This window comes from Siphateles boraxobius, unplaced genomic scaffold (genome assembly GCF_051911475.1).
Source record: "Siphateles boraxobius isolate OS27281-9 unplaced genomic scaffold, OSU_SipBor_1 19, whole genome shotgun sequence".
NCBI lineage: Eukaryota > Metazoa > Chordata > Actinopteri > Cypriniformes > Leuciscidae > Siphateles > Siphateles boraxobius.
In genome coordinates, this window is record NW_027508799.1 from 8749685 (window position 1) to 8888597 (window position 138913).

The following is a 138913-nucleotide window of genomic DNA, read 5'->3' on the forward strand; positions in this document are numbered from 1 at the left end:
TATTGCTGTGAGCAGAGGTGGGTAGTAACGAAGTACATTTACTTTGTTACATTTACTTGAGTAGGCTATGTTTTGGGAAAAAAAGTATTTTTAAGAGTAGATTTAAATGTGGGTACTTTTACTTTAACCCGAGTATTTCTAATGAAAAAACTGTACTTTAAACTGTACTCTCGTTACTTTATTTTAATGCAATATTGTTAAATGCGTAGTTTATTCCAAGCGTCCATAGCCTATCTTTTTAATGGGCATGAGCGATGCTCAATTAACAAATGAATCACTCTTTTGAGTCAATTCTGTTCAAAGACTTCATCAAACAAGTTGGCATATCTGTCTAAATTGGTTCGAGAATCTGTTTGAATGATCTGTTCAGTTTCCTCCATGCACTGAATCGTCTGAAGCGCTTTCAATTCACACTCGACTCGGAGTCGTAACAAGAATATTTAAGAACATCAAGTTCGTTGGATAAAGTGCCCGTGGACCTACAGTCTAGTGAAAGCAAATCTGCAAATGCATCATATTTTTGCAATGAAGATCTTTAGATCTATTAGTTGAACATCTTTGTATGCTGTCTGTGAATGAATGATTAATTACATTCAGGTAATACATTTTACAACCAAACAGATTATTACACCACGATAGCACTAGGCTACTACAAAGTATGACATTATCCGTTTTTTGGACATATACATTAATTTATAGGCTACATTAAATATAAGCTTGGTTGTTGGTGCCAGAGGGGCCAGTCTGAGTATTTCACAATCTGCTCAATTACTGGGATTTTCACGCACAACCATTTCTAGGGTTTACAAAGAATGGTGTGAAAAGGGAAAAACATCCAGTATGCGGCAGTCCTGTGGGCAAAAATGCCTTGTTGATGCTAGAGGTCAGAGGAGAATGGGCCGACTGATTCAAGCTGATAGAAGAGCAACTTTGACTGAAATAACCACTCGTTACAACCGAGGTATTCAGCAAAGCATTTGTGAAGCCACAACACGCACAACGGGTACCACTCATCTCCACTACAAATAGGAAAAAGAGGCTACAATTTGCAAGAGCTCACCAAAATTGGACAGTTGAAGACTTGAAAAATGTTGCCTGGTCTGATGAGTCTCGATTTCTGTTGAGACATTCAGATGGTAGAGTCAGATTTTGGCGTAAACAGAATGAGAACATGGATCCATCATGCCTTGTTACCACTGTGCAGGCTGGTGGTGCTGGTGTAATGGTGTGGGGGATGTTTTCTTGGGACACTTTAGGCCCCTTAGTGCCAATTGGGCATCGTTTAAATGCCACGGCCTACCTGAGCGTTGTTTCTGAGCATGTCCATCCCTTTATGGCCACCATGTACCCATCCTCTGATGGCTACTTCCAGCAGAATAATGCACCATGTCACAAAGCTCGTATCATTTTAAATTGGTTTCTTGAACATGACAATGAGTTCACTGTACTAAAATGTCCCCCACAGTCACCAGATCTCAACCCAATAGAGCATCTTTGGGATGTGGTGGAACGGGAGTTTCGTGCCCTGGACGTGCATCCCACAAATCTCCATCAACTGCAGGGTGCTATCCTAATAAATATGGGCCAACATTTCTAAAGAATGCTTTCAGCACCTTGTTGAATCAATGCCATGTAGAATTAAGGCAGTTCTGAAGGGGGGTCAAACACAGTATTAGCATGGTGTTCCTAATAATCCTTTAGGTGAGGTTATACTGTGTAATAGTAAGTTGTGGGCTTGTCTTTTTTATGTACAGTAGCAGATGTAATGATAATACATGTGAACAATTTAAAACAAACACAACCTTTGAATAAAATGTGAGTATATTTTGTGATTTTCTTTATTGTAACTTATTCATTGTAATTATTTTTGTCCAGGACGGAGGAAACGACGGAGGGAACAAGAGCATCTAACTGTCCTGAGGGAGATGCAGACATCTGATGTCGAGCAGCTGGAGTTGAACCAGGCACAGCGGGAGCGCCATTTACAAATGGCACTTGATGATGCAGCACATGCAAGAGAACTCGAAGCGGCTTTGAGGAGGGAGGAGATTGCTGCAATGTCGTCCTACAACCAGGCCTTTCTGGGCACCCTGAGCCAGCTTGTACAGGCACTGAACCGGCGGGCCGCTGTTCCACCACCCATGGACTGAAACCCCATAGTTTGCTCATGTTTGCACAACATGTAACATATGTATATAGTTGGTTGTGTGAATTTCTAGTTATATTATAGTTTGTTCAATTTGTATGCGTGTTTAAATAAAACCTTTTTGAAACTTATTACAAATTGTCTTTTTTTGATGGTTTGCTTTTTTACAAAGGTTTGACCATGTATTTTCAGATTTTATACTGTGATAACCTTAAAAAAACAGCAGAGACAACATTTTTATAGATATTTATTTTTTAGCAATTAAAGTAACGCATCAGACCCTCTCGTACATCCCTGCCCTCCTCCTCTACACCCTGTGCCACTGCCACCACAGGCTCTGCTGCTTCCCACTCATTGTCATAGTCCTCTCCATGATTCTCACAAAGGTTATGCAAAGCACAGCAAGTAAGAATCATAGATTTCACGGTTGTAACATCACAGTCATTTCTTTTCATGAGACAACGCCACCTTCCCTTGAGTCTACCAAAAGCATTTTCAACCACAACCCGTGCTTGACATATTTTCTTGTTGTAGATCTGCTGTTCTGCTGTCAGCTGTCCAGTGTCAGTGAATGGTTTTATGAGCTAGTTCTGCAGGGGATAGGCAGAATCTCCCAGGATGTTGTAGGCAACATTCACCCCACCAATATTCCTGGTGTAAGCTGGAAAGTGGTTGCCACGGCTGGCCAACTCCCACAATGTGGACAGTCTTAAAACACAAGCATCATGCAAGCTGCCAGGCAGTTCTGCAAACACGTTCCAGAACAGTCCTTTTCCATCTACAACACCTTGAAGGATGATGGAGTGCCAGCCTTTACGGTTGAAATACTGTAATCACAGTGGTACTCTGGTGCCAAAATGGGTATATGTGATCCATCAATAGCACCAACACACTGTGGGAGCCCCCATCTGTTCTCAATGTAGGCAGCCATTTCTTCAAACTTCTCCTGGTCTGGGAAACAAATTTGTTCGGGAACCAACAACGTTTCTGCAGCAGCAGTGGACCCTTGAACACACCGGTAAACAGTTGTTATGCTTACTCCGAAAAGATGGCCGACATTTCTGTACTCTGAACCGGTCGCAAGCTTCCATAGTGCGATGGCCACTCTATTTTTTAGAGGAACACACTTGCGGAAGCTTGTGTCCTTTCTCTCCATCACTGGACGCAGTTTGTTGTACAAGTATATAAATGTTTCTTCAGACATTCTGAAGTTCTGAACCCACTGCGCGTTTGTGAAACCAGGAACAATAACATCCCACTACTCGGTAGCTCGGTTGAAAGCCCAAACAGACGGTCAGCCGCTGCGACTTTGCAAAGCAAAACAGATCTGAAACACATAAAGCATACACATTTTAGTACGTAATACTGGTAGCTATAAAGTTGATCAAATACTTTGTATATAGTATAGTATTTACACATACGCAAAAGTTAGCTACGTTAGCATAACTTACCCTCTTGCGACGGCTTTGAACAACCGGATTCGTCTCGTAGTCTGAAGTCTGTAGTAATTCCCAAACTCTCCTGTTTTTTTCGGCAGTGTTTCGTTTTGCTGGCCTCAGCCTCTCCTGAAACAACGTTTGTATTCTTGCTGTGAGAAACAGCCACAGCCCGAGGATCAAAAACAGACACTTGATTTCCTCCATTGTCCTGTGTGTGGATAGCCGGTGTGTGTCGCGTTGAAGATTACGTCACGGCAGTTTCCTGCGGCGTCGCTATGACGACCAGGTACTATTGGGGAGGTACTATCTGCAATGGAAAACGGAGCGAAAAGCGAGCCGAACCGAGGCGAGTCGAGTTGAGCTGGTACTGGAAAAGCGCCAAAAGTGAGCTACCCCACTTTGAGCAAGCTGGCAAAAAAGAATCTGTGTATCTCTGCAACCAGTTCCCTTTCAGAGAGAATATTTAGTACAGGGGGAAACATTGTGTCGGCTCATCGTTCACGGCTTAAACCAGCTATGGTTGACATGCTCGTCTTTTTGACTTGCAATCTGTAGTCTACCTGTGAGTTGCCCGGGGAAAGTTGCCTTCTAAAGGCAGTTACACGGTTGTTGATTGCCTGTTCCTCTTGACTTTTTCTTTTTACTTGTTTTTTTTTTTACATTTCCTGTTCTATAGACATGCTCCTTTATTTATTTTATACTGTACAACCAGTAAAACATGTCCTGTTCTGTCGTAGACATGGTTATTATTTATTTATTCATGTTGAACCAGTCCAATATGACTGTCTGTTGAAATAAACCTTTGAATCTCCGGAGGGTGTTTAGTGAAGACGGGACACTTTGATGTCTTTGCTAGCAGCTGTTGTGCAAGTAAATTGGTACCTTTCCAATATGTCGCTGTATTTGGTTTGCAACGACTCCTATTCTGCCACCATGGTTGTTTTGTATTCCCTTGTAACTTTAAGTAAAAGTTCCACCTCGTCGTCGGTCCATGAGAAGAAATCTTTGGTCTTCGACATTGCAAATCTTCGCAGAGGTAACTGAGCTACTTTCTTCTTTGTCAATCTGTTTACGCATGTGCATGCCCAGTGTAGGTGAATCGTCACGTGATCCACGTTTTCAGTCGTTTTAATGTGGACGGAGATCAATTCTAATACGCAGCTAAAACGCTGGTGTGGACGGAGATCGTATTCGTTTTAATTCTCCATTTCTAAATTAAAACGCAGTACTGTGGATGTTTAGTGTTGCTGAGGTTAGAGCAAGGCTGCTAAGGGAGGTGGTACAACAGATTCTGCACTGCATATAGTGCCGTATTGTCATTTCATGCAGATGTGATTTATTTTGTGTATGTTTCTTGAGCCTGACAGTGTTGTAGTAAATGTTTCAGACGTGACTTCGTTGAATTTTTTTTCAAAACATCAAGGCCTGGTTTCACAGACAGGGCTTAGATTAAGCCAGAATTAGACCTTAGTTCATTTGGGACAGTTAAGTAGTTTTTATAAACAAGCCTTAGAAATGCACTTGAAGAAACATGGAGTCACAGCATGCATCACTTTAGTTTTGTTATTATGCATAGTGTATTATATCTAATGCAACAGTTTATTGAGCCTTATCTTTTAATAGTTTTATTTTTCAATTACTGTGTGCATGAAGAAAAATTGTCTTTTCGTGTTGTGATCTAAAATACACTCAGTAGCAAGAAACATGATTTAGAAAAAGTAATAAACTTCAGCCAAGTACTTTTATGTAAAACCATAGATCTTTATCTGCAAACTAAGTATTATAATGGGGACATCTTGGAGTTTACATGAACTTTAATTTAACAACTTAAATATTAATCTGTACATCACATTAAGCTATTGAATGGCTTCAGAAGACTTGGAATATAGTGGATGAAACTTGATGCTTTATAATGCATTTATGCCTTTTGTAGGGCTTAACAATAACCAGACCTGCAAAGAAAATAAACAAAGGTCTTACGGGTTTGGAATGACATGAGGGTGAATAATTAACAGACCTGCAATGAAGGTTGAAGCAATGAAGCATTCTGGTGCATTCTGACAAGAAAAGTCTTCAGAATGCCTGGAAAATATCTTGCAACTAATGCTGTAAAGTAAACCATAAGGAACCCCAGTTGGTACATCATTCTAATATTAAATGTTAAGAATTATTTATTTGTAAGCTATTTCTATTTAAATCACACATAAAGAAGTTTTTATAATACTGTTATAATACATTTTTAATGACAATTATGTTTCTACTTTTTAAATGGTTTCTGTCATAAGTAAATATAATTCAATTTGAAGCAATAGCCTATTCTCATTAGCATTTACATACTTAAATCTGCGTATTTGTGATTTTTACACCAGGGCGTTATTTACCTTTATAAAGGACAATTTTTTAAACCTTACTAAATATATACGTTATCTTTCATGTCAAATTCTTACATTTGATCAAATTCAGTTTTAATAATAAGGGCTGTTATCAATCAAATTATTTTATTTACACTGCAAAATCACAACTGTAATATATACATTTATGATTGATGTTTAAATAATTGATAATTGATGTTTAAATAATAAACAAATAAAAAATAAAATCAATGATACCTTTAAACAATAAATCAATAGCCAAGTCCCAAATAGATGCCTGTCTCTTTTACACGCCTGGAGCCGATTGCACCAACAGTGCTTACGCCTGGTCTTAAGGTAAGTAGGTCTTAACTCAGCATTCTAAGTCCGACCTAATAGTTACGGCCGTTGCACCATCCAGGCTTAAGTCCTCTTCTCGCTAAGACCGGGCGTAAATCTTACGCCTAGTCAGTAGCAGGCGTAAAGTCAAAATCTAGGCAAGTTTCTATAGTAACCACTTGATAACTCAGCAGTAAAGACATGGCGCGCCTTATACACAGACTTTACAATGAGCGGGCTATTAGACGGGAGAGAGTTATTAGGGACGTAAACAATCCATTGGACATTTACAATGATGAGGAGCTGATTGAGAGGTTTCGATTCTGTCGGAGAGATATATATGAACTTGTTGAAGAGCTGTCACCCGACTTACAGTTTGTGTCGAACAACAACGCAGCATTGCAACCCGCATTAAAGCTGTTAATAGCGCTACGTTTTTATGCAAATGGAGCGTTTGAAAACACTGTTGGAGACATGATTAATGTCCACAAATCCACCGCATGTCGGGCCATCCGCAGAGTATCACTGGCACTGAGCCGCCGCCTTCCGCGATCTGCTCACCTCCCCACTGATGCTGAGTGTGCGGTGATGAAACACCGATTCCGCCGGCCTCTGGCATTCCTGGTATTGTGGGCTGCATCGATGGAACTCACGTCCGGATCCAGGCACCATCTGAGCATGAGTATCTGTTTGTCAACCGCAAGGGATACCATTCAATCAATGTGCAGATTGCGTGTGACGCCAATTATAACATCTTTAATTTGGTGGCGAGATGGCCTGGATCTGCCCATGACGCACGCATCCTCCTGGAGAGTGCGTTATACCAGGATTTCGAGGCTGGAAGAGTAAACAGGCTGCTTCTCGGCGACAGTGAAACCCTGGCTGATGACGCCAATAATTGCTCCGAGGACTGAGCAAGAACGACGGTATAACACCATCCACACCACCACTAGGTCACTCGTTGAGCGGTGCATCGGAGTCCTCAAGCGCAGGTAAAATCCTTTGCCTGTGCCGCTATCCATGGCACTGATATGGTGCGATCACTGAAAACTATATAAATAGGCTAGGCCTAGGCTATATAAAAAAATATGAAATTGCGTCTTTAACAGTTGCTGTCTGTCGCATCCTGTCACAGTAAACTGACCTGCCCATCATCTTGTCGCAGTTAAAATTCTCCACATTTCGTTTAATTTAATTTCTTACCGAATCGGAGAGAAATGCAGCAGCACGTTGATCTGCAGTCGCTGAGACTCTCCTCATATTAATGCATAATGATACATTTAAAAGTCAATGGCCAAACGGATCTTTATAAAAGCCCACATTGTTATTGCAGATTCAATATAACACGGATTACATTAAATATTTTTTTTTTAGCAGGTTAAACATTTTGTTTAGTCACCAATCAAAGTAAGTAATTATTAACTATTTTTTCTAGGTTTCATTGTCTTCATGGAGAGATACGGATGCACCCTTAGCGAGTCTGCACCGTAATAGCAGCGTGCTCTGTCCGCCACAACATCAGTGTCACCAAGAGGATCCCTCTCCCTAGGCAACACGATCAGCCGGTGCCGGAGGAAGGTGTCGAACCTGTGGACCACGCAGGGCATGAAGATGTCGGTGGACGACTAGTCCGTACACGCATTATTAATTCTTTATAAATGTAAAACTATAAAATCTAGTCAAGTCAAGTCATCCTCATTTATAACAATGTAGATTGTTTCAAAGCAGCTTTACAGAGATAAACATATAATTTAAGGTAACAGAGATTGGTTTGGTTTTATAGTGGCTCTTGAAAAATGTTTTTTCCAGCTAAAGTTAGTTTTGATTGATTCACTTCCGTCTAAATGATCATTTGTTATTAAATTAGGGGCCGCTAAGACGACACCGTTCTCTCTAAACAGACTTTAAACGTGAACCTGTGATAGACGATGATGGCGTTCACATGCGCATTAAGAATTGATTCTATAGTTATGTGCATTTGAATATATGTGCGCAGGTTTGTAATTCCTTACAAACCATGCCTAAACAAACTACTTGTCTATAAATTTTTATGCAGAATTTTTTATTTTATCTTATCACTTTGGGTAGGTACGCGAACCGAAAAATTCCACAATGCTTTATCTGTAGAGTGGTATAGGGATCCTCCATAGGGAGAGGCTAGTTGGCACTTCAGCACTGCATTGTCATCAGGTCCAGGCGAAAGTCCTTCGTCAGATCTGGAAACGGCCTGGATCCAGCAGGCTGCGGGAAAACCTTGGGATAAACAAAGACACTAAAATTAGCTTAGATGCCATTCTTCTTATTGTGTAATGAGTACATCAGGATTTGAGGGAAGTGTTCCCAGTTCAGGCTGACCTAATCTAAGCAGCCTAATATTGAATTATAGAAGTCTATAGAGTGTTATGTGAATGCTAGGTCAAAGAGATGTGTTTTTAGTCTAGCTTTGAACTGACAGACTGTGTCTGCTTCCCGGACAATGTTAGGAAGATTGTTCCAAAGTTTTGGTGCTAAATAGGAAAAGGATCAACCGCCAGCAGTCGATTTATATATTCTAGGTATTATCAACTGGCCGGAGTTTTGAGATCGCAATAGACGTGAAGGACTACAATGCGTTAAGAGCTCGCTCAAGTACTGGGGAGCTAAACCATTTAGTGCTTTGTAAGTAATCAGCAATATTTTAAAATTTATACAATGTTTAATAGGGAGCCAATGCAGTGTTGACAGAACCGGGCTAATATGGTCGTACTTCCTGGTTCTGGTAAGAACTCTAGCGGCTGCGTTTTGAACTAGCTGTAGTTTGTTTATTAAGCGTGCAGGGCAACCACCCAGTAGAGCATTACAATAATCTAGCCTTGATGTCATGAAAGCATGAACTAGTTGTTCCGCATTTGTCAATGAGAGCATATGACGTAATTTAGATATATTTTTAAGATGGAAAAATGAGGTTTTACAGACACTAGACACGTGACTTTCAAATGAAAGATTGGTATCAAAGAGCACACCCAGGTTCCTGACTGACGACGAAGAATTAACAGAGCAACCATCAATTGTTAGACGGTATTCTAGGTTATTACGTGGTGAAGTTTTTTGTCCAATAATTAGAATCTCTGTTTTTTCAGAATTTAGTAGTAGGAAATTACTATTCATCCAATTTTTAATATCAACTATGCATTCCGATTATTTTGTGAATTGGTGAGTTTCGTTAGGTTTGGAAGAAATATAGAGCTGAGTATCATCAGCATAACAGTGAAAGCTTATTCCATGTTTCCTAATGATATCTCCTAAAGGTAGCATGTACAGAGTGAACAGCAACGGTCCTAGTACTGAGCCTTGTGGTACGCCATACTGAACTTGTGATCGATAAGACATCTCTTCATTTACTGCTACAAACTGATAGCGGTCAGATAAATATGATTTAAACCATGCTAGTGCAATTCCACTAATGCCAACATAGTTTTCTAGTCTATTTAAGAGAATGTTGTGGTCAATGGTGTCAAATGCAGCACTAAGATCAAGTAACACTAATAGAGAGATACAACCACGATCGGATGATAAGAGCAAATCATTTGTGACTTTAATGAGAGCAGTTTCAGTGTGTCACGGTTCACTGATCGGCTGTCTCATGCTGAAGTGTCTGCGTGAGTGTAATTGTGTGGGTGTGGTTACTCGGTGTGTTGATTAGTGTCACCAGCTGTCATCAATTCCTGTTCCCTTTTTATGCCCAGCATTTTCTCTCCCTTGTTGTCAGATCGTTGTGGTTGTTCCTCGGTGTGTGTCCTGTTCTCGTGCCTCGGCTGTTTTCAAGTTCGTCTTCTGGATTTTCGTCAGTTCCTCGTGTTGTCTGGATGTTCCACGGTTCCTGGGTTCACTCGAGCACGTCTTCACAGCACCACCACCGGATCGCCATCTCGTCCCTGCTTCACTTACCACCTGAGTGTTTGTCCCGACCTGTGTCTAACATCTGACCTATTCTAATAAATACTGGATTTACTTGCATCTTGCATCCTCCTGTTTTTTCCTAACACAGTGCTATGGTGCGGTCTAAATCCTGACTGGAAATCCTCGCAGATACCATTTCTTTTAACAAAGGAACACAGTTGTGAGGATACTGCCTTTTCTAGTATCTTTGACAGAAAAGGTAGATTTGAGATCGGCCTGTAATTGACTAATTCTGTAGGAATTGCGTTTTTTAACAAGCGGTTTAATCATAGCCAGCTTAAAGGTTTTTGGTACGTATCCTAGAGACAAAGATGAATTAATGATGTTAAGAAGAGGATCTATGACTTCTGGAAGCATCTCTTTCAGTAGTTTAGTCGGTATAGGGTCTAACATACATGTTGTCGATTTAGATGAATTAACGAGTTTGCAAAATTCTTCCTCTCCTATGGCAACAAATGAATCAAATTTTACCTCGGGGAGACTATAATGCACTCCCTGATGTGATGCTGTAGTAGACGGTTGCATAGTTATAATTTTGTCCCTAATATTATCAATCTTATAAGTGAAGAAGTTCATAAAGTCATTACTGCTGTGTTTCTTGGAAACTTCTGGGCTTGAAGCTTTGTTTTTCGTTAGTGTAGCCACTTTTTCAAATAAATACCTTGGATTATGTTTATTTTCTTTTAATAGGGTTGAAAAATAAGCAGATCTAGCAGCTTTTAAAGCCTCTCTGTAAGCAATCGAGCTCTCCTTCCATGAAATCCGAAATACCTCTAGTTTTGTTTTCTTCCAGTTGCGCTCCATTTTTCTGGCTGCTCTCTTAAGGGCCCAGGTGTGCTCGTTGTACCACGGTGTTGGACTATTTTCTTTAATCTTCTTTAAGCGCAACGGAGCAACTGTGTCTAAAGTGCTGGAAAGGAGAGAGTTAAAAGTTTCTGTTGCAATATCAAGTTCTTCTAAGCTATCTGGGATGCTGAGACGATGAAACTGATTAGGAAGATTATTGATAAAGCAATCTTTAGTGGCAGAAGTGATAGGTCTAACATACTTGTAACACGGAGTTGGCTTTGCAGCCTTGGCTCAATGTAATTTACATGAGACTAGATAATGATCTGAGATGTCGTCGCTCTGCTGCAGAATTTCAACAGCATCAACATTGATTCCATGTGATAATATTAGATCTAGAGTATGATTACGACAATGAGTAGGTCCTGACACGTGTTGTCTAACTCCAATAGAGTTAAGAATGTCTTTAAATGCCAATCCCATTGCATCTTTTCCATTATCTACATGTATATTAAAATCACCAACAATTAGGACTTTATCTGCAGTCAATACTAATTCTGATAGAAAGTCAGCAAATTCTTTGATAAAATCTTTATGGTGCCCTGGTGGCCTGTAGACAGTTGCCAGCAGAATTCTCGAATTTGATTTATCGTTTACATTATATATTTTTACATTAAGCACCAACACTTCAAAAGAAATATATTTTAAACTAGATTTTTTAGTGGTTTTGAAAATATTACTATAAATTACAGCAACACCTCCCCCTTTGCCTTTCAGGCGAGGTTCATGTTTATAACAGTAATCATGAGGGGTGGACTCATTTAAAGTAATGTAATCGTCTGGTTTTAGCCAGGTTTCTGTCATACACAGCACATCTAGGTTATAATGTGAAATCATATCATTAACTATGAGTGCTTTTGAAGTAAGGGATCGAATATTCAGCAACCCAAGCTTTATCGTTTGCTCATCTGTATTATATCTATTTTTTATTTGTTGAATATCAATTACATTTTTAACCTTAGATCGGTTTGGACGTTTTTTGGATTTCCAAAAAAGGGGAACAGACACGGTCTCTATATGATGATATCTAGGTGAAAGAGCCTCTATGTGATGGGATTTATCTGACCTTGGTGACGCGAGGCCGCTAGCAGACGGTCGGTTTATCCAGTTTGTCTCCTTCCTGACCTGAGCCCCAGATTGTCATGTTTTGTCTCTAAGACTATGAGCCAAATTACTAGAGAGAAGAGCAGCACCATCCCAGGAGGGATGAATACCATCTCTTTTCAACAGGTCAGGTTTGCCCCAAAAACTTTTCCAATTGTCTATGAATTCTAAATTATTTTGCAGACACCACTTAGATCTAAATGTAAACTATTATAAAACTATTGCTTCACTTAAAATAATTCTACTAATTATCTGCAGGTTGTAAACCATAAACCATAAAAAAATAAACCACAAAGAAAGTCCAGTAGGTCTATAATAAACTTTTTTTTTAATTTACATATAATTGTCATTGATTCATTGCACACAATTTGCCATTAGGCTTATTTACAGAATTACAAAAGAGATAGGCGAAGATGATCTGTTTAGGCCTATCTGTTGTTGGAGCAACTGTATTTCTAATGATATTTTTTGCTTTTCAAGTTCCAGCTTTTCCTGCTCGGTCTGTAATTTTTTAGTTTCAGCCTCCACTCTAACAATTTCTTTTTCAAGAAGTGTCTGCTGCAGATTATCCAGCCTCCTCATCCGTTTCGCCGGCGGGGCACCACTGCTGCATTCATACAAACTTTGTGGAGTGACTGGCGGCTCTATCGAGTCTGAAAATACAGAGAATCTGTCATAGGGATTCTGGTTATCTGACAACTACTAAAACGTTTATTGTAGGCTACTCTAATATATAGGCCACACACCTTCACAATTCACACTCTCGCTTGAGTGGTCGTCATCCATCTCTGGTGGCTGGAGAGGTGGCCACATTCTGCACCGACCAAACCAATAAAAGCCGGGGAATCCTCTCTAAAGATATCAACAATTATGTCACTGTACACAGACGTTTTTGGGGGTGGACACCCGCCGGTCGGGTGGTGTTTTTCTGAAGAAACATCTTTTTTTGCCTTGCTCAGGAGGTCTTTCCTCTTTTTTCTTACATCGCTCAGAGCAATCGTTAATCGCTTCCGTTATCTGTCTCCATGTTGTTTGTTTTTTCTTGTTAGTTATTGCGTTTGATTGCTTGGCAGTCAGTGTGTGTCTGTGCTGACTGTACAGCTCTATTAGTTTTCGTATCTCAATGTCGGTGAAATTTCCTTTCCTTTTTCTTTGATCCTCCATTGATACGGCTGCAAGTTAACCAAACAGCGGAAGATAGTTTACAACGTAACCACAGCAACGCACGCTGCTAGGCAACCGCTATAGTTCCGTGGCCATTCACAGGAACGCGCATCGCTAAAACCAGGCGTAGTTATTGCCTAGGCTTAAGTTTGGTTCGTGCAACCGACGTTAGGTCAACTCTAAAGACTGGTCTTAACTAAGACCTACTTAGCAGTTAGGACCAGGCTTAGTAAAGCCCGGTTGGTGCACTCGGCCCCTGGAGCCAGTTGCACCAACAGAGCTTACGCCTGGTCTTAAGGTAAGTAGGTCTTAACTCAGCATTCTAAGTCTGACCTAATAGTTACGACAGTTGCACCATCCAGGCTTAAGTCCTCTTCTCGCTAAGACCGGGCGTAAATCTTACGCCTAGTCAGTAGTAGGCGTAAAGTCAAAATCTAGGCAAGTTTCTATAGTAACCACTTGATAACTCAGCAGTAAAGACATGGCGCGCCTTATACACAGACTTTACAATGAGCGGGCTTTTAGAAGGGAGAGAGTTATTAGGGACAGAAGCAATTCATTGGACATTTACAATGATGAGGAGCTGATTGAGAGGTTTCGATTCTGTCGGAGAGATATATATGAACTTGTTGAAGAGCTGCCACCCGACTTACAGTTTGTGACGAACCACAACGCAGCATTGACACCGGCATTACAGCTGTTAACCCTCTGGGGTCTAAGGTGTTTTTGGGGTCCTTGAGATGTTTTGACATGCCCTGACATTTGTGTTTTTTTCAGTTGCTTATAAACATATTAATTGCAAAGGTGTAATTACACTCTATTTAGCACAAACAGGGCTACCATAATATGTGAGCAAGATGTATGTACATGTTTGTATTTTTGAGAGAATATAGTTTATGCATGGTTTTTGAAAAAACTAAAACTCAAAGTGTCTGAAATAAGGCCACAAAACACATACTAAATATGTGTCCACAAAACTTTTGACTAATGGGTGTTGTTGCCTAGAATTTTTGCTTCAAAATGATCTGAAAATCATCCTGCCTAATCATTTACACAAAACAATACATTGATTTAGAAGTTATAAGATACCTTTTGTTTGGAAAGGCAATATGCATGGAGGCGTGTTTACACCTAAGACAAAGGCCGGATAATGTGCCACATACATAATGAGCTGCATATTAATTAGCCTTTCACACAGCTGTGTCACTGGGTACCAAAGAATGCAACCTCGGACAAAATAAATTATATATATATATATATATATATATGTATATTACAATTAGAAATTGTAACCAATTACAAATAGGTTACAATTACAACAACAATTTTAACAATATTCAAGTGTATTCTTTCTTTGTAAAAAGTATACATTTTATCATGCGTATTAAAAAAGGTAAGGATTCATTGGTTTGAATATTGGAACAAACACTAAATAACATCTTAGTTGATAATTCAATATACCTACTTTATTTTTGACAAAACATCCCATACTATAGTATATTTAACATATGAGCAGAAATTGGCAAACAATAGCCTATTTAATGTGACGGTAGTCTTTTTTTACAGTCAAAACTTTATAATCTATCCAAAACTAATCACGAAATCTTGTCTAAAATCTCTTAATTTGCAGTTTGTTGCTTATACAGACATTTTATTTCAACATATTTCAGTCTATTTTTACTCATCTTAGTAGGATAGCAATATAGTTTGGATGTGTTCATGGACATGTTTACTAATGTAGGTGCGAGAGTGAATGAACGGCACAGACACGCGCTATAACTGTAGTAAACAAAGCGCGCGCCTGTGTCGTTCATTCAATATTTAGCCTACACACAGACACGCAATTCATATTTAAACAGTCTTTTTGCGGTTTACAGACATTGCGATTAGAATAAAGCACTTAAGAATAAATGACTTACTACATCAGCTGGATCCGTTGCTCCTCGAAATGAAACTACCAGCACTTCTGGTACATTTTCCAGGGTTATTAGATATTATTATTCCTATATTAGATAGTATTATTCCTGTCTACACATTGGTAGTAAGATACTTACTAAACTTGATCTGTTTTATTATCCAGCTGGTGGGCGTTGGCATGTTTGAATGGCTTGCCTTAGATCATTTGCGTTTGAATACCGCACGCTCTCCGTGGGCGTGGCACATTAACGCGTAATTAGGTATAATGAGCTGGAAAGAAAAAGACTGACATCTCTCTCTTTTCATACAGATTACATAAACTGAGAATGTTTTTTTTTATATAAATTAATTCATTTAAAAGAAGATTTCAAGCTTCATTATGGAAAAACACTCATGCCTGTATGACAAGTATTCGCGGAATTACAGTTAATTTTCGGACGCGTTTCAGAATAGACTTAACTGACAGAGAGAAGGCAAAACTAGCATCATGTTTATTTTTCTTTATTTGACTAAAAGCACAATACTTTGTTTATATTGTGAGTATACACAAAAAAATACACACTTTACAGGATCGAATGATGTATAACACTAAAACATAAGATTAAAATCAACAGAGTATTTTGAGTCTCTTTTGCACTAAGAAAAAAAGCGAGACTATCGCGCCGTCGCGATAGCAGACCTCAGAGGGTTAATAGGGCTACGTTTTTTATGCAAATGGTGCGTTTCAAAACACTGTTGGAGACATGATTAATGTCCACAAATCCACCGCATGTCGGGCCATCCGCAGAGTATCACTGGCACTGAGCCGTCGCCTTCCGCGATCTGCTCACCTCCCCACTGAGGCGGAATCTGCGGTGATGAAACAGCGATTCCGCCGTGCCTCTGGCATTCCTGGTATTGTGGGCTTCCAGGATTTCGAGGCTGGAAGAGTAAACGGGCTGCTTCTCGGCGACAGTGGATACCCACTGAAACACTGGCTGATGACGCCAATAATTGCTCCGAGGACTGAGCAAGAACGCCAGTATAACACCATCCACACCACCACTAGGTCACACGTTGAGCGGTGCATCGGAGTCTTAAAGCGCAGATAAAATCCTATGTCTGTGCCACTATCAATTGTACTGATATAGTGCGATCACTGAAAACTATATAAATAGACTAGGCCTAGGCTATATAACAAAATATACAATTGCGTCGTTAACGGTGCTCTCTGTCGCATCCTGTCACAGTAAACTGACCTGTCCATCATCTTGTTGCCGTTAAAATCATCCACATTTCGTTTAATTTAATTTCCTACCGAATCGGAGAAATGCAGCAGCACGTTGATCTGCAGTCGCGGAGACTCTTCTCATAATGCATAATGATGCATTTAAAAGTCAATGGCCAAACGGATCTTTATAAAAGCCCACATTGTTATTGCAGATGAAATATAACACGGATTACATTAAATATATATATATATATATATATATATATATATATATATATATATATATTTTTTTTTTTTATCAGGTTAAACTTTGATTAGTCACTAATCAAAGTAAGTAATCATTAACTATTTGTTCTAGGTTTCATTGTCTTCATGGAGAGATACGGATGCAACCTGAGCGAGTCTGCACCGTAATAGCAGCGTGCACTGTCCTCCACAACATCTGTCTCACCAATAGGATCCCTCTCCCTAGGCAACACGATCAGCCGGTGCCGGAGGAAGGTGTCGACCCTGTGGACCACGCAGGTTATGAAGATGTCGGTCGACGACTAGTCCATACACGCATTATCAATGCTTTATAAATGTAAAACTATAAAATGTAAATGTAAACTATCATAAAACATTTGCTTCACTTAAAATAATTCTACTAATTATCTGCAGGTTGTAAACCATAAACAATAAAAAATCAGCCACAAAGAAAGTCCAGTAGGTCTATAATAAACTTTTTTTTTAATTTACATATAATTGTCATTGATTCATTGTACACAATTTGCCATTAGGCTTATTTACAGAAATACAAAAGGCCGCCCATCCTCTTCAGAAAAAGGCAAAGATGACGTGTTTATCTATTGTTGGAGCAACTGTATTTCTAATGATATTTTTTGTTTTTCAAGTTCCAGCTTTTCCTGCTCGGTCTGTAATTTCAGCCTCCACTCTAACAATTTCTTTTTCAAGAAGTGTTTGCTGCAGATTACCCAGCCTCATCCTCCGTTTCACCGGCGGTGCAACGCTGCTGCCTTCATTAGAAATGTGTGGAGTGACTGGCGCCTCTATCGAGACTGAAAATACAAAGAATCTGTCATAGGCATACTGTTATCTGACAACTACTAAAACTGTTATTGTAGGCTACTCTAATATATAGGCTACACACCTTCAAAATTCACACTCTCGCTTGAGTGGTCGTCATCCATCTCTGGAGAGAAAGCAGTTTCTAGGTCGGTACCGCCACTTTCTGCACCGACCAAACCAATAAAAGCCGGGGAATCCTCTCCAAACATATCCACAATTATGGTACTGTACACAGAAGTTTTTGGGGGAGGACCCCCGCCGGTCAGGTGGTGTTTTTTTGAAGAAAAATCTTGTTTTGCTTTGCTCAGGAGGTCTTTCCACTTTTTCCTTACATCGCTCTCTGTCCGAAGTCAGCCGGAGTCAGAGCAATCATTAATCGCTTCCGTTATCTGTCTCCATGTTGTTTGTTTCTTCTTGTTAGTTATTGCGTTTGATTGCTTGGCAGTCAGTGTGTGTCTGTGCTGACTGTACAGCTCTATTAGTTTTCGTATTTCAATGTCGGTGAAATTTCCTTTCCTTTTTCTTTCGTCCTCCATTGATACGGCTACAAGTTAACCAAACAGCAGAAGATAGTTTACACCGTAACCCTAGCAACGTGGCCATTCACAGGAACGCGCATCGCTAAAACCAGGCGTAGTTAAGCCTAGGCTTAAGTTTGGTTGGTGCAACTGACGTTAGGTCAACTCTAAAGACTGGTCTTAACTAAGACCTACTTAGCAGTTAGGACCAGGCTTAGTAAAGCCCTGTCGTTGCAACTGGCTCCTGGTGTGGCGACAGGTTTGGGTAAATAAAGGCCGGTCTCAAATAGAGGCCGGGTCTGTTTTTTAGTTTCGGGTTGTATTTAATCTTCAAAAACCCGTCAGATCGTCCGCTTTTTGGAGGCCGCCAAAACAAATTTGTGTCCCGCCAAAGCCTTTTTTGATCGGTGAGTAATGTAGAATAGATTGACTGCTGCGCTTGACAGGGCGCAAACGAGCAGAGAGAGTGAAGACTCTCACGTCTTCAAACAACACGAGTGCTGTCTTGCTCTCTCTCCCTCGCGCATATTAATCAAAATCAATTGACACGATAGTAAAAGGTCGGAAGACCGCAGTTTCACGTGGAGCATTTGGAGATTTTTAGAGATTCTAGGAACAACATCTCAACACTAAATTCTAAAGGCCTGTCTCATATAGACGCCTGTCTCAAATACAAGCCGGTGCAGTTCGACGATTTGAGAAAATAAAAGCATGGGCTATTATTTGAAGTTTTACAGTAACTGTTGTAGGGTATCTGGCTTAATCATGGGTCGTTCATCTGAACACCTATAAATGCACATTCCTTCTGAAATCACAAAGCTTTTAACCTCTGAACTCATGAAGGCAAATTATGCATTAGGCTCTGGCCAGTCTGCAATAGACGATTCGGGTGACAACTTTATGGCACCCAGAGGTCCAACAGACAACAAGCTTCACAGAGATCTGTTATCACCCAACTATCCCCCCTTTCTGGCAAGGAAGAAGTCAGGGTGAAGACACACACACACACACACACACACACACACACACACACACACACACACACACACGAAACTTTCATCATATAAAGACTTTACCGAAATATATTTGATATGTTTTTATGTGTGTTGGCATGCCCTAGTCAGATGGGAATACATATATTGCTGTTGTAGTTTTAAATTAACTATAACGTGTGTAATTATGTATCAAGCCGTATCTTTGTAATTCCTATGCTTTTTCATGTGTTGTCTGCTACCAATGTAAATCTCGCAGTTTATCCCAGCTGAATCCATATCGTATATTGTGCTGAAATGTATTTTACTATGTTTTATCATCTCTGGAGTAAAATTTAACGCATTTCTGTCACTGTCATAAAACATCTAAATGGCCTACGTGACAGGACAAAAGAAATTCTGCCCGCCAAAGTTTCGTTGAATGTCATTGGCCAGGGCTCCCCACAGAGGTGTGGACTTCAGTTCCTTTATGAGAACTGACACCCCTGCCTCCGCTCTCTCTTACCCTCTAACCTATCCTAGCATCATGTAACGTATCCGCGATTACCCCTCAGGGGATCTTTTCCTTTGTTTCTTTAAGTTTTTATTTTTCCATTTCTGAATTCTCCTTTGTTCATTTCCACCGACGAGTGAAGTGAACTTAGCCTGAATTGTTTCTTTGGTAATTTACATCAGAGACCATTTAAACCTTCGTTTGAAAGTGCGCGCTCCGGACCATCTGCAGACCACGTGACTCTCCCACGGAACAAATCCACATGCCTTCGAAGCAGCCACACAACGAGCAACTGTGCAAGTATATATTCGTATTGAGCCTTCAGAGCTTTAAGATGTGTTTTTCCGTGTTGTCTCTCAAAGGTTTCAAGGTCTGTAATTTGCCACTGATCCTTTCAAATTATCTCTCTCTCTCTCTATCATTCTCTCTCTCTCTTTATTGATGCATTCTCTTTCATTATGTCGTTGCCATTATTGTGTTGGTAAATACATTTATTAAGTTGGCATGTGAAAGCCAACTTACTGAAATCCTATTTAAACTTATTATTAAGTTGGCTTGTGAGAGCCAACTTACTGATATTGTACTTAAACTTATTATTATTATTATTATTATTCTGTCAAAAATTTACAACTCTATCTCCTCCTAGAGCTTTAACTCCACATACTCCAAACTCGGCACAGACACTCAGACTGTTCTGACTCGGTATGCTATATCTTTTCTAACTGATCGGACTTACGGTTTTCCTAAAAATGACGATCAAAGTCGGAAAAAACTCCCATTGACTTTACATTGCGGAATGTTCAGATTTTCAAACTCCCCAACTGTCAAAAATTCAAATCTAAATACCTTGAAGCCCTAGACTGAATCAAACTGCCATTCTATATACTATATGAGCCATTGAGACTCATTTAAACTAATAAACTCATATATCTATGACACTTATCTATCTACACTTAAACTCTTAAACTCATAATAAATTAATAAACTCTAAACTTGAACTCTTAGACTAATTTAAACTTATAAACTCTAAACTCATAAACTCATACACTTATAAACTCATACACTTATAAACTCATGAATTCAAACTCTTATGAACTCAAACTCATAAATTAATAAACTCTGAACTCTTACTCATTTAAACTTATAAACTCTAAACTCATAAACTCGTACACTTATAAACTCATGAATTCATACACTTATGAACTCATGAATTCATAAACTTATAAACTCATACACTTATGAACTCATGAATTCATACAATTATGAACACAATCTTTCTATCTCTCTTTCTTTCTAACTAATCTTTCTATCTTTCTTTCTTTCTTTCTAACTAATCTTTCTATCTTTCTTTCTTTCTTTCTTTCTTTCTAACTAATTTTACTTTCTATCTTTCTTTCTTTCTAACTAATCTTTCTTTCTTTCTTTCTATCTCTCTTTCTAATCTTTCTTTCTAACTAATCTTTCTTTCTTTCTTTCTTTCTTTCTTTTCTAACTAATCTATTTCTTTCTAACTAATCTTTCTTTCTTTCTAACTAATCTTTCTATCTTTCTTTCTTTCTTTCTTTCTTTCTTTCTTTCTTTCTAATCTTTCTTTCAATCTTTCTTTTTTTCTTTCTTTCTAACTAATCTTACTTTCTAACTTTCTTTCATTCTAACTAATCTTTCTTTCTAACTAATCTTTCTTTCTTTCTAACTAATCTTTCTATCTCTCTTTCTTTCTCTCTTTCTTTCTAACTAATCTTTCTATCTTTATTTCTTTCTAATCTTTCTTTCAATCTTTCTTTCTTTTTAGCAACCACCCAAAATACCTTAAAACACCCTAGCAACACCATAGCAACCACCCAAAATGCTCTAGAACACCCTAGCAACCACCCAGAACACCCTAGCAACCACCCAAAATACCTTAAAATCACCCTAGCAACACCATAGCAACCACCCAAAATACCCTAGAACACCCTAGCAACCACCAGAACACCCTAGCAACTGCCTAGCAACCACCCAGAACACCATAGCAACCACCCAAAATACCTTAAATCACCCTAGCAACACCATAGCAACCACCCAAAATACCCTAGAACACCCTAGCAACATCCTAGCAACCACCAGAACACCCTAGCAACTGCCTAGCAACCCCAGAACACCCTAGCAACTGCCTAGCAACCACCCAGAACACCATAGCAACCACCCAAAATACCTTGCAACACCATAGCAACCACCCAGAACACCATGGCAACCATCCAAAATACCTTAAAACACCCTAGCAACACCATAGCAACCACCCAAAATACCGTAGAACACCCAAGCAACACCATAGCAACCATCCAAAACACCCTAGCAACCACCTAAAATACCTTAGCAACCGCCAGGCAACCACCCAGAACACCTTAGCAACCCACTAGAAACACCCTAGCAACTTTAAATTACTTCAAACTATACTTCAAACTTTAAACTACTTTAAACTTTAAACCATTAAAACTTTAAACTTTAAACTTTAAACTACTTTAAACTTTAAACTAATTTCAACTTCAAACTACTTTAAAATTTAAAATCATTTAAACTTTAAACTAATTTAAACTTCTTCAAACTTATTGGTCCAAACTTTCACAAGCCAACTTAAAGTTTGTCTCGACGAACTTTTTCTAGTTATTCTTTTTCTTCTTCTTTTTCTTAACCAAAATTTTCTGACTGCTACTCCTCCTAGAGCTTTAACTCTACAAACTCCAAACTCGGGTCAGACCTTCAGACTGTTCTGACTTAGTGTGCTATATCTTTTCAGACTGATTTGACTTTCAGATTTCTTAAAAATTAATATTAAAAATCATAAAAATCCCATTGACTTTCATTGCAACAGTTCAAATTGAGCCAAGGCTACGGTGGCCCAGCAGTGTACAACACAAAAACTCAAATCTAAACTCCCTGAAGCCCAAGACTCAATTAAACTACCATTCTATATGTACTAATGAACTTATCTATCTATCTATCTATCTATCTATCCATCTATCTATCTATCTATCTATCTATCTATCTATCTATCTATCTATCTATCTATCCATCTATCCATCTCTTTCTATCTATCTATCTATCTATCTATCTATCTATCCATCTATCTATCTATCTATCTAATCTATCTTTCTTTCTTACTAACTAATCTATCTTTCTTTCTTTCTTTCTAACTAATCTTTCTTCTTTCTTTCTTTATTTCTTTCTTTCTAACTAATCTTTCTTCTTTCTTTCTTTCTTTCTAACTAATCTTTCTTCTTTCTTTCTAACTAATCTTTCTTCTTTCTTTCTGTCTTTCTTTCTTTCTAACTAATATTTATTTTTTCTTTTTTTCTTACTAACTAATCTATCTTTCTAACTAATCTTTCTTCTTTCTTTCTTTCTTTCTAACTAATCTTTCTTCTTTCTTTCTTTCTTTCTTTCTTTCTTTCTTTCTTTCTAACTAATCTTTCTTCTTTCTTTCTTTCTTTCTTTCTTTCTTTCTTTCTTTCTAACTAATATTTCTTCTTTCTTTCTTTCTTTCTTTCTAACTAATATTTCTTCTTTCTAACTAATCTTTCTTCTTTCTTTCTAACTAATCTTTCTTTCTTTCTAACTAATCTTTCTTTCTTTCTAACTAATCTTTCTTCTTTCTTTCTTTCTTTCTTTCTTTCTAACTAATCTTTCTTCTTTCTTTCTTTCTTTCTAACTAATCTTTCTTTTTCTTTCTTTCTTTCTAACTAATCTTTCTTCTTTCTTTCTTTCTTTCTAACTAATCTTTCTTCTTTCTTTCTTTCTTTCTTTCTAACTAATCTTTCTTTCTTTCTTTCTTTCTAACTAATCTTTCTTTCTTTCTTTCTTTCTAACTAATCTTTCTTCTTTCTTTCTAACTAATCTTTCTTCTTTCTTTCTAACTAATCTTTCTTCTTTCTTTCTTTCTTTCTTTCTTTCTTTCTAACTAATCTTTCTTCTTTCTTTCTTTCTTTCTTTCTTTCTTACTAATCTTTCTTCTTTCTTTCTTTCTTTCTTTCTAACTAATCTTTCTTCTTTCTTTCTTTCTTTCTTTCTAACTAATCTTTCTTTTTTCTTTCTTTCTTTCTTTCTTTCTTTCTAACTAATATTTCTTCTTTCTTTCTTTCTAACTAATATTTCTTCTTTCTAACTAATCTTTCTTCTTTCTTTCTAACTAATCTTTCTTTCTTTCTAACTAATCTTTCTTTCTTTCTAACTAATCTTTCTTCTTTCTTTCTTTCTTTCTTTCTAACTAATCTTTCTTCTTTCTTTCTTTCTAACTAATCTTTCTTCTTTCTTTCTTTCTTTCTAACTAATCTTTCTTTCTTTCTTTCTTTCTAACTAATCTTTCTTTCTTTCTTTTTCTTTCTTTCTTTCTAACTAATCTTTCTTCTTTCTTTCTAACTAATCTTTCTTCTTTATTTCTAACTAATCTTTCTTCTTTCTTTCTTTCTTTCTTTCTTTCTTTCTTTCTAACTAATCTTTCTTTCTTTCTTTCTTACTAATCTTTCTTCTTTCTTTCTTTCTTTCTTTCTAACTAATCTTTCTTCTTTCTTTCTTTCTTTCTTTCTAACTAATCTTTCTTTTTTCTTTCTTTCTTTCTTTCTTTCTTTCTTTCTTTCTTTCTTACTAATCTTTCTTCTTTCTTTCTTTCTTTCTTTCTTTTTCTTTAACTAATCTTTCTTCTTTCTTTCTTTCTTTCTAACTAATCTTTCTTCTTTCTTTCTTTCTTTCTTTCTAACTATTCTTTCTTCTTTCTTTCTTTCTTTCTTTCTAACTAATCTTTCTTCTTTCTTTCTAACTAATCTTTCTTTCTTTCTTTCTAACTAATCTTTCTTCTTTCTTTCTTTCTAACTAATCTTTCTTCTTTCTTTCTTTCTTTCTTTCTAACTAATCTTTTTTCTTTCTTTCTTTCTTTCTAACTAATCTTTCTTCTTTCTTTCTTTCTTTCTAACTAATCTTTCTTCTTTCTTTCTTTCTTTCTTTCTTTCTTTCTCTTTCTTTCTTTCTTTTTCTTTCTTTCTAACTAATCTTTCTTTCTTTCTTTCTTTCTTTCTAACTAATCTTTCTTCTTTCTTTCTTTCTTTCTAACTAATCTTTCTTTCTAACTAATCTTTCTTTCTTTCTTTCTAACTAATCTTTCTTTCTTTCTTTCTAACTAATCTTTCTTCTTTCTTTCTTTCTTTCTTTCTTTCTTTCTTTCTTTCTAACTAATCTTTCTTCTTTCTTTCTAACTAATCTTTCTTCTTTCTTTCTAACTAATCTTTTTTCTTTCTTTCTTTCTTTCTTTCTTTCTTTCTTTCTAATCTTTCTTCTTTCTTTCTTTCTTTCTCTTTCTTTCTTTCTAACTAATCTTTCTTCTTTCTTTCTTTCTTTCTAACTAATCTTTCTTCTTTCTTTCTTTCTAACTATTCTTTCTTCTTTCTTTCTTTCTTTCTTTCTTTCTTTCTAACTAATCTTTCTTTCTAACTAATTCTTTCTTTCTTTCTAACTAATCTTTCTTCTTTCTTTCTTTCTTTCTAACTAATCTTTCTTCTTTCTTTCTTTCTTTCTTTCTTTCTTTCTTTCTTTCTTTTTCTTTCTTTCTTTCTAACTAATCTTTCTTCTTTCTTTCTTTCTTTCTAACTAATCTTTCTTCTTTCTTTCTTTCTTTCTTTCTAACTAATCTTTCTTTCTTTCTTTCTAACTAATCTTTCTTCTTTCTTTCTAACTAATCTTTCTTCTTTCTTTCTAACTAATCTTTCTTCTTTCTTTCTTTCTTTCTTTCTTTCTTCTTTCTTTCTTTCTTTCTTTCTTTCTTTCTTTCTAACTAATCTTTCTTCTTTCTTTCTTTCTTTCTTTCTTTTTCTTTCTTTCTTTCTTTCTAACTAATCTTTCTTCTTTCTTTCTTTCTTTCTAACTAATCTTTCTTCTTTCTTTCTTTCTAACTATTCTTTCTTCTTTCTTTCTTTCTTTCTTTCTTTCTAACTAATCTTTCTTTCTAACTAATTATTTCTTTCTTTCTTTCTAACTAATCTTTCTTCTTTCTTTCTTTCTTTCTTTCTCTTTCTTTCTTTCTTTCTTTCTTTCTTTCTAACTAATATTTCTTCTTTCTTTCTTTCTTTCTTTCTTTCTTTCTTTCTTTCTAACTAATATTTCTTCTTTCTTTCTAACTAATATTTCTTCTTTCTTTCTTTCTAACTAATCTTTCTTTCTTTCTTTCTAACTAATCTTTCTTTCTTTCTTTCTTTCTTTCTAACTAATCTTTCTTCTTTCTTTCTTTCTTTCTTTCTTTCTAACTAATCTTTCTTCTTTCTTTCTTTCTTTCTTTCTTTCTTTCTAACTAATCTTTCTTCTTTCTTTCTTTCTTTCTAACTAATCTTTCTAACTAATTATTTCTTTCTTTCTTTCTAACTAATCTTTCTTTCTTTCTTTCTTTCTAACTAATCTTTCTTTCTAACTAATTCTTTCTTTCTTTCTTTCTAACTAATCTTTCTTCTTTCTTTCTTTCTTTCTTTCTTTCTTTCTTTCTTTCTAACTAATATTTCTTCTTTCTTTCTTTCTTTCTTTCTTTCTAACTAATATTTCTTTCTTTCTTTCTTTCTAACTGATATTTCTTCTTTCTTTCTTTCTAACTAATCTTTCTTTCTTTCTTTCTTTCTTTCTAACTAATCTTTCTTCTTTCTTTCTAACTAATCTTTCTTCTTTCTTTCTTTCTTTCTAACTAATCTTTCTTCTTTCTTTCTTTCTTTCTAACTAATCTTTCTTCTTTCTTTCTAACTAATCTTTCTTCTTTCTTTCTTTCTTTCTAACTAATCTTTCTTCTTTCTTTCTTTCTAACTAATCTTTCTTCTTTCTTTCTTTCTTTCTTTCTTTCTTTCTTTCTTTCTAACTAATCTTTCTTCTTTCTTTCTTTCTTTCTAACTAATCTTTCTTCTTTCTTTCTTTCTAACTAATCTTTCTTCTTTCTTTCTTTCTTTCTTTCTTTCTAACTAATCTTTCTTATTTCTTTCTTTCTTTCTTTCTAACTAATCTTTCTTTCTAACTAATTAGGGGCCAAGCACCGAAGGTGCGGAGGCACCTATTGTATCTGTTCCGGTTCTTATTATTAGGGGCCAAGCACCGAAGGTGCGGAGGCACCTATTGTATCTGTTCCGGTTCTTATTATTATTATTATTCTTCTTCTTCTTCTTCTTCTTCTTCTTCCGACTGGGCGTCTATGGCAGCCCCTAGAACCGTGTCCGGGAAAGTTGTTCCGGTTTGACATTCTGATAGAGGACAGTCCCAACAGTAATTGCACCAATTTTGGTGTCTCTAACTCATTGCCTCTAGCGCCACCACCTGTCCAAAGTTTCACTTTTATTATGCTAATAACTTTTGAACCGTTAGGCCTATCAACAAAATTCTTTTTTCCTCTGATTCCTGAGCTCATGACGATTCGATCGCACCCTATGACGTCATTTTCCGTCATAAAAATATGGCCGCCATTTTGAATTGTCCAAAAAACCTACTTTTGCGAACTCGTCCTAGACGGTTTGTCCGATTCTCACCAAAATTGCACCAGATCATCTCCAGGCAGTGCCGACAAAAAGTTATGGAATTCAAGTCGATTCGTCAAACCACTTTCGATAAACGCGCAAACAAATTTTACGTAGCGCTTGCGAAAACAGACGTAAGGCTGTATCTCCGCAACGCTTAATCGTATTCAGACCAAACTTGGTACATGTCATCACAAGCATGACCTGAGGCTACATGCTGCGTTTCGGCGCAGCGCCACCTACTGGTCCGGAGATATGAAAAACGGCTATTTTCGCTCATAACTTCTGAACGGTTTGTCCAAAAATCATAAAAGTGGTCTCTGTAGATTCAGGGCGTCATGCCGAGTCGACTGATATCGAATTTTCCCAGATCGGGCATTTTGGCTGTCGGCCATTTTGAATTATGTGCTAAAATGCTGTATTTTTTGAACGCATGAACGAATTGTTACGAAACTCGGTATGGGTCATCGGTACGATGCCCTGAAGGAGCCTGAGAAGTTTCGAAACAGCGCCACCTAGTGGTAAAATTTATTTTTCAAATGCTTATAACTCTGGCTGTGGTTGACTTATTTTCACGGGAGTCATCTCGTTGAGGTCCTGAATCCTTGCCGAGTCCACAGATACCAAACATGCTAGGTTTCAACTTACGGTTTGTGTAGCGTTGTGATTTAGCGCTTAAAAAACATTTGCCGATATCTTCGAAACCGCTAGTCCGATCGAGACGAAACCACCGTCAGAAGTTTGGAACCATAGCTTGTTAACTAAATGTGAGAGCCCAAATGCCAAAATATTGATGGTAAGGGGTAGTAAAATCAAATCAAAGTCATGTGTCAGTCATTTTTGATGCTTTTTTTCATATAAATGTCTAAAACTCCGAAGCGAATTGAGATATTTTCACCAAATTTGGCACACACATGTATGGGCTCATTCCAAGGACACATGAAAAAAAATTGTGAGATTTTGCCTCTTGGTGGCGCTATAATAGAACAAAACATGAAAATCCCATTGATTTCAATGCAGTTTTGTGATGTGAAATGCTATACTTAATGAACACATTGCTGTAACATTATGAAACTCAGAATTTGTTACCAGCACCTTGCCTTGAAGGTACTCAAAAGATTTCAAGACAGCGCCACCTGTTGGTCAAAAGTTAAAATTACATTTCCAAAAATGCTAATAACTTTTTTTTAAATGTGCTTATTGTAATGACACTGGTCTTAATAGATTCCTTGGGTCATGCCGAGAACATAGATACCAAGTTTGACGTATTTGGACGAACTTCCTGTCCGCCATCTTTATTTACTTTCAAAACCTTCTTTTTCGAACTTCTCCTAGACCATTCGTCCGATTTTCACCAAAATCGAATCGTGTCATCTCCATACCGTGCCGATTAAAAGTTATGGATTTCGTGTTGATAGACGAACCCTTTTTTTTGTATACCACAGCATCAAAGTTGAGGCATGCTGCCAAAATGACTATTCAGGCTTTATCTCTGCAATGCCTTGACATTTTGACACCAAACTTTGTATGTGTCATTGTCACCTCACTCTGACCACATCAAATCGATTTCGTAACTGCGCCACCTATTTGTTGAAAGTGATAAACCATTAAATCATCTTATAAGTTACTTTATATATGATTTTTCAGCCATTTTGCAAAAATTCTCTTAAAATGTCTTTAATTGCTCCTTGCTGCAGTTGGTCTGCCAATCCCACCCATGATGGCATCTGTTTCCGCTTCTTGCGCTTGGCCCCGGTAATGGCTGCTTGCAGCTATATTTAGGGGCCAAGCACCGAAGGTGCGGAGGCACCTATTGTATCTGTTCCGGTTCTTATTAGGGGCCAAGCACCGAAGGTGCGGAGGCACCTATTGTATCTGTTCCGGTTCTTATTATTATTAGGGGCCAAGCACCGAAGGTGCGGAGGCACCTATTGTATCTGTTCCGGTTCTTATTATTAGGGGCCAAGCACCGAAGGTGCGGAGGCACCTATTGTATCTGTTCCGGTTCTTATTATTATTATTATTATTCTTCTTCTTCTTCCGACTGGGCGTCTATGGCAGCCCCTAGAACCGTGTCCGGGAAAGTTGTTCCGGTTTGACATTCTGATAGAGGACAGTCCCAACAGTAATTGCACCAATTTTGGTGTCTCTAACTCATTGCCTCTAGCGCCACCACCTGTCCAAAGTTTCACTTTTATTATGCTAATAACTTTTGAACCGTTTGGCCTATCAACAAAATTATTTTTTCCTCTGATTCCTGAGCTCATGACGATTCGATCGCACCCTATGACGTCATTTTCCGTCACAAAAATATGGCCGCCATTTTGAATTGTCCAAAAAACCTACTTTTGCGAACTCGTCCTAGACGGTTTGTCCGATTCTCACCAAAATTGCACCAGATCATCTCCAGGCAGTGCCGACAAAAAGTTATGGAATTCAAGTCGATTCGTCAAACCGCTTTCGATAAACGCGCAAACAAATTTTACGTAGCGCTTGCAAAAACAGACGTAAGGCTGTATCTCCGCAACGCTTAATCGTATTCAGACCAAACTTGGTACATGTCATCACAAGCATGACCTGAGGCTACATGCTGCGTTTCGGCGCAGCGCCACCTACTGGTCCGGAGATATGAAAAACGGCTATTTTCGCTCATAACTTCTGAACGGTTTGTCCAAAAATCATAAAAGTGGTCTCTGTAGATTCAGGGCGTCATGCCGAGTCGACTGATATCGAATTTTCCCAGATCGGCCATTTTGGCTGTCGGCCATTTTGAATTATGTGCTAAAATGCTGTATTTTTTGAACGCATGAACGAATTGTTACGAAACTCGGTATGGGTCATCGGTACGATGCCCTGAAGGAGCCTGAGAAGTTTCGAAACAGCGCCACCTAGTGGTAACATTTATTTTTCAAATGCTTATAACTCTGGCTGTGGTTGACTTATTTTCACGGGAGTCATCTCGTTGAGGTCCTGAATCCTTGCCGAGTCCACAGATACCAAACATACTAGGTTTTGACATACGGTTTGTGTAGCGTTGTGATTTAGCGCTTAAAAAACATTTGCCAATATCTTCGAAACCGCTAGTCCGATCGAGACGAAACCACCGTCAGAAGTTTGAAACCATAGCTTGTTAACTATATGTGAGAGCCCAAATGCCAAAATATTGATGGTCAGGGGTAGTAAAATCAAATCAAAGTCAAGTGTCAGTCATTTTTGATGCTTTTTTTCATATAAATGTCTAAAACTCCGAAGCGAATTGAGATATTTTCACCAAATTTGGCACACACATGTATGGGCTCATTCCAAGGACACAAGAAAAAAATTGTGGGATTTTGCCTCTTGGTGGCGCTATAATAGAACAAAACATGAAAATCCCATTGATTTCAATGCAGTTTTGTGATGTGAAATGCTATACTTAATGAACACATTGATGTAACATTATGAAACTCAGAATTTGTTACCAGCACCTTGCCTTGAAGGTACTCAAAAGATTTCAAGACAGCGCCACCTGTTGGTCAAAAGTTAAAATTACATTTCCAAAAATGCTAATAACTTTTTTTTAAATGTGCTTATTGTAATGACACTGGTCTTAATAGATTCCTTGGGTCATGCCGAGAACATAGATACCAAGTTTGACGTATTTGGACGAACTTCCTGTCCGCCATCTTTATTTACTTTCAAAACCTTCTTTTTCGAACTTCTCCTAGACCATTCGTCCGATTTTCACCAAAATCGAATCGTGTCATCTCCATACCGTGCCGACTAAAAGTTATGGATTTTGTGACGATAGACGAAACCGTTTTCGTATACCGCAGCAGCAAAGTTGATACATGCTGCCAAAATGACTATTAAGTCTTTATCTCTGCAATGCCTTGATATTTTGACACCAAACTTTGTATGTGTCATTGTCACCTCACTCTGACCACATCACATCGATTTCGTAACTGCACCACCTATTGGTCGAAAGTCATAATCCATTAAATCATCTTAAAAGTTACTGTATATATGATTTTTTAGCCATTTGCCTAAATTCATCTTTAAATGTCTTTAATTGCTCCTTGCTGCTGTCGGTCTGAAACTTCCAGCCATGTTGGCATGTCTTTTCGTCTGCGTTTGCGCTTGGCCCCGGAATGGCTGCTTGCAGCTATATTTATTATTATTATTCTTCTTCTTCTTCCGACTGGGCGTCTATGGCAGCCCCTAGAACCGTGTCCGGGAAAGTTGTTCCGGTTTGACATTCTGATAGAGGACAGTCCCAACAGTAATTGCACCAATTTTGGTGTCTCTAACTCATTGCCTCTAGCGCCACCACCTGTCCAAAGTTTCACTTTTATTATGCTAATAACTTTTGAACCGTAAAGCCTATCAACAAAATTCTTTTTTCCACTATTTCCTGAGCTCACGCTGATTCGATTGCACCCTATGACGTCATTTTCCGTCATCAAAATATGGCCGCCATTTTGAATTGTCCAAAAAACCTACTTTTGCGAACTCGTCCTAGACGGTTTGTCCGATTCTCACCAAAATTGCACCAGATCATCTCCAGGCAGTGCCGACAAAAAGTTATGGAATTCAAGTTGATTCGTCAAACCACTTTCGATAAACGCGCAAACAAATTTTACGTAGCGCTTACGAAAACAGACGTAAGGCTGTATCTCCGCAACGCTTAATCGTATTCAGACCAAACTTGGTACATGTCATCACAAGCATGACCTGAGGCTACATGCTGCGTTTCGGCGCAGCGCCACCTACTGGTCCGGAGATATGAAAAACGGCTATTTTCGCTCATAACTTCTGAACGGTTTGTCCAAAAATCATAAAAGTGGTCTCTGTAGATTCAGGGCGTCATGCCGAGTCGACTGATATCAAATTTTCCCAGATCGGCCATTTTGGCTGTCGGCCATTTTGAATTATGTGCTAAAATGCTGTATTTTTTGAACGCATGAACGAATTGTTACGAAACTCGGTATGGGTCATCGGTACGATGCCCTGAAGGAGCCTGAGAAGTTTCGAAACAGCGCCACCTAGTGGTAAATTTTTTTTTTCAAATGCTTATAACTCTGGCTGTGGTTGACTTATTTTCACGGGAGTCATCTCGTTGAGGTCCTGAATCCTTGCCGAGTCCACAGATACCAAACATGCTAGGTTTCAACTTACGGTTTGTGTAGCGTTGTGATTTAGCGCTTAAAAAACATTTGCCGATATCTTCGAAACCGCTAGTCCGATCGAGACGAAACCACCGTCAGAAGTTTGGAACCATAGCTTGTTAACTATTTGTGAGAGCCCAAATGCCAAAATATTGATGGTAAGGGGTAGTAAAATCAAATCAAAGTCACGTGTCAGTCATTTTTGATGCTTTTTTTCATATAAATGTCTAAAACTCCGAAGCGAATTGAGATATTTTCACCAAATTTGGCACACACATGTATGGGCTCATTCCAAGGACACAAGAAAAAAATTGTGGGATTTTGCCTCTTGGTGGCGCTATAATAGAACAAAACATGAAAATCCCATTGATTTCAATGCAGTTTTGTGATGTGAAATGCTATACTTAATGAACACATTGCTGTAACATTATGAAACTCAGAATTTGTTACCAGCACCTTGCCTTGAAGGTACTCAAAAGATTTCAAGACAGCGCCACCTGTTGGTCAAAAGTAAAAATTACATTTCCAAAAATGCTAATAACTTTTTTTTAAATGTGCTTATTGTAATGACACTGGTCTTAATAGATTCCTTGGGTCATGCCGAGAACATAGATACCAAGTTTGACGTATTTGGACGAACTTCCTGTCCGCCATCTTTATTTACTTTCAAAACCTTCTTTTTCGAACTTCTCCTAGACCATTCGTCCGATTTTCACCAAAATCGAATCGTGTCATCTCCATACCGTGCCGACTAAAAGTTATGGATTTCGTGACGATAGACGAAACCGTTTTCGTATACCGCAGCAGCAAAGTTGAGACATGCTGCCAAAATGACTATTAAGTCTTTATCTCTGCAATGCCTTGATATTTTGACACCAAACTTTGTATGTGTCATTGTCACCTCACTCTGACCACATCACATCGATTTCGTAACTGCGCCACCTATTGGTCGAAAGTCATAATCCATTAAATCATCTTAAAAGTTACTGTATATATGATTTTTTAGCCATTTGCCTAAATTCATCTTTAAATGTCTTTAATTGCTCCTTGCTGCTGTCGGTCTGAAACTTCCAGCCATGTTGGCATGTCTTGTCGTCTGCGTTTGCGCTTGGCCCCGGAATGGCTGCTTGCAGCTATATTTATTATTATTCTTCTTCTTCTTCTTCTTCCGACTGGGCGTCTATGGCAGCCCCTAGAACCGTGCCCGGGAAAGTTGTTCCGGTTTGACATTCTGATAGAGGACAGTCCCAACAGTAATTGCACCAATTTTGGTGTCTCTAACTCATTGCCTCTAGCGCCACCACCTGTCCAAAGTTTCACTTTTATTATGCTAATAACTTTTGAACCCTTAGGCCTATCAACAAAATTCTTTTTTCCTCTGATTCCTGAGCTCATGACGATTCGATCGCACCCTATGACGTCATTTTCCGTCATAAAAATATGGCCGCCATTTTGAATTGTCCAAAAAACCTACTTTTGCGAACTCGTCCTAGACGGTTTGTCCGATTCTCACCAAAATCGCACCAGATCATCTCCAGGCAGTGCCGACAAAAAGTTATGGAATTCAAGTCGATTCGTCAAACCACTTTCGATAAACACGCAAACAAATTTTACGTAGCGCTTGCGAAAACAGACGTAAGGCTGTATCTCCGCAACGCTTAATCGTATTCAGACCAAACTTGGTACATGTCATCACAAGCATGACCTGAGGCTACATGCTGCGTTTCGGCGTAGCGCCACCTACTGGTCCGGAGATATGAAAAACGGCTATTTTTGCTCATAACTTCTGAACGGTTTGTCCAAAAATCATAATCAATCATCAATCAATCAAGAATTTTTATTGCCAAGTAGTGTTGTGCACATACAAGGAATTTGCTTTGGTAATAAGGTGTTACCGAGGCTGCTATATTCAGCGCCAACTTGAGAAAAACAAAAAAACAGCATGACATGAGGAGAGGTGAGGAGAAAAAAAAAGGCGACCCCCAGACTATGCTCCTGTAAGGAGAACAGTCTGGGAACAGGAAAAAACACCTCAGCAACATTAGCACATAAACAGTACACTCTACAAACAAGACATTGCAACATGGTGGGGAGTGGGGGATGGAGGTAGTCCAGCCCAGGCAAGCAGCATCCGGTCCTGCAGCCATTATGGCGCTGGTCACAGACCCGCCTGTCAGACTGGGGGTACGAAGCGGCGAAGGCGTGGGATGGGGTGTGGGTTAGGTGCATATCTGTGTATGTGTAAGTTCATGTGTGTGTAGGCCTGGAGAGAGTCGCTAAGCCAGCACCATAATCTAGGAGCCTCAGTCCGCAGGATTGTCATAGCGATACACAGCAAGTTGCCATGGAGACAACCTTGATCATGTCCCAGGCAGAGTCAACAATCAGCAGGTGTCTGAGGAGTCGGGGAAGGAATGCAAGAGCGGCTCACTGCAGTGCTCTTCCGGGAGAGTTGTTGTTCCAACAGCGGCCTTGGCCAAGGCCAGTGCTGGTAGGGGGGTGCCGAAACAGATAAGATTGGGATTGTTTGGTCTTCGGGCGAGTAGCCGCATTCAATTTATGCAGGCTATTCTCCTGGTCCGTTTTGGTCTCTGAAACGATCCATTTGCCTTTGCAAAGCTGTGAGCTTCTCCATGATGTTATCCATATTGTGGTTCATAGACCCAGTCTGAGTGCAGACAGCTCTGCCCACCGCCTCAATCATCACGGGCAGCCTTGCGGGGCTTTTGACAGCTGTCACCGTCTCCTTAGTTCCTCGGTAAACCAGGGCAATGCCTAATCCAATCAGCAGAAGACCTGTTATCATGGTGCCGAATAGGTAGATATCTTCAACGTCCTCCACGGAAAGAGCCGCCAGACACACGACCCGCCACTTCTCCCACGCGTCCATCGTGTAGCCAGCTGCGAACGTCCCGGCAGGGCAGTCAGGTTCCCCCGAACCCAAGCTTCTCGTCGAGAAGATGGTGTCAATTGCGTTGAGAGACCAGTTGATCAAATCCATAATTTCTTGGTTTTGGAGAGCAGTGTAGCGAGGGTCTCTCAAAGTACAAGACAGTAGACGTGACGAGAGAAGCAAAGCAGGAGAGGCGAGGGGAGGGAGAGGGAGAGAAAATGCGACCGCCTTCGTTGAGAGCCAAGAGGGAACAATAAAAGTGGTCTCTGTAGATTCAGGGCGTCATGCCGAGTCGACTGATATCAAATTTTCCCAGATCGGCCATTTTGGCTGTCGGCCATTTTGAATTATGTGCTAAAATGCTGTATTTTTTGAACGCATGAACGAATTGTTACGAAACTCGGTATGGGTCATCGGTACGATGCCCTGAAGGAGCCTGAGAAGTTTCGAAACAGCGCCACCTAGTGGTAACATTTATTTTTCAAATGCTTATAACTCTGGCTGTGGTTGACTTATTTTCACGGGAGTCATCTCGTTGAGGTCCTGAATCCTTGCCGAGTCCACAGATACCAAACATGCTAGGTTTCAACTTACGGTTTGTGTAGCGTTGTGATTTAGCGCTTAAAAAACATTTGCCGATATCTTCGAAACCGCTAGTCCGATCGAGACGAAACCACCGTCAGAAGTTTGGAACCATAGCTTGTTAACTATATATGAAAGCCCAAATGCCAAAATATTGATGGTAAGGGGTAGTAAAATCAAATCAAAGTCACGTGTCAGTCATTTTTGATGCTTTTTTTCATATAAATGTCTAAAACTCTGAAGCAAATTGAGATATTTTCACCAAATTTGGCACACACATGTATGGGCTCATTCCAAGGACACATGAAAAAAAATTGTGAGATTTTGCCTCTTGGTGGCGCTATAATAGAACAAAACATGAAAATCCCATTGATTTCAATGCAGTTTTGTGATGTGAAATGCTATACTTAATGAACACATTGCTGTAACATTATGAAACTCAGAATTTGTTACCAGCACCTTGCCTTGAAGGTACTCAAAAGATTTCAAGACAGCGCCACCTGTTGGTCAAAAGTTAAAATTACATTTCCAAAAATGCTAATAACTTTTTTTTTAAATGTGCTTATTGTAATGACACTGGTCTTAATAGATTCCTTGGGTCATGCCGAGAACATAGATACCAAGTTTGACGTATTTGGACGAACTTCCTGTCCGCCATCTTTATTTACTTTCAAAACCTTCTTTTTCGAACTTCTCCTAGACCATTCGTCCGATTTTCACCAAAATCGAATCGTGTCATCTCCATACCGTGCCGACTAAAAGTTATGGATTTCGTGACGATAGACGAAACCGTTTTCGTATACCGCAGCAGCAAAGTTGAGACATGCTGCCAAAATGACTATTAAGTCTTTATCTCTGCAATGCCTTGATATTTTGACACCAAACTTTGTATGTGTCATTGTCACCTCACTCTGACCACATCACATCGATTTCGTAACTGCGCCACCTATTGGTCGAAAGTGATAATCCATTAAATCATCTTAAAAGTTACTGTATATATGATTTTTTAGCCATTTGCCTAAATTCATCTTTAAATGTCTTTAATTGCTCCTTGCTGCTGTCGGTCTGAAACTTCCAGCCATGATGGCATCTGTTGCCGCTTCTTGCGCTTGGCCCCGGTAATGGCTGCTTGCAGCTATATTTAGGGGCCAAGCACCGAAGGTGCGGAGGCACCTTTTGTATCTGTTCCGGTTCTTATTATTATTATTCTTCTTCTTCTTCTTCTTCTTCTTCCGACTGGGCGTCTATGGCAGCCCCTAGAACCGTGTCCGGGAAAGTTGTTCCGGTTTGACATGCTGATAGAGGACAGTCCCAACAGTAATTGCACCAATTTTGGTGTCTCTAACTCATTGCCTCTAGCGCCACCACCTGTCCAAAGTTTCACTTTTATTATGCTAATAACTTTTGAACCGTTAGGCCTATCAACAAAATTCTTTTTTCCTCTGATTCCTGAGCTCATGACGATTCGATCGCACCCTATGACGTCATTTTCCGTCATAAAAATATGGCCGCCATTTTGAATTTTCCAAAAAACCTACTTTTGCGAACTCGTCCTAGACGGTTTGTCCGATTCTCACCAAAATTGCACCAGATCATCTCCAGGCAGTGCCGACAAAAAGTTATGGAATTCAAGTCGATTCGTCAAACCACTTTCGATAAACACGCAAACAAATTTTACGTAGCGCTTGCGAAAACAGACGTAAGGCTGTATCTCCGTAACGCTTAATCGTATTCAGACCAAACTTGGTACATGTCATCACAAGCATGACTTGAGGCTACATGCTGCGTTTCGGCGCAGCGCCACCTACTGGTCCGGAGATATGAAAAACGGCTATTTTCGCTCATAACTTCTGAACGGTTTGTCCAAAAATCATAAAAGTGGTCTCTGTAGATTCAGGGCGTCATGCCGAGTCGACTGATATCAAATTTTCCCAGATCGGCCATTTTGGCTGTCGGCCATTTTGAATTATGTGCTAAAATGCTGTATTTTTTGAACGCATGAACGAATTGTTACGAAACTCGGTATGGGTCATCGGTACGATGCCCTGAAGGAGCCTGAGAAGTTTCGAAACAGCGCCACCTAGTGGTAAAATTTATTTTTCAAATGCTTATAACTCTGGCTGTGGTTGACTTATTTTCACGGGAGTCATCTCGTTGAGGTCCTGAATCCTTGCCGAGTCCACAGATACCAAACATGCTAGGTTTCAACTTACGGTTTGTGTAGCGTTGTGATTTAGCGCTTAAAAAACATTTGCCGATATCTTCGAAACCGCTAGTCCGATCGAGACGAAACCACCGTCAGAAGTTTGGAACCATAGCTTGTTAACTATATGTAAGAGCCCAAATGCCAAAATATTGATGGTAAGGGGTAGTAAAATCAAATCAAAGTCACGTGTCACTCATTTTTGATGCTTTTTTTCATATAAATGTCTAAAACTCCGAAGCGAATTGAGATATTTTCACCAAATTTGGCACACACATGTATGGGCTCATTCCAAGGACACATGAAAAAAAATTGTGAGATTTTGCCTCTTGGTGGCGCTATAATAGAACAAAACATGAAAATCCCATTGATTTCAATGCAGTTTTGTGATGTGAAATGCTATACTTAATGAACACATTGCTGTAACATTATGAAACTCAGAATTTGTTACCAGCACCTTGCCTTGAAGGTACTCAAAAGATTTCAAGACAGCGCCACCTGTTGGTCAAAAGTTAAAATTACATTTCCAAAAATGCTAATAACTTTTTTTTAAATGTGCTTATTGTAATGACACTGGTCTTAATAGATTCCTTGGGTCATGCCGAGAACATAGATACCAAGTTTGACGTATTTGGACGAACTTCCTGTCCGCCATCTTTATTTACTTTCAAAACCTTCTTTTTCAAACTTCTCCTAGACCATTCGTCCGATTTTCACCAAAATCGAATCGTGTCATCTCCATACCGTGCCGACTAAAAGTTATGGATTTCGTGACGATAGACGAAACCGTTTTCCTATACCGCAGCAGCAAAGTTGAGACATGCTGCCAAAATGACTATTAAGTCTTTATCTCTGCAATGCCTTGATATTTTGACACCAAACTTTGTATGTGTCATTGTCACCTCACTCTGACCACATCACATCGATTTCGTAACTGCGCCACCTATTTGTTGAAAGTGATAAACCATTAAATCATCTTATAAGTTACTTTATATATGATTTTTCAGCCATTTTGCAAAAATTCTCTTAAAATGTCTTTAATTGCTCCTTGCTGCAGTTGGTCTGCCAATCCCACCCATGAAGGCATCTGTTTCCGCTTCTTGCGCTTGGCCCCGGTAATGGCTGCTTGCAGCTATATTTATTATTATTATTCTTCTTCTTCTTCTTCTTCTTCTTCTTCCGACTGGGCGTCTATGGCAGCCCATAGAACCGTGTCCGGGAAAGTTGTTTTGGTTTGACATTCTGATAGAGGACAGTCCCAACATCAATTGCACCAATTTTGGTGTCTCTAACTCATTGCCTCTAGCGCCACCACCTGTCCAAAGTTTCACTTTTATTATGCTAATAACTTTTGAACCGTTAGGCCTATCAACAAAATTCTTTTTTCCTCTGATTCCTGAGCTCATGACGATTCGATCGCACCCTATGACGTCATTTTCCGTCATAAAAATATGGCCGCCATTTTGAATTGTCCAAAAAACCTACTTTTGCGAACTCGTCCTAGACGGTTTGTCCGATTCTCACCAAAATCGCACCAGATCATCTCCAGGCATTGGCGACAAAAAGTTATGGAATTCAAGTCGATTCGTCAAACCGCTTTCGATAAACGCGCAAACAAATTTTACATAGCGCTTGCGAAAACAGACGTAAGGCTGTATCTCCGCAACGCTTAATCGTATTCAGACCAAACTTGGTACATGTCATCACAAGCATGACCTGAGGCTACATGCTGCGTTTCGGCGCAGCGCCACCTACTGGTCCGGAGATATGAAAAACGGCTATTTTCGCTCATAACTTCTGAACGGTTTGTTCAAAAATCATAAAAGTGGTCTCTGTAGATTCAGGGCGTCATGCCGAGTCGACTGATATCGAATTTTCCCAGATCGGCCATTTTGGCTATCGGCCATTTTGAATTATGTGCTAAAATGCTGTATTTTTTCAACGCATGAACGAATTGTTACGAAACTCGGTATGGGTCATCTGTACGATGCCCTGAAGGAGCCTGAGAAGTTTCGAAACAGCGCCACCTAGTGGTAAAATTTATTTTTCAAATGCTTATAACTCTGGCTGTGGTTGACTTATTTTCACGGGAGTCATCTCGTTGAGGTCCTGAATCCTTGCCGAGTCCACAGATACCAAACATGCTAGGTTTCGACTTACGGTTTGTGTAGCGTTGTGATTTAGCGCTTAAAAAACATTTGCCGATATCTTCGAAACCGCTAGTCCGATCGAGACGAAACCACCGTCAGAAGTTTGGAACCATAGCTTGTTAACTAAATGTGAGAGCCCAAATGCCAAAATATTGATGGTAAGGGGTAGTAAAATCAAATCAAAGTCACGTGTCAGTCATTTTTGAAGCTTTTTTTCATATAAATGTCTAAAACTCCGAAGCGAATTGAGATATTTTCACCAAATTTGGCACACACATGTATGGGCTCATTCCAAGGACACAAGAAAAAAATTGTGGGATTTTGCCTCTTGGTGGCGCTATAATAGAACAAAACATGAAAATCCCATTGATTTCAATGCAGTTTTGTGATGTGAAATGCTATACTTAATGAACACATTGCTGTAACATTATGAAACTCAGAATTTGTTACCAGCACCTTGCCTTGAAGGTACTCAAAAGATTTCAAGACAGCGCCACCTGTTGGTCAAAAGTTAAAATTACATTTCCAAAAATGCTAATAACTTTTTTTAAAATGTGCTTATTGTAATGACACTGGTCTTAATAGATTCCTTGGGTCATGCCGAGAACATAGATACCAAGTTTGACGTATTTGGACAAACTTCCTGTCCGCCATCTTTATTTACTTTCAAAACCTTCTTTTTCGAACTTCTCCTAGACCATTCGTCCGATTTTCACCAAAATCGAATCGTGTCATCTCCATACCGTGCCGACTAAAAGTTATGGATTTCGTGACGATAGACGAAACCTTTTTCGTATACCGCAGCAGCAAAGTTGAGACATGCTGCCAAAATGACTATTAAGTCTTTATCTCTGCAATGCCTTGATATTTTGACACCAAACTTTGTATGTGTCATTGTCACCTCACTCTGACCACATCACATCGATTTCGTAACTGCGCCACCTATTGTTCGAAAGTGATAATCCATTAAATCATCTTAAAAGTTACTGTATATATGATTTTTTAGCCATTTGCCTAAATTCATCTTTAAATGTCTTTAATTTCTCCTTGCTGCTGTCGGTCTGAAACTTCCAGCCATGTTGGCATGTCTTGTCGTCTGCGTTTGCGCTTGGCCCCGGAATGGCTGCTTGCAGCTATATTTATTATTATTCTTCTTCTTCTTCTTCTTCTTCTTCTTCCGACTGGGCGTCTATGGCAGCCCATAGAACCGTGTCCGGGAAAGTTGTTTTGGTTTGACATTCTGATAGAGGACAGTCCCAACATCAATTGCACCAATTTTGGTGTCTCTAACTCATTGCCTCTAGCGCCACCACCTGTCCAAAGTTTCACTTTTATTATGCTAATAACTTTTGAACCGTTTGGCCTATCAACAAAATTCTTTTTTCCTCTGATTCCTGAGCTCATGACGATTCGATCGCACCCTATGACGTCATTTTCCGTCATAAAAATATGGCCGCCATTTTGAATTGTCCAAAAAACCTACTTTTGCAAACTCGTCCTAGACGGTTTGTCCGATTCTCACCAAAATCGCACCACATCATCTCCAGGCATTGGCGACAAAAAGTTATGGAATTCAAGTCGATTCGTCAAACCGCTTTCGATAAACGCGCAAACAAATTTTACGTAGCGCTTGCGAAAACAGACGTAAGGCTGTATCTCCGCAACGCTTAATCGTATTCAGACCAAACTTGGTACATGTCATCACAAGCATGACCTGAGGCTACATGCTGCGTTTCGGCGCAGCGCCACCTACTGGTCCGGAGATATGAAAAACGGCTATTTTCGCTCATAACTTCTGAACGGTTTGTCCAAAAATCATAAAAGTGGTCTCTGTAGATTCAGGGCGTCATGCCGAGTCGACTGATATCGAATTTTCCCAGATCGGCCATTTTGGCTGTCGGCCATTTTGAATTATGTGCTAAAATGCTGTATTTTTTGAACGCATGAACGGATTGTTACGAAACTCGGTATGGGTCATCGGTACGATGCCCTGAAGGAGCCTGAGAAGTTTCGAAACAGCGCCACCTAGTGGTAAAATTTATTTTTCAAATGCTTATAACTCTGGCTGTGGTTGACTTATTTTCACGGGAGTCATCTCGTTGAGGTCCTGAATCCTTGCCGAGTCCACAGATACCAAACATGCTAGGTTTCAACTTACGGTTTGTGTAGCGTTGTGATTTAGCGCTTAAAAAACATTTGCCGATATCTTCGAAACCGCTAGTCCGATCGAGACGAAACCACCGTCAGAAGTTTGGAACCATAGCTTGTTAACTAAATGTGAGCCCAAATGCAAAAATATTGATGGTAAGGGGTAGTAAAATCAAATCAAAGTCACGTGTCAGTCATTTTTGATGCTTTTTTTCATATAAATGTCTAAAACTCCGAAGCGAATTGAGATATTTTCACCAAATTTGGCACACACATGTATGGGCTCATTCCAAGGACACATGAAAGAAAATTGTGAGATTTTGCCTCTTGGTGGCGCTATAATAGAACAAAACATGAAAATCCCATTGATTTCAATGCAGTTTTGTGATGTGAAATGCAATACTTAATGAACACATTGCTGTAACATTATGAAACTCAGAATTTGTTACCAGCACCTTGCCTTGAAGGTACTCAAAAGATTTCAAGACAGCGCCACCTGTTGGTCAAAAGTTAAAATTACATTTCCAAAAATGCTAATAACTTTTTTTAAAATGTGCTTATTGTAATGACACTGGTCTTAATAGATTCCTTGGGTCATGCCGAGAACATAGATACCAAGTTTGATGTATTTGGACGAACTTCCTGTCCGCCATCTTTATTTACTTTCAAAACCTTCTTTTTCGAACTTCTCCTAGACCATTCGTCCGATTTTCACCAAAATCGAATCGTGTCATCTCCATACTGTGCCGACTAAAAGTTATGGATCTCGTGACGATAGACGAAACCGTTTTCGTATACCGCAGCAGCAAAGTTGAGACATGCTGCCAAAATGACTATTAAGTCTTTATCTCTGCAATGCCTTGATATTTTGACACCAAACTTTGTATGTGTCATTGTCACCTCACTCTGACCACATCACATCGATTTCGTAACTGCGCCACCTATTTGTCGAAAGTGATAATCCATTAAATCATCTTAAAAGTTACTGTATATATGATTTTTTAGCCATTTGCCTAAATTCATCTTTAAATGTCTTTAATTGCTCCTTACTGCAGTTGGTCTGCCACTCCCACCCATGATGGCATCTGTTGCCGCTTCTTGCGCTTGGCCCCGGTAATGGCTGCTTGCAGCTATATTTATTATTATTCTTCTTCTTCTTCTTCTTCTTCCGACTGGGCGTCTATGGCAGCCCCTAGAACCGTGTCCGGGAAAGTTGTTCCGGTTTGACATTCTGATAGAGGACAGTCCCAACAGTAATTGCACCAATTTTGGTGTCTCTAACTCATTGCCTCTAGCGCCACCACCTGTCCAAAGTTTCACTTTTATTATGCTAATAACGTTTGAACCGTTAGGCCTATTAACAAAATTATTTTTTCCTCTGATTCCTGAGCTCATGACGATTTGATCGCACCCTATGACGTCATTTTCCGTCATTAAATTATGGCCGCCATTTTGAATTGTCCAAAAAACCTACTTTTGCGAACTCGTCCTAGACGGTTTGTCCGATTCTCACCAAAATTGCACCAGATCATCTCCAGGCAGTGCTGACAAAAAGTTATGGAATTCAAGTCGATTCGTCAAACTGCTTTCGATAAACGCGCAAACAAATTTTACGTAGCGCTTGCGAAAACAGACGTAAGGCTGTATCTCCGCAACGCTTAATCGTATTCAGACCAAACTTGGTACATGTCATCACAAGCATGACCTGAGGCTACATGCTGCGTTTCGGCGCAGCGCCACCTACTGGTCCGGAGATATGAAAAACGGCTATTTTCGCTCATAACTTCTGAACGGTTTGTCCGAAAATCATAAAAGTGGTCTCTGTAGATTCAGGGCGTCATGCCGAGTCGACTGATATCGAATTTTCCCAGATCGGCCATTTTGGCTGTCGGCCATTTTGAATTATGTGCTAAAATGCTGTATTTTTTGAACGCATGAACGAATTGTTACGAAACTCGGTATGGGTCATCGGTACGATGCCCTGAAGGAGCCTGAGAAGTTTCGAAACAGCGCCACCTAGTGGTAAAATTTATTTTTCAAATGCTTATAACTCTGGCTGTGGTTGACTTATTTTCACGGGAGTCATCTCGTTGAGGTCCTGAATCCTTGCCGAGTCCACAGATACCAAACATGCTAGGTTTCAACTTACGGTTTGTGTAGCGTTGTGATTTAGCGCTTAAAAAACATTTGCCGATATCTTCGAAACCGCTAGTCCGATCGAGACGAAACCACCGTCAGAAGTTTGAAACCATAGCTTGTTAACTATATGTGAGAGCCCAAATGCCAAAATATTGATGGTAAGGGGTAGTAAAATCAAATCAAAGTCACGTGTCAGTCATTTTTGATGCTTTTTTTCATATAAATGTCTAAAACTCCGAAGCGAATTGAGATATTTTCACCAAATTTGGCACACACATGTATGGGCTCATTCCAAGGACACAAGAAAAAAATTGTGGGATTTTGCCTCTTGGTGGCGCTATAATAGAACAAAACATGAAAATCCCATTGATTTCAATGCAGTTTTGTGATGTGAAATGCTATACTTAATGAACACATTGCTGTAACATTATGAAACTCAGAATTTGTTACCAGCACCTTGCCTTGAAGGTACTCAAAAGATTTCAAGACAGCGCCACCTGTTGGTCAAAAGTTAAAATTACATTTCCAAAAATGCTAATAACTTTTTTTTAAATGTGCTTATTGTAATGACACTGGTCTTAATAGATTCCTTGGGTCATGCCGAGAACATAGATACCAAGTTTGACGTATTTGGACGAACTTCCTGTCCGCCATCTTTATTTACTTTCAAAACCTTCTTTTTCGAACTTCTCCTAGACCATTCGTCCGATTTTCACCAAAATCGAATCGTGTCATCTCCATACCGTGCCGACTAAAAGTTATGGATTTCGTGACGATAGACGAAACCGTTTTCGTATACCGCAGCAGCAAAGTTGAGACATGCTGCCAAAATGACTATTAAGTCTTTATCTCTGCAATGCCTTGATATTTTGACACCAAACTTTGTATGTGTCATTGTCACCTCACTCTGACCACATCACATCGATTTCGTAACTGCGCCACCTATTTGTCGAAAGTGATAATCCATTAAATCATCTAAAAAGTTACTGTATATATGATTTTTTAGCCATTTGCCTAAATTCATCTTTAAATGTCTTTAATTGCTCCTTACTGCAGTTGGTCTGCCACTCCCACCCATGATGGCATCTGTTGCCATATCTTGCGCTTGGCCCCGGTAATGGCTGCTTGCAGCTATATTTATTATTCTTCTTCTTCTTCTTCTTCCGACTGGGCGTCTATGACAGCCCCTAGAACCGTGTCCGGGAAAGTTGTTCCGGTTTGACATTCTGATAGAGGACAGTCCCAACAGTAATTGCACCAATTTTGGTGTCTCTAACTCATTGCCTCTAGCGCCACCACCTGTCCAAAGTTTCACTTTTATTATGCTAATAACTTTTGAACCGTTAGGCCTATCAACAAAATTCTTTTTTCCTCTGATTCCTGAGCTCATGACGATTCGATCGCACCCTATGACGTCATTTTCCGTCATAAAAATATGGCCGCCATTTTGAATTGTCCAAAAAACCTACTTTTGCGAACTCGTCCTAGACGGTTTGTCCGATTCTCACCAAAATTGCACCAGATCATCTCCAGGCAGTGCCGACAAAAAGTTATGGAATTCAAGTTGATTCGTCAAACCGCTTTCGATAAACGCGCAAACAAATTTTACGTAGCGCTTGCGAAAACAGACGTAAGGCTGTATCTCCGCAACGCTTAATCGTATTCAGACCAAACTTGGTACATGTCATCACAAGCATGACCTGAGGCTACATGCTGCGTTTCGGCGCAGCGCCACCTACTGGTCCGGAGATATGAAAAACGGCTATTTTCGCTCATAACTTCTGAACGGTTTGTCCAAAAATCATAAAAGTGGTCTCTGTAGATTCAGGGCGTCATGCCGAGTCGACTGATATCGAATTTTCCCAGATCGGCCATTTTGGCTGTCGGCCATTTTGAATTATGTGCTAAAATGCTGTATTTTTTGAACGCATGAACGAATTGTTACGAAACTCGGTATGGGTCATCGGTACGATGCCCTGAAGGAGCCTGAGAAGTTTCGAAACAGCGCCACCTAGTGGTAACATTTATTTTTCAAATGCTTATAACTCTGGCTGTGGTTGACTTATTTTCACGGGAGTCATCTCGTTGAGGTCCTGAATCCTTGCCGAGTCCACAGATACCAAACATGCTAGGTTTCGACTTACGGTTTGTGTAGCGTTGTGATTTAGCGCTTAAAAAACATTTGCCGATATCTTCGAAACCGCTAGTCCGATCGAGACGAAACCACCGTCAGAAGTTTGGAACCATAGCTTGTTAACTATATGTGAGAGCCCAAATGCCAAAATATTGATGGTAAGGGGTAGTAAAATCAAATCAAAGTCACGTGTCAGTCATTTTTGATGCTTTTTTTCATATAAATGTCTAAAACTCCGAAGCGAATTGAGATATTTTCACCAAATTTGGCACACATATGTATGGGCTCATTCCAAGGACACATGAAAAAAAAATGTGAGATTTTGCCTCTTGGTGGCGCTATAATAGAACAAAACATGAAAATCCCATTGATTTCAATGCAGTTTTGTGATGTGAAATGCTATACTTAATGAACACATTGCTGTAACATTATGAAACTCAGAATTTGTTACCAGCACCTTGCCTTGAAGGTACTCAAAAGATTTCAAGACAGCGCCACCTGTTGGTCAAAAGTTAAAATTACATTTCCAAAAATGCTAATAACTTTTTTTTAAATGTGCTTATTGTAATGACACTGGTCTTAATAGATTCCTTGGGTCATGCCGAGAACATAGATACCAAGTTTGACGTATTTGGACGAACTTCCTGTCCGCCATCTTTATTTACTTTCAAAACCTTCTTTTTCGAACTTCTCCTAGACCATTCGTCCGATTTTCACCAAAATCGAATCGTGTCATCTCCATACCGTGCCGACTAAAAGTTATGGATTTCGTGACGATAGACGAAACCGTTTTCGTATACCGCAGCAGCAAAGTTGAGACATGCTGCCAAAATGACTATTAAGTCTTTATCTCTGCAATGCCTTGATATTTTGACACCAAACTTTGTATGTGTCATTGTCACCTCACTCTGACCACATCACATCGATTTCGTAACTGCGCCACCTATTGGTCGAAAGTGATAATCCATTAAATCATCTTAAAAGTTACTGTATATATGATTTTTTAGCCATTTGCCTAAATTCATCTTTAAATGTCTTTAATTGCTCCTTGCTGCAGTTGGTCTGCCACTCCCACCCATGATGGCATCTGTTGCCGCTTCTTGCGCTTGGCCCCGGTAATGGCTGCTTGCAGCTATATTTCTTTCTTTCTTTCTTTCTAACTAATCTTTCTTCTTTCTTTCTAACTAATATTTCTTCTTTCTTTCTTTCTTTCTTTCTAACTAATCTTTCTTTCTAACTAATTCTTTCTTTCTTTCTAACTAACTAATCTTTCTTCTTTCTTTCTTTCTTTCTTTCTAACTAATATTTCTTCTTTCTTTCTAACTAATCTTTCTTCTTTCTTTCTTTCTTTCTTTCTTTCTTTCATTCTAACTAATATTTCTTCTTTCTTTCTAACTAATATTTCTTCTTTCTTTATTTCTTTCTTTCTTTCTAACTAATCTTTCTTCTTTCTTTCTTTCTTTCTTTCTTTCTAACTAATCTTTCTTTCTTTCTTTCTAACTAATCTTTCTTTCTAACTAATTCTTTCTTTCTTTCTTTCTAACTAATCTTTCTTCTTTCTTTCTTTCTTTCTTTCTTTCTTTCTTTCTAACTAATCTTTCTTTCTTATTTAATTCTTTCTTTCTTTCTTTCTAACTAATCTTTCTTCTTTCTTTCTTTCTTTCTTTCTTTCTTTCTTTCTTTCTAACTAATCTTTCTTCTTTCTTTCTTTCTTTCTTTCTTTCTTTCTTTCTACCTAATCTTTCTTTCTAACCTCTCTATCTTTCTTTCTTTCTAACTAATCTTTATTTCTTTCTAATTAATCTTTCATACTTTCTAACTATTCTTTCTTTCTTTCTAACTAATCTTTTTCATGAATTTGAACTTATGAACTCATGAATTTATACAATTGTGAATTTTCCTAAATTCATACACTTATGAACTTTTAAATTCATAAATAGTTCACCATAGCAACCACCCAGAACACCCTAGCAACCACCCAAAATACCTTACAACACCCTAGCAACACCATAGTAACCACCCAGAACACCCTAGCAACTGCCTAGCAACCACCCAAAACACCCTAGCAACCACCTAAAATACCTTAAAACACCCTAGCAACCAAGCAAAATACTCTAGAACACCATAGCAACCACCCAAAATACCTTACAACACCCTAGCAACTGCCTAGCAACCACCTAGAACACCCTAGCAACCACCCAAAATGCCTTACCAACCACCCAGCAACCACCAGAACACCTTGGCAGCCCACTAGAAACACCCTAGCAACCTTAAATTACTTTAAACTACTTTAAACTTTAAACTATTTACAACTTTAAACTAAGTTAAACTACTTTAAACTATTTTAAACTTTAAACTAATTTAAACTTTAAAATAATTTAAACTTCAAACTACTTTAAAATTCAAACTAATTTAAACTTCAAACTACTTTAAACTTCTTCAAACTTTCTGGTCAAAACGTCAAACTACTTTAAAATTCAAACTAATTTAAACTTCAAACTACTTTAAACTTCTTTAAACTTTCTGGTCCAAACTTTCACAAGCCAACTTAAAGTTTGTCTCGACGAACTTTTTCTAGTTGTTTGTTATAACCGGTATACGTAACTTTGCCTTTATTAAATGCATTATATTCATTTATTGATTCTGTCTCTATGCTCATACAAGTCACTTTAATGTATAATGGATTTAATGGATCCAAAGCTACGTGCTTTACAAATTTACTGATAGCCTAATTAAAGAATCGTTATGGAACAGGAAAGTTGTTTCTTCTGGCCAGAGAAATAGCTTCTCCTGGAAGTCTATAAAGTAGGATAATTTTGTGAGGTTTGATTGAGATCGAATGATCAGGTTTTTGCTGGACAAAAAGATGATTCGGTCACAAATTAATCCCCTTAAAGATTATCCCCACGATCGATCTATGATAGGCATAATTGATATATTAAACAGTTAATTATAATCCGTTTTGATTGAGTATTGATATACAATTGAGCTAGTTTTAACCTGTCTGTAAAATATATTCTACATATGCAATTAATTATAATCCTTTGTGGTTAATTGCCTAAGTACATATATGAATGCAGATGCAGGGAAAATATTATCCCTTTTTGGTAGATTTAACATGTATGATTATCTGGGTCAAACCCTTATGAATAATTATTAATTGTGAAATTACTAATTTTGAATACCTATCCCCAAAGCCTGACCCAGGTATTTCATTACACTGTTAATAATTGAGTCATTACGATTCGTTCAAAATGCTGAATCATTCAATAACAAAACACAGCACTTTGTGTTGCTTTTCTTTTGTAACTATTTTCATCGGTGAAATAGAACAAAACCAGTCAATATTGCGTCTAAATTGTAAGTGACTACATATTAACTAGGCTACTTGTTTATTAAACTATAAGTTCAATGTAACATTTGTAATTGTGATATTATAGAACAGCTCCCTTAGTCGTGTTATATTACTTAACTATATCATATATTATAAATAAAAAAAACCAATATTTTTACCTCAGTATGTTTCTTCTGTAATTTTTTTGTGTGCTGTAACACTCATTTTTTAATTCATTTACCAATCTGTTTACACTGACTGTATAAGATCAGAATCATTCTCGCGTTTCTATCAGCCAGGCAAGTAAAACTCTCTTTCACTTGAAACTGTAACACGTGTCTGCTTGTCTGGGAAAAGTGGATTTTTTAAAATGTGGAGCCCTGTGTTCATTCTCGATTTTTTTTCGTGCTGTAAAGCGGAACAGATGATCAGGTCACGTGCGCTCGGCACTGCTGTTTGCTTTAACTGAGGCGCTACAGTGATCGAGCAGAAAAAGATTGCGACAGCTCGAGAGACGTCTATCCTCTCACTCCAGTCTATATTAAGTTAGGCAATTGTTATTTTGAAGTTTATTGTGCTTGCAATTTCACCCCTCAACCCCCCTGCACCCATCCCGAAAAAACTCATCGGATCTACACGATTCACATAAATTACATATTTTGTTTCAAAACGGCGAATTTCGCCGAAAAGCGACTAGTTTGCAGGTATGAATAACAAAGAATCGTATGCACAGTATCTGATTTGGATCGGTCCTGTACGACTAATACCCAATCCAGCAAAGAATGGGGATCGGCGCATCCCAACCCTAATCCAGTAGTTCCCAACCTGGTTATAATGAGTAAGGCAAAAGGCAAAAAAAAAATGTCAACAAATAAATGGTCTGATTTCTTTCTGAATGCAATGTAGATAGACTTATACAATTGATTTATTTTGAAGTATTATGCTGAAATGTATGAGCAACAAACTATAAAATCTAAATTAAATTATAGGTTGTTTACCACAACTGCTCAATATTTGAAACTATAACAGAAGGAGATAGTTGGGTGTTGCCACAGGCATTCATATATACTTGACAATAGCAAAAGAAAATAAACGAAAGAAAATCATGGCAGAGTATAAGGAGATGAAAGATGAAAATAGAAGAATTAAACATGGCCAAATTACTGAACATTGTAGAGTATCTGATAGGGGCCACATATAAATGGTCACGTGAACAGCCTCAAAAATTTTTTTTTTATATATACACATATATAACACACACTTGAACAGAAATTCCATTTTGGGGCACATTCATCGTGAACGTAGCTTTGATTTCACACAGATAGATAATTTCTGGTGCCATTGTAAATTGCTGAGCCATTTAAAACGCTTTCCACAAAAAGAACAAGTATAGGGTCTCACTTCTGCGTGACATTTTATGTGTATCTGTAAGTGTGATGGCAAAAGAAATTTCTTTTTACACTGGTCACAATTAAATCGCCTTCCTCCAGAGTGAATGAGCAGGTCATTTCTTGAATTGCTCCTTTTCGTAAATCTCTTGTCACACTCAGATCTTTTTGGTTTCTTTCTAGAATGAGTTTGCAAGTTACATTTCAGGTCATTTCTTAAATCGTGCCTTTTTGTAATCCTCTTGTCACACTCAGATCTTTGTAATTTCTTTCTAGAATGAGTTTGCAAATGCAATTTCAGATCTCTATGATATTTGAAAGTACTCTCACACCATAGACACTTGTAAGGCCTCTCTCCAGTATGAACCCTTGAGTGAATGTCAAGGTTTCCTTTAACCGTGAAACTCTTTCCACACTGAAGACATGTGTAAGGCTTCTCTCCAGTGTGAATTCTTGTGTGAATCTCAAGGTTTGCTTTTTTTTTAAAAGTCTTTCCACAGTGATGGCACATGAAAGGCTTCTCTCCGAGGTGAATTTCTACATGGTTCTTGAGGTGGTTCTTGTCTGTAAAACTTCTACCACACTGATGACATATAAAACAGTTATCTTTTGAGTGGATCTTCATGTGGTAATCAAGGGTTATTGTAAATCTGAAACCCTTCCCACACTGACCACATACAAACGGCTTCTCTCCAGTGTGAATTGACATGTGCTTATTAAGGGTTCCTTTATGTGTAAAACTCTTTTCACAATGAGGGCATTTGTAAGGCTTCTCTCCAGTGTGAATTCTTGTGTGGCAGTTAAGGCTTGCTTTTTGAGAAAAACTTTTTCCACACTCTTGACACGTGTAAGGGCTCTCTCCAGTGTGAACTCTCATATGGACTTTCAAGTTTCCCTTTCGAATAAAACTTTTCCCACACTGTTGGCATGTGTAAGGGTTCTCTCCAGTGTGAATTCTCATGTGATCTTTAAGGGTTCCTTTTTGAGTGAAACTTTTTCCACATTGTTGGCAGGTGAATGGGGTCACTTTAAAGTGAATTCTCATATGGACTTTCAGGTTTCCTTTTTGAGTAAAACTTTTCCCACACTGTTGGCATGTGAAAGGGCTCTCTTTAGTGTGAACTCGCATGTGGGATTTAAGACTACCTTTTTGAGCAAAACTTTTTCCACATTGCTGGCAAGTAAATGGCTTCTCTCCTGTGTGAATTCTCATGTGAACTTGAAGGTTTTTATGTTTTATGAAACTCTTTCCACAATGTTCACAGGTGATATAACTTCCAGTTTCTGTATTTTTAGCTCTTTTTCGTGACAAAGTATTTTCATTCTGTGAGCAACTCAAGGATTTTTCTCCAGGTATTAAATCATGTTTCGCATACAGATCTTTGACTTCCTTTTTAGCGTCCTCTAGACTCTCCTCTTTTAGTGCCATCAGATCTAAGGAAAAAATAGTAAAAAAAGAGAAATAACCAAATAACCCCAGTTTAATGGCACAAAGCCACAATTCAAAACATTTAGATGTATAAAGCATATGAAAAAACATGTACACTAGATCATATATACATTCGCTATTCACTAATGCCGGGGACACACTTAACGACTAGCTGAAACATTCTAAGACTGAACTGACTCACAGACTGTTTCCAACTGCAGCAGATTTTAAACACCGACTGAACGTAACTGTCTTTGACTCGGCTTGTTTGGGCATGATCAGTCGTAAGTATCAAATTATATTCATAATCGGCCTTACAGTCGTTAAGTGTGTCCCCGGCTCTTGTCAAAAAGAAAACCATTTGATTTAGAAGAACTAGTCAGGTATAGTTTAATCTCAAATCTGCCATTTATGTCTAATATATTAGACAAATATTGTCCTCTCAACTGTGTTCAGTTTGGCAGAAACACAGTAATTAAAGAATTTCAGTCAGAATTTAGGCCCCATCATGACACTGTGCATATATAAGTTACAAATTACCAGCTTTATCTCTTTTCTAATGGTATTAGAAATTTCGACGTCAGACCACAACATTATCTTGTAGTGGTTCAACGAATCACAAAATTCACGGTTCGGATTAGATTACGGTTTTTGAGTCACGGATCAGATAATTTTTCGGATCAGCAAGAAAACAAATTGTGGGGATGGGGGATTTGAGTAAACTTTGCTTTCCATTTATTACTTAAAGGAGCTGTTCATTTCAAATACTTATATCACTGACAACAGTAGTCCGGCCAGGATATTGTCATTTAAAAAGTGAAGTTGCAGCCCTCAACTGATGTTGTCATGTTGTGTTTTGGTCTGATGCGTCAACCTCCACCTATCTACCAATCACAAAGTCAGTAGTGTTGCGGCATCCGGGTTGCCAGTTACCACTGCTCTAGTTACCACAGCTGCAGCTACAAACGTGTCGGAATCGGATTAAAAAAAAGTCTAACGTTGCAAATCAGATAAACTGATAAACTCATTAACCTGTTATGAATCCGAAATACTTCGTGACAAAATCCGAAATAAAACAAGGATCTGTATAGGAGATGCCTTTGAAAGATGGAGACGAGTTCCTGGACAGGTAAGATTCATCTATGTTTCGCTAACTTGTACTTGATTTACATGGACATTTCAAATATTCATGACAGTCGAACAAAGTTATGCACGTTCGTGCAAAGTAACGTTACGTTAGCTCATATTGAGGAGGTGGATCATCGAATTGGAAGCACTATAGGCGCAATTCCACGGTAAAATAACTTTTTCTAACGTCCATAACACCAATGAAAAGCACATTGTAGCCTATGATGTGAATAATTTGTCCCACTTCGAACATTTTGTAGTCTACTTGTTTATCATGCAAGTTCTACAGCCAAAAATAATAGAATGACATGTAATCTTTCACTACAGCTGGTCGCTTTCACTTATAGTGTGAGCTAAATGAATAGCTGTATCTTTGATATCGATTACACACACTGACTGAGGCTTGTGCTTGTACTTACGTTAATGACAGATACCTACTGTTAGTATACTAACAGCTACTGTTCTAACAATGTACTGTCACATACGAGCGTACATCTTTACTATTATATTTGGCTGATCGCCATTAGTAAATTTTTGCGACATATAATTACTTTGCAAAACATCTCTCATTTGAAGCATAAACATAATTAACAGGAAAAAAAACTTAGCCTACTGTGTAGGACTCGTCACTTGCCATTGGAAGTTTCTGTAGCAGCATAAGTTCCTGCTGTATCCTGCAGCCTATCTGGCAACCTCGAGTCAGGGAGGAGGGAGAGGGGATACACCGCTCTACAGTAATTTGAAAGTGATTGCAGTACCAGTTTTGGCCACAATCCTACATACTGCTCCTTTAAAGCGCACTTTATGTACTCCAAGACCCAAGCAAAAACTACTCGCCTAAGTAAGAGTTCAAACATTATAAAGGCAAGTGACCAGTTAGTAAAAAATAAGAACAAATACACTAATTACAAGCATAGATAAATACATATATAATAAGTTCCAAATAAAGTAAGGTCTAACTGTAATAATCATTTCAGGTACAAAAATGTAATAATTAAGCGTAAAATAACACACTATGTTCACTGTATAAATTTAATATATTAATCTTTATTAGAGCTGTGTTTTGTTGTTTAGTTAACATTAAGGACATACAGACAACAGCGGCTAGTTAAAGGTTGCTGTCACTTCAAGACCCAATGCACCGATCCAAACAACTGGCTAGGTTTACGAGAATACTTACTGAGACGGGTATTTTGACAACTTTGTGTGTGTCCATCCAAATGCAAGGAGACGGGAAAGAAGGATCAATTCTGAAAAGCGCCTCTCTCTGTGTGCACTGTCTGACAACTACCACTGTGTGTAAATGAAAAGACGTCTCATTACAACAAAGTATGGAGTGCCACATGGCTATGTATTAGGTACTATGCTTTTCTCCTTGTATATGTTTCCCATGAGGGACATTATCATTAGTTTTCATTGTAATGACAATGATATTCATATTTCGTCACAACCCCAAGTTAACAGAGTGTTTTAATGCTATTAAAGAAGTGATACTTGTCAGAGCCAATACCCTTGTGGGGAGTGCTCCGACATGTAGTGGGGTTGCACTTCGGGGCGATCCAAGACAGGATCAGGAAAGGTGCATGAACCTTTTCTGATCCTTTCCCCCTCTCTCTTTCACTTCGCTTCCTTTATTTCATTTATCTGTACTGTCTCACTTAATAAAGGCAAAAACACCCAAAAAATCCTAAAATGAAAAAGACTTGTCTTGGCATCAAAAGACTTATTTGATGTACAATTTAATTTTGTCCTTATGTTAAATTTTTTTTTTTTTATATATGGTGATGAGATTCCCCATAAAGGAAAGTACTTAAGGAAGTCGATGACTGCATTGTCTAAAGCTTTGTTCACACTCTTGGTTTGTTCAGTTTTTTGTTGTTGTTTTTTTTTGTCCTGGTTCATTAAGCATTCAAAAAGCTTTAAAACCTAAGGCTAAAAAATAAAAGTAATAAGGATAAAGTCACAACCTGATTAAACAGCTTTTATGAATGTTTTGTGACAAAGCTTGCGAACATTCAAAACAATGCTGTGTCCTTGGCTACATGCTCTTGTTGTATGTGTGTTCATGTGGTGGCATTTATACCAGCTAAGAACTCACTAAGAGCTTATAAGTTGTGTAAAGAAGTCAAAACAAGCAAGAAGTAGGCGATTTAGATGCCTGTACTGAACTGCCCTTTTTAGGATCACATCTTGTGACATTAGCCTACATTGTTTTTTTTTTGGTTTACTTGTTCAGATGGCAGCGTTCACACTTATTCAATTGGACCATGGAACATGGCCCAGGACCAGGTTTGGGAACCCACATTTCAACTGTTTGGCCAGTGCGAGCCTGAGCTAACAACGTGCGTGTGGGGACAATAGCCTTGGACCTCAAGCTGCGAGGCAAAAATCGAGCTCCGTTTCCACTTTTGGGCCAGTAGCCCTACCCTAAAACCCGCTCTTAACACGCCTCTATAATGCAACATCACACAATAGCTGACTGAAATATACTTAAAAAGACACACATTCTTATTCAGTCACGGATGCCTCCATTTGTGATCACAGGAATGCACAAAACAACTCCATAAGGCTCAAGTTCAAAGGCTTACCCATTTATAAAAATAAAAATTTTCCAAAAAATTATGTGATCTGAAGGGGTCTAAGCAATCTTTCCCATCTCACTATACAGTTATTCTTTCAGCCGGAGCATCAGAGGGAGCTCAGAGACAGAAAAGAGGAGTTATACCAGTTATACAAGTTAACCGAAGTATATGATATTTATGATATTTGCAAATGCACAAGTCCGGTATCAATAAAGGCACAGGGAAAAGACAGATGAAACATGAAATCATTAAAATCATATATGATTTGACTAAGTTCTTCAAGCTGTCTCTGGTATTCTCCATAATCATATGATAGAGCTGCACGATTTAAGATAAATTGAGAATCACATTTTTTGTGTTCTAAATAGAGAATGATTCTGAATAGATACAATAGCATGTATTTACTAGAGGTTCTGAATTTTTTTTAATTTCTTCAGTTTATTTAAAACATGTTTAATTTATTTGATTTTTTTTTTATTGTTTAATAAATGATTTAATGACTCGCTCATAGACTTCACTTGTTCCATTACTGATGAATCAGGTTTTTTGAACAAATCTCTTGAATGAATCAAAGACAGTTTGTTTTAAAAGTAACTTATAACCACCAGCTAGTTTAATGATTATCTGTGATCATTTGAATGACTGTAACAGAAATAATGATATTATGTGTTTGAAAAGCCAGTTTGTGAAGCCGTTTCATATCTTAACATGACAACTGTTCTCTCTGGATCAGCGGCATCACAAACTCAGATTTGAATGTTTGCTGCGATCGTACTTGTCAAAGATTAAAAGACATAGCCGAATCCTTGTTATTCAGGAATAAGATTGCGTGGGTGTTTGAATCGAGATTGAATCGAATCATTGATAGAGATTGCTCTATCAAATGTGTATTATCGCAATGGTTAGCATAAGTAGTAGCCTTTAGCTTTGCTTCTAAATATACATCTGCCGCATAGGGTGAACAGAATCCCTATCGAATCGCAATCGGAAGTTATTTTCAAACACTAGCTGCAGTTGAAATTGAGTTTTGAGCTAAAAATTTATTTAAATATCTTGAACGTTAGCTTGAAGCTGGTAGCCTGATATGAAAAGATTGGAAATGAGCAGCAGTGTTAACCATATGTAAATTAAATTAGTTGTTGCACACATCCCTAATCCAAACAATGTCTTAAGGTGTGGTAACCATAGTATAAGCAGAATAATTGACTCCGGTATAGGGCTGCACGATTAATCGTTAAAAGATCGCAATCTCGATTCAACCCCCCATGCGATCTTAATCCTGCATTTCTACGATTCTGCCAATGATATTCAACAAGATAACGCGCTAAAGGTGGAATGGATCGCACTTCGGTTCTGCGGTTCGGCACGCATGTGATTCGCGGATTAACTACATTTACATTTAATCATTTAGCGGACGCTTTTATCAAAAGCGACTTACAATTGCTATATGTCAGAGGTCGCACGCCTCTGGAGCAACTAGAGGTTAAGTGTCTTGCTCAGGGACACATTGGTGTCTCACAGTGGATTCGAACCCGGGTCTCTCACACCAAAGGCATGTGTCTTATCCACTGCGCCATCACCACCCCGCTAACTGCTAAATATAACCATCATAGAGTGAAAGTTTATCATTTGGACGTGTATTGTCTTGCCAATTTACACATTCAAACAATTTTAATCACAGAGGCGCGTGTCACACAGCGCACAAATTCAGAATTGATTCCTCTTTCGCGTTTCCTTGCCCTTGAACGGACACAAACACAAAATTGTCAAAATACCTGTCTAAATGGACGTCTCAACAACTATTCTCTCATTTATGTCATAAGTGAACAGTTGAGAAAGAAATGGATGTTTGTCATTTTTTCCCAGTCTGTGCAGTCGGTCTTAAAGTGACAGAACACACTTACTATATACATACACTGTTTTTTGTGTTATTGATATTAATAAAACAACAAAATACAGCTTTAACAAAGATGAAACTATATTTAATTTATACAGTGAACAAATAGTGTTATTTTACATTTAGGGTTAATTTCTGTACCTGAATACTACTGTTAGACTTTGTAAACTCTATTTAGTATTCATCTCTGCTTGTAATTTGTGTATTTGTTTTTTTTTATTAATCACTGTTCACTTGTTTTAAATAATGAGTGAACTTTATCAGTTAGTTTATTAGTTTTTAATGTAGCTATCGAAAAACTTCAAGTGAGCTTTAAGTAATAAATGAAAAGCAAAGTTATATTATAAAACTTATCTCAATTAAAAACTTATCCTAAACTACAGTATTAGATGTAACTGCTAAATCACAAAGTACCAGCGGCTAGACGAAACAAACTTATATAAAAGCAATATCCAAAACTGTCTGTGCTGGCAAGGAAATACCTCTCTATCACTGTTACAAGTCCCCCATCAGAAAGGGTTTTTAGCACAACATGCCTGCGTTCCTCCCTGAAACCTCAAAATGTTGGTAGGTTAGTGTTCTTGGCCAAGAACCTTTAAGGTTCTGTGCCAATTGGAGCAATAAGCACAGCTTCTGTTTACTTATTTTTATTTATTAGATGTTAATGTTGTCTTATGTTCAACAACATAAAGCTTTAAAATGATTCACTTTAAGGGGTCTAAAATAAAGAAAAGAGAATTTTTTTTGTTACTCCTGCACTTTATTATACTGAATGACCTGTGTTTTTTGTTGTTGTTTTTTTTTGTACTTGAGTGCAGTAAATTTTGGTTGAAAAATAGAGGACGCATGAAAGAACCCAGATGCGTTCTTGATATCGAGAATGCACCGAATGCAGACTTGATAATCAAACCATTAAAAAATTCAGAAGAAACTGCGTACAGGAAGCCTGACTGATGTACGGAAGCCTGTAAGCTTTAAGCTTCTTGTACTCACTTAAGAGATTTCCGCTACAAGCTTGCAAATACCTGACAGCTCAGTAAAGTAAAATTTGTCAGCTAATTTTGCTTAATTTTAATAAACCTAAAGAAAGCCTGCAGTATTTTTAGTGGCATATTAAAGAGTCTTAACATTGACAAAGTAATAAGGTAACCCATAGGCTACTCATTTTCATACATGCAGTACAACAGCGTTCACTGTATTTTTTTTTTTTAATTAAACATTTATAGATGACTATCTCACTGCCACACATATATTTTTCAATCTTATTTCTTTTTAAAAGTTAGTATTTCCAGGAGTAAAGGGCACACATGGGTTATCGAACAATCAGCCTAGATACAAAGTCGAATTTACAACACTGGTTTGTAGAAAAAAAAAACACTGATAGACAATAAATTTAAAGTTTATCACTTTCACAGTTTCAAGATTTTGTTAGGTACTGATGCATAATTAAGTGATATAAATTAATGGTTTTCAATGTTTTCTGTTTAAAAGTAGACATTGGGTTTAAAGGGCCCCTATTATGGTATTTTAAATGTTCCTATTTTTGTTTTGGGAGTCCCCAAAAACAGTTTTACATGCATGCAAGGACAAAAAACAGATTCATTGTCTTATAATATGCCTTTATTTTTACCTGATTTGCTCAACGAGTCCCGAATGATTCATTCAACGATTCATTTTCCCAAACACCTCCTTTGCGTAACGCTAATCTGCGGTGATTGGTAAGATGACCCAGTCAGTTGTGATTAGTATACTGTGTGCAGAGTTTATCGGAAATGGAACGCCCACCACCATTAATGGATTATGGCTTGTCAAGTGTTGAAATTGTATACAGTGTATGAACAGACATGGCATCAATTTTGTCTTATCAATTCGAAGCCATAGTCCGAAGAGGAAACGTCCAGAGATGCTGATGAACCAGAAAGTCAATTACAAACACGACTGGAGCAGGACCTTTCTCAATGGTAAGTGTCAATGTAGCATACCGCAGCTTTGCCAGTTGGTGCTGGGGCTACTTAGGTCGGAGTGTCCATGTTGTCATTCCGTGCTGCGTAGTAACATGAATACGCCAGGCGTTTCCAGATCCGACAGTACAATATACTGGCTTTTGAACCCCTATTGACTGAATCTGGAAACATGACAGGCAATCGCTTCATCCTTTGGTGGTCTGTCATACTTTCACGTGTGTCTTCACGCGCAATAATTGGGCACGGCCAATAGTCTAATGTTTCGTCTTGACGTCACTACGAAACAGCTAATGACTCGTTTGAAAAACTTTGCAGGATGTTTTCATTTACTTAGATCTATGTTACACACTACAGGAAAGGTAATTTTCAAAAATCCATAATAGGGGCCCTCTAATTTTACTCTGTATCTCAAAAAAATATTTTGTTTATGCTACTTATGTATTATTTATCTTAGTTGGGCATTCATTATGTCATGCATTAAATTAAGTAGGATCTTCTCTCGTGCACCTGAAGGCACCATTAGTATGTGTCTGGTCATAGCCGCCACAATTTGAATAAAACCACTTTAATAAGGACACTCAAACATTCTTCAAATTCTGCAAATTTCTGTAGAGCTGGCCATTTTAAAGGACAATTCCGGCCAAAAAAGAATCTAGGGCTAAATAACACATGGGTACCGAGTCGACCGTTCTCTGGGATGCGTTTTCATGATAATCGAATGTACCCAGTTTTAACGTTAATTTTAGTTTAACCACAGATTAGCTTATAACGCTAGTGTATGGATCATCAAATAAGTAAAAATAAAAATCGCTAGTTAATACCACTAACAATGCTCAAAATACCCCAACACTAACACGGTAGCATAATGAGGGTCTCTACCTGCAAACCGAAGCATTGAGAACTTTGTAAGTGAACAGAGAGTTTAATAAGGAGATACTTTAATAAGACAGTACACTTCGCGTGTATAGGCAGGAGTAGGGCTGGGCGATAAAACGATAAGAATAATTATCACGATATAATTTCTCGATAAAACGATGTCAAGAGTTCGATAAATGTTCGATAATGTTTATGCGCCAAAAGCGGAACGAAACTCATTTGAACCGCACGCCACACGGACCAGTTATCCGCTCGGCTCAAAGTCCAAACGGCAGCGCAGCGCGAGCTCACTAGAGCAGACGCGTTTACTCAGATCGTCTCACTCACGAGATCCAGTGAGAAGTGCTTGAATTCAACAAAGAACACAAATGTCCAGTTTAAACAAGTTTAAAGGCAGATGAAACAGCGCTGACAAACAGGAGAAATACTGTGCGCAACGATACAGAAAGCTTTTCCGTCTAAAAATTCCCATCATTTACCATTGATTTACACTAACTTTAGCCTAGTAATATTAACTGCACCATGAAATGTGGGATATACATATTGAATTGTATTATATTATTAATGTAGACAATGTATTAAATGACTAATGGAATATAATTACAGCATTTAATAATGTATTTAGGCTACTGTTTTTCATACAAATACCATAGAAACCATAATGTAACCTACATATTGCCATGATAGTGAGGTGCTATAGGCTATGCCTGGTTTTATCTGTGGTTATCATGATCTAAATGCATGATACTGGATGACCAATGGTTAATTTTAATAAAACTCAAAGAGTCAGAATATTACATTTTACCAAATAAATTGACTGTTTTTGTTAATGAACATAAATTTAACATAGTAGTATTAGCTTGAGTTAGGATGCAGATTTTCTGTCAACTCACTGTCAAATATGCGTTTCGAGACAAAACATGTAATATTAATATTGCAGCCTGCACTGCAAACTGTGCTGAAGATACGTGCCACCAAAGTCAGGCAACAAAAACCTGTTTCAAGACATGAAACAATATCCCCCATTAGTACATGCAGAAACTAAGAAATATATTTTTCTATTCAGGTGTTTATTTTGTTAAGGAAAAATGACAAGTGTTTGTCATGATATGTTCTGAGTAGTTTAAAACCACAATTAACACTCTGATTTTCTACAACTTTCACTTAGGAGCAAAAATCTGCCTTTCAACTTGAAAGAAATAAAGATTTGACATTTATCGTGATAATTATCGATATCGACTGATATAAAAAAATTATCGTGGTAATTTTTTTTGGCCATATCGCCCAGCCATCTTTGGAAAACAGTCTCGACCAGTCGAACCACGAACGCTCTGCTACGTGAGCTGAACTGTGACTATCGACCAGCACGACGATGCCCCATACACTAGCGTTATAAACTAATCTGTGGTTAAACTAAAACTAACGTTAAAACTGGGTACATTCGATTATCATGAAAATGCATCCCAGAGAACGGCCGACTCGGTACCCATGTGTTATTTAGCCCTAGTTTCATTTTTGACCGGAATTGTCCTTTAAACAAGGATCAAAGCTCAGCTTTGAGAATGAAACCAACCTGTTTGTTCCTCAGTTTCTTCTTGTTTCACACTGAATGTTTCTTCAATCTTCATTTCTTCACTCTCTTCTTTAATAAACGCCATCTTAATAACAGCGTGCCTCAGTTGCTTCACCAGTTTTTCTGTGTGTTTAGACATAATGTCATGTTTAAGATGAGAATAATCAACAGAAATAAAATAAATCCAAACTAAATCTCTGGGTGCGTCTCAATCAACTCTAGATCAGTTCACAGGTAAGAGAGTAAGTCAGAGTAACTTAGTTAATGGCCTTAAATGGCCCCATTAAAAAAAACTAAAAAGCACTACAAAGTAATAATAATAATAAAAAATAAATAAATTAAATTAAAAAAAAAATATATATATATATATATATATATATATATATATATATAGAGAGAGAGAGAGAGAGAGAGAGAGAGAGAGAGAGAGTTCATATCATATGCTTTACATTTGGCATTTATCGATTTGTAGATTATATTTTAACAGAATACAGTATTAGGAAAATATCTGAAGTTGGTTATCAAAAGTTCTCATTACACGTCTCGTCATAAGAGATACATCTTTATTTCCCAATTCAGAGTTATACGCAGCATTTGCTTCAATTGACTCCTGAGTTTCAAAAAGCTCTGTTTCTCTCATCTCTACTTGTCAGCGAGGGATTCATGAAATAAGGAGCCTGTTTTGTAAGCCATGTGCAGATGGATTTATCTACAAATAACAACCTTCTTTAATGATATATAAAGCATTATAATGTTACATTCAATAGATAAATAACTTTGAATCTCTTGTAAAAAACGATTATAAAATTGAGTGAACAGTTTGTATCAATCTAAACCGTTTAAATAACTAAAATACAAACCTTTCTTCAGCCGAATTACATCCTATGCAGTGGTGACAGTAGGTGACATGCAATATGCACACAGGATGCAATGCGCTAAAAAAAACTTTTATTTTGGCGCGGCCATATGACGTCACAAGTCGGCGCCGCGCCAAAATAAAAGTTTTTTTAGCGCATTGCATCCTGTGTGCATATTGCATGTCACCTACTGTGCTGTTATACAGTGAAATTGCCTATTTTAATTAACTATTGAAATATAAATTTGTATTAATTAAAAGGAAATTAAAACACTTTCCATGTAGATCCGTGTGTGTTTAGCATCACACGCCTGGACAGGACATGTCATACAAACACAGACAAATCATCCTAAAAAATAAAAACTTTATTTGAGGTTAAAAATTTAACTGTAGTATATTGAGTAAGAAATAGAGAAAGACATTATAGACCATTTTAAAACAACCTGCCCAACCATGTAAAATGTATTGAGCTCTTTATGATGTAGCCAAGTCAAGAGCATTCTGTGGATATAACCATACCCAAAGATGTAGTTTGTAAAAAAAGTATTTATTTAAAATATAAATACTGTGTAACAATATACATTATACACAATATAACATTCAACAAGGATGTGTTTAATTGATCAAAAGTGATAGTAAAGAATAAATCGTTAGATTTTTCAAGATTGTGTCAGATGGGGAAATGTAAAGTGGGTTGAGGGATAGTATGGCTACTTTGTCATTTGTGTGGGTTTGATTTCGATTGCAGTGAGATCCTGCGTGCATTGTTTTGTGTGTAAAAATATGGAGCACGTGTGATGGATGTTTATTATGAGCACGTGTGGTTGCTATTGTTTTGTCGGAAGCCTACTGTGGGTGTGGTATGTAATGGACTACTACAGGTGATCCCTATTGACTGAATAGCTGCCACACCTCCCGATCATCATAATTATGAACTCACAGCTCTATAAAACGTGACTGAAACTTACCATGGGCGCTGTCCGGACACTGATCTCTCTCTTCCCAACGCGGGTGCTCATCGGCTGGCAAACGGCACGATCGATCGACGACACGAGTATACAACGCACGCAAGTATTCCCAGAAAGGGACGTTCTTTTTCTTCCTCTCGTAATCCATCGCTTGATGCTGATGGTCTAGCGCTCGCTGCAGCCGCTTCTGCTGAGGACCTTTTTTTTTTTTCTTGTTGATTCCTTCTAGGACGGAAAGCCACTTAGCCACGCCGGAACCAGGCCGCCTGCCAAACGACTCGGGAGAGTGGGAGAGAAAAGGCGAAAGTTCCATCCGGGACAGGAAAGTAGTTTTTCTGCACTGGCCCATGAATGAGTTTAAGCTCTGCTGCTTTTTGTTTTGTTTTGTTTTGTTCTGATGCCCGCAATCTCTCTTGTTTGAGTCGGAGGAGTCCCGCTGCCGGTGGCGAAGACGTTACTTCCGGGATCCCCTGCTCTGACACGTCTGCATCTGGCCACGCCTCCAGGGAACCCCGGTGCCTCGCGATCGTCACACTTCCGGCCTGGGTTGACTGAAACAGTCGGCTTAAAGAGCAGTTTGGACAATTGTTGTTTGGGAACAGATTTGATTCCATTGTAAAACATTGTTTATTTATTTATTGTGGGGAGAACTGCCCTAGTTTTTACTGAGTAAACTAACAAAATAAATTGGTTTTAAGGTTTCTAAAAACATCTGTCTGGCTCTAGTTCCTGGGATTCCGTTGTGTAGAGGGTTATTTCTGACAATTGTAAAAATTAAGATTAACAAATTAATCTTTTTCCTAGATTAAAAAGTTTGTCGAGAAACTAAATTTATTACAATTTTATATTTCAATAGTTTATGCCTGGATTGAGATTTGGAGGACAATCTCCTAGATGCTCCCACCTGCATCATGAACTTTCAAAATATTTTCAGTGGTTGCACAAACCACGCACTTATTACAAACTATGTTATTAATTTACTGTCACCAGGTGGGACAATTGCTATTATAAAGAGTGACTGAGCTTCTTTCTCCAAGACATCCACTGTGTTTGGAAGCTCCATGAGGGAGGCCTTGGTCCTAAATAGTTTCTCAATGTGTTGAGTTAAGTCATAGGCTTCTTGGGAGGGACGACAAAGACCACCTGCCTTAAAGGGATACTCCACTTTTTTTGGAAATAGGCTCATTTTACAACTCCCCCAGAGTTAAACTGTTGAGTTTTACCGTTTTTGAATCCATTCAGCCGATCTCCGGTTCTGGCGGTACCACTTTTAGCATAGCTTAGCATACATCATTGAATTGGACAAGACCATTAGCATTTCTCAAAAATAAAATGACCAAAGAGTTTCGATATTTTTCCTATTTAAAACTTCACTCTTCTGTAGTTGCATCGTGCACTAAGACCGACGGAAAATGTAAAGTTGTGATTTTCTAGGCTGATATGGCTAGGAACTATACTCTCATTCCTGCGTAATAATCAAGAAACTTTACTGCCGTACCATGAGTGCAACAGGCGTAATGATATGACGAGCTGGGGACTATTTTCAGGCGCTGCGTCATATCATTACGCCTGTTGCACTCATGGTACGGCAGTAAAGTTTCTTGATTATTACGCAGGAATGAGAGTATAGTTCCTAGCCATATCAGCCTAGAAAATCACAACTTTACATTTTTCGTCTGTCTTAGTGCACGATGTTACTACAGAAGAGTCAAGTTTTAAATAGGAAAAATATCGAAACTCTTTGGTCATTTTTTTTTGAGAAATGCTAATGGTCTTGTCCACTTCAATGATGTATGCTAAGCTATGCTAAAAGTGGTACCGCCAGAACCGGAGATAGGCTGAATGGATTCAAAAACGGTAAAACTCAACAGTTTAACTCTGGGGGAGTTGTAAAATTAGCCTATTTCCAAAAAAAGTGGAGTATCCCTTTAAGCTCTTTTAATTTAACAGTTTTGTATTTTCCACAGATGCTGGCAAATATGCTGACTTTGTGAACAATGTAGCCTGCAAGATGGAAGAGAATACATTTCTCAGTTTTTATGAGGTCAGGTGCTGTTCTGTTCTCCACCATTAGCTGTTCCACTCTGACTGATGGAGTGACATTTTGATCCACTGTGTCAAGGAAATCTGCCAAAAAGTTACACTCTTAAAAGAAATGGTTCTATTTAGAACCAGAAATGGTTCTATCACCTGCTTCATAAATGGAACTCCTTAAAAAGAACCCCAAATGGTTCTTTGAATCTAAGTTAGATTGTTCTATAAAGAACCATTTAAGGGTTCTTTATTATTAAACAAGTTAATTATTATTGAATAAGAAAATATAACCAATCCAGAAAGTTTAAGTTTAAATTTATGCAATTGATTATACAAAAATATTAGTGTCATATTTAAAATTGCACCTCTGTATACTCTGTATTAGACAGCAAAACTTTTTAAATTACATTCAACAATTTAGTTTGAATTATTTAATTTTAGCATTTTCAATTTGCAATAATCATACATAAGCTTGTTTATGTACTGTATGTACATATACAGTACTTAACTTTTACATGTATCTCTGAAATAAGAAAAAAACAAATCATTTTTGATATTTGACAATGCAGATTAGGGCCGTAGCTAGAGAATCCGGGGGCCCCCTGAAAAAATATTAATGTGGGGCCCCCCACCAGCCTCCACCAATATATTGTATGCATACTCATACTGTATATTGTATGCGCACATGTAAATGTATAGGGTTTTCTTACAAAATAACAAAGCAGATAACAAATAAATGTAAATAAAGGTTTTAAATGAACATCAGCAGAAGCAAAATACACAAATATAACATTAGATATAAAAGCAAATAAATAGCAAACACTAAAACAAATTTTCCTTCAGTAATGAACATTGAAAGAAACTATGAAAATTATACAAATCATTATTATATGTATATCGGTTTGCTTGATCTTTAACCTTTGATGACCTTACACGTCACTTCACCTAGGATAAACCAAAATCCTATTGTCAGAACTTTTTGTTGGCAAAGTCACTGATTATGTCTTTGAAGTCCAGCTGTCTGCTTAGGTGGCTTTCAATTGAAAGTCGGGCAAGGCTATTAAACCTCTCTTGAGTTTGGGTAGACCTGAGATAGTTTTTGACAAGTTTCAACTTGCTGAAAGCCCTTTCTGCACCAGAAACAGAGACAGGTAGAGTGCCGAAGATGCACACTGCAACGCACACTTCTCCAAAAATGCTCTGGAGCTGCATCCTGTAGACTGAATTCAGCAGGTCGAGAGGAGACTGACAGTCTGCAAACGTTGCATTATACACAGACTTAAGATGCCTCACTTCATTCTCAAAGCCTGCTGTAAGATCCTCTGTATATTTGCTCACTAATGAGTGACAAGCTGGGTGAATCTGATCTTCTTCTAAATCTTTTAACTTTGATTGCAGAAAACTCTTCATATATCTTTGCAGTGGTTTGGAAGCGGGTATCCAAGGCAGAGATTATATTATCCAATGAGACAAAGAACACATTGTTCCGAAACCAAATTTCTGTCTCCTGTTGGTTTGCATCCTCTGAACTCTGACACTCATCTGCAAACTTCTTTCTCCTTCTCTTGTGGCGGACTGGAAACCCCCTGAGAACATCCATAGCTTCTATGATGAGGGAAGCTTCTGCAAAAAGATTATCCCACGAGTTTCGAAAAACTCCCATCTCTTCTTTCAGTGCCTGTATGTTGTCTATTTCAACTTCCATAGAAATTCTCCCTGATTGCAGAATTAGGTTTCTGTCTTCAATAGACTGCAGGATTTTCTTCCATACAGTGAGAAGAACTATGGCTTTGAAGGACATGAAGTACTGTTTTAGACCACTGGCCTCTGACCTAGCTTCATTTGTTAAACTGCACTAAGCACAAATGGTGTCCAGAGCTTCTAAAATTGATGGCAAGTGGTTTGCAACAGGTTTAACCATAGACATCATATAGATAGATGCCCTATCGACCGCTACTGCCTATTGGCGCGGACGAGCCGTGGGGCCGACATCTTAAACCGGTCACCTGCTCCGCTCAGTGTAATCTGTTTGGCAGGTGCAATGAGCTGCCAGCGCAATTAATTAATCATATCTCACTGAATACCGAACTGATTTACACGCGGGGTTTTTTTGCTGCAAAGGTCATACACGTAGCTACGATACAGGATACGAAACCTTTTGTTCACAAAATACAACCAATAGCACGGTAATGTTAAATGTTAGATCTTACTTGTGATTAGTAATCCCCGAGTGATGGTCCGCCGATTTGAGCAGGAATATGCTGCACAGTGCTCTGGCATCTACTGCTGCTATGCAACGCAAATAGGAGTATGACCGGTTTAAGATGGCGGCCGCATTTCTTGCGCCACAGCGGCCAATAGGGCATCTAGTCTCTATATGATGCCAATGGGTTTAACTGCAGCTATGCGTTCACTCCACCTGGTCTCTGACAAGCGTTGAAGTGAGCAACCAGTCTGACTTTTAAGGATTGCCCACTGCTCTGAACTTGCACTAAAGAGATTGTATAAGCGGTTGAAACAGCCAAAAAATGTGGACACCTCAAGACATGACGCTGCTGCTTGTACACCAACAAGATTCAGAGAGTGTGTGGCACATGGGGAATATGTTGCAAGAGGGTTTATTTTCTTTATTTCAGCCTGAACCCCTTTCACTTTGCCGGACATATTAGCCCCATTGTCAAATCCTTGTCCCCTGCAATCTGAAATATCAATGCAATGCTCCTCCAAAGTCTTCAATATCATTTCCGATATTCCGCGGCCAGTCTTTCCATTGAAAGCCTTGAAGTGTAAAAAACGCTCAATTATCTCCCACTGATCGTTCTCTTTCTTTGCTACATATCTTAACAAAATCACATTCTGCTCCATATGAGAAATGTCAGGAGTTGCATCACATACCCCTTTTCCACCAAAGCATTGCCGGCATTTTGAGAGCCGGTTCGGAGTGTAGTGATCTTTTTCTTTGTAGAAAAGTTAGAAGCTCAGACCAGGAGACGGTGGAAGTTTTCCAAGCAGAAGTTCTTTATTGCTTGTCGGTAGCTGCAGTCATTCCAACATTGTCTAACTAAGGGAACTTTACATTGTAGTTTATATACATTTCAAGGGGGAGGGATTACATTGTGAGGAAGAACTACTAGACAAATGGTCTCAGTAATAAAATAGCAGGTGTTCAAATTTGCTCAGCATGACTCTTCACCCGGTAAAACAATGAGAACAGGAAAAGCCTAGCCTTCTCGTACTGAGATGGGACAGTCAGGAATATCCTGCTGGGAACCCCTACCGTTTGCAGAGATTTCCTGGTATCATCATTTATAAACTTTCTCAATATAAAATACTATTGTATTGGAAATCTAAATTAAACATTTAAATAAAATGTGTAATCCTACATTTCCCCCTTTGAGAGTTCTAAATAACTCTCACAAAATACAAATTTAGACACTTAAAAGTTAATTATTGTAACTTGTGATCGTTACAGGCACATGCTTCTGTGTTGCTGTTTCTGCAATTTCATGCTCACACAGAAACAAACATGCAATTTTAGGGTCCGTGCCGTCCCTACGGGTAATAATCTTCAGTCATCTGGTGTAATTTTGCTGAAAGATCAAGAATGTCTTGTTGGACCACCATGTTTGTGCACAAGTGAGTCCTGGAATGCAGTCATCTTCGGATGTGACATGCACACTTTCTTTCCAGCAAACAAGGCATTTGTGACATATTCATCAGCTCTAAGAATATGTTGTTTCTGGAGTCCGGACTTTGTGCGATCTTCATGATGTGTAGTAGTAGGACAATCTTGATCATGTCGATGGATGATTGAAGGTTTCGTATGTGAGTCTCTGCGTTGTGTATTTTTTTTTTCGTGATAGTTGGTTCGGCAGTGGGTCTAGTTGTTTTCTGGAGGTTGTGGCTTCATACGCAGGTGAGGAGGTTGATGCGTATGGGTCTCGGGACAGTCATCAAGTGGTGTCTGCACAGAGTAAGAAAGAAAAAACAAAAGACAGTAGAGCAGTATTTCTTCAAACACTAGGATTGTGAACTTTTTCTGAGTCTGCTAGACAGTGGAGCAGTATTTGTTCAAACACTAGGGTTGTAAACTTTTCTGAGTCTGCTATTGTTGTTTCCTCTTTCCCTATTTCTTAAACCTTTGACACCTAAGGAACAGTGAGGTAAGGATGGACTAGGATAGGGCCTATGAGGGAAGTCTTCACCCCAGGGTTAACCCCCCGAACCCTGTTGCGTTCGGTTCTTCCCGGTGCTCCTCACTGGTTCCGTGTCCTAACCTATCCCTGTAGGTGGGGGAACAACCTTACAGTGTGTACAATGAGTCCAGGTTTTCCTTCCCTGACACAATACTGCAGCTGCTGTAATCAACATCACTTGATGTGGCCCATGTCACTTTGGTTCTAATGGAGGAAACGTCTTTGTACAGATCAATTATTGATTCAGGAGGCATAATTTTCTTCTGTGCTGCACTACCTGAACACACTTGTACAGTTGCATAGAAACAAGCCTGTTTAGCTGCCATATCAGCAAGAGCATTACCTTTAGCTTCCGTAGTATTAGTTGTGAGATGTGCTTTCACTTTGTTCACTGCTAATTTCTTTGGAAGTTTCATGGAAAACATTAGATCTTTCACTAATTCAGCATGCTTAATGGGGGATCCAGCAGAAGTTAGAAACTGTCTGGTTTGCCAAATGACACCAAAATCATGAATTATCCCAAAAGCATATCTGGAATCTGTGTAGATATTAGCAACTGATCCTGAAGCTAGCGTGCATGCTCTCGTTAGGGCTACTAGTTCTGCAGCTTGAGCTGAAAAATGATCTGGAAGACGTCCTGAAGCTAACACTTCCGTGATGGACGTTACTGCATAACCTGCTCGTCTGTAGTAATTTCTCCTTCATCCTCTAACAAAACTTCAGTCATAGCAGACATCATACATGAGGACGGATTCGTGACAGGTAAGACAATATTCGGCATTATTGTGGACACTGCATGAGGGCTTTTTTTTACGTTTACAGTCTGACCTAACACTATTAATGATGAAAGGCCTGTGCTGTAAAATATTATTTAAGGCTGTGAGTCTACTTTAACCAGTGTCCCCCAAAGGAAAAACTGAGATAGTCACTTCCCTTGTGTTCTATTAAACAAAAACAGAAGTCTTTTATCTCTCTTGCAAGTTAGTGGGGAAATAAAGCACTCACAGCCCAACTGCTTAACAACTAAAACAGCTGCCCAACGAGCTTAATGACGAGGGGAGGGGCTGCTTCAGAGCAGCCAGCAGGCTGAGCAGAAGCTGAGTTACATTGTTAGTTTCTCTAACATTCTTTTTGTTTTTTTCTACACTCTTTTCCCCAATGTCCAAGTTTACCACAATAATAACAACTGCTACCCTCTCTCTTAGGACATTTGCGTTTCTGTTGCTTCTCTGCGTTGACCTTAAAGGATGCTGCTGCAATTTTCACTCTTGCCTTGACTTCAGAGTTTCTTTCCCAAGTAACTAAACTGTCCAAGTTGTTTTGCAGGGTTCTAGAGACCCATGTGACATTTAAGAAATGCAATGCATTTCTATGCTCTGACAAAAGACCATCACACCATGTGCGAGCTAAGGGGCCATTATCATTTAACACCTTCTCTGAAGTGTCTGCTATTCCACTGTATGCAGCAGCTGACTGACAAAATCTTTCTGTGTACTGCCTAACAGTTTCATTCTTCTTCTGTACACAACTAGTTATCTTTGACCAGTCCACTTTTGGTCCAACAATGCTTTTTAACCCTCTCATAACTCCCTCTCTCAAGTCATCTTTTCTGGCATTTTGAAACTCAAAATAGTTTACAGCATTTTCAAAATCACTGAATTCTGACTCAGTCAAGATCTGTGATATTAGCTGGGTGACTTCAGCGAGAGACATATCGTAGAGCCGCATCTTTCTGGACAATTCTCTCCTAAACTCAGAAAAATGTCTTTGCACTGATGGCAAATTTTCAGCGATTCTCTCGATTTCTTTAGGACCTAAAGATAATTTGACTGCTTGTAGCTGCAGTATGGGGGTTACAGATTGAACAGAGTCAATCCCTTTTGCCCTAGTCTGAGCCTTTTGGCTTGCTCCACACACTTCAAATGCATTTACATCTTTATCTATCAAACCAGAATTTCTATTGTTTTCTAGTCTACAGAAAGACTGTAAATCAGGATAGCTTTCATCTGACTGTTGGTCTTCAGAGTCACATTTGGTTGAGGCCTTGTTATGGCTCACCTTTGTCTTGAAACACGACACTTGAGTCTGCAATTGTTTGTTTTGTTCATTTAACTTATCAATACACCTAGTTTGTTCGTGTGCAATGGATAAGCTATATTCTCTATGGCAACAGATTATGCCTTTCATGTTTTTCTTTCTGATACATGCACCTAACACCTTCTTGCATTCTTCAATAGACCAAACTTTGTCTGGATCAATACCAAATTTCTTTGTCAAATCCAATCTAACTGACTCAGTCACTATGGATTCCATTTTCTCTCCTAACAATGACTTGAACTCACTGTCTGTCCATAAAGGGCTAGCTATTCCATTTTTCTCAGTTGATGGAACTAGCCTAGCATTTCTTCTAACCATTTTGTGGATTTCTTGTGTTACCACACAATCAAAAAATAAACTTCTCTGATCAACAGAGGGTATACTTGCAGATCAAATCTTGTTAAACTTCCTTGTTACCAACACATCACAAACTATTAGCATGTTACGCTAATCTTCCCTAAAAGAAAAAATGCAAAGGATCTTTCACCTTCTTAACTTTTAGAGGATAAAACAAACAAAAACACTAAATCTTCTCTGATCAAAAGAGGCTACACTCGATAACACAGTTAACCTTCCTTGCCCAGAGCAAAGGGTAACACACAAAATATTAGCACGTTACGCTAATCTTCTCTAAAAGGAAATGCAAAGGATCTTTCACCTTCCTAACTTTTAGAGGATAAACACATCCCTGTTTGGACAGAGGTTCACCAATATTAACACGTAATGTTAACCTTCCCAAACTTTAGAGGATACCTTCTCTAACAACGTAGAGGCTATACTTTAATCTTTAAAATAAACTTTTAATGGGTAACTTTGTTAGCCAGACACTGCAGCTGTCTGATAACTGTTCTCTGACGGCGCAGAGATTTGTACTGGTCTTCAGTGGTTCTTTGAATAGAGTGAAACTCACCAAATCGTTGTTTATACGGAAAGGATTCCGTCTGGAACTCAGTCAAAAAAAGTTTGTTCTTTGTTGAGCTTTGAAGTTTCAGGATTCAGTTCTGGAACTCAGTCTTTGTTGAGTGGAGATTTCAGTTCTGGAACTCAGTCTTTGTTGAGTGGAGATTTCAGTTCTGGATTCAGGTAAGATTCTCTCTGGAATGCAGTCAGATCTTTGAGCTTGAATTCCAATCTGGATTCAGGTGAAGTTAATTCTATCCTGGTCACGGCACCATCTGTAGTGATCTTTTTCTTTGTAGAAAAGTTAGAAGCTCAGACCAGGAGACGGTGGAAGTTTTCCAAGCAGAAGTCCTTTATTGCTTGTCGGTAGCTGCAGTCATTCCAACATCGTCTAACTAAGGGAACTTTACATTGTAGTTTATATACATTTCAAGGGGGAGGGATTACATTGTGAGGAAGAACTCCAAGACAAATGGTCTCAGTAATAAAATAGCAGGTGTTCAAACTTGCTCAGCATGACTCTTCACCCGGTAAAACAATGAGAACAGGAAAAGCCTAGCCTTCTCGTACTGAGATGGGACAATCAGGAATATCCTGCTGGGAACCCCTACCGTTTGCAGAGATTTCCTGGTATCATCATTTATAAACTTTCTCAATATAAAATACTATTGTATTGGAAATCTAAATTAAACATTTAAATAAAATTTGTAATCCTACAGGAGCCGGTGCCTGCGCGCGAACCAGTTCTTTGTGTTTCGACAGCCAAAGAACTGGTTCTCGGCCACACAAAAAAAATGGTTCCAAAGCGGCACCAGATCTTTGCTGGACTAGAACCGTTCTTTTACCACGTCATGCTTACGTCGGGGGCTGGGGGCGGGTTTAGATGTGCTCTAAACATCTTTTCTGACCATAATATAGGCTCACAAAGCCAGGAGAAACATTTGCAGAAACACGATGTAGTCCGCCATTATAATTGTTAAGCCGTATGCTAAGACGTATGGCACGTACACAGTGAAGTAACAACGTCGTTCGCTGGGTGCTCTAGTCAGTGGAAAAACAAACAGGTTCTGAGAAGGTTCGTAAGTTGAACCAACTCCGAACCAACTTTGAACCAGCACCAGTTCCGAACCAGTTCTTTTTTGGTGGAAAAGGGGTAACAGATCACAGAATAATAAATTGCATGCTCCCTTTCCTTCAATATTTCTTTCAAGACCTTTTCTCCACAGATCTCAATAAATTCATTTTGTGATTCTGGACTAAGGTAATGTGACATTCCTGCACCTGTCTTCCTATCTGACACTTTTTGTAAATGATCACTGAGCAGAGGATCATAACAAGCTAACAGCTCTAATTTGCCAAGGAAGTTACCATTGTGAACATCACCTAAATTGTCTGTGGTCCCTCTGAATGGCAAGTTTCTTAATGCCAAAAAAAGTGTGACATCTAACATCTTTCAAGAATTGCTTTGTTTTTTTCAACTTCCAGTTGTATTTGTTTTTGCAAGCTGCTATCTATTCCTTTTGCCTCTATCATAGAATATTTCAGATTTTTCCATTTGAGGTAGCATGCTTTGTGTGCCTTACTTGCTTCATGGTCAAGGAATTTGTTGTACATTCTCCGCCATTTTAGATCTACTGTTTTGTACCCTTCTTTAGTGTTTAGCGCACTAGATGTTTTTCTGAGGTTATCTTGTGAAAAGAGCATGCATGGCACACAATACAAAGAATCCATGCTTGTACTGTACGTCAACTAGTCTCTCTTCTGTTTTTCTCCCCCATTTGCTGACTTACTAAACTGGAGATTCTGTGGAAATGTCTTGCCTTCTTAATCCTTGGGCATAATAGTTTTCAGGTCTGTCTGACTGGTAGTGGCTAGCTTTCTAATGATCACCTCACGCTCACGATCTGTTAACCTCCCTGGCCATAATCCTGGATCGGTTTCCAAAAAAATCTCCTTCAATCTCGCCTTCATTTCTCCCTGCGCTTGATGACTTTGGGCTGTCTGTGACTGTGTCCTGACTGGTGCTACTTTCAGCTTCCTCACTTTGACCTTCACTAACTGATGTTGGCCTACTGTCATCCATTTGCTGGGTTGAGGAACCTGTCTCTGTAGACAACAAATACCATCAGTTCATAGATGTGACTAGTAAATATATTAAATATAAATAATAAAGAGATTCAAGTTAATATACCCAATGAGTATCTTAAAATTCTATAAAATTACAACTAATTAAAATTAACAAAAAGCTAAAACATTTTAAATAATAATAAAACCAATTTTTAAAAAAGGAACAGGAAAATTATGTTTTTTTCCCCATCAGTCTGTTATAATTAATAATCAAAAAGTAAACATTTATTTGATTTGATTTTGATTTGATTTACTTTACTAATCCCCAGAGGGAAATTTAGAAATTGACAAGAATGTAGTCAAATTTAAAAAATAAAATTATTTATTGTCTTATGTATTTTAATAAAGTTAAAATGAAACTAGTAATATAATATTAAAATAAAGTGCAGTATGTTGTATTTGTGCTTCTTGGTGTAATAAATACATCACCAGCCGGGAGGTCATATGCAGGGACTCAGTCAATTGTTGTGCGCACTGCGCACCGATAATGAAAAGTGACAGAACCCGGCAGACTGTAGTGTAGACGGTAGTTTTCTTATTCCCAGCAAAATAACAATACACTAACCTGTCTTAAAGAATGTCTTTATTGACTGGGATCTAACAACTCTCCTGGCCTCCCTGTCCCTTTCGTGGCGTTTCTGATAACCTGATTTATATTTTTCAGTCTGTCAGTTCCACTAGTTTAACATCTTCAGGCAATGCCGCATCAACTCTGATTGGTTCTCTTCACGAGCTGGGGTGGGACTTACAATTTTATTGGGTCCATCTGATGTTTGTCACTGACTGAATCAATAAATAGATCAGACTAAACCATTTTTAGGGAGGTAAGAGAAGCAGATATTTGGAAAAACTATTTAACCAAATTGCATGGTTTTGTGGTTTTTATTTCAAATCTCAGGCATACAAGTAATATAAATATTAGAATTATTCATGCAATTGTCACCGATGTTAAGGCCAAGGGTTATTTACCACACTCCGGAGGAGCAGACACCAGAGGCGGACAACCAAGGTAAGTTTAAAAGGTACGTTTTTATTAAAAAGGGATAAAAGTCGCCCCGGCCAGGGGCAGGGACGTTCGAGGCTGTGTCACGATACGGGGAGGGGAGTGCTGGTAGGTACTCTTCCGTTCTTCAAGTAAGTATATCCCTCTCCTGGTGGCTCATGGGACGGGCAATGGCTCTTCTCGTCGTCAGACTCGTTGAATAAGCTCGTGGGACAGACAGTGACTTCTCTTGTCGTCAGACTCGTTGAATAAGCTCGTGGAACAGGCAGTGGCTCCTCTCGTCGTCAGACTCGTTGAATAAGCTCGTGGAACAGGCAGTGGCTCCTCTCGTCGTCAGACTCGTTGCATAAGCTCGTGGGACAGACAGTGGCTTCCCTCGTCATCAGACTCGTTGAATAAGCTTGTGGAACAGGCAGTGGCTCCTCTCGTCGTCAGACTTGTTGCATAAGCTCGTGGGACAGACAGTGGCTTCCCTCGTCGTCAGACTCATTGCATAAGCTCGTGGGACAGGCAGTGACTTCTCTCGTCGTCAGACTCGTTGAATAAGCTTGTGGGACAGACAGTGACTTCTCTCGTCGTCAGACTCATTGAATAAGCTCGTGGGACAGACAGTGACTTCTCTCGTCAGCAGACTCGTTGAATAAGCTGGTGGAACAGACAGGGACTTCTCTCGTCGTCAGACTCGTTGAATAAGCTTGTGGGACAGACAGTGACTTCTCTCGTCGTCAGACTCGTTGAATAAGCACGTCGAACAGACAGGGACTTCTCTCGTCGGCAGACTCGTTGAATAAGCTCGTGGAACAGGCAGTGGCTCCTCTTGTCGTCAGACTCGTTGCATAAGCTTGTGGGACAGACAGTGGCTTCCCTCGTCGTCAGACTCATTGCATAAGCTCGTGGGACAGGCAGTGACTCCAAAGACAGAAACGGGGTACTGCACCAGCCTTCACTCTCGTTCTGGGTGGGTTAGAACGGCGCCGTTGGGAGAAATAGGGCCGCTGGACCTTCTTTGGCGTGGGGTACAGTGCTCGTGAACGGTGGCAATAGAGGTACGTTGAGCTGTTCTCCTCTGCACCACACACACACAATCCCAGAGACCTGGACACAGCTGAGGGGACAGATCAATTCGAAAGAATCTTCCAAGTTATGGGTCTATTTCATCCGTCAGAAACTAAGAGAAACACAGTTGTTTGATCTCACCGCACTCGTGCATAAATCACTCTTGTAAATCTCCACACGTGTTTAGTTCACTCTTTCAGACACTGCAAACTCACTCTATCTTCACAGCGATTAATCAACTTGTTTCTCTTTTCTTCATAGGATGGATGAACCAAAGAATAGTGGACTCAGAAGTTGAACATGGATTCAGCGATCTTCCCAGCCGCTACTGTTACAGTCAACAGGATAACACACACTGCCCACAAACACAGGTTAGTCGTACACTGGTGATGGCAATCTTCACATGTGTCTTTCTCCAAAAGGTGAATCATAAAAGGGGTGCACTTAACTTTTCCACGGTGAATCACGTGAATCCTGCAGCGGGTTTCCACTCTCTTTTCTGCCAGTCACTCTCCTTCTTCCTCTGTGAAGTTTTCTCACTAACTTCGTTGCGTTGCTGTTCGTGGTTTCTTTAAGAAGACTCACTTAATGAGCATGTCGCGGGAGACTCAACATAGAACACCGATCAGGTCTTAAACCTCTGCTTTCTGCACTTGTCACCGCTCACTACCGCGACATGTGGCCAGGGCAGCGGGGATTTTGTGGCCAGGGCAGCGGGGGGCCCTATAATTGTCACCACCTTTCACCCCACTAGCGACGGCCCTGATGCAGATAATACATGAACAATTAAAACATCTATTAAATAGCACTACAATTTACACAAGCTGACTGTACATTTTTTAGTACAGGTATTGGTGTTCTTGTGTCATGCTCTTGTCTAAGTTTAAGCATATATTTTTGAATAAAAGTCATTGTGTCCTTAATGTCAACCGGGTACAAGAAAATAGACTGCAAACAGGCATTCCACAGCCTGTGTCAAGTCAATGTCAGCCTCTCTTATAATGTTCACATTGTCCATTATAATGCTGACACTTTCAGCCTTGAGGGGATCAGGAGAGCCGTTAAACACTATGGTTGGTGTAGGACCTTTGGGTTCCTGTAAAACAAACATTTCACCTTTTGAGTGCTTTTCACCAATTAACAGAATTCATCAAATAGACTTAAAATGATCCCATAATTTACTCACCAACAAGCCAACCTATGTGTATGACATTTCTTCAGTTGAACACAATCTGAGATATATTTAATAATATCCTGGCTATTCCAAACTTTGTAATGTGTTTGAATGTCTACATTACTGATGACTGAAGAACATTCAACATGCTACCACATCAGCTCCACTTTGATTACATTGAATCTCATTGGTTCTTTCGTTCTTGTGACTGAATCGTTCATGACACAACACACAGGGTTCCCGTGGATCCTTAAAAAGTCTTAAATTAGATTTTTTAAATAATAGGCCATAAAAAGTCTTATAAAGTCTTATTTTTACATATGTAAGGTCTTAAATTTTAGATAACACTTTAACTTAGACATATCTAAATGCTTTCCTAATTAAATCTAACTAATTAGCGTACGTATTATTTTTTATTATTCCATCTTTGTGGATTTACTTGTTCATGTGACAATTCGCATCACATTCACGGCAGAATAACGTTTGTCTCCTGCACGCGAAACAGGAGAGAAGAAGAAAGTTGGTAAATGTCAGTTCAGTTCTTTCTTTATGTGCGTAGTGGTGTGCGATGTGTATTGTCTATTATGATATTGTAATTATTGTTTTAATGATGTATGAGGCACTGTGAGCTGACATCGCATTTGTCTCTCGTGCTTTCACTGCGTGATGTGTGCAGTTATAGGTATGTCCCCAAATTAGTTTTTCTCTTATATTTACATCATATCGTGTTCTTATATTATATCACATCAGCAAGAGTGTCGTTTTCCCGTGCACAATTGTAAGTGTGATATTTGTTATACAACAGTTAAATTAACAATAAATGAACATTGTGAGTTACTTTTTAGACACAATATTGTCAATATTGTTTGTTTTCCCTTTATTTCGCCGACTAGAATTTCAAAATGAAACCGTAGCAGAGTCTAAACGGAACAGACTGCTATGATTTCTTGACTGAAATTCGCGTTTTGAACTAATCACTTGGTTCTTTCCCGAATGAATCAGCCGTTTGAACAAATCGGTTGAATGACTGACTCCCTCAACACACTCATTAAGACAGTGACTTGCCGCCACCTACTGCCGGTATTAGTTTCATATTTAAAGTACCCCCTTTAATTAAAACTTATTTGACTGGTAACAGTGGTACTGTATAATTAAGTATTATTGTATAAATAAATATAATTACTGTATAATTTAATTTGAATTTTAGTTTTTGACATAAAAGGTGATGCATACCTCTAAATATGTTTAGAAAAAATGTCCATATATAGGTGAAAATGCCCCTAGAAATCAATTTAAGGTGGCAAATATTGACCCTTAATAAAAATGTCACTGCTGTGTTCTGACCACTGCATAGAATATGAAAAATATGAATATCTTCGTGAGTCAGCTGTCAACAACAGGCCTAAAGCCCCGTTCACACTACACGTGACTTTGTCGCTGCAAGTCGCCAGTCCCTGGCGATGAGGTCGCTAGTGGGCGTTCCCACTACTGGTTGACTAGTATGACATCCAAAAGACAGCGAATCAGCTTTCTTGCCGCTAAAAAACATAATTTCTGTAGGGAAAATACTAAATATAAATACACTACGTACATAAAAACGTCTGTAGTGAAGCATGAAGATGAACGAGACACAGAACTTCTGTGCTGAGGGTGCAGTTCCCTGGCAGCCACCGGTGTGACAGGCATGAAAGGATCTTTTCTGCACTAAACCAAAGGCTCTTTTAAGAGCCACCCACATTATGATAAAAGAGCAATGTTTCCATGTGTTTCCATCATCTCTTCTCAATACTAAATTATATCCTGCATGGCTATACTATAAGATATGCTCAATAAACATTTCTTTCCAATATACATAACAGCAAAACATATGAATAATAAGTGACTGCACTATGGTAATCACACTATGAAATGCTACAAACTTTAATATATATATAGATATATATACTTAATGATTTCATGAAATCAGTATTGGATCCAAGTTCAACTGACTTACTACATGGACGAAATTCTTCTAAATATTATTTGTGGTTATTATTTATTTGAAGAATGACCTAAAAGTTATTGTTATTTTAATTGGTTTCTTTTTAAACAGGCCCCCCACCCCGATATTCGGTGAATATCAAATTTCACTCTCTCCCTCCTTCTAGATGTGAGATGCTGGTTGGATATAGCTGGCTGCTGATTGGATCTAGCTGGCTGCTGGTTGGATATAGCTGGCTGCTGGTTAAATCAAGCTGGCTGCTGGTTAAATCAAGCTGGCTGCTGGTTGGATCTAGCTGGCTGCTTGAAGTCTGTAGCTGGATTGTCACAGGATATGGCTGGATGGCTGGCTCTCCCTTACCCGCTGACTGTCCAAACTCTTGAGGCATGTTTCCACTAGTGCTTCTGAACACCATAAAGGGGGTGAGGAAGCCCATGATGGCACTGTATTTCCAAGGCTTAGCATGATCAGCTGCTGAGCCACTTTTTTTGTTTTTGTTTTTATTTATTTCCCTCCTGTATACATCACAGAGGTTTTTCCATTTTTTTTGCATTCTTCAACAAACAAACAAAACACATATATGTATGAGCACACCAATGTGACACAAATATTACTTTTATGAAAATGTATAACAAAGTATGATAAGATGCAATGAGTAAGCATAGTATGGGCCTATTTTATTCTGTGATATGTTGCAATACAATATTAATATCTGTATACAGATACAAGATATACTGAATATTTCATAGAATACATAATATTAATATGTGTCCATCAGTATACAGTACTGTATACAATAATAGGTTGTACAGTACAGTAATAGGTTATTTATATCTAGTATACATTGATTTCAACAACATTATGGAGTACATTATATTCACGTGTAAATGGAGAGTGTAAACAGCACTAAAATATTAGAAAGGCCATTATAGTACGTTAGGTTTTGTTTACTGTCTCTGTCAAAAAAAATATAGTTAATTGTACAGACTATTCAATCATTTAAACCTACTTGGAATCCCCACAATCGCCGAAACTCCTTTCCACGCATCATTCTTTTTATTTATGTCCCTGTACGTGGGCAGAGACATATCAAATAAAACTGGAAAATTGCTAACCGCAAGGATAAATTTTTCATCCATCACTGCAGGCCCAGGGGCTGAGGAGAAGGATCACGTGCGCTCCACTCCTATTGGTTTTCGCTTGCGAAAATCGCTCTTCATTTGCATAAAGTTAAAAATTTCTCAACTTTGTCGCGTCGCCAGACACGCCCCATCCAGTCGCCAACGGTCGCTGTCGCCGTAAGTCGCCCGCTCAAAATTGAAATGAATGGTATCGCGTCGCTTGGTCGCGTGTAGTGTGAACGGTGCTTAAGCACAAAAACACAATCAGTAAAATATCATCTAATTATCAACAAAACGTTGAAAATATCGAGATATATTTTTCTCAATATTGCACACCCCTAATGTACGGTATTACTTTTTATTTCGTCAGGTCTTAAAAAGGTCTTAAAATTTAACTTTAATTTAACTTAACAAAGCCTTAAATTTGACTTTAAAAAGTGTGCAGGAACCCTGAACACAGACATGACAGCTAGGCACGCGACACGCAAGAACCAACAAGACTCATAATTATTGCTGTGGAGCTAATGTGCAACCCCATTGGATGTTATTCTCTTATCTATACATAGTCTAATTATAGCAACCTATCTTGGCAAATTTAATCTTTTTATCTCACTAACGTACCATTTGTATGTACCATTTTGCTTTAGAAGACAAGTATTAACCCCTGGAGTTGTATAGATTTCTTTTATGAACGATGCGCTTTTTTCAAATTTGGCTTTTTTCCAAAACAGTGCAAAGCTTATGACTAAGGAAGAGAGTGAGTAAATTAAAGGGTAAATTGCATAAAAATTTTTTTTTTTTTTTTTTTTTTTTTTTTACAAATTTGCCATTTAGCTAAAAACTGCACGAAAGTGGACCTTGCGGGCCAAAGTTAAGAACTTCTACAACTGTGTCAGGACCCGGTCCCAAACTCGGGTCTCCGGTGTGAGAAACCGTCACTTAGTAAACTGAGCCATTGGAAGTCGACAGAACCCAGAAGATGAGGCAGACAGAGCAGTACTAGAGATGAAGATTTAATGGAGAAACAGTAAGGATATTCAGGCAAAAAATGTAAATCCAAAAAGTTATTCCAAAAAGAGAAGGTATCCTCCAAAACAAAAAAGTGAATCCACAAGGTCAGAAAGAACAGCAAAAAACTCAAAAGAAAGTCAAAAAATAAAATGAGAATCAAAATCAGATTACCACAGGAGAATCCAACTGGAGTCACACAAATTCACAGCTTATCAGAGGCTGGGTGCTAACATTCAAACACAGAGCAAAGAAGGAAAACTAAGGGTTTAAATACACAGGGAAACGAGGCACAGGTGCAAACAATAACTAGATCAGACAAACGGCATCATAGGGACCTCTGGTGGCCAAAACCGGAAAAACCCCAGACCAAACGCTGACAGAATCCCCCCTCTAGGAACGGCTCCTGACGTTCCTACCAGCTTTCTCGGGCTGGAGGGCCCTGAACTGTCGAATGAGATCAGGGTCCAGTATGTCCTTGGCAGGAACCCAGGAGTGCTCATCAGGACCATAGCCCTCCCAGTCCACCAGAAACTGCCAGGATCGTTGAAACCTGACAAGAGTCCAGTATCCGGTGGACAGTATAAGTCGGCTGGCCTCCGATGACACGGGGCGGAGGGGGAGGTCTGTCTGCCGGGACAAGGGGAGAAAAAACAACAGGTTCTAGTAAGGAGATGTGAAACGAGGGATTAATCTTAAGGCGAGACACGGCAGGCAAAAACATGTTTTTTTTTTCACTAGTCAATTTTGAGATTTTGGGATATTTGTCTTCAATAACATGTCTTCTTTCAGACTTGTGGTGAAAAAAAGTTTGAAATACTCATTTAGGTCTTTATTTTACTACAATTTTTCTTGTTTGCGTCTGTAGATTTCTCATAAATTCATCAAAAGTTGTCGTTATAAATCATCCTTCTGCTCCGCGATCGCGATCTGCACTCTGTCATCACACACACCGTTAGAAAGCTCTCTCTCTTGTGTACAATATTGTCGGATCCAAATATGGTCATTTCCTTTTTATCAGCAACCAATCGTGAAAGTAAAACGGGGGATTTTACTCTAAATGCGCAATCTCATTGGCTGATGCTAAATCTTTAAAGCCTGTTTTCTCAAAATGACTTTTCTCTCATACTCCAAGTCCGAAATCTCCAGTTCAGTAGCACCTGTATACACCAAACTTTCCAGTCTTGTACCTAGTTATATTATGAAGACATTTAAAGAGGGATTTGTAAATATATTATTCCTAGCCTGATTTATATAACATTTTATTCCAAAAAACATTGTGAAAATCATTTAAGGGTATTGGCAGTATATTCTGATTTACAGGATAACAAAAGTAGATATCCATAAATCCCTCTGTAATTTTTTCCCCATCTAATATGTGAACACAATGAAAAAATAATTTTGAACCTGGCTTTATCCAATACTCAGATTTCGTTTTTTAAAATATATGCAAATTAGCGCATATTTAATTAGATTATGCCTCATTTGCATATTTAAACATTATATTACAGAAAACTTGTAATACATTTTTTTCTCATCTATGATGATGATTCTCAATGTAGTTAATCAACTGGCAAAGTTTCATGGTGATATCTGCTACTTAAAAAAATTACCCTATCGCCTTAAGAGATCTGGGTAAGTGCAGGCGATATGTAACGGGGTTAACTCTCCTGGCAACCTTAAAGGGACCAATGTATTTCTGGGACAGCTTGCGAGACTCTACCCGTAGGGGTAAGTTTTAGTGGAGAGCCAGACTCTCTGGCCGAGGGACAGGGTGGGACCGGGACGGCGACGTCTGTTGGCTTGAAGTTGATAACGTTGAGAGGAACGTAGAAGATTGCGACGGGCTTTCCTCCACGTAAGCCGACAGCGTCTGACGAACTTCAGGGCTGAAGGAACTCCGACTTCTGCCTTCTGGTCAGAGAACAATGGGGGGGCATAGACAAACTGACTCTCGTGTGGAGACATACCAGTGGAACCCATAAGATGAAGGACGACCATGTGGACGGGTTGTTGGAAACCATACACCTGAGGGCAGTTTCCAGCTCTTGATTCATCCTCACGGTTTGGCCGTTGGACTCCGGGTGGTACCCTGAAGAAATACTGGCAGTGGCTCCTATGAGTTGGCAGAAGGCCTTCCAAAACCTCGAGGCGAACTGGGGTCCTCTGTCGGAAACCATATCCCGAGGAATGCCGAAGACTCTGAACACGTGATTAATTACCAGCTCCGCCGTTTCCTTTGCAGAAGGTAACTTCGTCAAAGGGATGAACCTGGCCGCCTTAGAAAACCTGTCGATGATGACTAAGATAGTAGTATGGCCATGGGACGGAGGAAGGCCTGTATTAAAGTCCAACGAGATATGGGACCAGGGTCGACGGGGGATAGATAAAGGGTGAAGGAGTCCTTGAGGACGGAGATGAGAAGATTTGCTAAGACAGGCACGTCAGACAGGCAAAGACAGGCACGTCAGCAAGACAGTCACGTCAGTATCTTCTCGAGCCGCAGGAGCGTAGACTCGGGACAAGGCGTGCGGTTTGAGATTCTTTGACCCGGGCCGATAGGTGAGGGTGAACTGAAATCGGTTGAAAAAAAGAGACCATCGAGCTTGTCTGGAGTTCAACCGCTTGGCTTGCTGGATATACTCCAGATTTTTGTGGTCCGTAAGCACTTGAAATGGTTGAGGAGCCCCCTCGAGCCAGTGTCTCCACTCCTGCAGTGCCATCTTAACCGCTAGGAGTTCCCGATCCCCCACATTGTAGTTCCTCTCGGCCGGGGTAAGCCGGTGAGAGAAGAAACCGCAAGGGTGAAGTTTCTTGTCTTCACCCCTCTGAGACAGGACAGCTCCAACACCAACTTCTGAGGCATCAACTTCCACCACAAAAGGTTCATCCGCTGTAGGTAGTGTCAGGATGGGAGCAGAGAGGATGCGTTGTTTGAGTCCTTGGAAGGCCGTCTCAGCTTTTTCTCCCCACAGAAACCTTGTGTTGCCACCCTTGGTTAAAGCTGAGAGAGGGGCTGCCACCAAACTGAAGTTCTTGATGAACTTGCGGTAAAAGTTGGTGAAGCCCAGAAACCGCTGGACATCCTTAACGGATTTAGGGGTAGGCCAATCCGCTACCGCCTCTACTTTCCTGGGATCCATTTGGATTCGGCCGGGTTCCACTACCAACCCCAGGAATTGTACTCGGGAAGAATGGAATTCACATTTTTCCGGATTAACGTACAAATGGCTGTCTAGAAGGCGTTTGAGTACTTGTCTGACATGTTTAGTGTGTTCTTGAAGGGATCTCGAAAAGATGAGGATATCATCCAAGTAAACGAACACGAAGATGTTAAGCATATCCCTAAGTACATCGTTTATGAGTGCTTGGAACACAGCCGGGGCGTTGGTCAGGCCGAAGGGCATCACTAAGTATTCATAGTGACCAGTGGGCGTGTTGAAAGCGGTCTTCCACTCGTCACCGTGTCTGATTCGCACAAGATGGTATGCGTTCCGCAGGTCAAGCTTAGTGAAGACGACTGCTTCCTGGAGTTGTGGCCATAAGGGGTAGGGGGTAGCGGTTGCGGATGGTTATGGCATTGAGTAATCCACCATCTTATTTGGCCACAAAGAAAAACCCGGCTCCCGCAGGCGAGGTGGATGGATGAATGAGGCCTGCTACCAATGCATCCCTGATGTAGGTATCCATAGCAGATCGTTCGGGAGGAGAGAGGGAAAAAATCCGACCCCTGGGGGGGCAGGAGCCCGGAAACAGGTCAATTGGGCAATCGTAAGGTCTATGGGGTGGTAGCGTGGTGGCCTTCTGTTTGCTAAATACTGGCTTGAGGTCATGGTAACACTCGGGAACTCGGGAGAGGTCGATGGATTCTAGAGACTCTGGAGGAGGACTCTGGGAACTCTGGAAAATGCAAGTGGCTTGGCAGGAAGGACCCCACTGCTTGACAGTGCCCACGGACCAGTCGACGTGAGGGTTATGGCTGTGCAGGTAGCCAAGGACGAGAGGGAACTTGGAGCAGGGGATAAGATGAAAGTTTATCACTTCCTGGTGTTGGGAAACTGAAAGTCGCTAGGGAGTAGTGACGCGAGTGACAAGTCCAGATCCCAGAGGGCTTCCATCCAACGTAGTAACCCTCATGGGGTCTGTAAGAGGTTCAGAGGGGACACCATTCTCCTTTGCCCAGATTCCGTCAATGAAGTTTCCTGCGGCTCCAGAGTCTACTAAGGCTTGAAGAGGTATCTTGTGCTTGTCCTAGGAAAGGGTGACTGGGATGAGCAGACGAGAATTGGACGGATGGGAGGAGGTAATGTTTGCCGTTACAGTCCCCCCAGGCCTGCACGGGACAGTGCGTTTCCCTGGAGCCCGGGGCACACAGACCGGAAATGGCCCGGTTTGCCGCAATATAGACAGCATTGTTCCCTCATCCGGAGGTCTCTTTCAGCCTGGGAGATGAGTCCAATCTGCATGGGTTCTGGTGGAGCCAGCGGGGGTAAAGGTGGGGACTCTGAACTGGGACTGATAGGAGCTGGGGCGAGAGGTCTACGGTTGAATTCTCTCTCTCTCTCAGGCGCTGGTCTATACGTGAGGCCAACTTGATCAGGGACTCAAGATTTTCCGGTGGTTCCCGAGTGGCCAGTTCATCTTGGATGGCGTCAGAAAGACCCTTCAGAAAGCACACCGTGAGCGCCTCGTCATTCCAGCCACTCACTGCTGCTACCGTGCGGAACTGGATGGCATAGTCCGTCACGCTGCGCCGACCTTGGCGGAAAGTCAGGAGCTGTTTGGCTGAGTCTGGACCACTGGTAGGACCTTGGAATACTCGCTTGAATTCCTCAGTAAAGGCAGAGTAGCTGGCACTGGCCAGGGCCTTTTCCGACAGCAGGGTGATGATGTATGCAATCTTGGACCGATCAGAGGGAAAAGACGAGGGTTGCAGCTCAAAGGAGAGAGAACATTGGGTAAGGAACCCCTTACAAGCACTCGGATCACCTGAAAACCTCTGGGGAGGCGGAAGACGAGGTTCAGCCAGGGGGTTAACTACTATGGGTACTTGAATATTAGGTAATGGTGCAGGAGTGGGTGCCGGGGGAGGTCGATCAGATAACTGCTTTAAGGAAGTCAGCATCTCCGACAAGAGTTGAAAATGCCTAACCATCAAGGCCTCTCGCTGAACCAGGGCGCCCTTGTGACGTTGGACAGTACCCTCGTGTTGAGACAGCGTGGCAACAAGTTCCTGGGGACTGACTGCCTCTGGGTTCATTCTGGCTCTGTGTTTCTGTCAGGACCCGGTCTCAAACTCGGGTCTCCGGTGTGAGAAACCGTCACTTAGTAAACTGAGCCACTGGAAGTAGACAGAACCCAGAAGATGAGTCAGACACAGCAGTACTAGAGATGAAGATTTAGTGGAGAAACAGTAAGGATATTCAGGCAAAAAATGTAAATCCAAAAAGTTATTCCAAAAAGAGAAGGTATCCTCCAAAACAAAAAGGTGAATCCACAAGGTCAGAAAGAACAGCAAAAAACTCAAAAGAAAGTCAAAAAATAAAATGAGAATCAAAAACAGATTACCACAGGAGAATCCAATTGGAGTCACACAAATTCACAGCTTAACAGAGGCTGGGTGCTAACATTCAAACACAGAGCAAAGAACTAAGGAAAACTAAGGGTTTAAATACACACAAGGGAAACGAGGCACAGGTGCAAACAATAACTAGATCAGACAAACGGCATCATAGGGACCTCTGGTGGCCAAAACCGGAAAAACCCCAGACCAAACGCTGACAATCTGTTAACATAGGCCTGAGAAAAATACTCACCGCAAACTGAGTATGTGTGAAACTGCGACAAACATTCACATATCATACACCTCCGTCTTCCACCTGGTTCCCTTTTATTTGAATCGGCGCCTATCGTTAACTTACTGTTAACGATCAACATGCGCGTGCTTCATTGAAATTAAAATTCACGCTTCTGTCTCAAAGCTCGTCTCCTTATAACATAGCTGTCTTATTGTTATTGACAATTTCATTAACAAGGAAATAAAGGGAGACTGTAACTTAATTTAAAAACCGGAGCAAAATCAATTTAACAGGGCTTTCTGAACCGATGGCTGACGAAGCCCGTCAGTGCTTCACAGCAGTGTTTTTAAATGAGGTAAATCAGAATCAGAAAGAGCTTTATTGCCAAGTCTGCTTGCACACACAAGGAATTTACCTTGGTACTGAAGATGGATAAATATTATCCATTTTGCTTCTAGTATCAGTATTTAACACAAGGGCTACTCTAACCAATATAACTATTAACTGCAAGATTAAATATTTCAGTAAAATTATCTAAAAATTTTAAAAATTTAACTTACCTGGGGGTATGAACGGTCAGAAATGGCGGACTCCGCAGTTTGAAAAATTAGCCTAACTGTCACTTGTCTCGAGGTTTATCTTCGCCAATCCACCCATAGGAATTCTAGGATGATGCAACGCATACTCCACCAGAGGGCATATTTACTATTATCCTGCCATCTCCTATGGAGTCAGAAGCATCTGAGGTCGCTTCGTTCCATTCACATCCCTGGCGTGCTCAATCGTGCAGCCGACGAGCTCTAACGTCAGCCTACGCTTCCGGGAGACTGGCGTCTCCATCCCCAGGTGGTCTAGCTAATATGGAACTTCTTCGGAGCCTCTCAGATAGATCTGTTTACCTCTCCGGACTCGATCCATTGCCAGTTGTTTTATTTCCTGCACTGATGCACTGGCCCACAGCTGGCCCCGGGGCCTACGCAAGTATGGATTTCCCCCAGTGAGCCTTCTCGAACAGACACTGTGCAAAGTCAGGGAGGACGAGAAGCAGGTCTTGTTAGTTGCGCCGTTTTGGCCCAACCAGACCTGGTTCCCAGAACTCATGCTCCTCGCGACAGCACCTCCTTGGCCCATTCCTCTGAGGAAAGACCTGCTTTCTCAGAGATGGGGCACCCGACCTATTTCCTATTTCCAGACCTCTGGAAACTCCATGTCTGGTCTCAGGCCGGCCAACTCTCATGTTGTCCTGAGACCCCGACTTGGATATGTGCCCAAGGTTCCTAACACTCCCTTCAGGGACCAGGTAGTGAACCTGCAAGCGCTGCCTTCGGAGGAGGCAGACCCAGCCCTGGCTTTTCTCTGTCCCTTCCACTCCTTGCAGTTCTACATGGACAGAACACAAAGCTTTAGGATTGAATTAGATATTTTGCAATCTTGCCTCTTTTTAGATACATTTTGGGCATGTGCAAATTTAAGATTATTCCCAAATGTCATAGACATATTGTTTGTTATATTGTCTGATGAGCAGGGGCATAGCCAGAACTTTTTTCAGGGGTGGCCAGGTAAGACCCAGCGCTTTCTTTGGGGTGGCAAAAAATTTAAATAATAATAATAAATGGTAATAAAATCCTGCTTAAAATCTAGAGAAAATAATTTTGTATGTATTTAACTGTGACCGCGCAGCCTTCGTGGAATAATTTAAAACGAATGTGTAATGGAACACACATAAAATTAATTTCATGTAACTGCACTTCAACAAACACTGCTTAAAGCTGCAGTCGGCAAGTCTGGTAGATTCTGTCAATAGACTTTTTGAATTTTGACTGTTTACAACTCTCATGCCCCTCCCCCACTACCAACGAGCACCCTCCCATCGAGTTTATGCTCCTCAGTCCGTGTGCACCAGATTTTCTGTGAACACGCCCATCTCTTCAGCATCGATCAACACCATGGAGTACTTGGAGGTAGGTTGCCCTGGCTAATCTACCCATAGATAGCAATTGCTAATGTCACTTATACTCTAAATTAGCTTATTTGATTTTTTAGAGTTTTGAAAGCGAGACACAAGTCTCGGATGAAGACTATGTCCCCTCCAGCCCCGCAAGGGGGAGGGGGGATCTGTGGCGTGTGCACGAACTGTGATTGACAGTCAGATCTCACACAGCCCTGTGCTGATTGGACCAGAAGAACCGGGAGTGGTAGATTTTTGCAAAACAAATAACAGGCTCTAGGTGGAGGTAGAAGCGCAGAGTTTTTTTCTATTTTCACTTTATGAACCTAGGGATGGGTGATACCACTTATTTTGTTTTCGATACAATACTGTCAGCATTTGGGACTGCTGTTTCCTTAGTTCTGCCACTAGATGTCATGCCACTCACCTGTGGCCTCTCGTTTGTGTAATCATCTTCACCTGCACCTCGTTTCCCCTTGTGTATTTTAGCTCTGTCTTGGTTCTCCCTTTTTACTTGGTCTTTGTATGAGATGTCTGCCTGGTGTCCTGAGTTTCTTAGGTTTTCTTAGGAGACCCTGTGAAAAAGTAAGGTTTTGTTGTTTAGCTTATTTAAAGAAGTTATCTTGCATCTGTTTGTTTTTTTCCCCTCGTGGAGTTTTTTATGTGTTTTTGTTATACATCCATTTTGAGGAGATTCTTTGTTGTAGTTTTTGACATCATCTTTTCTTTATTAAACTATCATACCTGAGACCTCGTATCCTGTGTTTCGATTGGATCCTGCCCCTGCTTTCTGGTGGCTCAGTGGTATCACCGACTAGCTCTTACACCAGAGACCCAAGTTCTAGGGTGGGTTGTGACAGATACCGATACTTTCAAGGCCAGTATCACTGATACCGATACGATACTTCTAAACTGAACTTTTAAATTTGAAAATTTCTCTTAAATTACTAAGAGTAAAATGGTTAATGATACCCACTTAACATTGTTTAAAATGCATTTTAACATTCAATAGGCTACGCCTTAATTGGAATTTATTAGATTAGATATTTTTGTTTACACGTGGTTAAAATTTTTACTTGCAGTGTACAAATGAAGAGTTCAGATGCAAAACCCTCTAAATCCGTCAGACTTATTTTCTTTAAATTAGCATTTTTTATCAGGCTCCTATGTTCACGTCCAGTAGTTTCAAGGTACTGATAAGGTTATTAGTCAGTGAATAAAATAACTGTTTTTCAAAAATGTCACTTTAGTCAATTCAGTGATTTTTAACAAATTAGAATTTCTTTTCCGTCAAAAACAGCTAAATCCACTTGTGCTTATTCTCAAAAACCTCTAAATCCACCTCTTTGGGACAAGACATAGTCAATTGCTGAAAAATCACTAAAAATGTAACTAGAAACACTGAAAAAGATTAGAGCACATTCACCCTCCCCCTCCCAGTATAACCACATTGGCAAAAAAAATTGGCGTTTCAAATAGTTTATTGTATAATCAAGTAGAACAGAACAACATTCTTCAACATCATTATCTGTGTATTTTGTATAAGAAGCTTATAAGACTTGTGTAATGTAAAGTAATATTATAATGTATATCTCAAGTATAAAAAATCAGTGCACAAAACAGGAAAGGCCTAAACAATTCCAATATGTTCCAATAAAAACTGCATATAAGATTCAAGTAGAATAAAAAAATTCATGAAATGTAAAGCGACATTAAGATAACAATAATAACAAGAGAACTTGACCCCTTTGTGAATCTTACAATAGCTTACACTAGCAAATAAAACACTGACAGTTCTGTGGAAAAAAAGGACATCTCTCAGACACTTTTAGGTTCTGTCATTCATTCATCCTCAAGGTCTTGTTCAATGTCCTTGCCACCATCACTTGCCAGGACATCTTCATAGAACTCTTGCACAGCTTTTGGTGCTCCCAACTCCCCCAGCAGCTTCAAGACATCAGTCCTCTTTGCTTCCTTGACGCAGTTCACATCCGGAAGAGGAGCCGGCTTGAACTGAAACTACTTCTTACCCTGCTTCAGCACAGAGTGCTGGCAAAATTCACCAGCAACACAGTCTTAAGCCCCAGCTTATCTCCAGAGATTTGCAGCACTCTTGCATCACGTATTTTGAATGATCTCTGAGTTGTTGTGAACCTGGGAGTTGCTTCTTTGAAGTCATAGCACTGCCAGTCCTTTCCAAATTGATAGACAGTGCCATGCTTCAGCAAAATGTTGTTGTACTCTTCCGGCAACAGAATAGTTGTATGCTTCCGGATATCTTGCTCAATCCTTCCAAACACTCTGTGAGCCGGAAGGTAACTGTGCCCTCGGATAGGAAAGAAGTAAGTGATGTTGAGCTGAGGGTACAGCTGAGAACGCAGGGCAAACAACATTGACAGAACATTAATGTTTTTATTCTGGTCATAGCAAGAGTCTGAGAACAGGCGGAGGCTCTGACACTGGCGCAGATCAACTCTAGCCACTGAGGTGAAGTAGTGATGTAGAGCTGAGGCAACAATGTTACTATCCTTTGAGTTCTCATATTCTAGCCAGGTGTACAGATTTATCTCATTCCGACTCTGGGGTTCTCCTCTGCCACGGTGACGAACCACACCGAATACATAAAAGTATACCTGCCGTGAGTAATACGTTTGACAGATGGCAGACCTAGGAAGGACCAGGTTCTCCATTATGTCAAAGCAGACAGTGAATGTGTCACCCATGTCATTTAGTGTGTCATAAAACTGACGAGCTTGGCGACGGTGAAGTGTGTAAAGAAGAATCTTGTTCCGCTTCTCTTCTGGAGTCAGATCAGGATCATTGATTGCAATGTGGAATTTGACACACGAAGAGCACACATCTTTGGCAGGATGACCAAAAGCCAGGTTGAAGTCATACACAAAGATGCTCCAGTATAGTGAGTAGGAAACTTGTTGATGATTCTGCTCAAGAAACAGCTGATGCATTTTTGCTACAATTAAGTCACTCGGCAGGAACTTTCTCCCAGGTGCACCACGGCGGGCATAGTGGCTTGCTCTACAATTAAAAGACTGTATGTGCTTTCGAACTATGTCCTTCTTTGCAGTTTGCTCTTCAATTTCCCTGGGACCACCACGATTTTCAGGAAGTGCTTTGCCGTTCTCAAGCCAGTACTTTGCAATACTTTGAACACTGTCTTTCTTGACACCTAAAATGAAAATAAACATGAAACCAATCATGCAAGCATATTACCCATAATACACACAGTTTAAAAACATGAATTGACAACAGTTATACAATAATAATGTTTTTTTTGCAAAGCTCTACTCATAGTAAATGCTCTCCCCATTGTGCAATAATAATATGTGCAATATCACTTATATTTATTTGATTCCACCCATCTTAGTCCATCCCTATAAATTATTCTATCTATAGCTCACCTGCACATACAATTTTTAGTCTATTTTTTTGTTTGTTTATTTATACATGTATTTTAAATGTGTGTGTATTTTTATTCACTTATTTTTATTTTTCATTATCTGTGTGTTGTTGTTGTCTCTGTTTACTGGAAGTTTCTGTCACCAGAACAAATTCCTTGTACATGCAAACATACTTGGCAATAAAGCTCTTTCTGATTCTGATATTGTTTTTAACAGATTTATAAATTTAGGTGAACATTAATACCGCAGAGAGATGCATTACCAGATAATAACTGCTGAAAAAATAGCCTGTGTACTGAGCACGTACTAGAGGAAGATAATTGGATAAACATGGCTTTGACGACGTAAAACAAAAAAATTGAAAAAATTAAAACACTAAAAATAATAAAAAATACTTTTTACTAATGCAAAAATAGGAAAAAAATAGAAAATTGTGATGAGGAAATCTTTGTACTTACAGAAAATGTTCAGGAATGAAGCTTGGCAGACGGGAACTTTTGTTTTATCTTCTTTCAAAACGGCATACTTGATCGATACATCTCTGTGTCTTCTCTTCTATTTAGCCTCCACTTGTTGTCTCCTCCGTTTACATGGCATAGCATCCATATGAGACAGAAGAATGGCATCTTGTTTGACTTTGTCGTTGGTGAAATAGAGCTGTTGTTTGATGTATAATAAATTAGATTCCTTCAAAGTTACAGCACTGCACCAAGAACTGTTATGAGTGCATGCTACACTTGCGACCAAGCCATTTCCACTGTACCGGTTTTCTTTTGCCTTTTAACGGGAAGAGTTTTGAGGTAAACGACGTTTGCTTCTGCCATTTGATGTCAGTAGGACAGGGTCATCCATTTCATCGTACTCCATCTTAAAAATGTAAAAAAATGTGAATCCAAAACGAAAACAATCTCCTCAGCCGTCTCAAAAAATCCGTCTCCTCAGCGCGCCGCTCTATTGAAACAGCCTGTACTGATTCGCGCCTTCTGATTGGTTCTCGGGATGTAACGGCTTTTGCTGCCAAAAGAAAGTGGCGTCTAGAGGCTTTTGCCGACAAACTGATATTTCTGAAAGGGCTGAGGCTGAGATTTAGAGGATTTGAAGCAAATATATTTGTTGAACGTGTACTATGTTCAGATAGCTTTCACTCAATGTCATTATCTCATTTTTGACGGAGGTGGCGTTTAGATGCTTTTGCATCTGAACTCTTCAAATATAATCTGCAAAATAATCTACAAAATATTATAGGCCTAATTGAACTATGGTCAATGTAATGTTCATTTTCATAAGGGACTGTCATTGACAGGCTGTTGCACCCATACAATGCAACCTTTCTGTTGAGCGTATGATTTGTATTAAAATTAGTTACAGAACTTTTAACATTCAATTTAATTGCACAAACTATGTAGGCTATGTTGTAGAAATTTTAATAGTCATTGATCCCTAACAGGTATCATAAGAGAGAGAACCTATTCAATGTGTAAAATATATGTGTGAATGTGCTTGTGCGTGACGTTTCAGGAACATATGGGACAGGACCTCTGACCTTAGGGACGGTCAGTTTTGGCCAGTTTATTTCAGTACCAGTTTGTGTCCTTAAGTAGACACTGAACAGCAGTGAAGACCTTATCTGGGTGGGTCAGAGGTACAGTTGGTGAGAAGGAACCTTGAAAAACAGTATAAAGGCTGTCTCATCTCTTCCTGTTGTGCGTCACTCTCTTGCACAGCGTAACTTCTGTGTACTAGACTGAACCTATTCTTGCAAGAATAAATACTTCTCTTTTTATTAATTTGACTCTGAGTGTCTCTTACGCAGTGATGATGTTTAACAGGATTTCTGCCACAACAGCTACAATTTCAATTTATTTATTGTGTAATAACTCAAACATATGTTTATGTTAACTTATGTTAAGCATTGTTCTGGACTGCGTTTCCCAAAACCATCAATAGTAAGCTACTTTTATGATATGCTACTTTTGTGAAACGCAGCCCTGTTTGAATGCATTGTCGGGAGTGTGTGAGCGCTCTCTGTGATTGATTGGTTCTGACTTGCAGCATTTGCCTGTGTTCAGATGAGCAGGAAAATAGTTCTACCAGTGACGGGCCACGATAGGCCAAACAGAGACAAGGCCGCGATCAGCCGCAAGGCCTTGATAGACCACATAGAGACAAGGCCATGATAGGCCACTAATGCCACACAGAGAAAAGGCTGCTAGGCTACACAGAATCTATGCCCCGAAGGGCCACGCTACCACGATAGGCACAAAGGACAAGGCCACGATAGGCCATGATAGACCACACAGAACCAAAGCCACGAGGGCCACAAGGCCACACAGGACAACACCACGATAAGCTACAAGGCCACTATAGGCCACACAGAGACGAGGTCGCACAGAGACAACGGCCACTAGGCCACACAGGACCAAGGCCACTAAGGGCCACAAGGCCACAATAGGCCAAACCCCGAACAAGGCCGCTAAGGGCCACAAGGCCTTGAAGACCCACACAGAGACAAGGTCACAATAGGCCACAAGGCCGCTGATGCCACACAGAGACAAGCCACTCAGAAACGAGGCCACTCTGTGAGGCCACACAGAACCTATGCCCCGAAGGGCCTATCCCTGCCACGATATGCACAAAGGACAAGGCCATGATAGGCCACAAGGCCATGATAGACCACACAGAACTGAAGCCACGAGGGCCACAAGGCCACGATAGGCTACACAGGACAAGGCCACTAAAGGTCAAACAGAGACAACGGCAGTGTTGGGAGTAACAGCGTTTAAGTATAACGGCATTACTAACTGCGTAATTTTTTTCAGTAACGGGGTTATCTAATTAATTACTTATCCCATCGTTGCAACGCTGTTTTCTTTACTGAGAATGTAAAGTGGCACGTTACTACAGTTTGGTTGAATGAAGAGCGAGGTGTCAGGCTTTGGCTACACATCAGCTGCCTGGAGAGAGCAGGGGTGGGGATGATGACACCGTTGCAAATGGGATGATGATTGGATGGGTGGGCGGGCTTATGCGCTGCTCACGCTGTCTCACTGCACGCTCTGACTACCACTAAACACAAGACAGCGACAATGGCGATGAGCTAGGGAAATTCAAAGGTAGCATTCTAGAAATGGAAGTAGTGGCACTACTTCTCGCTCATCGAAATTAAAGGCAAAAATGTAACATGCACGCTATGCCCAGGAAAAAAGACTTTATCCACGTCTGCCTCAAGCAACTCGAATCTTATGAAGCACCTCACATCAACACATGCTAACACAACACTTGTTGCTGCTGCTAACCAAATCCCAAGCCCAAATGCAGCTAGTGTGAGCTCCAGCGAAGGAGACTGAGCCACTCTGTTAAAACAAGCAACGCTCGATTTTTTTAGCAACAGGGGACCATCAAGGCCGAGCTGAACACATTGATTGCAAGGTATGTTGTTGAAAACATGCTACCCCTGTCCACTGTGGAGTCTGAGTCATTCAGAGCTATCCTTGCTAAAATAAAAAGGAAACTCATCTGTGGTAAAACTAAAACTAAAGATAAAACTGGGTACATTCGATTATTATTTGATGAATCCCAGAGAACGGTCGACTCGGTACCCATGTGTTATTTACCCCTAGGTTAATTTTGACCCGAAATTGTCCTTTAACTCTTCGGGGTCGCCGATCACGCCGGCGTGATCAAGTTACATGAACAGTTTAAGACGTCGAAGCATAAAAACAAAGTCACGTTGAGCGCTGCCGTCCACTTCTGTCGAAAGTGCTGGCTTGAAATTCTATTTTACTTTTTGTTTTGTGTTGATAGACCAAGTAAAAACGGAGATATGATCATTTAAACTTTATATAAAAAAATACTGACGCGTTCGTAAAAGAACGCAAGATGGGATGCGACAGGCGTTGCATTTATTCTAATAACTTCGTCGGTTTTTGTCGTAAAACAAAACGGAGAAAAATGTGTGAATCTGCTGACTCTGCTCTTCAGGCTGCACATTTTAGGGAATGGAGGAGGAGCCAACTGAGCTAAGACGCAAAATTGAAAGGCAGAGGATTTTACGGAGTTGATAAAGAGAGACATATATACGTTATATATATAGAGAGAGATTATTGCTAGTTTTTGGAAGAGTTTGAGTAGATTTTGAGAGTAGTTTAGGAGTAGTGTAGATAGTTTAGGTAGTTTAGGAGTAGTTTAGGTAGTTTAGGAGTAGATTTAGATAAACTGTTTTGAGGAGAGGCACAGATAAAAAATAAAAATAAAAAAACACCTGATATTTGTTGTAAATAGTTGTATGTATAATTTGATTTTGTGTTCATTTTACCTTTTGTATGGTATATTTGCACTATTGAGGAACCCCTCTTACTCAAGGAATGAAATCCCTGTAATGTAGCTGTCTGTGTAATTGTACATGAAGTGTTTTGTAGAGTTTCTAAGCAAAAAGGAAAAGAAAAAACGCCTATTGCCACACCTGCTTTTTGCTGCATATAGTTTAATTTTATCTCAATTTTACATTTTTGATGTTGTATTTGCACTATTTGCGAACCCTCATACTCTGGGAACGCAAGGCCTTAAATATAGCTCTCTGAATAATTGTGTGCACAACATTTTTTAAAAAGTGGCTGAGCTAAAAAGAAAGAAAAAAAGCCTATGGCTACACGAGCTTTTTTTTGTAAATCATATTTTTTTTGTATATAGGTTGATTATATCTGAGTTGTACCTGTATATGTTGACATTTACAACTTGTGTTTACATTTTAAACCTTTTAAAATGCTTCATTGAGCATGTTTGTGTTTTTTGTAGTAGAAAAGCTATAATTTTTCTATTCGGATTTTGTGTTTTTTGTGTGATTTTGGGTCCAGTGTGTTGATAGAGTACATCAAAGTGAAAAACTAATTGTCTGATCATATAGGTGATGTTGTGCTGAAAAAAATTAAACCAAACATTGGTATGCTAAACATTTGTTTATGTTGCAAAATTTAAAAAAAATAAAAGTACTCAAAAACGGCCAAAATAGCCCAAGACTCCGAAGGGTTAATGGCCAGATCTTCCTTTGTTTCTTTTTACCCAAGTTTACATTTGTGTCTTAGTTTTGCACTTGATTGCAAAGTGTGTGAATAACTGAATATTATTTATTTTAAATATTTAATTTTTATTACTTTACTGAATATTTAAGAGTTGGATAGTGCTCTGTTTATTGTGCAGTAGTATTATACAGATACAGATAATTACAGTAATTAAAGGCCAGATTTTCCTTTGTTTCTTATTACCCAAGTTTACAGTTGTGTGTCTTAGTTTTGCACTTGAATGCAAAGTGTGAGGACATTATTTATTTTCAATATTTAATTTTGTTACTGTACTGAATATTTAAGAGTTGGATAACTGTTCTGTTTATTGTGCAGTAGGCCTAATATACAGTTACAGAGATTTGTAATACTTAATGGCCAGATTTTCCTTTGTTTCTTTTTACCCAAGTTTACATTTGTGTCTTAATTTTGCACTTGAATTTTACTTTCAATATTTATTTTTTCACATGTTTTTATTTCTATGCATATCATATAGCAGGCTGAAATCTATTGAGTTCAATAAATACCAAATTTATCTTTGACGTCTTTGACGTTAAAGATGTTATAGAACATAATATTGTTATAACAAAAAAAACATCACAGTTACTTTGCTGAGTAACTAATTAATTTTACAATGTGGTAACTGAGTTACTAACTCAATTACTTTTCGGGAGAAGTAATTTGTAACTGTAACTAATTACTTTTTTAAAGTAAGATGACCAACACTGGATAACGGCCACTAAGCCACACAGAGAAGAGACAATGTCACGTTAGCCACTCTGACAAGTAATGCAAGCTAAAGACTATCGAACAGGATAGATGAGAAATATGTGGGAGCATGAGCAGGGCCGGCCCAGGCCAATTTGCTGCCCTAGGAAAGATTTTACCTGGTGCCCCATGCATCACAGCCCATTTCGCCCTGTCATTGTGTTCATGATTATTTATCCTATATATATATATATATATATATATATATATATATATATACACACACACACACACACACACATTACAGCCTAAACACAAATAGCATTACACCTAGCATTCAAGTCAAGTCCCATTTATTTTTATAGCGCTTTTTACAATATAGATTATTTCAAGGCAGATTTGCAGCTTTACAGTTTTGTTGCGTTTATACTTTTGTTCAGTATATATAGCCGCTCTGGATAAAACAGTGATGTCATTGTCCAGATGTCATTCATGCACAAACTATTCATTGAGCGCTAGCAAAAGTGTTTGTTTTGCAGTTGATGGCAGCAATATTCCACTAAACTGTGGCACGTTTCATGTTTTCACCATGAATGAAACTGCGAAATGTTTTCTTTAATGTTAATTTCACATAAAACGTTGCTACTTTTAATAAACCTGTAGCCTATATAAATATCATTAATAATTTTGGGAAACAAATTTTAAAAATGGCATATATCCCCCTCAAAACTGCACAACTGTAGAGTAAAACATTAATTAATAAAAGTGATAGTGAATGCGTCTAAAAAAACTGACGTGATTGTTACAAATCACACTGTCTGGGGCCTCTGGAGAACTCAGAACAATTGTTAGCTTAAAGTTTAAGGTAAAAATAACTGCCATTAAATTATATATCTTACTACTATGCAATTAGATAAACTGTTCATTCATTACATTAGCCTACCTCTGTCTTTATCCACTTTTATCCTCTTCTCTTCCGTTTGGCACTGTATCTATTGCAGACTATAACACTAATCTTAAATATGTCATGTAAATTTGGCCATCCGTCACAATCAGGTAACTTTTACCATGTCTAGACCTGGCGTGAGCTGCCAGGACCGTTTCTGCGGGGAAGATTGATGCGCCGGATCGGAGTCGGGGGACTTAGTTAAGTTTCTGTGGAGTTTTTTTGCTTTATTTTGTAGTATTTTGAAATAATGTTTTTAAAATAGTATTAGTAAAAAAAATTTTTTTAAATTCACTCGTTCACTCATTTTGGCGCCCTGTATAACATTCAAAACTCATCGGCAGACTGCATTAGAAGAAAAATAAACACAACAGTTTTCTGTAGCCTTGTGCGAACTTATTCAATAGAATTAGACTTCTAGAATGTTCTTTCCAGTGCAAAAAATAATATTTTTAGTTTAACTAGACAACATTTTAAGGAAGTATAGTGCAAATATCTTTATATAATTATACTTCCATTTTAGTTAACTTTCTTTTCGCTGGCTGCTCGGAGCTAGTCATTTTTACATTTCCCGCTGTCACTTGTCGTCATCGTTGAATTTCATCGTTTTCTTTGTTTTTGTTTTTGTTCTTGGATTTACGCTGTCTGCACAATAAAATTCACCTCAACTGGGATTTTCTGTCGCATTGGTCTTATTATGTCTCAGGTCGTGAGGGCGATCGCTAACAAGCGGCTGTGACGAATCAGACATATCATGCAGATCCATTTGCAACAATTTAATTGACTGACTTCAAGCAAACATAAAGCGTTTCAGAAAAGGTGAACACAAGGCAGATAAACTTGAAAGGTCCAGTCTGGGGCCCAGGGCGGTGGAAAAACTCAGGGTCGAAGTCAGGCTTGATACAGGACGGGCAGCAGACGGCAGGAAAGCCGGGGACAGGCTAGGTTCAGGTCGGACGGCGAGAGTCAGAGTCCGGGAACAGGCACAGATCGCTAGGCAGGCTGCAGACAGTCAGAATGGTTAGTAACAGGCTTGAATCGGTAACACAGACAATCAGAGATAACTAGAGAAGGCTCAGACATGCAACACGGGGGGAAACAGTACTTCGCACAGGACGCCGGGTTAATGAGGCAGATATAGCCTAGCGACAAGAGTTCATACAGAACAGGTGGAATGCGATCAGAGCATAACGATCCATACAGAGCTGAAGTATGAGACACTCAGTACTTAGGAGAGAGAGCACGGTACTGAGAGTACAGGGAATCACCAGGGCAGGACGCTGTAACAGAGCCCCCTCCCTGCGAGCGCCTCCTGGCGCGAGGGAACTGACGACGGCGAGGTCTGCCACGAGGTCGAGGAGCCGGTCGATCAGGGTGATTGCTGTGAAAATCTTGAGTAAGTTATGGGTCCAGTATGTCATTGGCGTTGACCCAGGAACGTTCCTCTGGGCCAAAGCCCTCTCAAACTACCAAGTACTGAAGATGCCCACCGCGACGTCTAGAGTCCAGTAGACAACGTACTTGATAAGTCTCTTCACCCTCTAATAGAATAGGTTGGGTAGCAGCATCCTCCGAATCCTCTCTCCTCTCTACAGAACGAACAGAGGCCGGTTTGAACAGGGAGACGTGAAACGTTGGCGAGATGCGCATGTGTCTGGGCAAATCAAGGCGAAACGATACAGGGGTTATTTGACAGATGATCTTGAATGGACCCAAGAATCTCGGACTGAGTTTCTTGCAGGCGGGTCTGAGACGTAGATCTCGTGTGGATAGCCACACCCACTGGCCGGGTTGGTAAACAGGTCCTGGCCTGCGATGACGGTCCGCCCTCTCCTTGCTACGTCTTATAGCACGCTGGAGGTTAGTATGGGCCAAGTTCCAGGTCTCTTCACTTCGCCTGAGCCAATCATCCACAGCAGGAACACTGGTGGGTTCACCAGACCAGGGGAACACTGGCGGTTGAAAACCCAGGACGCATTGGAAAGGAGTCATCCCTGTAGAGTGCTTGCGAATGGAATTCTGCGCATACTCGGCCCACATGAGGTAACGATACCAATCCTCCTGATGACTATGGCAATAGGAACGAAGGAAGCGGGAAATCTCCTGGTTGAGATCGTTCAACTTGCCCGTTGGCCTGGGGGTGATACCCAGATGTGAGACTCACGTTGATCTGTAGTCTCTCACAGAAGGCCTTCCAGATGCGGGAAGTAAACTGAGGTCCTCTGTCAGACACAATATCTTCTGGTAACCGGTAGAACCGAAAGACATAGTTACACAGATGATCTGCCGTCTGCAGAGCTGTGGGTAGCTTGGTGAGCGGAATGAGCCGGCATGCTTTAGAGAAGCGATCAATAACGGTGAGAATGTTGGTGTAACCCTCTGAGGGAGGCAGATCCGTGATAAAGTCCACAGCAATGTGAGACCAAGGCTGTTGGGGAATAGGCAGATGTTGAAGAAGTCCCGCTGGTAGCAGACGAGAGGATTTTTGGGTGTTACAGACCCTACAGTGGTGAATAAATTCCCTCGTGTCTCAGGTGAGCGTGGGCCACCAGTACCGGTTTTGAAGGAGCTGGGTCGTGGCTGTGATTCTGGGATGCCCGGAACAGGGAAGGGCATGCACGTGGTTTAACACCTTGTCACAAAGTGTTTCTGGCACAAAGATTCTTCCAGTAGGGCAGTCAGAAGGTATCTCGATGTCAGCATTGGCCTGTGCGCACTCGGTCTCAATGTCCCACTGAACAGGTCCGAGAACGAGATCAGGGCAGATAATAGGTTCTGGAGCCGGAACATCTGCTTCGGAATCGAATTGACGAGACAAAGAGTCAGCCTTGATATTCTTTTAGCCGGGACGGTAAGTAACCGTGAAGTGAAACCGGGAAAAGAATAGAGACCATCTGGCTTGACGTGCGTTCAGTCTCTTGGCAGTACGAAGGTACTCCAGATTGTTGTGGTCTGTGTAAACTGAGAACGGGTGAGTAGCTCCCTCGAGCCAGTGGCGCCACTCTTCGAATGCTGACTTCATAGCTAACAGTTCGCGGTCACCGACGTCATAATTTCTCTCCGCAGAACTCAGCTTCCTTGAGTAGAAAGCGCAGGGATACAGCTTGGGAGGATCGCCCTGATGTTGAGAAAGCACCGCTCCTAGTCCGGTGTTCGAAGCATCCACCTCCACCACAAAGGACAGCTCAGGGTTAGGATGGTGCAAAATGGGAGCAGAAGTGAAACTGTCTTTGAGTTGCTTGAAAGCCCGGGAAGCATCTTCGTTCCAAGCAAGTCGCTTCGTGCCTTTCCGAACCAGAGCTGTCAAAGGGGCCGCTACAGAGCTGAATCCTCTGATGAAACGACGGTAGAAATTAGCGAAGCCCAGGAAACGCTGCAACTCCTTTAAAGTGGCGGGTTGGTGCCAGTCTACGACTGCTTTTACCTTATTCTCATCCATGGCCACGCCTTCTGGGCTGATGATGTATCCTAGAAAGGTTGTGGAAGTCTGATGGAAATCACATTTCTCTATCTTGGCGTACAGTTGGAACTGGATGAGCCTTTGAAGTACAGCTTGGACATACTGGATGTGGGCTTCTTGGGTGTCTGAATAGATCAGTATGTCGTCTATGTAGACGAATACACTTCGGTGGAGCAGATCACGGAAAACATCGTTGACGAAGGATTGAAAGAGAGCTGGACTGTTTGAAAGCCCGAAAGGCATAACGAGATATTCATAATGCCCAGTGCTTGTGGAGAAAGCAGTCTTCCATTTGTCCCCCTCTCGGATTCAAACCAGGTTATAGGTCCAGCTTGGTATAATATTTGGCCGTACGAAGAAGCTCTAGAGCGGCAGGTACCAGTGGCAGCGGGTAGCGGAACTTAACTGTGCATTCATTTAGTGATCTATAGTCGATACAGGGTCACAGTCCCCCATCTTTCTTTTTAACGAAAAAGAAACCTGCCGACATAGGAGAAGTAGAATGAACCCCTTTGCGAGCTCCTCTTCTATGTACTTCTGCATGGCTTCGGTCTCAGGTTGGGACAGTGGGAAGATGCGGCCTCTGGGTGGTGTGGAATTAGGTAAGAGATCAATTGCACAGTCATATTCTCGATGAGGTGGTAACTTGGTAGCTTTGTCCTTACTGAAGGCCTCGGCTAGATGGTGGTACACGGCTGGTAGACGGGATAGCACGGAGTCATCTCGGGGCTCGGAGATACTTTGGACCATTAAGGGTTTGACGGCAGACAGACACCTTGAAAAACAGCTCTTTCCCCAGCTGACGATCTGTCCAGTAGTCCACTGCAAATGAGGGTTGTGTTTCCTTAGCCAGGGTAAGCCCAGAATTACCGGAGTGTGAGGAGCTTGGAGAACTAAGAACTGGATTTTCTCATGATGAAGCAGACCAGTACGCATGTGAAGCTCCTGTGTCATGTGTGTGATGCGACCTGTGCCGAGTGGGCGTCCGTCGACAGCTTCAACTGAAAGTGGAGACGTGCAAGGAATTAGAGCTATCTCGTGAGCCTGAGCAAAAGCTTTAGACATAAAATTCCCAGCTGCCCCTGAGACAACTAAGGCTAAAGTATTGACAATTTGACCATTTACAGTGAATTCAAGAGGCACTGATATACAGGTAAGAGGATTTAACCTGTTAACCGTTTCCAGAGCGTCGGCGCACTGAAGCGGTTTTTTTTTATTTAGTTCAAATTTACTATCAGATTTAATGTTATACCTTGACAAACTATACATCATTAAAAAGATATAATACTCAAGATTCAGTATTTGACCACTATTGTATTCTGAGAAACTTTTAGTGACAGTTATGTCTTAATTTGTGTCAGGAGTTATGAAATGGAAAAATGAGTCGATACCTTTAATATGAATTATGAGCGTCAGCTGGTCCATTCATAAAAAACACTCCAAGCTGTCGTCATGACAGCGATTCGCAAAACATCGTCCCTCAGGGCTTTAGCTCAAAAATGTGCAGACTTGGAGAAATATTGATATATTCTCATAGATTCACATCATATTTCTATAGACAGGAATAATATTTGTTGAATTTATACCCAAATGCGTCGATGTAATCATTATGATCGCTTCTTACTGAGATGTGCTGTGTTTTCAATTCATACCAATAGCCTGAGGGCGCTATATGCACAATAACAGTCCATATATGGACCACGAAGAAGACCCATAGTCATGTGACATTCCAGGACGTCACTGATACAGAAAGTAGCTGACAGAGATCGCTGTAACATGCAGATAAAGATGTTTTGAAGACAATAAACATGATTGCAATGATATTTGAGTTACCTGTGTTCTTCAAGCCATGCCAGGTATTTCATAATAATAGATTATATTTATAATGCAATGCTAATCGATATAGATTTCATCATCGTGCAGAACACTATAAATAATAAATTTTCTGTCGGATTTTTTTTTATCTGAAGCCAAATTAGATCACAGAAGATTATTTAAAACACTCGACTTGCGTTATAAAGTAAGTTTGGAGCACAAACATGGTTTCAATCTCATAAATGGTCGTGTATTGATGGTGTGCTAAGCTAACATGCTAGCTAGCCCAGGTGCACCTGCCACCAGCAGTTATTGTTTTATGATTTTTTTCTAAATAGGAATGCTTACTGAAATGTTTCAGTGCATTTGATACCAGTTTCAAATATTTAGTGAGAACTTTGATAAAAGAAATTAGGGTTTGAAACCCTATGAATAGCCTGTGAATAGCCAGTCGTTAGTAGCTATAATGCAGACAAAAGAAATGCATATTTAGAGCCATAACCAGTCTGGAGAGGTGTAAATGTGTGCAGGGGAGACTCACACTGAATGGGGCTCGTTTGCACCACAAAATAATAGAGACAATAGACTGATTAGATGACTCAGAAGATAACTAAACATCAGTTTGCATTTTAGAGTCTAATCAAAATAAAGTAATTTGACATGATCTTGAAAAACATTTAACTAAATACAGAGTTTTAGACTTATCATTTTCAGATTTTAAATATAAAATGGTCACACATATGGCTTTAGCTGCAGTGCATTTCTAGATTGCTCCAGGGCCAACTTCAATTTTATTTTTATGAAGATGTTTCATGAAAGTAAATTTCTAATAACTTTACAAAACTTTGAAGCTATTTAAACATTTTTTTTTCATTATGACAATAATTATTTCTACATTTACAATAAACTACTAGGTGTCAGCTTTCAAATGAGATCATACTTGTGCTTTTAGTGCAAAGGGTTCATGAACTGTATCTGTTTAAGTTTGGGTATGCCATTTCTGGGGATTTTTCAAAAGTGGCCTTGAAGGTTAACAGGTTAAACAGTCAAGGGTCAGACTCACCGAGGTTTTATCCTTGAGAGCAGGTCGTAGAGGGCAGTGCAGACGAAAGTGACCTGAACCTCCGCAATACAGGCATAATTTCAGGGTCCTGCGGCGCTCCCTCTCCTCCTCGGATATGTGTGAGGCGTTGATTTGCATGGGCTCGTAGGCGTCAGCAGAAGAATTAGAAGCACGTGGTGCGGTGATGACGCGCGAAGCGCTCGTTGAATGGAGACCGGCGCGACGTGAGCGCATCAAGTTGTCAATCTGGATGGTGAGATGAACGAACTGATCTAAATCCTTTCCCTCGTCGCGACAGGCCAGCTCCGCTTGTAATTCGTGGCTGAGACCCCTCCGGAAAACCACTTTGAGAGCGTTCTCCGTCCAGTTGGTTTGGGCTGCGAGAGTTTGGAATTTGAGCACGTACTCCGAGGCGGGTGATTTCCCCTGTGAGAGTTCCAAGAGAAGATCCTCTGCTCCTTTCCCCTCCTTGGCATGTTCAAAGACAGCTTGGAAACGTTCCAGAAATTCTCCATAAGAAGAGAAAGCGGACCCATCCAATCTCCAGACCGCGGTGAACCACTCCAACGCGCGTCCGGTGAGTAATGAACATACAAAGGCGATTTTGCTTGCATCTGTGGCATGTAGAGAGGTTTGCTGGGCGAGATACAGAGAACATTGTAAAATAAAGCCCTTGCATTTACCTGGGTCACCCTCGTATCTCTCAGGACGCGAGAGGTGAGGATTAGGGCTTGCAGCATTAAATGAGTCTGGAGGAAGAGCCGTCGCGGTGGGCGTTGCAGCGGCCACGGGTTCCGCGGTAGACTTCTGCAGGGCTCATACCGCTGAAATTAATTGCTCCGTGAGAGTGGTCAAACGGGACAACTGGTGGTGATGGGCGGCCAGCTGAGAGGCTTGGGCGGTGATAGCGGCCGACAGAACAGTCATAGTCGCTGGATCCTCGTTTGGCGAAGTATTCTGTGACGAATCAGACATATCAGGCAGATCCATTTGCAACAATTTAATTGACTGACTTCAAGCAAACATAAAGCGTTTCAGAAAAGGTGAACACAAGGCAGATAAACTTGAAAGGTCCAGTCTGGGGCCCAGGGCGGTGGAAAAACTCAGGGTCGAAGTCAGGCTTGATACAGGACGGGCAGCAGACGGCAGGAAAGCCGGGGACAGGCTAGGTTCAGGTCGGACGGCGAGAGTCAGAGTCCGGGAACAGGCACAGATTGCTAGGCAGGCTGCAGACAGTCAGAATGGTTAGTAACAGGCTTGAATCGGTAACACAGACAATCAGAGATAACTAGAGAAGGCTCAGACATGCAACACGGGGTGAAACAGTACTTCGCACAGGACGCCGAGTTAATGAGGCAGATATAGCCTAGGCACAATAGTTCATACAGAACAGGTGGAATGCAATCAGAGCATAACGATCCATACTGAGCTGAAGTATGAGACACTCAGTACTCAGGAGAGAGAGCACGGGACTGAGAGTACAGGGAATCACCAGGGCAGGACGCCATAACAGCGGTTATGACACTTTTGCTAAAACCAAACAAAGACCCAATGCACCCTTTTAGTTACCGCCCTCTCTCATTAATAAACACAGATTTAAAAATCATAACCCAAGCATTAGCTACTAGAATAGAAACAGTTATCCCAATATTAATTCACCATGATCAAACAGGTTTTATTAAATACAGGAACGCTTCAGATAATATGCATAGATTATTCAACCTAATCAACCTTGCCCAACAAAAACATACCAAAACTATAATTGTATCTCTTGACGCCGAAAAAGCATTTGACAAAGTTAACTGGACATTTCTTTTAAACACTTTACATAGATTTGGCTTTGGAGAGTGATTCATCCACTGGATAAAAATATTATATACTTCACCTAGGGCCATAATAACCACAAATGGGATCACTTCACAGAGGGACCAGACAAGGATGCCCACTTTCTCCACTTTTATTTGCCATATTTATAGAACCGCTTGCAGCAGCAATACGACAAAATGATATCAAAGGAATACAAAACGTCAATACACAACATAAAATATCTCTTTTTGCGGTTGATCTATTGTTATGTTTACAAAACCCTTATAAGTCATTGAAAGAAGATTATTAATACTTTTTCAAAACTTTCTGATTATACAATAAACTGGAATAAATCAACAATACTACCACTTTCTGAGGGCGATTCCACAACTCATGACTCTTCTCTTCCACTCCACACTGGCAACGTTACATACTTGGGTATCAACATTTCCTCCAGACTGTCAGAGTTGATTAATCTTAACTATACTCCACTTTTTAAAAAAAAATAGGAGATGATTTAAAACGCTGGACAAACCTACCACTATCACTTGTCGGTCGCATAGCTACAGTTAAAATGAAAACTTTACCACAAGTCAATTATATGTTCGCAAAGCTTCCAACAACACCCACTGATAAATGGTTTAAATCACTTGATTAATTAACGTCTCACTTATATTGGAAAACGATACTCGGTTACTAACGTAACCTCGGTTCTCTCTAGAGAGGGAACGAGTATTGCGTAAGTTTAGCTTACGCTACGGGAAAGATTCATCTTCTCGAGATACTGAAGCCAAAAAATTATCCTTAATTTTGTATTCCTTGTCAACGCAGTGCAGCAGCTAGCAGACCTAGAGCAGGCCATCTCGCGTGCTCATTGGCTGCCCTGCGGGCAACTGCTGCAGCCTACCAGTGAGCCCGGCGTGACGTCACGCCCAATGAAGGGCGCCCGCGCCTTCATAGCGTCACAGCCCGCCAGAATGGGCGTGGCTTAGCGTATAATACTAGGGGCTGTAGGCTGAATTCCCTGGTTTTCGTCGACTGAAGCGAAGTCGCTCGTGGCGCGAGCACGGCCGGTTACGCAATACTCGTTCCCTCTCTAGAGAGAACCGAGGTTACGTTAGTAACCGAGTATCGTTCTCTTACGAGAGGTTCTCTCGTATTGCGTAAGTTTAGCTTACGCTACGGGAACACTTTGTCAACGCCGTGCGCGCCAAGCATCCACATGAGACCCCGAGCTTTCAGGGGAACCCCATAAGTGGAAAAAATAAGGTGGCCAGCCACGCGGGCCATCACTTGTACATAAGCACACATAGGGAATACAGAGCAGCGCGCCGGTCTGTATAGGCACATGGCACATACCCTACTTAGTGCAGCTCAACCAGGAGAGCTGAGTCATGTGAGAGTGATCTGAGCAGGAGATCTGGGCAGAATACACCTCTCCTTCAGACTGACAACAGTTTAGCCTGCAAGGCAGGAACTTCTAGGTTATAAAACCTGACAAAGGTAGACGGGGAGCTCCAGCCCGCCGCTACACATATGTCATGGATAGAAATTCCACTGGACCATGCCCACGAAGAGGCCACGCCTCTCGTGGAATGAGCCCTGATGCCCAGAGGGCATTGTAGACCTTTTGACGCGTAAGCGGCCGCTTTAGCGTCCACTATCCATCTGGACAGGCTCTGTTTCGAGGAGGCGAGATCCTTGGTGCGCCCACCAACGAAACAAAAAGCTGTTCCGAACGCCTGAAGGAGGCGGAGCGCGTAATGTAAAACCTCAGCGCTCTGACAGGGCAGAGGAGATTCACATCACCTTCGCTGTCAGATGCTGGGAGAGCTGACAACGAAATAACTTGCGCTCTGAATGGAGTGCCCATCACTTTAGGGACATAGCCATGTCTAGGTCTGAGGATGACTTTAGAGTCATTCGGTCCGAACTCAAGACACGACGCGCTGACAGACAGCACATGCAGGTCCCCTACACGTTTTACTGACGACAGTGCAGTCAGAAAGACGGTTTTCAGTGATAGATATTTCAACCCCACGGTGTCTAGTGGTTCAAATGGAAAAGCTTTCAGGGCCTCGAGGACCAATGAAAGATCCCACATGGGAACCGACGGGGGGCGCGGCGGATTCATCCTTCTAGCTCCTCTAAGGAAGCGGATGGCCAACTCGTGTCTTACCAATGACTGGCCGTGCGTCGATTCTGCGAACGCTGCCACGGCCGCCACGTATACATTGAGCGTGGATGGGGAACTTCCCTTATCCAACAGCTCTTGTAGGAAGGTGAGCAGATGCGCCACCCCGCATGTCCGCGGTTCCAGATCTCTCCGGTGCACCATCCAGAGAACACCGACCATTTAGACGCGTAGAGCCTTCTCGTGGAAGGGGCTCTAGACTGCGTGATCGTGTTCATCACTCCTTCTGGCAGGGCAACGAGTACCCGTTGATCAACCATAAATGCAGAGACCAGCGCTCTGGATTGGGATGCCAGATCGTGCCGCGAGCCTGAGAGAGGAGATCTGCCCTCAGACTTCCGCTCTGCCGAATAGGCGCCACAGTTTCTGGACCGTTTGGGGTGCAGGGATCATTCCCCTGGGGGAACGTTGTCCCTGGACAGTTTGTCTGGGCCGTCGTTCAAATGGCCAGGCACATGCGCCGCCCTCAGCGAGCGCAGGTGCATCGGAGACCAAATAAGGAGGCGTTCCGTCAGATTGCAGAGATTTCTGGATCTGACACCGCCCTGACGGTTTACATAGGATACCACAGACATGTTGTCCGAGCGGACAAGAACATGCTGGTCCTGTATGAACGGGAGGAAGCACTTCAGCGCGTTCTCGACCGCTATCATTTCCAGACAGTTTATGTGAAAACCCTTCTCCTGGTCTGACCACTGGCCAAAGGCCGGTCTGCCCTCGAACAGTGCGCCCCAACCCGAGTTGGACGCGTCTGACGAGATGACTTTACGATAAGAGATGGTTCCCATCATTACTCCCTGCTGGTACCAGTCGGCCACTAACCAGGGCTGCAGAGCTGCTATGCAGGCCTGAGTCACTCTGATTTTCTGGCCGCCAGACACCCGGCGGGACACGCGAGCATTCAACCAGCGTTGGAGCGGGCGCATGCGCAGTAGGCCCAGCTGGAGCACCGCTGCAGCTGATGCCATACAGCCCAACATCCTTTGAAATGTTTTCAAAGGGAGAAAGCTGCCCTTCTGGAAAGATGCGGCTAGGTGGCGAACACGGCGCGCGCGCTGTGTCGATAAACGAGCCGTCATGGTCACCGAGTCCAGTGCTATTCCTAAAAGGAAATTGACTGGCTGGGCAGTAATGAGCTCTTGGTCCAGTTGATCGTGAGACCCAAGCTTTCCAGATGACTGAGAAGCACTGTTCTGTGAGATAGCAGTTCTGTCTCTGACTGTGCCAATATCAGCCAATCGTCCAGATAGTTCATTATTCGCAGCCCCTGACTTCTCAGGGGGGCGAGCGCCGCGTCCATGCACTTCGTAAATGTACAGGGTGCCAGGGACAGGCCGAACGGCAGGACGGTGTAATGATATACCTGACCGTCGAAGGCGAATCTCAAAAATTGCCTGTGACGGGGTACTATCTGAATCTGAAAATAGGCATCCTTCAGATCTAGAGAAATAAACCAGTCCCTCGGGCGAACGTGCGTGAGGATTTTCCTGGTCGTAAGCATTTTGAACGGTCTTTTCGCAAGCACTTAGTTCAAATATCTCAGATCTAGGATAGGTCTGAAGGCTCCGTCCTTCTTGGGTACGAGAAAATATCGTCTGTAAAAGCCTGACTCGCTCAGAGAAGGCGGTACCTTTTCTATAGCCCCTTTGCACAGCAGCTTTGCTATTTCTGCGTGAAGTAGGTGTGCTACTTACGCATTCACAATCGTCGCGGTCCGGGCTTGAAAGCGCGGGGGACGGCGAATGAATTGAAGTGTATAGCCCTGCTTTATTGTGCTCAACACCCATTCTGAAATCCCTGGGATAGTTTCCCACGCAGCTATGTGAGCCGCTAGGGGGGAAATCGCCATTTGCGGGCTTGTGAAACTGAACCGGAGCCGAAAGCGCGGTGCGCGCGCTCTCGGTTCTGGGCAATGGCTGCTCGCTGAAAAGCCGAAACCGGCTGATTTATGTGAGATGTCCCAATCATAAGGGATGGGGAACAGTCTTTTGTCATTTTTTGACGCACGAGCAGCGCTCCGGGCGGGAAAGCTTCCTGTAAGCGTGAGCGCGTGTGCGCGGGCACGAGACTTACAAGTGTATTTGATGCCCCGATCATAATGGATGGGGAGCGTTTTATTAATGCCCTGCGTTTTGTGATAACACTTAAACGCGCAGGCGCAGCCCGGGGGGTGGTTAGTGTTAGCAAGCGTGAACGCACTCAGGCGGGCACGAGACTTACATTCATAACCTGCTTTCTTTTGTGAAACTGACCCGGAGCCGAAAGCGCGGCGCGCGCGCTCTCGGTTCTGGGCAATGGCTGCTCGCTGAAAGCCGAGACCGTCTGATTTATATGAGATGTCCCAATCATAAGGGATGGGGAACATTCTTTTTTTTTTTTTTTTTTTCACTTTTTGACGCGCGAGCAGCGCTCCGGGCTGAAAAGCTTCCTGTAAGCGTGAGCGCGTGCACGAGACTTACAAGTGTATTTGACGCCCCGATCATAATGGATGGGGAGCGTTTTATTAATGCCCTGCGTTTTGTGATAACACTTAAAACGCGCGGGCGGAGCCCGGGGGGAGGTTTGTGTTAGCAAGCGTGAACGCACTCTGGCGGGCACGAGACTTACATCCATAACCTGCTTTCTTTTGTGAAACTGACCCGGAGCCGAAAGCGCGGCGCGCGCGCTCTCGGTCCTGGGCAATGGCTGCTCGCTGAAAGCCGAGACCGGCTGATTTATGTGAGATGTCCCAATCATAAGGGATGGGGAACATTCTTTTTTTTTCACTCTTTGACGCGCGAGCAGCGCTCCGGGTGGAAAAGCTTCCTGTAAGCGTGAGCGCGGGCACTAGACTTACAAGTGTATTTGACGCCCCGATCATAATGGATGGGGAACGTTTTATTAATGCCTTGCGTTTTGTGATAACGCTTAAACGCGCGGGCGGAGCCCGGGGGGAGGTTTGTGTTAGCAAGCGTGAACGCACTCTGGCGGGCACGAGACTTACATTCATAACCTGCTTTCTTGATCGTGTAACAGAGCGGGCAGATAGTGGGCACAGACTTGTGGACACATTTCTTACATTCAACACTCGAGCGGCTTTTCTGCGCTTCATGAGAGTGTGCTCTGCGAGGTTCGGAGTGCTTATGTGTAGTGGTGAACACTGGGGCGTGGGCACTTTCATTACACTTACAACACCGACGGCATGAGCCGGACCAGACATTTTACTCATTTTGAGATTTTTCTGGGTCGCCGTGAAAACGGCGTTTGAGTGCAGGCGAGAGGGTCAACAGGCTCGTTGGCTGCTAATTGAACCACTGCAGTAGCCTGTTTGAAGGGGACTGACAGGGAATAAACTTAAACACGCACGTCTTTTCGGAGGCGATGTGTCTGTTAGTAAGCGTGAGCGCTCGTGAGCGGGCACTAACTTACATTCTTAATCTGACATTATACTCACTTGAGATTTCTCTGGGTCGCCGCGAGAACGGCGGATGTGTGCAGGCGAGCGGGTTGCATTACCGGCTCGTTGGCTGCCAAATACACCACTGCAGTAGCCTTATCTAAGGGGACTGACATGGCGAGACATTTCGACGGCGGCGCGCAAGCCCGTCCGGGTCATGCAGAGAGCTCGAGAGGGCTCTGCACGACGCGCGAACGGGGACGCGAGGGCGGGGTAGCTCTCTTGTAACGTAAAGAGAGCTAGCCGCGTGCTCGGTGGTCGAGCAGAACTGGAACAGTGTTTGTAAGAGGGCGCGCGCACGAGTAGTGGGCACGGGACCTACATGTAACACAGATGATGCCCGTCCGGGTCATGCAGAGAGCTCGAGAGGGCTCTGCATGACGCGCGAACGGGGACACGAGGGCGGGGTAGCTCTCTTGTAACGTAAAGAGAGCTAGCCGCGTGCTCGTACGTGTCCCTCGGCCTCATTCTCAGATGCGACGGCAGTGAGGCTCGTGAGCGGCAGCTGCACGTCGGTGAGGAGAGGCGGGGGGTGTTGAAGGCTTCGAGTCGAGCCCGCAGGGTCGACAGCGGAAGCGCTTCACAGCCGGAAGTGCGAGGCGTCTTAAAAAAGACACTCGCTGCTCTTTTAGAATAGGTTTTAGAATAGGTTTTAGCAAGGTAAAGGATACGTCGCCGGATAGCGTAGCTCGCACGGATGGCTGAAGGTGGCGAAGACGGCCGGCTTCCTCAGCGCTCTCCTAAGCTGGCTGTCCGCTGTTCGACGGCGGCGGTGGCTTCTCTCAGATCCAGCGATGCGAAGAGCTCGCTGAAGAGACGAAAATCAGGGAATTCAGCCTACAGCCCCTAGTGTTATACGCTAAGCCACGCCCATTCTGGCGGGCTGTGACGCTATGAAGGCGCGGGCGCCCTTCATTGGGCGTGACGTCACGCCGGGCTCACTGGTAGGCTGCAGCAGTTGCCCGCAGGGCAGCCAATGAGCACGCGAGATGGCCTGCTCTAGGTCTGCTAGCTGCTGCACTGCGTTGACAAGGAATACAAAATTAAGGATAATTTTTTGGCTTCAGTATCTCGAGAAGATGAATCTTTCCCGTAGCGTAAGCTAAACTTACGCAATACGAGAGAACCTCTCGTAAGAGAACTAAAACACCTAAAATATCACTGGAAAAATTACAAAAGTCAAAATCACAAGGCGGCCTAGAAGCTCCAAATTTTCAATATTACTTTTTAGTAAACCAGCTACAAAATTTATATAAATGGATTCATAAAAATAATCATAATAATTCATGGATGGAATTAGAAAAAAACCATTGGAAAGATACTTCAGTTTCAGATCTTGCCTTTCTACCAAAATCAATTAAGAAAATGCTCTATTTTAAAAATACAATTGCATCAACTCTGACAGCCTGGTGGAAGGTAAACGAAATTAATAATTCACCACTAAAATCATGTAAACACACCCCCATCTGGTTCAACCCTGATTTTCAATTATGCAATAAACCGATCAATTTTCCATCTTGGCAACAAAAAGGAATCACTCATCTCCATCACTTATTTGAAAACAACCAATTTGTATCATTTAAAATATTAGTCCGGAGGAATGGTCTTGGGGGAGAACAGTTTCTACAATACCAACAAATTAAATCCATAGTTAAATCCAAGATCAACATAATTAATAACCCAATTAATTCATCTCAGTTAATGGAAGATATAATGAAAATCACTAACACCAACAAACTAATATCTACACTATATAAACTTATATTAAATAATGGTACAACAATTATAATACCCATGAATAAATGGGAAAAACATTTTGCCTTCTCCTCCAACACCGACCTCTGGAAGGAAATCTGTAACAACACATTTTCATTGACTAATAATACCAACCTCCAATTTATACAGTTCAAGATTATTCATAGGATTCACATCCCAGAAAAAAAGATGTTTATAATGGGCTTGAGGGACACAGACATTTGTTCACAGTGCACACTGGGGAGCACAGACGACTATTTTCATGCCCTATGGACCTGTCAATCAGTTCACTCATTCTGGATATCAGTGACCACAAAACTCTCCGTTATCATGAGTTGTGTAATCCTTCCATCTCAATTACTCTGTTTACTCAATAACTGCATGGAAGTTGATAATCTCCCAATCAAATACAAAAACCCACTCCTCATTTCTCTAACTATCGCCAAGAAAGTAATTTTGCAAAACTGAAAGTCCAAAAACTGTATACATATCAATCAGTGGACTAATCTTCTAATAGAATACATCTCATTAAGAAAAAATAACATACACTAACAAGAATATTATATCTAAATTTCTTGATATCTGGAAACCATTCCTAACTCATCTTCATATAAATCAGTGACCTGTAACCGGACCAACGCACTCTCCCAACCACATGTTTACAAACTAATAATGAATAATCTCTGAGTATCATTGTACAGTACTACAATTATTCAGTATGGATGTCCTTTGTTCCCTTTCAGTCGATAACGTCGGACGTAGTCGACGCGACTGAAATGGGATCACGCTAGGGAGCCTATCATCTTCGAGTACTATTGAACGAGCCAATGTAATTGGCGTGCGTGATTCGCATCACACACTCCGCCCCCGCGGCGCGGGTATAAATACGGAAGTGGGTGCACGCACTAGTTGCCTTTCGCTTCGGAGCCGATCGTTTGATGTCTCTGAGAGTGCTGTTGTCTACAACGAGCGAGTGTGTCGGTGTTCTTCAGGAAGACTCTCCCAGTGCTGGTGTTCTACAGCGCGAGTGCAGCGGTGATCGCGAGCTTTGAGCTCTCAACTGCTGTTTTAACAGCAACAAATTTCTAAATGTTTGTGTGTGTGTTGATGGCTGGTTAGAGGGCGGAAAAGTGAGTGCTTCACTGTTTCAGTTCTCTGTTCAGTGTTGCCGCGGTCATTTCCCTGTGTGCTCCGGCACTGGTGACGGTCCTATTTTCTGAAAGAGCAACACGGGTGCGTTTGCGTCTTTTTCAAGATGTCATTCCGCCCGTGCGTTTCTGGGTGCGGTCGTTCCCTGTCTCTCTCTGATGGTCACAACTGTTGTGTCACGTGTTTGGCTTACAGCACGCTGAGACAGCTTTTGTGGACAGCTCATGTTTTCACTGTGGGAACATGACTGTCGCAGTGTTGAGGGCGAGACTCGCCTTCGTTCGCGGAGAGCGAGTCCCCATTACCATGCCCCACCCTCGGGTGCTGTGTGGGATGGGTGACCGGAGGATAGTGTTGGATGTCCCGCCCGGTAACCATTCCCTGTGGGCTCCTCACTCCTCCCTTCCACTGCAACCACTGGAGCCTCCTGTGTTTTCTGCTGGTCCATCTGTAATGGGTGGGCCAGCGGTTTCACTCGGGGCTCCCCTGGAGGACAGGACGCCGATTGCAGCATCAGAGGGTGAGCTGACTTCTGGAGATGATGACTCGGCTGCATTGTCTCCCTCCGGGAGTTCAATGTTGCCCGAGCCGGATCCAGAATTATCAGCTATGCTGAAACGGGCCGCCGAGGCTGCCGGGCTCGAGTGGAACCTCCACCGTGTCCCGTTCAGTCTCGGTTGGAATCTGGAGTTTGGTATCTTGGGGCGGGCCGCGCTGGTTCTCAGCTCGCCGCCCCAGTGCCTTTCTTTCCCGAAATGCATGGAGAGCTTATCAGGTGGTGAACAGCATCTTTCTCTGCCAGAAACTGCCTGAATAGCTTTTCCCCCTCATTACCCTTGATGGAGGAACGGTGAAGGGTTGCGAGGTGTCCCTCCATTGGAGCGGTCTGTCGACACAGGTGCACCTGTGTCCGGCGGCCGCTGCCTTTTGGGGGGATCCTCGTCTCCCCCCTAAGGCCTGTGAGTTTCGTCCGTTCCGACGGGCAGAGCTTACAAAGCCTGTGGGCAAGCCCCTTCCTCTTGCGTGCCATGGCGTTGCTGCAGGCTAGGGCACCCATGGCATGCGAGAGGGTAATCCAGACCGTGCGCTCATAGGTGAGCACCGCACTGCATCCGACCTCACCCTCCGGGGTACGGGTGTCGTAGCGTGCGTGATCGGTCTGGCGATGTCCACCTTGGTGGTCCGGTAGCGCCTTCGTTGGCTCAGCCTGGTTGGTATGGCGGATGCGGACAAGGTTCGGTTCCTGGTCTCCCCAATTTCCCAGGTTGGGCTGGTCGGCGACGCGGTGGAGAACTGCATCAAACAGTTCTCTGCCGCTCAAGCGCAGACGGAGGTCATCCGGCACATCCTGCCCCGGTGGCCAGCTGCTGCCTCCACCCGCCGCCGGTGGCAGCTCCTCCGCCTGCTCGTCGCCGTGGGCGTTCTCCGGCCGCCGCTCCTGCTGGCCCTCCGCAGCAGCCTCCACCCAGGCCTCAGCAGGGAGCCGGCCGCAGTAGAGACGCCCAGCCCGCTCCAGGCGCTGCCAAGCCAGGTGGCAAGCGACAGCGAAAGCATTCCGGAGCGGGCCGCCCAGGAATGGATGAGATGCTCTTGGAGTGGCACGATCACTCCCTCCCCCCGGGTGAGGGCCGGGTGGAGCCTTTGTTTGTGTGTGTGTCTGTTCCGCCGCTGGCTCCCTAAAAAAAAAAAAAAAAAAAAAGCGGAGCAAGCGGTACCCACACTTCAAAGAGAGAGCAATTTCATCTGTTCCTGGGTCCCAAGAGGGCCAGTCTGGCGGGTGTGACCCTGTATAGCCTTACACCCCTCAGCTCCCCCTTGGTCGCCAGCAGGCAGCTTGGTGCGTTCGAGGACCCGGTCATCCGCCTTCTCACGCGCCCCCTGCCGCTTGTGGAGACAGGTAAGTGTTGCACAGCACACTAACACCACTCTCTCTACTTTGCTGCCCCACCTCAGGCTCGGCTACCCCGCTCAAGTCAGTGATAGTCATCACATTAGGTGTTGAGCAGACGTGCTCCTGAAAATTCAGTGATATTCATCACACCGAGTGTTGAGCAGTGCTCCTGACTTGTGCGTGCTTATCTTATCCTGCTGGCGAAGGATTTGATATAGCCGCTCCTCCAGCCGGTACGAAGGCCAGTTGTAAACTCGTTCTTCGTGCTACTAGGTGGTGGGTCGTGACCATCTTGGCCCAAGATTGGTCTGCAGCTTTGACCTGAAAGACATGTGCTTCAGATCTCTACCTCCCGCACCGCAGGCCATCCTGTGTGTTGCGTCTAAGGGTGGAGTATCAGTACAGTGTCCTTCCCCTCGAGTGCTCCAGAGCCCGTTGGGTCTTCAGGTCAACTGGAAGAGAGTAATCTCGCCCACGGGCTGAGTATCTCTTTTCTAGTTTTGGAGAGGTACTCGGTCCAACATGTCTCTCCAATGAGAATGTGTTCAGCTGGTGTTGAAGTGAGAAAGGGTCCCACTGAAAGAACTTTCAGAGGCTCCTGGGGTATATGGTAGTCGCAGCCTTTGGCTCCCTCCATATGTGACCGCTTCAGCGCTAGCTTCACGATCGAGTCCCGAGGTGACCGTGGCAGAGCAGCTCACCCTGTGTGACTATAGTTCATCCCGGTCTGCTGCCAAACCCTCTTCAACAGAGCGGCCATGTACAAAGGGCGTGTTTTAACGGGGGCCTGGGCGACCCCCGACTACACGGGCATTCGTGCCTCGAGTTGTTAGACATTGCGACCGTTGCGCAAGCTTCCCTTGCATGTCACAAACTCACCCGTCACCTCCTCCTTGGAGTCAGACGCTTCTGAGGGCGCCTTATTCCACTCCTCCCGCTTACTCAATCGTGCCGCCATCGAGCCTCACGACAGTTATAGCCAGGGCAAGTGGAGACTCCATCCCCTGGGTCCGGCTGGGTCATGACCATTCCGGGGCCGCTCAGTTGCCCCCCCGGTTTTATTTTTCCGCCAGTGTTTGGGTAAACCGAGCGGACTACCCTTGGACAAACACTGGGACTCAGCGGCCCCAGGGGCCCGCAGAAATGCGTTTAACCCCAGTGAGCCTTCTAAAAGTGACTGCGACTCATGGTCGCCTTGCGCCTGCAAGTCAGTGAAATCATCACTCTTCATGTTGAGCAGATTTGCTCCTGAAACTCAGTGAAGTTCATCGCACTCTGGTGTTGAGCAGCAATGCTCCTGTAGCTCAGTGAGTCCATCACAGGTAGCTCAGTGAATTCATCACACGCAGTGCTGAGCAGAAATGCTCCTGGTGCTCAGTGAAGTTCCTCGCACTCAAGTGTTGAGCAGAAATGCTCCTGAAGCTCAGTGAGTTTATCACACTCAGGTGTTGAGCAGTAATGCTCCTGAAGCTCAGTGAACTTGTCACACTCAAGTGCTGAGCAGAAATGCTCCTGTCGCTCAGTGAGGTTCTTCGTACTCAAGTGTTGAGCAGAAATGCTCCTGAAGCTCGGTGAGTTTATCACACTCAGGTGTTGAGCAGGAATGCTCCTGAAGCTCAGTGAACTTGTCACACTCAAGTGCTGAGCAGAAAATGCTCCTGAAGCCCAGTGATCTTCACATGTTGTGTGGAGCAATGCTCCTGTCTTTTGCGCCCGTCACTTGCACCTACGTGCCATGTCAGGAGAGGAACAGGTCTTCATAGTTGCCCCTCATTGGCCCAACTAGACCTGGTTCCCTTCAACAGCCTTCCTGACTTCCCCTGGATTCCGGGACGGGGCACGATGGCACACGCGTTCTTCCCCCGGAGATTCCGGGCGGTCTTACATCCGAACGCGGAGGTTCAGGTGGCTATCACAAGAACAGGTGTTAGTTACCATCACTTCTGCGAGCACCCCCTAGAATTGGGTAGCGTGCTTACGCCTTTAGAAGTGGAACCTAGTCGTTGAGTGCGTCTTCTCCCCTGAGGAGATCCTGAAAGCTTTCGATCACTTCAGTGCTCTCTTTCCTGCAAAATGGGTTGCAGTAGGCTGTTTTCCTAAATCACCCTCAAAATGATGTTGCCTCGGTGTTTAAACGACGCTCATCGTGTTGCAGAAGTATGCAGAAGCACGTTCTGATCGTCAGGTTCCTGAGGAGCAAGGTCTTGTAAATCCTTGTGTCCCTCTTTATCCTCTTGGGCCTTGTCCCTGGTGCGACTGCACTGCAGAGACCGCCCCTGAGCCACTGCAGGTAGTGAGTTAAAAATTCTGTTATATCAGTTCTCCTGCTCGCGTGGTCTCTACTAGAGGGTAGGGACTTGCTCGCTTTCGGTCAACGTACTGTGCCTGGAGTCTGGGCCGGCTAACTCTCACAAGCTGAGATCCCGGCTCGGATTGTGCCCAAGGTTCCTACCTCTCCCGTAATAGGAGCAGGTGGTGAGCCTGCAAGCGCTGCCCTGGAGGAGGCAGATCCAGCCCTGGCTTCTCTGTCCGATTCGCTTGGACGTGTACAGAATGCAAGTCATAGACCTCAGACCAGCTCTTCAAATATCTGTGGAATTCAGCAGAGAGGGAAGGCTGTTTCCATGCAAAGTTGCACTTAGTGCTTGCCTTCATTTCGGCAAAGATCCGAGATGCAACATGTCCACTTAGGTGTTGAGCTCCTCTATGATGAGTGTAAAGTGCTCCGCCTGGGCGTTGACGATATACTTTGCTAAACAGATTCTAGAGTTGGGGGCTGGACGACACCTAGTTGAACCGCTGCTTCCCGTGGGCTCCCTTCTCATGAAGCCAGTTTCACCGTGAGCCCGGTTCAAGTGTCGGCTTGCTGCGCCATTCCCCTCCTATGGACTGGATACGTGCGCCTTTCTACTCCAGTTGAGTTCCCTTAAAATTGAACCCTGTTGAGTTCCTCCACACCCCTCCGACGTCGGACGTGCGGAACGTCTGGTGTTAGGCCTACCACTCGTAAGCAGTGTGGAACCTGTGTTAGGCTGGGTCCATATGTTGCGGTCCCTTCGGTGACCCCATATGTGTATTCTTCCACGATACGGCTCCCTGCGGTGAGCCCGTGTCTTCCCTCGGCAGAGTCTCTCTGCCGTCACTGTCCGGTGTGTCTCCCCCCGTCTTAGGCTGGAGCCACCCCAGTGACATTCCATATGTTAGACTGCCCGGTTTCCGCCCAGTTCATATGGGTATTCTCCACATTTCCTCCCTCGGGTTGGATGTGGCTTCCGCAGCGTCCCTTCCTTCCAAACGTACGGGGAACGCTTTCCCAGTGGTCCTGTAGGAACAGCAGTGACTTCCCTGGCCTAAGCCCTGTCCTTCCCCGCCTTAAGTTTGCGGGGGCATCAGGAGGCTTTGGTTTAGGCACTGGAAGGTGGCAGCGTTAGTGGCGTGTTCAATGGTTGATCCCATTTCAGTCGCGTCGACTACGTCCGACGTTATCGACTGAAAGGGAACGTCCTGGTTGCGTATGCAACCCACCGTTCCCTGAAGGAGGGAACGGAGGACGTAGTCCCCTTGCCACTACCGCTGGACCACCGCTGACCCCGGGTTACTCTCGGCTCCTCAGCGAAAAGCAACTAGTGCGTGCACCCACTTCCGTATTTATACCCGCGCCGCGGGGGCGGAGTGTGTGATGCGAATCACGCACGCCAATTACATTGGCTCGTTCAATAGTACTCGAAGATGATAGGCTCCCTAGCGTGATCCCATTTCAGTCGCGTCGACTACGTCCTCCGTTCCCTCCTTCAGGGAACGGTGGGTTGCATACGCAACCAGGACGTTTGTTTGTATGTATATGTGTATGTATATGTATTTGTTTATATATGTGTGTGTGTGGATGTATATATACGTATATATATAATGATTTTAATATTCGATAAGCTGTACTTTTATTTAATTTAACCCTCTGGGGACTAAGCTCTTTTTGGTCCGTTTTCTCTATTTTTACATTTGGGCTTATAAACTATATGTAATGGAGATGGAACACTATGTGTTTGGTATCTATGGATTCAGAAGACCCTAAGCTAACATAAGCACACATGTAATATGTTTATAAAGGAAGTATGAGTGAAAATGTACCATAAACTAGAGAATTTCAAAAACGGAAATTTGATTTTTGGCATTTATTTTTCTGTAAATCACACATCACACAACAATAGTGAACAGTTTTTGAACAAAAAATATATTTGTCAAAGCCTTTGCTTGACAGACATGTGTAATTGTTAAATAAAATGTGTAAAGAACAATGAAAAATTTAACTTTATTTACAAATAGTCCCAGGCGTTTTTCTTAGGAATGCTTAGAATTTTCTAAGCAATGCTTTCTCCTCGTCACTTTCCAGTAATTCTTCCAGAGCTTGTTCCACCGTAAATCGTTTACTGCTTGCCATCATAAAAGTATTAGAACAATACATAATGCTATAATTGTATGTGTATATATATATATATATATATATATATATATATATATATATATATTATAATTGTTCTGTCTCTCTCTCATATCTCTGTGCGCTCTCGCTCCGTAAAGCCTTGTTTATACTCGAGGCGTCCGTTCGCTTTCTGTCGTCTCTGCCACTCAACGCTGAACGATTTCATTGGCCTTTGACGAAGTGGTATTTTGCAACAAGGAAGGGTGTATACAAGCCGGGTAAGTTTGTTATCACTGTTTTCAACGGAATCTGAGGAAGACGGCAAAAAAGACCGCACCTCTCTATCATTAATAGTTTTTAAGATAATTACACATTTGTAAAAGTATGTCATTTTGGGCGGTACCGCCCAACCCGTTCCCAGAGGGTTAAAATCTGCATATTATTACCATTACTACTTATTTTTATTAAAGATGGTGATAGTAGGGATGATGATATTGTTATTGCATATCTGCATATTATTACCATTACTACTTATTTGCACAAATCTGAATATTATTACCATTACTATTTATTTTTATTAAAGATGGTGATAGTAGGGACGATGATATTGATATTGTTATAATGTTCGATAAGCTGTACTTTTATTTTATTTAAAATCTGCATATTGTTACCATTACTACTGATTTTTATTAAAGATGGTGATATTAGGGATGATGATATTGTTATTATTATTATGATAGCATTATTACTCTTCTCTTTCTCTCTCTTCCTATATAAATAACAAATCAGAATATACTACGTACAAATATTTATAAAGTTTTGTTTAAAATTTAAATGGTCTGGGTCGGGCGTTTTATTGATTCAAGGTTCTGTTGGTTGTACTCACTGGCAGTTTTAGATCAATCCCCTGACCTAGAGTTAAGAGAAAATGTACGGTGATATTACTCACTGACCCTTTGGCCCTTTTTTTTATTTTCATTTTTTTATATATATTGTTGTTAGTAATATTGTTGCAGGTTGCTAGAACTAATGCTACTATTATTGTCATGAATTGTTGTTGTAATTGTTGGGATGTTTATTATGTTTACCTTCAATAGATCTATACTGATACTACCGGAATGCCACTATCTAAGGATCTCGTGTGGCTACATACACCACTTTGTCTATGACTGTGTTGGGCTGCTTTATATTTTGTTGTTTTTGATTTGTTTTTGTGCTTTTTCTCTCTTCTCTCTTCTGTATTGTATATGTGTGTCACCGACTTCTTACCTTGTATGTGTCACTGTTTTTTAAATAAAAAATAAATAAATAAAGCATACAGGAAGATTGTAAAAGACAAAAAAATCAGCTTTGCCAAACTTGGGGAAGAGCAATATGAGGACTGTTTGCCAGGAGTAAAATCAGCAGTATTTACTTCTCGCATCGTGGCATACCACGAAACATTTGCCTCATTGAAAAAAAAAAAAAAACACCATCTCTGTATTGTGGTGTAACGGGCGTGATCAGCTTATGAAGGACGACTCACGAGATGACTTCTCTTTCACAATTTATTGGCTCCTGTAGAACACAATGCACATTAATTGCCTTCTGTCTTCATTTTACTGCACCTCTGCTTCCCTCAGCAGAGTAAAACGAGACTGAGCCGACTTAATGTATTTAAAATACATTACAAATACATTACTTCAACATTACATGAGATATTTTGCTCAATGTGCACATTACTCATAGAAAGCCATTAGCACTGTCCAGAAAACACTAAACATTAAATGCAACGAATACATGAACACAGTACATATGTTTCCTTAAAGAAAATAGCATAACAGCAATGCCCTATGGGCTGAATAAAAAGTGTGTGTAAAGTAAGAGATTACGAAAATTACATTAATAAACAAAAGGAAAATGCATACCCGTAGAACACAATGCACATTAATTGCCTTCTGTCTTCCTTTTACTGCACCTCTGCTTCCTAAACATACATAAATACAGCGTTTACTCTAGATAAAAGTGACGCTGAAATCTCAGACAAGCTACATTGTTCACGTGGCGCGGCCCACCTGCCGTGGTGAAATGGCGGCTAGAAAGTGAATCTGAAAACACTGCTTAAACTTATTTTAGCAGTCAAACTAACACAAGACTGCTACATAAAATTATTGTATTAACATCAGACAATATACGTTAAAAGCCATAACTTATTTGATTCAATTTCCAAAGAAAACAGTATGTTAGTCCAGCAGCACATTTTCACATAACTCACCCTCAGCAGAGTAAAACGAGACTGAGGGAGACGGAGCACTACGGAAGCTTAAGAGGAACAGAAAGGATAGTGTGCAGGAAGGGTCATTTCCACAGGAAACAATCGCAAAAATAAAGATAAATAAAAATAACTCAATGAGATAAAATTCACAGATATTCAATAAAATCACTAAATGATAAATAAAATTCACAAATGCTAATTTAAAAATAAGAATTATTAAAGTGCATTTTTAACTCCGTTACAGTGGCAATAGGGGATGGCTGGGCGAAGTGCAGCGGAAATTACATCAGCATACACAACTGCATTGGAGGAGGACGCCACACCATATTCTGGATGGACAACTGCAGTGCACAGAATAAGAAATGGTGCCTTCTATCCTCACTCGTCACTCTTTTGAACAGTGACACCATTTCACAGGAGGACATCACACTAAAGTTTTTTGAGAGGGGACACACGTTCATGAGTGCAGACAGTTTCCACCATGGTGTCGAGCAGCAAATGAGGAGCCGTCCAGGTGGTGTGGTCTACGACTTTGAGGACTTTGTGAGTGTTGTGGCAAGCTCCAACTCCAGGAAGGTGGATGTTGTCAAATTGGAGAATGCCAATGTGCTAGATTGGAGGTATGGCCACTCCACCGTCAAGGTCAAGAAAGCGCAAGCACCAAAGCTTAGGCAGATAGCGGAGATACAGGTGCTGTGTGGCTCCAAGAGCCTCTTTTACAAACTATCCCATACGGAGAATGAATTAATGGAATTGGACTTCCTCATGAAGAAACACTGGCTGAAGGTCCCCACTCTTTTGCGACCACAGAATAGAGGGGTTGAGGAGGTCAAGAAGAGAGACATCATCTGTAATCTTTGTCCTCTCATGCCACCAAACAGGAGGGTGTTCTGGTATTCCCTGCCTGTGAGCAATTTTGTGGAGGATGAGGAGTAATAACCATATGAAATGTGGTGTTCATCAATTATTATTATTATTATCATTATTTTATATTTATATATATATTTATATAGTTAGCATTATACGAGTTTGAATAGCCTTAGAAACACTTAGGCAAAATGATTTTGTTTTGCTCTGTTGTATTGGAGTTTAACTTGCCTATATTGCTCCAAAGAAAAGTTGTTTTGCAGTGCTTTAACATTAATGTGATTTGTAGGTATAGCAGATACTACATTACAGATACAGAAACACCCCCAGACACACATTGATCTAATACTCACACATAATAATGTGGTCCTATTCAAAATAAATTGTCCCCATTTGGGCCTTGATACAGCTTAGCAATGTGAGACTTTAAGCAGCCGTTTCAGCACCAGAACAGCTTCCGGGTGGAAAATATTGACCTAAAATGGTCAAATTAGTTTGGGTTTGGTATATCCATGTTCAGGAAAGCAAATGGTTCCAATTATTTCAAAAACAGTGCATCTAACTCACCCAGAGCCCAAGTTGTGGCAAAATAGTTTTTGGAGAATCTGTAGTTACTGCCTTTTTCCTTGGTATGGTGCCACGTTTTTGGTTAGTAATACAAAGCAAGAATAAAGTAACTGCAAAATAGGGGTAAAATATCAAATTAAATATGAGGATTGATATGTACAAAGAATAAGCTAATATAAAGTAACAAAACAGCCACATGTCCAATAATCTACCTACAACCACTTAGGCTGGATGACAGGATAACTTTAAAGTCATTTTTCACAGTTCTGCACTCTGCGTAGTTACTGCCTTTTTGCTTTGTAGGGCAGAACAGGAAACAGGAATTTATTCAACCAAAACGCAGGAGTCACAACACACATCATAATATGAACGAGAACAGACAAAGACTGAATGAACTGAGGGAAACTAAATACAGAGACTGATGATCATGATGAATAGGAGACAGGTGACACGGATGAAGATAAATAACTAAACACAGGTGAAACAACTGGAGACAAACGAGGAGCCGGAAAACTGAACAGGACTAAACCAAAATACTAGAAAAAAGAGGGAGACACGGAGTCACACTGTTACAAGGTTAGAGACCCCAGTGAGTAAATGTATAGAAAAATATGTAATGTAGGAACTAAATTCTCTTTAAAATATACTTATAAATAGGCTACTGAGGCTTCTTGAGTCGTGTTTGTGAAGAAATTTTACTTCCACATCTGAAAATGCCAAAACGGAAGTGACGTAATGAGAGGGAGTGCGGTCAATTTAAACAATAGGAAAACAATTGATTGTAAATGTTTATTAATACTCGTAAGGCGTACCACAGCCATACAATTTGCCTGCTATGCGGCCAAGAGAGCAGGACAGGCGAGGATTAGACAGAACAACGGTCAGAGGAGACAAAATGAGTCGTGCTGTGTTACGGAATTATGTATTCCTTGTTGTTGTTTTTTCTGTTTCTTGTTATTTCTGTGTGCTTCTTGTTGTCTGTTATTTCTGTTTGCTCTAATCAGGATCAGCTGTGGGATGGCTCCACCCCCTTTAATTGGCGTGGGTTTAAAACTCCAGCTTCCGCCCTTTGAAGCGAGCTGTTGCGATTCCGGGCTGGTCGCACTTCTCCTGTCTCCTCTCCAGCCGTCAGACCACTACCTTATTTAGATTGTTTTTTTTATTTTTCAGTGATGGTGTTGTGTAGGGTTGACCTGCCCTTTTCTTTGATATCACGTTCGTCTTGTTTTGTTAGTGTACTTAGGGTAATTTGCTGTATTTTGATTTGGATACTCTGAGGGAAGTTAGTTTGATATTGTTTTCTTTTATTTGTTTTGTTTGTTATTTTGGGCCTTGGGTCTTCCTGAAGTCTATACACCCACTGGTTTATGTTACTCTGGAAATACTTACATTTTATATTTTAATGTTTATCTTTCTTTATCTTAATAAAACGTTTATTGTTTTTTTTTCTTGAATTTTGGGCTCATTGGTTTTCTTTTGGTCTGATGACTGGGCATGGGAGTCATGTTCTTTTTCTTTTTTGTTACGATTTAGCCTAGATGGATCGTAATATGCTGTGAGGAGAAACAGTGGAGAAAAGGGGTAGGTGAGAGACCTGTGTTAGCATATATATATATAAATACATGAAGAGTTCGGTTGCAAGACGCGATAAACGCCATTTTTTGACATTTGGATTTTATTATTGGAAATCACTGTTCAGATGTACCTTAATCTATGTGTGAATTGCTGCCACTAATAAGATTTAAAAATGTACATTTTAAGCCTACTACAAAATGTATTTTTTCACAAAACGCGATATCCGCCAGCCCAGTTTCTTTACAGAGTGCGATATATAACGGTTAGGCTGTAGAACGTTCAGGATGTCACGCGAGGAGAGAGTCCCCGCCGGTGAAGTGCTCCTAGTTTGCTCAGTGATGTAACGATAATATCAAAACAAAAAACATGTTTTTAAAAAGAGGATTCAATAGGCGAACTAAAAAACGTTTACCATTTCATTGTTTATACTGTCAATCACGAGCTGTCAGTCACGTAGGCTACGTCACTGATTAACAGCTGTCTGTCAGTCAGAGAATCAAAGTTTCGGAGTCAAGCTAACGTTATGGATTTCGATGACGGATTGGAGCCGGTCATTCCAGCTGCTGTTGGGAGAAAGAGGAAGGCATCTAAAGAAAATCATCAAAGGGAGAAGACCAAACGGTCAAGGCATTCAGGGGAGGGAAAACATCCAAAGATTAATTGTGGTCATTGTGCGACTGCGAGTAATGTTGGTCTGTGTCATCCCGACAAACTGTCAGATGAAGATGTAGCCTTCAACTTCACAAAAATGTATAAAAACGCTACAAAAGTGGACCAGGATAAAATACTCCTGCGTCTGTCAACAATAAACAAATGCACCAGGGAAGTCTCCACTGATGTCAGGAAGAAAGCCAGGGAGGTTACAGTGAAATACTGCCTTTGTCCTGCGCTCCTCCCCATCACAAGATACCTGTCTGCAAGGCTACATTTCTAAGTGTCCTTGGTAAGTTTATTTTTTAAATAATTTCTTACATGTAGCTGAGTAGCCCATCTGAAGATTTACTGCAGTTTGTTTGCTCTGACAGCTCAGCTAGCCAGGCAGCGCAACAGTGCTTTTTGTTTTGTTTTGTTTTTTAATGCCCACTGTCCCTATGTGAAATACAAGCACACAGACGTCTGCACGTTGTTATCCGACCTTTTCATTCAGGGACTGCCCTGGATTACTGGCACACGCCATAGTCACATTATGTTTATTATGGCATTATGTTTTTGAATATTATGAATATTAACGATTAATTGATAAATTATTGTTAATTTTCCCACTGATGATCCAAAAGATTTCTTCAAATGCCCATCCTTAACCCAGGTGCTATAAACAAAGTCTAAGATGGCCTGTTCTATCTTGGGTATAAGCCAGAGGTGTAGACTTTTATTCAATTGATTTATGATTTTCAGGTTCCAGAAAAAAAACACAGACAACCTTATTAATACCTTTTCTGTACTCCACAGGTGTTAGTAAAGACAGAGTCTCCAGAGTGGTGAAATACTTCAGTCAACATGGTGAAGCCAGACCAGAGTGCAGGGGTGGAACCAGAAATGTTTATGAGAAGATGGAGAACAGACAGGCAGTATTTCAGCATGTGTCCTCATTCATGTGCAAGGCCAGCCACTACGCTCGTCGTGGTGCACCTGGACGGAAGTACCTCCCAAGTGACATGTCAGTAACCAAAATGCACCGGCTGTTCCAGGAGCAGAAACACAGGGACATCAGCTACTCCCTGTATTACAATGTTTTCTGCACCTCATTCAACTTGGGATTTGGGCATCCAGCAAAGGACTGCTGTGCCACCTGTATGAGCTCGAGACTCCGTATGAAAGATCCTCACCTTACTGAGGAAGGCAGAGATCGTGTCTGTCATGCTCCACCGACGCAGAGCCCGGGTGTTCTACACATTGCTAAATGCAGTGGAGGACACACTAACTGTCTGCTTTGACATGATGCAGAACCTCTCTCTGCCCAAGTCTCCCATTGGCCAGACCTACTACTCTAGGCAGCTTTACATGTATGTGTTTGGTGTTGTGGTCCACCATGGAGAGAGGAGTCTGCAGGCACTGAGGGACCGTCATCTCTACGTGTGGCTTGAAAATCAAAATAGAAAAGACAGCAACATGACCGCCTCTGCCTTGGACCACTGCCTGAGAACCAGTCTAGCCGAAGATGTCCAACAGGCTGGCCATTTGAGGCTCTTCAGCGATTCCTGCTATGGACAGAACAAGAACAGTACAATGGTGGGAATGCTGTCCAGCCTACGAAGCACTATCTTTAAAGATGTGAAAATGTAGTGCTTCTTCCCTGTCCGAGCCATAGTTTTCTCCCTGTTGAGAGAGTTTTTGGAAGAATTGAGCAGGATATTCGTAAGCAGGACACCATCCTCCTGCCAGACAAATACACCAACATCCTGAAGAAGCATGGCTCTGTGTATGTGTACGGGAAGGACTGGGAGAGCTTTGACCACAAAGCTGCAGCCAAGGCTCTCATGCAGTCCACGCGGTCTTACAAGATCAGCGAAGCCCGGGTGCTGGAGATCGATGGCAAAGGGTTGGGGGTGAGAACCACCTTCAGCGGTCCCACCTACCAGCACACTCTTGAAGAGAGGCAACAACTGAAGAGAGGCAACAACTGGGGCCAGTATAAAGCAGATCTCCTGCCCATGATGACCACAGTGAAGGCTGTGAAGATGAAGGACATCATCAGCCTGCTTAAAGCCATTGGTGCCCCAGCAAACGTCGAGGCCTTCTACAATCACGCTTTGGCTGTGAGCAGTGATGTCCAAAGGGGGGAAGAGTAGACTAAAAGGCACACACTGGCATCTGAAGCCCATGTGACACTCAAGAAAATACACACACACACACACACACACACACACACACACACACACACACACACACACACACACAAACAAAAAATTGATTCACTAGCTTTTCTTAATGGTGTTACAGTAGAATATAGCCTAAGGTGGATATATAGCGTTTTGCAAAAAAAAAAAAAAAAATGTTGTTATGTTGTGTATGTTCTGGCCAAAACTATCTCAGAATCTTATTATTATTAATCAATCTTTGTATATACTATTCCATATATTTATGATGTATTGTTTTTTTAACCAATTTAAGATGTTTGACAATGTTAAAATAAATATGTTGCATTTTGGCATGGTTTTTGACTTATTTATGAACTATTTATGGACATAAAATTAAATAAAAAATATCCTGGATTTGAAGAATATTGTGTCCCTGGCCTTCACTGAGCTCAAGTAATAGTTTAATGTACAAAAAATTGTGAATGAACTTGACTGTTGATGTCTTAAATAATAATGTCAAATAACCAACATTTCTCAAAATGGATATATCTCCTTTTGCAACGAAACTCTTCATAGATACACATGATAATTAACGATATGTAACACTGTGCTCAGATCACAATATTGTAACGTAGCCTACAGATTATTATCATGTACTAGGCAAAAGCAAAGCTAGTATTGGTCATCTATGAGTATTGATACTTACCAGTAACAGAAACTAATAAGCTTTGATCAGGCGTATGTTACACTCGTTAATTATCCGTCCATAGTAACGTTACGTGATATAGCGGTTTCTCATCATGACTGATTTGGTAGTTAGCAAATGTAAAAAAAAAAAAAAAGATTTACGGTGCACAGTTCACCTTTTGTCGTCGAGCTGCATCTCTGACGGATCCGTGACCATCTCCCGCCAGCGGACAGTATAACCACGGACAGTATATAGTGTGTGTTTTATGTTATCCTTATTTCATTGATTCTGGATTATGAGTTTGTCGTGCTGATTCACTGATGGTGTGAGGAAGTATGCCATGAGTATGTGGTTGAGTGAACTTAGATGTACATACATGGAATTAATAAAAGTATTTACATTACCAGCACATAATTCAAAAATGTTTTGAAAAGTGAGAGACTGTAAGCATTTGTGTTAATGTACATAATTTGTATTCATCAATGTTTGTTTGTAATTGATTTACGTAAAAACAACGGTGAAGAAGCATTGGATGTGGATGTTTATTCAATTAATAGCATCCTTTACAGGAGTATTACCATGTTGAACTCCATCATATCGCCGGGATCATAATCCCCTGGTCTAAAGTAAACGTTTTTCGAAGGAGATGCAGAAGTGAAGTCCCTTATCTTCACCTGCTCAAAACGCACCCAGGGACGAAAGATAGCACCATCCTTTTTCTTGTTAGGAAACCTGTGGACTCAATTTCCTGACAGGCTGGAGTTTGTGTAACCTCCACAAACAATAATTTACCATGACGATGAGCTAAAAAAACGACCGAAAACACAATGATTCATGACCGCTACTACTGAATGCCACCCTACTCTGCACTAACCGACACAGAGCCTGGCAAACGTTTGGCAAACTCCCTCTCGTGATGTAAAATGACGCGATGTTGAAAAAAAGCGTTTATCTACTAAATTAGTGTCCTAATGTCTTTTTTAAAACATTTTAAATCCTGCATTAACTTTTCATATGGTATTTTTATACAAGGTTATATATTCATTTTGAAAAAATAAAATAACCTGCAATATTATTTAATGTATTTAAATGATAGGCTACTAACATCAATAATATAATTTGATTATTTTTAATCGTTCTGCTTTTAGAGTCCCCGTGAACTGGAAGTTACAAACGACTTTTCTCCTGTTGTGATGTATTTCCAAGTGAAATGGAATATTGAACAGAGGGCAGGGTTTTACTTCTCCACCTCTCCATCTCTCGCTCATAGCAGACTAACGGTTTGAGGGGAGTTGGCACACCCTCGTGCCCTAGCACGAGACAGGAAGAGAAGAGAAGTCGTTTCGAGGGGGAGGGAAGGATAACATTTGATTAAAGATTATAAGGGTACATACATTTTTAAAAATTAATGAAGTGCACAGAGAAATCATTTATACTAAACACAACAATATTACATATAAAAATACGAATATTAAATTTTATTTCATGTCGACTTTAATATCTTGTGTATTTTTTTTTAAGCACCTATTTGACTTTGTCGGCTCGGATGAGATGGCGACAGAGGTATTCTCCATCCAGAGGGCCAGGGTGCCACCAGTAAGGAGTACGACAACGGGCAGAATAATTGATTACATCAATGAATCCTGCACTTTTTTTGTAACCTGGGATGATGTAATTGACATCACAGACATTGATGTGAGACTCATATAACTATGAAATTCAAAACCTTATTAAATGCTATTTAGGAGTTTACTTTGGATTTTAAAATTGTTTTGTCAGGACACACTGGTTCCTGAAGTGAACCTGCCTGACAAAGACCCATCTGGGCACTTGGATATAATTGCTGGCTCACCAGATTTTACTCATGTCAATGACAATAGCGAGTAAGTGGAAGTTTCCTACTTGATTATTAATGCACTGTAAATATTTGCTGGCAGGCCATTTGGGTGCTGCATATTAATTCAATAATATGTCATATGTCATCTGTTTTGGATGTTGCAAAGCCCCACTTGCAATATGTTTTATTAGCTGCTACTGCTTATGAGCAGGGTTCTAAATTAACACCCGCCAACCTGCCAAATGCGGGTTAAAATTAATTTTGGCGGGTGTTAAAGGTATAGCGGAGGATCTTTCCGAATTTTAGAGAAGACCCGCCCTCTCCAATTTTTTCAAAAAAGCACATGCGCAACACTCTATTTTCTCCCGAGAGGAAACGCCTATCAAACATGTTGAGTGACCGAGGACTCAAGACATGATATGCAATGGAGAAGTAGCTTGTTGCATTTGTATAATAAATACTATGGTGAACACATTGTAATTATCGAAAATGAACACACAAGGTTTTAGAATATTTCAGCGTGATACCATTTACCATTTGGTCACAAGGCTACTTTAGACAAATTGAGATGTTTACCGTGTCTACGCGGTGCATGACTTGTTCACGGGCTAGCATCGCTAATCATAGCTTACATTAACTTTTACTAGCTGTGATTTTAAATGGATTTCTCCAAATAGCATGACAAACTTTACCTGTCTAGTAGAATCTTCGCGACTGCGGCATCAGTGGGAAGCCCAACCTGTGCTTTTAGCGCACGCCAGCGTGTGAAATATTCACCCAAATCACTCTGGTCATGTTTCTATATTCTGCGGCCTTTCTCTTCTTATCATACACTTCGTATACATTTTTTCTCTTTTGACCCTCAGCCATTTTCAAAGGAATGGCTGAAACCGTAACTCATCACACATAATACACCTGAAAGTGCGCATGCGCAGAAGGGACGAGCTCTTACGACGGCCTTACGTAAACATAGCACCGGAATGATTGACACTTAGATGGACCAATAGTATAGGCTACCCACCCGGAAAAAGAAAATCCTCCGCTATACCTTTAATAAAATCTTACTAGCCAGTTTGGCAGGTGATTCATAAGGCTCTGTTTTCGGTCATTTATCCCCTGGCAGTACTTCCTACATTTCCCATGAACACTCTGCCATAATGCTACGTGATGACGTTTCATACGGCCATTGGCTGCGCTCAGTTCGCAGTGAAACCAGCGCGAGAAATGATCATGGAAACGAACGGAGCGTCCACCAGAAAACACAAGGAAGAAGAAGAACGAACGGAGCCAGAGCAGGGAGCATACATAGTTCCTACATGACGTCACAACATACGGGCCTTTGCCAACCCGGCGCCATTGCTGTGGGCAGAACATTAATTCAATTCAATTCAATTCAAATTTATTTGTATAGCGCTTTTCACAATACACATTGTCTCAAAGCAGCTTTACAGAAATTGCATTTCGGAAATGTACATAGAAAAATACAGTTAGTTAATCAAGTATTAATTTATGGCATAACATATCGCCGGCTTTGAGTCGTCTCTTCACAGGCGTCGAGTCGTCTCTTCACAGGCGTTGGGGCATCTGAAGTCTCCGTGAGAGGCTGGATACAAACTGGAGCTGACGAACGCTATTTACCTCGGGACTAGCGTCCCGAGATAACAGCAGAAAGGCAGATGGGAAATAATTAGCATAGCTGATGTTCATAATGTTAATGCATTCGAACCGATTCAGCAGTATCAAAGGTTAAGCATTAAGTGAATGCTTGGTTAAAGAGATGCGTCTTTAATCTAGTTTTAAACTGGGACAGCGAGTCTGAGGCTCGTACAATATCAGGAAGGCTATTCCAGAGTTTAGGAGCTAAATGCGAGAACGCCCTCCCTCCTTTAGTGGACTTAGATATCCTAGGAATGACCAGAAGCCTCGAATTTAGTGATCTTAAAGAGCGCGATGGATTGTATGGCGATAGAAGGTCTGTTAAATACACAGGAGCTAAACCATTTAGGGCTTTATAGGTCAGTAGGAATACTTTGTAATTGATACGTAACTTAATAGGTAACCAGTGTAGAGATGATAAAATAGGTGTTATATGATCATATTTTCTTGATCTAGTAAGAACTCTAGCAGCTGCATTTTGCACTAACTGTAGCTTGTTAATTGAGGATGTAGGACAGCCAGCTAATAAAGCATTACAGTAATCTAGTCTCGAGGTCATGAAAGTATGAACTAACTTTTCTGCATCAGAAACAGATAGCATGTTGCGTAGCTTAGCAATGTTTCTAAGGTGGAAAAAGGCTGTTCTTGTAATATATGAAATATGATTTTCGAAAGTCAAGTTGCGGTCTAGTATAACACCCAGGTCTTTTACTGTAGTGGACAAAGTAACAGGACATCCTTCTAAATTAAAGTTGTATTGTAAGGGATTTTGTGGGTAGTTTTTTGGACCAATAAGTAGTACCTCCGTTTTATCTGAATTTAATAGCAGGAAATTACACGTCATCCAGCATTTTATATCATTTAGACACTCTGTCAATTTAGATAAGTTAGTGTTTTCATCTGGTCGTGATGAGATATATAATTGAGTGTCATCAGCATAACAGTGGAAATTAATTCCATGTTTTCTTATAATATTACCAAGTGGCAGCATATATATTGAGAATAGCAGAGGGCCTAACACCGATCCTTGCGGCACTCCATAGTCTACTGACGTTATCTTTGATTTTTCCCCATTTAGACAGACAAAATGGTAACGGTCTGATAAGTAAGATCTAAACCAGCTTAATGCCTGTCCCTGAACACCAGTGTAGTTTTGTAGTCGATCCAGGAGTATTTTATGATCGATAGTGTCGAACGCAGCGCTTAGATCGAGTAGAACTAGTATTGAGATACAGCCTTGGTCAGAAGCTAAAAGTAAATCATTTGTAATTTTAACTAGCGCAGTTTCTGTGCTATGATGCGGTCTGAATCCCGACTGGAATTTTTCATAGATATCATTTTCTTGTAAGAAAGAGCACAATTGAGCGGACACAATTTTTTCTAGTATTTTAGACATAAATGGAAGATTTGAGATGGGTCTGTAATTTGCTAAGTTATTTGGATCTAATTGCGGTTTCTTAATGAGAGGTTTTATTACTGCCAGCTTGAATATTTTTGGAACATGACCTAAAAATAAAGACGAGTTAATAATATTAAGAAGAGGCTCTTCGACTACAGGTAACACTTCTTTCAGTAGTTTAGTGGGTATTGGATCTAATAAACATGTTGTTGGTTTCGATGCAATGATAAGTTTATTTAGCTCTTCCTGTCCTATAGTTGTAAATCGGTGTAGTTGTTCTAGAGGGGCCATAATTGAGGCTGAATCATAAGACATCATAGAGGATTGTATATTTACAATTGTGTTTCGGATGCTTTCTATTTTCTCATTGAAGTAATTCATAAAATCATTACTACTATATTGTAATGGAATATTTTGCTCTGGTGATGTTTGTTTATTTGTTAGTCTAGCCACGGTGTTGAATAAAAACCTTGGATTATTTTGGTTATTTTCTATTAGTTTGCGGAGATGCTCAGCCCTTGCTGCTTTTAGAGCCTTTTTATAACGTGACATACTGTCTTTCCACGCGATTCTAAAGACCTCTAAATTAGTTTGTTTCCATTTACGCTCTAAGTTACGAGTTTCTCTCTTGATTGCATGCGTAGCACTGTTGTACCATGGTGCTTTAGTTTTCTCTCTTACCTTTTTTAATCTAATTGGTGCAACAATATCTAGTGTACTAGAGAACATGGTGCTCAAACTGCTAGTCATTTCCTCTAGTTCATCTGTTTGTTTGGGTGCACTGCGCAGCTGAGATAGATCAGGTAAGCTATTTGAGAATCTATCTATAGTGGTTGGAAGGATTGTTCTGCCTGGTCGATAACGTTGCGCAACGTGACAAATTTCAGCAGTACGTATTATACAAGTTACCATGTAATGATCAGTGAGATCATCACTTTGCGGTATAATATTTATATCAGTTGGATTGGTTCCATATGATATAATTAAATCTAGTGTATGATTTAGACGATGAGTGGGACCGCTGACGTTTTGCGTGACCCCAAAGGAGTTTAATAAATCTGTAAACGCAGTCCCTAACGCATCATTTGTATTATCTACGTGTATGTTAAAGTCTCCAACAATTATTGCTTTATCGACATTGACCAATAGATCTGAGAGAAAGTATGCAAACTCTTTTAGGAAATCAGCATAGGGCCCTGGAGGTCTATATAGGGTAGCCAAGGCTAGAGATAATATGGATTTGTTTCTTGCATCTAAGAGCGTAACATTTAGCACAAGTACTTCAAAC

General features: G+C 40.8%; 1 protein-coding gene and 1 long non-coding RNA gene across 3 annotated transcripts; one reads left to right on the forward strand and one right to left on the reverse strand.

Annotated features, from left to right (window-relative positions):
- Window positions 1–11549: 11549 nt before the first annotated feature.
- LOC143742560 (uncharacterized) lies at window positions 11550–94679 on the forward strand. Its single transcript, XR_013205476.1, has 2 exons — window positions 11550–11597; window positions 94553–94679. It is a non-coding gene; the product is annotated as an uncharacterized LOC143742560 (long non-coding RNA).
- LOC143742443 (uncharacterized) lies at window positions 50649–64917 on the reverse strand. 2 transcript variants are annotated; one of them, XM_077235300.1, is made up of 3 exons: window positions 64426–64917; window positions 62602–62724; window positions 50649–52586 (listed from the first exon to the last, which is right to left on the reverse strand). In XM_077235300.1, exons 1-3 carry the CDS (start codon window positions 64772–64774, stop codon window positions 51055–51057), a joined length of 2004 nt encoding a protein of 667 aa, XP_077091415.1. In that variant the 5' UTR covers window positions 64775–64917; the 3' UTR covers window positions 50649–51054. The 2 variants fall into 2 exon arrangements, with proteins under 2 accessions (XP_077091415.1, XP_077091416.1); XM_077235301.1 differs by lacking the exon at window positions 64426–64917 and adding an exon at window positions 63462–63538.
- Window positions 94680–138913: the final 44234 nt, after the last annotated feature.

Excerpts from the sequence above, each read along its gene's own strand:
- LOC143742443 (XM_077235300.1), bottom strand. The coding sequence starts at position 64,774 with ATGGGCCAGTGCAGAAAAACTACTTTCCTGTCCCGGATGGAACTTTCG. Across the intron at positions 62,725-64,425 it reads GTGTCCGGACAGCGCCCATG|AAAAACTGGTGAAGCAACTG; the intron begins GTAAGTTTCAGT and ends CTAAACACACAG. Across the intron at positions 52,587-62,601 it reads AGAAACTGAGGAACAAACAG|ATCTGATGGCACTAAAAGAG; the intron begins GTTGGTTTCATT and ends TTTTTTCCTTAG.